Source organism: Chiloscyllium punctatum, chromosome 21 (genome assembly GCF_047496795.1).
Source record: "Chiloscyllium punctatum isolate Juve2018m chromosome 21, sChiPun1.3, whole genome shotgun sequence".
NCBI classification, from domain to species: domain Eukaryota; kingdom Metazoa; phylum Chordata; class Chondrichthyes; order Orectolobiformes; family Hemiscylliidae; genus Chiloscyllium; species Chiloscyllium punctatum.
The window spans coordinates 22,239,048-22,342,422 of record NC_092759.1 but is presented as its reverse complement, the minus strand read 5'-3'; the positions used below and the strand labels follow the sequence as shown (position 1 = coordinate 22,342,422).

The 103,375-nt window shown below is 50.2% G+C and overlaps 1 protein-coding gene and 1 long non-coding RNA gene across 2 annotated transcripts in view; both read left to right on the top strand.

Moving 5' to 3' along the window:
- Positions 1 to 2,187: 2,187 nt before the first annotated feature.
- On the top strand, positions 2,188 to 93,310 carry LOC140492656 (uncharacterized). The gene is made up of 4 exons (XR_011963598.1): positions 2,188 to 2,391; positions 8,877 to 8,935; positions 10,374 to 10,534; positions 93,062 to 93,310. It is a non-coding gene; the product is annotated as an uncharacterized lncRNA (long non-coding RNA).
- Positions 93,311 to 97,080: 3,770 nt separating this feature from the next.
- The window catches only part of LOC140492482 (procollagen C-endopeptidase enhancer 2-like), a 174,582-nt gene continuing 168,287 nt past the window's right edge, over positions 97,081 to 103,375 (top strand). The window contains 2 exon segments of the mRNA XM_072591370.1: positions 97,081 to 97,238; positions 99,285 to 99,393. Of these exon segments, the coding sequence (XP_072447471.1) occupies positions 97,162 to 97,238; positions 99,285 to 99,393 (186 nt within the window). The 5' untranslated portion in view covers positions 97,081 to 97,161.

Sequence of the window (103,375 nt, the reverse complement as noted above, 5' to 3'; positions counted from 1 at the left end):
GGAGGGTAAACCCAGGTGCGAGCACAGAGACATTGGGTCGAACAGCTTCCTCCCGCTCTGCTGGTGGGGGGGGGGGTGGGGGCAGCTGTTATCCCCCAGCCCGCATCCCAGCCTCGGGTCAGGGGGGTGTAGGGGGTAGGGGGTAGGGGGTAGGGGGTAGGGGGTAGGGGGTAGGGGTAGGGGCAGTTGGGTGGGGGAAATCAGATCTGACACTGAAAATTTCCCCCTCTCTCCGTGACCCCTCTCTCTCTCTGTGACCCCCCTCTGTTACCCCCTCTCTCTGTGACCCCCCTCTGTTACCCCCTCTCTCCGTGACCCCCTCTCCCTGTGACCCCCCTCTCTGTGACACCCCTCTCTCTCTGTGATCCCTCTCTCTGTGACCCCCCCTTTCTGTGACCCCTCTCTCCATGACCCCCCTCTCTCTCTGACCCTTCTCTCTGTGACCCCCATTCTCTCTGTGACTCCCCTCTCTCCGTGACCCCACCTTTCTGGGACCCCCCTCTCTCTGTGACCCCCCTCTTTCCGTGACCCCGCGTGACCCCCCTCTCTCTGTGACCCCCCTCTCTCCATGACCCCCCCGTGACCCCCTCTCTCCGTGACCCCCTCTCTCCGTGACCCCCCTCTGTGACCCCCCCTTCTCTCTCTGACCCCCCTCTCTCCGTGACCCCCCTCTCTCAGTGACCCCCCCATGACACCCCCCTCTCTGTGACCCCCCTCTCTGTGATCCCCCCCTCTGTGATTCCCCCCCCTCTCTGTGATCCCCCCCTCTCTCTGTGACCCCCCTCTCTCTGTGACCCCCTCTCTCTGTGACCCCCCTCTCTCTGTGATCCCCTCTCTCTGATCCCCCTCCCTCTTTCTGATCCCCCTCCCTCTCTGTGACCCGCCGTCTCTCCGTGATCCCCCCATGACCCCCCTCTCTCTGTGACCCCCCTCTCTCTGTGACCCCCCTGTGACCCCCTGTGACCCCCCCTCTCTGTGACCCCCCCTCTCTGTGACCCCCTCTCTCTGTGACCCCCCTGTGACCCCCCCTCTCTGTGACCCCCTCTCTCTGTGACCCCCCTGTGACCCCCCCTCTCTGTGACCCCCTCTCTCTGTGACCACCCTCTCTCTCTGTGACCCTCCTCTTTCTATGTGCCCCCCCTCTCTCTGTGACCCCCTCTCTCTCTGTGACCCCCTCTGTCTGTGACCCCCTCTCTCTGTGACCCCCTCTCTCTGTGACCCCCCTCTCTCTGTGACCCCCTCTCTCTCTGTGACCCCCCTCTCTCTGTGACCCCCTCTCTCTGTGACCCCCTCTCTCTGTGACCCGCCCTCTCTCCGTGACCCCCCTCTCTGTAACCCCCTCTCTCTGTGACCCCCCCGTGACCCCTCTCTCTCTGTGACCCCTCTCTCTCTGTGACCCCCATCTCTCTGTGACCCCCCTCTCTGTGACCCCCCTCTCTGTGTGACCCCCCCGTGACCCCTCTCTCTGTGTGACCCCCCCGTGACCCCTCTCTCTCTGTGAACCCCCTCTCTCTCTGTGACCCCTCTCTCTCTGTGACCCCTCTCTCTCTGTGACCCCCCTCTCTTCCTGTGACCCCCCGTCTCTGTGACCCCCGTCTCTGCAACACCCCGTGACTCCCCTCTCTCTCTGTGACCCCTCTCTCTCTGTGACCCCCCCCTCTCTGTGACCCCTCTCTCTTCCTGTGACCCCCCATCTCTATGACCCCCGTCTCTGCAACACCCCCGTGACCCCTCTCTCTCTGTGACCCCCCTCTCTCTCTGTGACCCCCATCTCTCTGTGACCCCTCTCTCTCTGTGACCCCTCTCTCTCTGTGACCCCCCTCTCTCTGTGACTCCTCTCTCTTCCTGTGACCCCCCATCTCAGCAACACCCCGTGACCCCCATCCCTCTGTGACACCCCCCTGTGACCCCCCCTCTCTGTGAACCCCCTCTCTCTGTGACGCCTCTCTCTCTGTGACCCCCCTCTCTCCCTGTGACCCCCCCTCTCTCTCTCTGTGATCCCCCTCTCTCCGTGACCCCCCTGTGACCCCCTCTCTCTGTGACCCCCCCCTCTGTGAACCCCCTCTCTCTGTGACGCCTCTCTCTCTGTGACCCCCCTCTCTCCCTGTGATCCCCCCTCTCTCTCTCTGTGATCCCCCTCTCTCCGTGACCCCCCTGTGACCCCCTCTCTCTGTGACCCCCCCTCTCTGTGACCCGCCCTCTCTCCACGGCCCCCCCTCTCTCTTTGTGACCCCCGGCCCCACCCCTCGCCGGGACAGGAGGGGCATGTGTGTGTGGTGAACTCTAACCCTGGTGTTCCCGATGAGACGTGTGAGCGCAGGAACATCCGAATCAAAGTTTACTCCAAACCCTATCACAGGCTGCAGGGGCCCAAGGCAGACCTGGTCATCGGTGAGTGGGGGGGAATGGGGGGAGCAGGGAGTGGGGGTTGGACGCGGGGAGGGGGGACAAGCCAGGGGGAACAGAAGGGGGCGTGCGGCGACAGGAGGGGGTTGGGCGTCATGGATTCAGGGGACAGCTGCTGAAGCATTGTGGGAAATGTGGAAGCCTCTGGCCTACATGGATTTCCAGTAGGAGGTTAACAAGGTGCCAGGTAAACGGCTGATGTGCAGTGTCAGAGCTTCTGGATGATGTAGGTGGACAGCAGAAAACAGAGAGTGAGTACGTGGAATGTATTTTGTTTTTGAACGGATTGGCAAGGTGTAGCAGTGGGATCCCCACCTAGAACATAGAGCATTCCGGTGCAGTACAGGCCCTTATAGAACATTCCAGCGCAGTACAGGCCCTTATACAACATTCCAGCGCAGTACAGGCCCTTAGAGAACATTCCAGCACAGTACAGGCCCTTATAGAACATTCCAGCACAGTACAGGGCCTTATAGAACATTCCAGCACAGTACAGGCCGTTATGCAACATTCCAGCGCAGTACAGGGCCTTATAGAACATTCCAGCGCAGTACAGGCCCTTATAGAACATTCCAGCGCAGTACAGGCCCTTATAGAACATTCCAGCTCAGTACAGGCCCTTAGAGAACATTCCAGCTCAGTACAGGCCCTTATAGAACATTCCAGCTCAGTACAGGCCCTTATAGAACATTCCAGCACAGTACAGGCCCTTATAGAACATTCCAACACAGTACAGGGCCTTATAGAACATTCCAGCACAGTACAGGCCCTTAGAGAACATTCCAACACAGTACAGGCCCTTATAGAACATTCCAGCGCAGTACAGGCCCTTATAGAACATTCCAGCACAGTACAGGCCCTTATAGAACATTCCAGCGCAGTACAGGCCCTTATAGAACATTCCAGTGCAGTACAGGCCCTTATAGAACATAACAGCGCAGTACAGGCCCTTATAGAACATTCCAGCGCAGTACAGGCCCTTATAGAACATTCCAGCGCAGTACAGGCCCTTATAGAACATTCCAGCGCAGTACAGGGCCTTATAGAACATTCCAGCACAGTACAGGCCCTTATAGAACATTCCAGCCCAGTACAGGCCCTTATAGAACATTACAGCGCAGTACAGGCCGTTATAGAACATTCCAGTGCAGTACAGGCCCTTATAGAACATTCCAGCGCAGTACAGGCCCTTATAGAACATTCCAGCGCAGTACAGGCCCTTATAGAACATTCCAGCTCAGTACAGGCCCTTATAGAACATTCCAGCGCAGTACAGGCCCTTATAGAACATTCCAGCGCAGTACAGGCCCTTATACAACATTCCAGCGCAGTACAGGCCGTTATAGAACATTACAGCGCAGTCCAGGCCCTTAGAGAACATTCCAGCGCAGTACAGGCCCTTATAGAACATTCCAGCGCAGTACCGGCTGTTATAGAACATTACAGCACAGTACAGGCCCTTAGAGAACATTCCAGTGCAGTACAGGCCCTTATAGAACATTACAGCGCAGTACAGGCCCTTATAGAACATTACAGCACAGTACAGGCCCTTATAGAATATTATAGGCCTTTATAGAACATTCCAGTGCAGTTCCTGCCCTTATAGAACATTACAGGGCCTTATAGAACATTCCAGTACAGTTCAGACCCTATAGAACATTCCAGCGCAGTACAGACCCTTATAGAACATTCCAGCGCCGTACAGGCCCTGATAGAACATGACAGACCCTTTTAGAACATTCCAGCGCAGTACAGACCCTTCAGCCCTCGATGTTGTGCCGACCTGTGGAACCAATCTGAAGCCCATCTAACCTACACTATCCCATTATCATCCATATGTCTGTCCAATAACCATTTAAATGCCCTTAAAGTTGGCGAGTCTCCTACAGTTACAGGCAGTGCATTCCACACCCTTACTACTCTCTGAATAAAGAAACTACCTCTGCCATCTGTCCTATATCTATCACCGTCAATTTAAAGTTATGTTCCTTCGTGTTAGCCATCACCATCTGAGGGAAAAGGCTCTCCCTGTCCACCCTATCTAACCCTCTGATTATCTGATATGTCTCACTAAATCACCTCTCAACCTTCTTCTCTCTAACGAAAACAGCCCCAGTTCCCTCAGCCTTTCCTTGTAAAACCTTCCCTCCAGACCAGGCAACATCCTGGTTAATCTCTTCTGAACCCTTACCAAAACTTCCACATCCTTCCTATAATGCAGTGACCAGAACTGTACACAATATTCCAAGTGCGGCCCCCCAGAGATTTGTACAGCTGAAGCTAGACCTCGTGGCTCCGAAACGCAATGCCTCTTCCAATAATGGCTAACACACTGTATGCCTTCTTAACAACCCCTGGGTGGCAACTTTCAGGGATCAATGTACATGGACACTGAGATCTCTCTGTTCATCCACATACCAAGAATCTTATCATTAGCCCAGTACTCTGCATTCCTGTTACTCCCTCCAAAGTGAATCACCTCACACTTTTCCGCGTTAAACTCCATTTGCCACCTCTCAGCCCAGCTCTGCAGCTTATCTATGTCCCTCTGTAACCTACAACATCCTTCGGCACTGTCCACAACTCCACTGACCTTAGTGTCATCCGCCAATTTACTAACCCATCCTTCTACACCCTCATCTAGATCACTTATAAAAATGACAAACAGCAGTGGCCCCAAAACAGGTCCTTGCAGTACCCCATTAGTAACTGAACACCAGGATGAACAGTTCCCATCAACCACCACCCTCTGTCTTCTTTCAGCTAGCCAATTTCTGATCCAAACCTCTAAATCGCCCTCAATCCCATGCCTCTGTATTTTGTGCAATAGCCTACTGTGGGGAACCTTATTAAATGCCTTACTGAAATCCATATACAGCACATCAACTGCTTTACCCTCATCCACCTGTTTGGTCACCATCTCAAAGAAGTCAATAAGGTTTGTGAGTCATGACCTACCCTTCACAAAACCTTTCCCTATTTATTTCCATATCTTTGATAAAGGGAGCTCAATCCAGGTGAAATGTGCCGTTCGGTCGGGGAGTCGGTCTGTGATCGGGAGGGGGATTCTGCAGCTCAGGATCCATCAGTTGGATTATTCGATTATAGGCCTTTGGATTATAAGAGATAAGGATTTATAATCATCTGGCAAGCAACAATTTGATTTCAGATAGTCAACATGGTTTCGTCAAGGGCAGGTCGTGTCTCACAAACCTCAGAGTTTTTTTGAGAAGGTGACCAAGTATGTAGATGAGGGGAGGGCAGTTGATGTGGTGTACATGGACTTCAGTAAAGCCTTTGATAAGGTTCCACATGGTAGGCTGTTGGAGAAAATGCAGAGGCATGGGATTGAGGGTGATTTAGCAGTTTGGATTAGAAACTGGCTTTCTGAAAGAAGGCAGCGAGTGGTGATTGATGGAAAATATTCAGCCTGGAGTCCGGTTACTCATGGTGTGTCACAAGGATCTGTTTTGGGACCACTGCTGTTTGTCATTTTTATAAAAGACTTGGACGCAGGCATAGGTGGGTGGGTTCATAAGTTTACAGATGACACTAAAGTCGGTGGAGTAGTGGACAGTGTGGAAGAATGTTACAGGCTGCAGGGGGACTTGGATAAACTGCAGAATTGGGCTGAGAGGTGGCAAATGGAGTTTAATGCAGCTAAATGTGAGGCGATTCACTTTGGGAAGAATAACAGGAAGGCAGAGTACTGGGTCAATGGAAAGATTCTTGGTAGTGTGGATGTGCAGAGGGATCTTGGAGTCCATGTACAAAGATCCCTGAAAGTTGCCACCCAGGTGGATAGTGCTGTTAAGAAGGCATACGGTGTGTTAGGTTTCATTGGGAGAGGGATTGAGTTCCGGAGCCGCAATGTCATGCTGCAACTATACAAAACGCTGGTGCGGCCACACTTGGAATATTGTGTACAGTTCTGGTCAAAAAGTTGTAGAGGAGATTTACCAGGATGTTGCCTGGTCTGGAGGGAAGGTCTTACGAGGAAAGGCTGAGAGACTTGGGTCTGTTCTCATTGGAAAGAAGAAGGCTAAGAGGAGATTTGATAGAGACATACAAGATGATCAGAGGATTAGAGAGGGTAGACAGTGAAAGTCTTTTTCCTCGGATGATGATGTCAATTCTCCTGCCCCTCAGATGCGGCCTGACCTGCTGTATTTTTCCAACACTACACTCTCCAGTCTGATCACCAGCATCTACCGTCCTCACTTTCTCATGAGTAAGGGAACTGTCAGACTGAGATACAGGTGGGCAACTGTGAAGTTGATCATGTGATCAGGAAGAGGAATTGGAAGAAGCACAGGATTGTTCAGGCCGAGAATGGCTGCAGGGTGCAGAGGGATCTGGGTGTTTGGGAATGACTGCAGGGTGCAGAGGGATCTGGGTGTTTGGGAATGGGTGCAGAGGGATCTGGGTGTCTGGGAATGGCTGCAGGGTGCAGAGGGATCTAGGTGTTTGGGAATGGCTGCAGGGCGCAGAGGGATCTGGGTGTTTGGGAATGGCTGCAGGGTGCAGAGGGATCTGGGTGTTTGGGAATGGCTGCAGGGTGCAGAGGGATCTGGGTGTTTGGGAATGGGTGCAGAGGGATCTGGGTGTCTGGGAATGGCTGCAGGGTGCAGAGGGATCTGGGTGTTTGGGAATGGCTGCAGGGCGCAGAGGGATCTGGGTGTTTGGGAATGGCTGCAGGGTGCAGAGGGATCTGGGTGTTTGGGAATGGCTGCAGGGTGCAGAGGGATCTGGGTGTTTGGGAATGGCTGCAGGGTGCAGAGGGATCTGGGTGTTTGGGAATGGCTGCAGGGCGCAGAGGGATCTGGGTGTTTGGGAATGGCTGCAGGGCGCAGAGGGATCTGGGTGTTTGGGAATGGCTGCAGGGTGCAGAGGGATCTGGGTGTTAGGGAATGGCTGCAGGGTGCAGAGGGATCTGGGTGTTTGGGAATGGGTGCAGAGGGATCTGGGTGTCTGGGAATGGCTGCAGGGTGCAGAGGGATCTGGGTGTTTGGGAATGGCTGCAGGGCGCAGAGGGATCTGGGTGTTTGGGAATGGCTGCAGGGTGCAGAGGGATCTGGGTGTTTGGGAATGGCTGCAGGGTGCAGAGGGATCTGGGTGTTTGGGAATGGCTGCAGGGCGCAGAGGGATCTGGGTGTTTGGGAATGGCTGCAGGGCGCAGAGGGATCTGGGTGTTTGGGAATGGCTGCAGGGCGCAGAGGGATCTGGGTGTTTGGGAATGGCTGCAGGGCGCAGAGGGATCTGGGTGTTTGGGAATGGCTGCAGGGCGCAGAGGGATCTGGGTGTTTGGGAATGGCTGCAGGGCGCAGAGGGATCTGGGTGTTTGGGAATGGCTGCAGGGCGCAGAGGGATCTGGGTGTTTGGGAATGGCTGCAGGGCGCAGAGGGATCTGGGTGTTTGGGAATGGCTGCAGGGTGCAGAGGGATCTGGGTGTTTGGGAATGGCTGCAGGGTGCAGAGGGATCTGGGTGTTTGGGAATGGCTGCAGGGCGCAGAGGGATCTGGGTGTTAGGGAATGGCTGCAGGATATAGAGGGATCTGGGTGTTAGGGAATGGCTGCAGGGTGCAGAGGGATCTGGGTGTTTGGGAATGGCTCAGGGTGCAGAGGGATCTGGGTGTTAGGGAATGGCTGCAGGATATAGAGGGATCTGGGTGTTTGGGAATGGCTGCAGGGTGCAGAGGGATCTGGGTGTTTGAGTGGGAGAAATTGAACGTTAAAATGTGGGTCTCAGAGGCAGGAAGTGCTGGAAAAACCCAGGACTGAGGAAGGGTCACCGAGCCTGAAACACTCACTCTGATTTTTCTCCACAGATAGTGCCAGACCTGCTGAGCTTTTCCAGCCAGTTTGTGGTTTTGTTTCTGATTGAATGCATTGGCAGGTCTGTCCGTTTTCATTAAGATGTGGTCTTCATCCTTCAGTTCCACAGCACACTGGTCAGACCAGGGCTCCAATGCTGGGTAGAGGTTTGGCCTCCTGATTGTTGGGTTGACATTAATGTATTGGAGATGGTTCAGAGGGGCCTCACGAGATGATTAACCCGGACTGAGTGAGTCATCTGATGAGGTGTTGGTTGGAAAGATGGGGTTTGCTTTCCCTGGAGTTTAGGGAGTGAGGGGGGGAAGGGGGGGGGTGACTGGATTGATGTGGACGATCCTGAACAATCTTGGCAAGGTGGACATTGGAAAGATGTTTCCTCTTGTGGGTCAGTTCAGCATTGGGAAGGAGACAGGTTTAAAATCAGGGGTGTCTGTTTTTGGTCAGAGAGGAGGGGAATTTGTTTCCTGGGTCAGCCGTGATCTGACTGAGAACAGACTGGAGGGGCCAAATGGCCTTCTGCTGCTCCTGTTTCATGTCAGATCAGAACAGGAGTGGTGGAGGGGAGGAGGGGAGGAGGGGAGGTCAGTGCTGGACGCAGCGATATCTCTAAGAGGTTTTCCTGTCTGTATTCTCAGGGTTTAATGTTGGTTTCGGACTCAGTGGGACCTGGTTAAGCTCTCTCCCCAGGTTGCAGGTGAGTGATAACCATCCCTCCTCACACTGACACCCACAGCACAGAGAAACTCTGCGCTCTCTCACTCACTCTGTTGCTCTGTCTCACTCTCTCTCTGCCTCGCTCTCACACTCTCTCTCTCCCTTGTGATCTCTCTCTCTCTCTCTCGCTCACTCTCCCTCTCTCTCACACTCTTGCTCACCCTTGTGCTCTCTCTCTTCTCTCTCTGTCCCTCCACCCCCACTCTCACCCTCTCTCCCTCTCACTCTCACTCTCCTTCACTTCTCTCCCTCATGTTCTCTTCTCTCTCTTCTCTCTCTCCTGCTCTCTCTTATTCAGTTTCTCTCTCACAGTTTCCTCTCTTTCTGTCTTGCTCCTTCTCACTGTCTCTCTTGCTCTCTATCATTCTTTCAGTCTCTCATTTTTTCACTCACTCCCTCTCACACTCACACTTTCTCACTCTCTCTCCCTCCCTCTCACCCTCTCTCTCTTGCTGTCTCTCTCGCTCAGTGTCTCTCATCACTCTCTCTCTTTCTCACTCTCTATCCCTCTCCAGTCTCTTGCTTTCTCTCACTCTCTCTCCCTCTCTTCTCAATATCGCACTCTCTCTCTCTCACTCTCTGTCTCCTCCTCTCTCTGTGTCTCTTCCTCTCTCTGTATCTCCCTCTCTCTCACTCTCCCCCCCCGTCTCTCTCTCTCGCTCTCCCTCTCTCTGTCTCTCCCTCTCCCTCTCCCTCTCTCTCTCTCCCTTTCTCTGTCTCTCTCTCTCTCTCCTCCCTCCCTCTCTCTCCCTCTCCCCCCTCTCTCTCCCTCTCTCTCCCTCTCCCCCCTCTCCCTCTCCCCCTCTCTCTCTCTGTCTCTCTCTCCCCCCTCTCCCTCTCCCTCCCTCCCTCTCTCCCTCTCTTTCCCTCTGTGTCCCCTCCCAGCCCAATGGGGAGATTGGGGAGGTGGGGGGGTGGGGGTATTGATCAGGAATGCTTGTACCTGCTGGAGGTGTGAAGAATTTGAGGTGATTGAAGGGACCGTACCAGATGTGGAGGGGTCCTGGCTGGGTGGGTATGTAGAGGAAGATCCCAGTCTGAGGGAGAAGCGAGAACGAGGGGAGCCCCCCCCCATTTCGGGCAGAGGTGGGGAAACTCTTTACCCCCCCCCCACCCCAGGGGGCCGGGACTGTTTGGAATTCTCTCCCTGAGAGATGGTGGGGCAGGACCCTCGGAATATTTTAGAGGCAGCGGGGAGAGAGGGTGAAGGGGTTCTCAAGGGGGCAGTGTGAGGGTGGAGGTGATCAGACCAGCTGGGGGTGGGAGAGGGGGTAGGATCGATGGGCTGAGGGGCCTGCTCCTAGCCCGAGTGGTCACACTGTCAGGGAGGGGGGAGGGATGGAGGGGGGGGGGGGGGTGGGGAGAAGATGGAGGGGGTATTGACCGTCTCTCTCTCTCTCTTTCCTGTCCCGATCCAGTCCCTGCGGGTTCCTGCATATTTCACAGAGTGTAGTGAGTACAGCTGTCACATCGATAACCAGACAATGAGTCTAGCAGCAGGAGGCTCCATCAGTGAACCCACCATTAACCCGTTCCGATCACCATTCCGAATCATCGGCATTGATAACAATATTCCCTGGTGAGTGAGCATTGAGTGTACACGGAACCCAGAGGCACGCAACACACACACCACACTGTCACACAATCACCGAGACCTCACACTGACTGTCTGACACACACACACAGCACTAACCCGTCTTTATCCACTGTCTGACACACACACACAGCACTAACCCGTATTTACCCACTGTCTGACACACACACACAGCACTAACCCGTCTTTATCCACTGTCTGACACACACACACAGCAGTAACCCGTCTTTATCCACTGTCTGACACACACACACAGCACTAACCCGTCTTTATCCACTGTCTGACACACACACACAGCACTCACCCGTCTTTATCCACTGTCTGACACACACACACAGCACTAACCCGTCTTTATCCACTGTCTGACACACACACACAGCACTAACCCGTCTTTATCCACTGTCTGACACACACACACAGCACTAACCCGTCGTTATCCACTGTCTGACACACACACACAGCACTAACCCGTCTTTATCCACTGTCTGACACACACACACAGCACTAACCCGTCTTTACCCACTGTCTGACACACACACACAGCACTAACCCGTCTTTATCCACTGTCTGACACACACACACAGCACTAACCCGTCTTTATCCACTGTCTGACACACACACACAGCACTAACCCGTCTTTATCCACTGTCTGACATACACACACACACAGCACTAACCCGTCTTTATCCACTGGCTGACACACACACACAGCACTAACCCGTCTTTATCCACTGTCTGACACACACACACAGCACTAACCCGTCTTTATCCACTGTCTGACACACACACACAGCACTAACCCGTCTTTATCCACTGTCTGACATACACACACACACAGCACTAACCCGTCTTTATCCACTGTCTGACACACACACACAGCACTAACCCGTCTTTACCCACTGTCTGACACACACACACAGCACTAACCCGTCTTTATCCACTGTCTGACACACACACACAGCACTAACCCGTCTTTATCCACTGTCTGACACACACACACAGCACTAACCCGTCTTTATCCACTGTCTGACACACACACACAGCACTAACCCGTCTTTATCCACTGTCTGACACACACACACAGCACTAACCCGTCTTTATCCACTGTCTGACACACAAACAGCACTAACCCGTCTTTATCCACTGTCTGACACACACACACACAGCACTAACCCGTCTTTATCCACTGTCTGACATACACACACACACAGCACTAACCCATCTTTATCCACTGTCTGACACACACACACAGCACTAACCCGTCTTTACCCACTGTCTGACACACACACACAGCACTAACCCGTCTTTATCCACTGTCTGACACACACACACAGCACTAACCCGTCTTTATCCACTGTCTGACACACACACACAGCACTAACCCGTTTTTATCCACTGTTTGACACACACACACAGCACTAACCCGTCTTTATCCACTGTCTGACACACACACACAGCACTAACCCGTCTTTATCCACTGTCTGACACACACACACAGCACTAACCCGTCTTTATCCACTGTCTGACACACACACACAGCACTAACCCGTCTTTATCCACTGTCTGACACACAAACAGCACTAACCCGTCTTTATCCACTGTCTGACACACACACACAGCACTAACCCGTCTTTATCCACTGACTGACACACACACACAGCACTAACCCGTCTTTATCCACTGTCTGACACACACACAGCACTAACCCGTCTTTATCCACTGTCTGACACACACACACAGCACTAACCCGTCTTTATCCACTGTCTGACACACACACACAGCACTAACCCGTCTTTATCCACTGTCAGACACACACACAGCACTAACCCGTCTTTATCCACTGTCTGACACACACACAGCACTAACCCGTCTTTATACACTGTCTGACACACACACACAGCACTAACCCGTCTTTATCCACTGTCTGACACACACACACAGCACTAACCCGTCTTTATCCACTGTCTGACACACACAGCACTAACCCGTCTTTTTCCACTGTCTGACACACACACACAGCACTAACCCGTCTTTATCCACTGTCTGACACACACACACAGCACTAACCCGTCTTTATCCACTGTCTGACAAACACACACAGCACTAACCCGTCTTTATCCACTTTCTGACACACACACAGCACTAACCCGTCTTTATCGACTGTCTGACACACACACACAGCACTAACCCGTCTTTATCCACTGTCTGACACACACACAGCACTAACCCGTCTTTATCCACTGTCTGACACACACACACAGCATTAACCCGTCTTTATCCACTGTCTGACACACACACAGCACTAACCCGTCTTTAGCCACTGTCTGACACACACACAGCACTAACCCGTCTTTATCCACTGTCTGTCACACACACACAGCACTAACCCGTCTTTATCCACTGACTGACACACACACACAGCACTAACCCGTCTTTATCCACTGTCTGACACACACACACAGCACTAACCCGTCTTTATCCACTGTCTGACACACACACAGCACTAACCCGTCTTTATCCACTGTCTGACACACACACACAGCACTAACCCGTCTTTATCCACTGTCTGACACACACACACACAGCACTAACCCGTCTTTATCCACTGTCTGACACACACACACACAGCACTAACCCGTCTTTATCCACTGTCTGACATACACACACACACAGCACTAACCCATCTTTATCCACTGTCTGACACACACACACAGCACTAACCCGTCTTTACCCACTGTCTGACACACACACACAGCACTAACCCGTCTTTATCCACTGTCTGACACACACACACAGCACTAACCCGTCTTTATCCACTGTCTGACACACACACACAGCACTAACCCGTCTTTATCCACTGTCTGACACACACACACAGCACTAACCCGTCTTTATCCACTGTCTGACACACACACACACAGCACTAACCCGTTTTTATCCACTGTCTGACACACACACACAGCACTGACCCGTCTTTATCCACTGTCTGACACACACACACAGCACTAACCCGTCTTTATCCACTGTCTGACACACACACACAGCACTAACCCGTCTTTATCCACTGTCTGACACACACACACAGCACTAACCCGTCTTTATCCACTGTCTGACACACAAACAGCACTAACCCGTCTTTATCCACTGTCTGACACACACACACAGCACTAACCCGTCTTTATCCACTGTCTGACACACACACACAGCACTAACCCGTCTTTATCCACTGTCTGACACACACACAGCACTAACCCGTCTTTATCCACTGTCTGACACACACACAGCACTAACCCGTCTTTATACACTGTCTGACACACACACACAGCACTAACCCGTCTTTATCCACTGTCTGACACACACACACAGCACTAACCCGTCTTTATCCACTGTCTGACACACACACAGCACTAACCCGTCTTTTTCCACTGTCTGACACAACACACACAGCACTAACCCGTCTTTATCCACTGTCTGACACACACACACAGCACTAACCCGTCTTTATCCACTGTCTGACAAACACACACAGCACTAACCCGTCTTTATCCACTTTCTGACACACACACAGCACTAACCCGTCTTTATCGACTGTCTGACACACACACACAGCACTAACCCGTCTTTATCCACTGTCTGACACACACACAGCACTAACCCGTCTTTATCCACTGTCTGACACACACACACAGCATTAACCCGTCTTTATCCACTGTCTGACACACACACAGCACTAACCCGTCTTTAGCCACTGTCTGACACACACACAGCACTAACCCGTCTTTATCCACTGTCTGTCACACACACACAGCACTAACCCGTCTTTATCCACTGACTGACACACACACACAGCACTAACCCGTCTTTATCCACTGTCTGACACACACACACAGCACTAACCCGTCTTTATCCACTGTCTGACACACACACAGCACTAACCCGTCTTTATCCACTGTCTGACACACACACACAGCACTAACCCGTCTTTATCCACTGTCTGACACACACACACAGCACTAACCCGTCTTTATCCACTGTCTGACACACACACAGCACTAACCCGTCTTTATCCACTGTCTGACACACACAAACAGCACTAACCCGTCTTCATCCACTGTCTGACACACACACACAGCACTAACCCGTCTTTATCCACTGTCTGACACACTCACACAGCACTAACCCGTCTTTATCCACTGTCTGACACACACACAGGACTAACCCATCTTTATCCACTGTCTGACACACACACACAGCACTAACCCGTCTTTATCGACTGTCTGACACACACACACAGGACTAACCCGTCTTTATCCACTGTCTGACACACACACACAGGACTAACCCGTCTTTATCCACTGTCTGACACACACACACAGCACTAACCCGTCTTTATCCACTGTCTGACACACACACACAGCACAAACCTGTCTTTATCCACTGTCTGACACACACACACAGCACTAACCCGTCTTTATCCACTGTCTGACACACACACACAGCACTAACCCGTCTTTATCCACTGTCTGACACACACACAAAGCACTAACCCGTCTTTATCCACTGTCTGACACACACACACAGCACTAACCCGTCTTTACGCACTGTCTGACACACACAGACAGCACTAATCCGTCTTTATCCACTGCCTGACACACACACACAGCACTAACCCGTCTTTGTCCACTGTCTGACAAACACACACAGCACTAACCCGTCTTTATCCACTGTCTGACACACACACACAGCACTAACCCGTCTTTATCCACTGTCTCACACACACACACAGCACTAACCCGTCTTTACCCACTGTCTGACACACACACACAGCACTAACCCGTCTTTATCCACTGTCTGACACACACACAGCACTAACCCGTCTTTACCCACTGTCTGACACACACACACAGCACTAACCCGTCTTTATCCACTGTCTGACACACACACAGCACTAACCCGTCTTTATCCACTGTCTGACACACACACAGCACTGACCCGTCTTTATCCACTGTCTGACACACACACAGCACTAAGCCGTCTTTATACACTGTCTGACACACACACACAGCACTAACCCGTCTTTATCCACTGTCTGACACACACACACACACAGCACTAACCCGTCTTTATCCACTGACTGACACACACACACAGCACTAACCCGTCTTTATCCACTGTCTGACACACACACACACACAGCACTAACCCGTCTTTATCCACTGTCTGACACACACACACACACAGCACTAACCCGTCTTTATCCACTGTCTGACACACACACACAGCACTAACCCGTCTTTATCCACTGTCTGACACACACACACAGCACTAACCAGTCTTTCCCCACTGTCTGACACACACACACAGCACTAACCCGTCTTTATCCACTGTCTGACACACACACAGCACTAAGCCGTCTTTATACACTGTCTGACACACACACACAGCACTAACCCGTCTTTATCCACTGTCTGACACACACACACACACAGCACTAACCCGTCTTTATCCACTGACTGACACACACACACAGCACTAACCCGTCTTTATCCACTGTCTGACACACACACACACACAGCACTAACCCGTCTTTATCCACTGTCTGACACACACACACACACAGCACTAACCCGTCTTTATCCACTGTCTGACACACACACACAGCACTAACCCGTCTTTATCCACTGGCTGACACACACACACAGCACTGACCCGTCTTTATCCACTGTCAGACACACACACAGCACTAACCCTTCTTTATCCACTGTCTGACACACACACACAGCACTAACCCGTCTTTATCCACTGTCTGACACACACACACACACACACAGCACTAACCCATCTTTATCCACTGTCTGACATACACACACACCACTAACCCGTCTTTATCCACTGTCTGACACACACACACAGCACTAACCCGTCTTTATCCACTGTCTGACACACACACACAGCACTAACCCGTCTTTATACACTGTCTGACACACACACACAGCACTAACCCGTCTTTATACACTGTCTGACACACACACACAGCACTAACCCGTCTTTATCCACTGTCTGACACACACACACAGCACTAACCCGTCTTTATACACTGTCTGACACACACACACAGCACTAACCCGTCTTTATCCACTGTCTGACACACACACACAGCACTAACCCGTCTTTATCCACTGTCTGACAAACGCACACAGCATTAACCCGTCTTTATCCACTGTCTGACACACACACACAGCACTAACCCGTCTTTATCCACTGTCTGACACACACAGCACTAACCCGTCTTTATCCACTGTCTGACACACACACACAGCACTAACCCGTCTTTATCCACTGTCTGACAAACACACACAGCACTAACCCGTCTTTATCCACTGTCTGACACACACACAGCACGAACCCGTCTTTATCCACTGTCTGACACACACACAGCACTAACCCGTCTTTATCCACTGTCTGACATACACACACACACAGCACTAACCCGTCTTTATCCACTGTCTGACACACACACACAGCACTAACCCGTCTTTATCCACTGTCTGACACACACACACAGCACTAACCCGTCTTTATCCACTGTCTGACACACACACACAGCACTAACCCGTCTTTATCCACTGTCTGACATACACACACACACAGCACTAACCTGTCTTTATCCACTGTCTGACACACACACACAGCACTAACCCGTCTTTATCCACGGTCTGACACACACACACAGCACTAACCCGTCTTTATCCACTGTCTGACACACACACACACACACACAGCACTAACCCGTCTTTATCCACTGTCTGACACACACACACCGCTCTAACCCGTCTTTATCCACTGTCTGACACACACACACACAAAGCACTAACCCGTCTTTATCCACTGTCTGACACACACACACACACAGCACTAACCCGCCTTTATCCACTATCTGAAACACACACACAGCACTAACCCGTCTTTATACACTGTCTGACACACACACACACACAGCACTAACCCGTCTTTATCCACTGTCTGACACACACACACAGCACTAACCCGTCTTTATCCACTATCTGACACACACACACACAGCACTAACCCATCTTTATCCACTGTCTGACACACACACACAGCACTAACCCGTCTTTATACACTGTCTGACACACACACACAGCACTAACCCGTCTTTATCCACTGTCTGACACACACACACACAGCACTAACCCGTCTTTATCCACTGTCTGACACACACACACAGCACTAACCTGTCTTAATCCACTGTCTGACACACAAACACAGCACTAACCCGTCTTTATCCACTGTCTGACACACACACACACAGCACTAACCCGTCTTTGTCCACTGTCTGACACACACACACAGCACTAACCAGTCTTTATCCACTGTCTGACACACACACACAGCACTAACCCGTCTTTGTCCACTGTCTGACACACACACACAGCACTAACCCGTCTTTATCCACTGTCTGACACACACACACAGCACTAACCCGTCTTTATCCACTGTCTCACACACACACACAGCACTAACCCGTCTTTACCCACTATCTGACACACACACACAGCACTAACCCGTCTTTATCCACTGTCTGACACACACACAGCACTAACCCGTCTTTACCCACTGTCTGACACACACACAGCACTAACCCGTCTTTACCCACTGTCTGACACACACACACACACACACACACAGCACTAACCCGTCTTTATCCACTGTCTGACACACACACAGCACTAACCCGTCTTTATCCACTGTCTGACACACACACACAGCACTAACCCGTCTTTACCCACTGTCTGACACACACACATAGCACTAACCCGTCTTTACCCACTGTCTGACACACACACACAGCACTAACCCGTCTTTATCCACTGTCTGACACACACACACAGCACTAACCCGTCTTTATCCACTGTCTGACACACACACGCAGCACTAACCCGTCTTTATCCACTGTCTGACACACACACAAGCACTAACCCGTCTTTATCCACTGTCTGACAGACACACACACAAAGCACTAACCCGTCTTTATCCACTGTCTGACACACACACACACACAGCACTAACCCGTCTTTATCCACTGTCTGAAACACACACACAGCACTAACCCGTCTTTATACACTGTCTGACACACACACACACAGCACTAACCCGTCTTTATCCACTGTCTGACACACACACACAGCACTAACCCGTCTTTATCCACTGTCTGACACACACACACACAGCACTAACCCATCTTTATCCACTGTCTGACACACACACACAGCACTAACCCGTCATTATCCACTGTCTGACACACACACACAGCACTAACCCGTCTTTATCCACTGTCTGACACACACACACAGCACTAACCCGTCTTTATCCACTGTCTGACACACACACACAGCACTAACCCGTCTTTATCCACTGTCTGACACACACACACAGCACTAACCCGTCTTTATCCACTGTCTGACACACACACACACACACAGCACTAACCCGTCTTTATCCACTGACTGACACACACACACAGCACTAACCCGTCTTTATCCACTGTCTGACACACACACACACACAGCACTAACCCGTCTTTATCCACTGTCTGACACACACACACACACAGCACTAACCCGTCTTTATCCACTGTCTGACACACACACACAGCACTAACCCGTCTTTATCCACTGGCTGACACACACACACAGCACTAACCCGTCTTTATCCACTGTCAGAAACACACACAGCACTAACCCTTCTTTATCCACTGTCTGACACACACACACAGCACTAACCCGTCTTTATCCACTGTCTGACACACACACACACACACACAGCACTAACCCATCTTTATCCACTGTCTGACATACACACACAGCACTAACCCGTCTTTATCCACTGTCTGACACACACACACAGCACTAACCCGTCTTTATCTACTGTCTGACACACACACACAGCACTAACCCGTCTTTATACACTGTCTGACACACACACACAGCACTAACCCGTCTTTATACACTGTCTGACACACACACACAGCACTAACCCGTCTTTATCCACTGTCTGACACACACACACAGCACTAACCCGTCTTTATACACTGTCTGACACACACACACAGCACTAACCCATCTTTATCCACTGTCTGACACACACACACAGCACTAACCCGTCTTTATCCACTGTCTGACACACACACACAGCATTAACCCGTCTTTATCCACTGTCTGACACACACACACAGCACTAACCCGTCTTTATCCACTGTCTGACACACACAGCACTAACCCGTCTTTATCCACTGTCTGACACACACACACAGCACTAACCCGTCTTTATCCACTGTCTGACAAACACACACAGCACTAACCCGTCTTTATCCACTGTCTGACACACACACAGCACTAACCCGTCTTTATCCACTGTCTGACACACACACAGCACTAACCCGTCTTTATCCACTGTCTGACATACACACACACACACAGCACTAACCCGTCTTTATCCACTGTCTGACACACACACACAGCACTAACCCGTCTTTATCCACTGTCTGACACACACACACAGCACTAACCCGTCTTTATCCACTGTCTGACACACACACACAGCACTAACCCGTCTTTATCCACTGTCTGACATACACACACACACAGCACTAACCTGTCTTTATCCACTGTCTGACACACACACACAGCACTAACCCGTCTTTATCCACGGTCTGACACACACACACAGCACTAACCCGTCTTTATCCACTGTCTCACACACACACACAGCACTAACCCGTCTTTACCCACTATCTGACACACACACACAGCACTAACCCGTCTTTATCCACTGTCTGACACACACACAGCACTAACCCGTCTTTACCCACTGTCTGACACACACACAGCACTAACCCGTCTTTATCCACTGTCTGACACACACACACAGCACTAACCCGTCTTTATCCACTGTCTGACACACACACACACAAAGCACTAACCCGTCTTTATACACTGTCTGACACACACACACACACAGCACTAACCCGTCTTTATCCACTGTCTGACACACACACACAGCACTAACCCGTCTTTATCCACTGTCTGACACACACACACACAGCACTAACCCATCTTTATCCACTGTCTGACACACACCCACAGCACAAACCCGTCTTTATACACTGTCTGACACACACACACAGCACTAACCCGTCTTTATCCACTGTCTGACACACACACACAGCACTAACCCGTCTTTATCCACTGTCTGACACACACACACAGCACTAACCTGTCTTAATCCACTGTCTGACACACACACACAGCACTAACCCGTCTTTATCCACTGTCTGACACACACACACACAGCACTAACCCGTCTTTGTCCACTGTCTGACACACACACACAGCACTAACCCGTCTTTACCCACTGTCTGACACACACACACAGCACTAACCCGTCTTTACCCACTGTCTGACACACACACACCGCACTAACCAGTCTTTATCCACTGCCTGACACACACACACTGCACTAACCCGTCTTTGTCCACTGTCTGACACACACACACAGCACTAACCCGTCTTTATCCACTGTCTGACACACACACACAGCACTAACCCGTCTTTATCCACTGTCTCACACACACACACAGCACTAACCCGTCTTTACCCACTATCTGACACACACACACAGCACTAACCCGTCTTTATCCACTGTCTGACACACACACAGCACTAACCCGTCTTTACCCACTGCCTGACACACACACAGCACTAACCCGTCTTTACCCACTGTCTGACACACACACACACACACACAGCACTAACCCGTCTTTACCCACTGTCTGACACACACACACAGCACTAACCCGTCTTTACCCACTGTCTGACACACACACACAGCACTAACCCGTCTTTATCCACTGTCTGACACACACACACAGCACTAACCCGTCTTTATCCACTGTCTGACACACACACACAGCACTAACCCGTCTTTATCCACTGTCTGACACACACACACAGCACTAACCCGTCTTTATCCACGGTCTGACACACACACACAGCACTAACCCGTCTTTATCCACTGTCTGACACACACACAACACTAACCCGTCGTTATCCACTGTCTGACACACACACACAAGCACTAACCCGTCTATATCCACTGTCTGACACACACACACACAAAGCACTAACCCGTCTTTATCCACTGTCAGACACACACACACACAAAGCACTAACCCGTCTTTATCCACTGTCAGACACACACACACACACAGCACTAACCCGTCTTTACCCACTGTCTGACACACACACACAGCACTAACCCGTCTTTATCCACTGTCTGACACACACACACAGCACTAACCCGTCTTTATCCACTGTCTGACACACACACACAGCACTAACCCGTCTTTATCCACGGTCTGACACACACACACAGCACTAACCCGTCTTTATCCACTGTCTGACACACACACAACACTAACCCGTCGTTATCCACTGTCTGACACACACACACAAGCACTAACCCGTCTATATCCACTGTCTGACACACACACACACAAAGCACTAACCCGTCTTTATCCACTCTCAGACACACACACACACACAGCACTAACCCGTCTTTACCCACTGTCTGACACACACACACAGCACTAACCCGTCTTTACCCACTGTCTGACACACACACACAGCACTAACCCGTCTTTATCCACTGCCTGACACACACACACAGCACTAACCCGTCTTTGTCCACTGTCTGACACACACACACAGCACTAACCCGTCTTTATCCACTGTCTGACACACACACACAGCACTAACCCGTCTTTATCCACTGTCTCACATACACACACAGCACTAACCCGTCTTTACCCACTGTCTGACACACACACACAGCACTAACCAGTCTTTATCCACTGCCTGACACACACACACAGCACTAACCCGTCTTTGTCCACTGTCTGACACACACACACAGCACTAACCCGTCTTTATCCACTGTCTGACACACACACACAGCACTAACCCGTCTTTATGCACTGTCTCACACACACACACAGCACTAACCCGTCTTTATCCACTATCTGACACACACACACAGCACTAAGCCGTCTTTATCCACTGTCTGACACACACACAGCACTAACCCGTCTTTACCCACTGTCTGACACACACACAGCACTAACCCGTCTTTACCCACTGTCTGACACACACACACACACACACAGCACTAACCCGTCTTTACCCACTGTCTGACACACACACACAGCACTAACCCGTCTTTACCCACTGTCTGACACACACACACAGCACTAACCCGTCTTTATCCACTGTCTGACACACACACACAGCACTAACCCGTCTTTATCCACTGTCTGACACACACACACAGCACTAACCCGTCTTTATCCACTGTCTGACACACACACACAGCACTAACCCGTCTTTATCCACGGTCTGACACACACACACAGCACTAACCCGTCTTTATCCACTGTCTGACACACACACAACACTAACCCGTCTTTATCCACTGTCTGACACACACACACAAGCACTAACCCGTCTATATCCACTGTCTGACACACACACACACAAAGCACTAACCCGTCTTTATCCACTGTCTGACACACACACACACACAGCACTAACCCGTCTTTATCCACTGTCTGAAACACACACACAGCACTAACCCGTCTTTATACACTGTCTGACACACACACAAAGCACTAACCCGTCTTTATCCACTGTCTGACACACACACACACACAGCACTAACCCGTCTTTATCCACTGTCTGAAACACACACACAGCACTAACCCATCTTTATCCACTGTCTGACACACACACACAGCACTAACCCGTCGTTATCCACTGTCTGACACACACACACAGCACTAACCCGTCTTTATCCACTGTCTGACACACACACACAGCACTAACCCGTCTTTATCCACTGTCTGACACACACACACAGCACTAACCCGTCTTAATCCACTGTCTGACACACACACACAGCACTAACCCGTCTTTATCCACTGTCTGACACACACACACACAGCACTAACCCGTCTTTGTCCACTGTCTGACACACACACACAGCACTAACCCGTCTTTACCCACTGTCTGACACACACACACAGCACTAACCCGTCTTTACCCACTGTCTGACACACACACACAGCACTAACCCGTCTTTATACACTGTCTGACACACACACACAGCACTAACCCGTCTTTATCCACTGTCTGACACACACACACAGCACTAACCCGTCTTAATCCACTGTCTGACACACACACACAGCACTAACCCGTCTTTATCCACTGTCTGACACACACACACACAGCACTAACCCGTCTTTGTCCACTGTCTGACATACACACACAGCACTAACCCGTCTTTATCCACTGTCTGACATACACACACACCACGAACCCGTCTTTATCCACTGTCTGACATACACACACACCACTAACCCGTCTTTATCCACTGTCTGACACACACACACAGCACTAACCCGTCTTTATCCACTGTCTGACACACACACACAGCACTAACCCGTCTTTATCCACTGTCTGACACACACACACACACACAGCACTAACCCGTCTTTATCCACTGTCTGACACACACACACACAGCACTAACCCGTCTTTATCCACTGTCTGACACACACACACAGCACTAACCCGTCTTTATCCACTGTCTGACACACACACACAGCACTAACCCGTCTTTATCCACTGTCTGACATACACACACACACAGCACTAACCCGTCTTTATCCACTGTCTGACACACACACACACAGCACTAACCCGTCTTTATCCACTGTCTGACATACACACACACACAGCACTAACCCGTCTTTATCCACTGTCTGACACACACACACACAGCACTAACCCGTCTTTATCCACTGTCTGACACACACACACAGCACTAACCCGTCTTTATCCACTGTCTGACACACACACACAGCACTAACCCGTCTTTATCCACTGTCTGACACACACACAGCACTAAGCCGTCTTTATACACTGTCTGACACACACACACAGCACTAACCCGTCTTTATCCACTGTCTGACACACACACACACACACAGCACTAACCCGTCTTTATCCACTGTCTGACACACACACACAGCACTAACCCGTCTTTATCCATTGTCTGACACACACACACACACAGCACTAACCCTTCTTTATCCACTGTCTGACACACACACACAGCACTAACCCGTCTTTATCCACTGTCTGACGCACACACACACACACAGCACGAACCCATCTTTATCCACTGTCTGACATACACACACACCACGAACCCGTCTTTATCCACTGTCTGACATACACACACACCACTAACCCGTCTTTATCCACTGTCTGACACACACACACAGCACTAACCCGTCTTTATCCACTGTCTGACACTTACACACACACACAGCACTAACCCGTCTTTATCCACTGTCTGACACACACACACACAGCACTAACCCGTCTTTATCCACTGTCTGACACACACACACAGCACTAACCCGTCTTTATCCACTGTCTGACACACACACACAGCACTAACCCGTCTTTATCCACTGTCTGACATACACACACACACAGCACTAACCCGTCTTTATCCACTGTCTGACACACACACACACAGCACTAACCCGTCTTTATCCACTGTCTGACATACACTCACACACAGCACTAACCCGTCTTTATCCACTGTCTGACACACACACACACAGCACTAACCCGTCTTTATCCACTGTCTCACATACACACACAGCACTAACCCGTCTTTACCCACTGTCTGACACACACACACAGCACTAACCCGTCTTTATCCACTGTCTGACACACACACAGCACTAACCCGTCTTTACCCACTGTCTGACACACACACACAGCACTAACCCGTCTTTACCCACTGTCTGACACACACACAGCACTAACCCGTCTTTATCCACTGTCTGACACACACACAGCACTAACCCGTCTTTATCCACTGTCTGACACACACACACACACACACAGCACTAACCCGTCTTTATCCACTGTCTGACACACACACACACACAGCACTAACCCGTCTTTATCCACTGACTGACACACACACACACACAGCACTAACCCGTCTTTATCCACTGGCTGACACACACACACAGCACTAACCCGTCTTTATCCACTGTCTGACACACACACACAGCACTAACCCGTCTTTATCCACTGTCTGACACACACACACACACACACACAGCACTAACCCATCTTTATCCACTGTCTGACATACACACACACCACTAACCCGTCCTTATCCACTGTCTGACACACACACACACAGCACTAACCCGTCTTTATCCACTGTCTGACAAACACACACACTCAGCACTAACCCGTCTTTATCCACTGACTGACACACACACACACACACAGCACTAACCCGTCTTTATCCACTGTCTGACACACACACACAGCACAAACCCGTCTTTATCCACTGGCTGACACACACACACAGCACTAACCCGTCTTTATCCACTGTCAGACACACACACAGGACTAACCCTTCTTTATCCACTGTCTGACACACACACACAGCACTAACCCGTCTTTATCCACTGTCTGACAAACACACACACTCAGCACTAACCCGTCTTTATCCACTGACTGACACACACACACACACACAGCACTAACCCGTCTTTATCCACTGTCTGACACACACACACAGCACAAACCCGTCTTTATCCACTGGCTGACACACACACACAGCACTAACCCGTCTTTATCCACTGTCTGACACACACACACACAGCACTAACCCGTCTTTGTCCACTGTCTGACATACACACACAGCACTAACCCGTCTTTATCCACTGTCTGACATACACACACACCACGAACCCGTCTTTATCCACTGTCTGACATACACACACACACAGCACCAACCCGTCTTTATCCACTGTCTCACATACACACACAGCACTAACCCGTCTTTACCCACTGTCTGACACACACACACACACACACAGCACTAACCCGTCTTTATCCACTGACTGACACACACACACACACACAGCACTAACCCGTCTTTATCCACTGTCTGACACACACACACAGCACAAACCCGTCTTTATCCACTGGCTGACACACACACACAGCACTAACCCGTCTTTATCCACTGTCAGACACACACACAGGACTAACCCTTCTTTATCCACTGTCTGACACACACACACAGCACTAACCCGTCTTTATCCACTGTCTGACACACACACACACACAGCACTAACCCATCTTTATCCACTGTCTGACATACACACACACCACTAACCCGTCTTTATCCACTGTCTGACACACACACACAGCACTAACCCGTCTTTATCCACTGTCTGACACACACACACAGCACTAACCCGTCTTTATACACTGTCTGACACACACACACAGCACTAACCCGTCTTTATCCACTGTCTGACACACACACACAGCACTAACCCGTCTTTATACACTGTCTGACACACACACACAGCACTAACCCGTCTTTATCCACTGTCTGACACACACACACAGCACTAACCCGTCTTTATCCACTGTCTGACACACACACACAGCATTAACCCGTCTTTATCCACTGTCTGACACACACACACAGCACTAACCCGTCTTTATCCACTGTCTGACACACACAGCACTAACCCGTCTTTATCCACTGTCTGACACACACACACAGCACTAACCCGTCTTTATCCACTGTCTGACACACACACACAGCACTAACCCGTCTTTATCCACTGTCTGACACACACACAGCACTAACCCGTCTTTATCCACTGTCTGACACACACACAGCACTAACCCGTCTTTATCCACTGTCTGACACACACACACACACACACAGCACTAACCCGTCTTTATCCACTGTCTGACACACACGCACACAGCACTAACCCGTCTTTATCCACTGTCTGACACACACACAGCACTAACCCGTATTTGTCCACTGTCTGACACACACACACAGCACTAACCCGTCTTTATCCACTGTCTGACACACACGCACACAGCACTAACCCGTCTTTATCCACTGTCTGACACACACACACACACAGCACTAACCCGTCTTTATCCACTGTCTGACACACACACACAGCACTAACCCGTCTTTATCCACTGTCTGACACACACACACAGCACTAACCCGTCTTTATCCACTGTCTGACACACACACACAGCACTAACCCGTCTTTACCCACTGTCTGACACACACACACAGCACTAACCCGTCTTTATCCACTGTCTGACACACACACAGCACTAAGCCGTCTTTATACACTGTCTGACACACACACACAGCACTAACCCGTCTTTATCCACTGTCTGACACACACACACACACAGCACTAACCCGTCTTTATCCACTGTCTGACACACACACACAGCACTAACCCGTCTTTATCCATTGTCTGACAAACACACACACACAGCACTAACCCTTCTTTATCCACTGACTGACGCACACACACAGCACTAACCCGTCTTTATCCACTGTCTGACACACACACACACACACAGCACTAACCCGTCTTTATCCACTGTCTGACATACACACACACCACGCACCCGTCTTTATCCACTGTCTGACACACACACACAGCACTAACCCGTCTTTATCCACTGTCTGACACACACACACAGCACTAACCCGTCTTTATACACTGTCTGACACACACACACAGCACTAACCCGTCTTTATACACTGTCTGACACACACACACAGCACTAACCCGTCTTTATCCACTGTCTGACACACACACACAGCACTAACCCGTCTTTATACACTGTCTGACACACACACACAGCACTAACCCGTCTTTATCCACTGTCTGACACACACACACAGCACTAACCCGTCTTTATCCACTGTCTGACACACACACACAGCACTAACCCGTCTTTATCCACTGTCTGACACACACACACACACACAGCACTAACCCGTCTTTATCCACTGTCTGACACACACACACAGCACTAACCCGTCTTTATCCACTGTCTGACACACACACACAGCACTAACCCGTCTTTATCCACTGTCTGACACACACACAGCACTAACCCGTCTTTATCCACTGTCTGACACACACACAGCACTAACCCGTCTTTATCCACTGTCTGACACACACACACACACACAGCACTAACCCGTCTTTATGCAGTGTCTGACACACACGCACACAGCACTAACCCGTCTTTATCCACTGTCTGACACACACACAGCACTAACCCCTCTTTATCCAATGTCTGACACACACACACAGCACTAACCCGTCTTTATCCACTGTCTGACACACACACACACAGTCCTAACCCGTCTTTATCCACTGTCTGACACACACACACAGCACTAACCCGTCTTTATCCACTGTCTGACACACACACAGCACTAACCCGTCTTTATCCACTGTCTGACACACACACACAGCACTAACCCGTCTTTATACACTGTCTGACACACACACACAGCACTAACCCGTCTTTAACCACTGTCTGACACACACACAGCACTAACCCGTCTTTATCCACTGTCTGACACACACACACAGCACTAACCCGTCTTTATCCACTGTCTGACACACACACACAGCACTAACCCGTCTTTATCCACTGTCTGACATACACACACACACACAGCACTAACCCGTCTTTATCCACTGTCTGACACACACACACAGCAGTAACCCGTCTTTATACAGTGTCTGGCACACACACAGCACTAACCCGTGTTTATCCACTGTCTGACACACACACACAGCGCTAACCCGTCTTTATCCACTGACTGACACACACACACTGCACTAACCCGTCTTTATACACTGTCTGACACACACACAGCACTAACCCGTCTTTATCCACTGTCAGACACACACACACAGCACTAACCCGTCTTTATCCACTGTCTGACACACACACACAGCACTAACCCGTCTTTATCCACTGTCTGACACACACACACTGCACTAACCCGTCTTTATCCACTGTCTGACACACACACACAGCACTAACCCGTCTTTATCCACTGTCTGACACACACACACTGCACTAACCCGTCTTTATCCACTGTCTGACACACACACACAGCACTCACCAGTCTTTGTCCACTGTCTGACACACACACAGCACTAACCCGTCTTTATCCACTGTCTGACATACACACACACACAGCACTAACCCGTCTTTATCCACTGTCTGCCACACACACACAGCACTAACCCGTCTTTATCCACTGTCTGACACACACACAAAGCACTAACCCGTCTTTATCCACTGTCTGACACACACACACACACAGCACTAACCCGTCTTTATCCACTGTCTGACACACACACACAGCACTAACCCGTCTTTATCCACTGTCTGACACACACACACAGCACTAACCCGTCTTTATCCACTGTCTGACACACACACACAGCACTAACCCGTCTTTATCCACTGTCTGACACACACACACAGCACTAACCCGTCTTTATCCAATGTCTGACACACACACACAGCACTAACCCGTCTTTATCCACTGTCTGACACGCACACAGCACTAACCCGTCTTTATCCACTGTCAGACACACACACACAGCACTAACCCGTCTTTATCCACTGTCTGACACACACACACAGCACTAACCCGTCTTTATCCACTGTCTGACACACACACACTGCACTAACCCGTCTTTATCCACTGTCTGACACACACACACAGCACTAACCCGTCTTTATCCACTGTCTGACACACACACACTGCACTAACCCGTCTTTATCCACTGTCTGACACACACACACAGCACTAACCCGTCTTTATCCACTGTCTGACACACACACAAAGCACTAACCCGTCTTTATCCACTGTCTGACACACACACACACACAGCACTAACCCGTCTTTATCCACTGTCTGACACACACACACAGCACTAACCCGTCTTTATCCACTGTCTGACACACACACACAGCACTAACCCGTCTTTATCCACTGTCTGACACACACACACAGCACTAACCCGTCTTTATCCACTGTCTGACACACACACACAGCACTAACCCGTCTTTATCCAATGTCTGACACACACACACAGCACTAACCCGTCTTTATCCACTGTCTGACACGCACACAGCACTAACCCGTCTTTATCCACTGTCAGACACACACACACAGCACTAACCCGTCTTTATCCACTGTCTGACACACACACACAGCACTAACCCGTCTTTATCCACTGTCTGACACACACACACTGCACTAACCCGTCTTTATCCACTGTCTGACACACACACACAGCACTAACCCGTCTTTATCCACTGTCTGACACACACACACTGCACTAACCCGTCTTTATCCACTGTCTGACACACACACACAGCACTAACCCGTCTTTATCCACTGTCTGACACACACACACAGCACTCACCCGTCTTTGTCCACTGTCTGACACACACACAGCACTAACCCGTCTTTATCCACTGTCTGACATACACACACACAGCACTAACCCGTCTTTATCCACTGTCTGACACACACACACAGCACTAACCCGTCTTTATCCACTGTCTGACACACACACACAGCACTAACCCGTCTTTATCCACTGTCTGACACACACACACAGCACTAACCCGTCTTTATCCACTGTCTGACATACACACACACACAGCACTAACCCGTCTTTATCCACTGTCTGACACACACACACAGCACTAAACCGTCTTTATCCACGGTCTGACACACACACACAGCACTAACCCGTCTTTATCCACTGTCTGACACACACACACACACACAGCACTAACCCGTCTTTATCCACTGTCTGACACACACACACCGCACTAACCCGTCTTTATCCACTGTCTGACACACACACACACAAAGCACTAACCCGTCTTTATCCACTGTCTGACACACACACACAGCACTAAACCGTCTTTATCCACGGTCTGACACACACACACAGCACTAACCCGTCTTTATCCACTGTCTGACAAACACACACACTCAGCACTAACCCGTCTTTATCCACTGACTGACACACACACACACACACAGCACTAACCCGTCTTTATCCACTGTCTGACACACACACACAGCACAAACCCGTCTTTATCCACTGGCTGACACACACACACAGCACTAACCCGTCTTTATCCACTGTCAGACACACACACAGGACTAACCCTTCTTTATCCACTGTCTGACACACACACACAGCACTAACCCGTCTTTATCCACTGTCTGACAAACACACACACTCAGCACTAACCCGTCTTGATCCACTGACTGACACACACACACACACACAGCACTAACCCGTCTTTATCCACTGTCTGACACACACACACAGCACAAACCCGTCTTTATCCACTGGCTGACACACACACACAGCACTAACCCGTCTTTATCCACTGTCTGACACACACACACACAGCACTAACCCGTCTTTGTCCACTGTCTGACATACACACACAGCACTAACCCGTCTTTATCCACTGTCTGACATACACACACACCACGAACCCGTCTTTATCCACTGTCTGACATACACACACACACAGCACCAACCCGTCTTTATCCACTGTCTCACATACACACACAGCACTAACCCGTCTTTACCCACTGTCTGACACACACACACACACACACAGCACTAACCCGTCTTTATCCACTGACTGACACACACACACACACACAGCACTAACCCGTCTTTATCCACTGTCTGACACACACACACAGCACAAACCCGTCTTTATCCACTGGCTGACACACACACACAGCACTAACCCGTCTTTATCCACTGTCAGACACACACACAGGACTAACCCTTCTTTATCCACTGTCTGACACACACACACAGCACTAACCCGTCTTTATCCACTGTCTGACACACACACACACACAGCACTAACCCATCTTTATCCACTGTCTGACATACACACACACCACTAACCCGTCTTTATCCACTGTCTGACACACACACACAGCACTAACCCGTCTTTATCCACTGTCTGACACACACACACAGCACTAACCCGTCTTTATACACTGTCTGACACACACACACAGCACTAACCCGTCTTTATCCACTGTCTGACACACACACACAGCACTAACCCGTCTTTATACACTGTCTGACACACACACACAGCACTAACCCGTCTTTATCCACTGTCTGACACACACACACAGCACTAACCCGTCTTTATCCACTGTCTGACACACACACACAGCATTAACCCGTCTTTATCCACTGTCTGACACACACACACAGCACTAACCCGTCTTTATCCACTGTCTGACACACACAGCACTAACCCGTCTTTATCCACTGTCTGACACACACACACAGCACTAACCCGTCTTTATCCACTGTCTGACACACACACACAGCACTAACCCGTCTTTATCCACTGTCTGACACACACACAGCACTAACCCGTCTTTATCCACTGTCTGACACACACACAGCACTAACCCGTCTTTATCCACTGTCTGACACACACACACACACACACAGCACTAACCCGTCTTTATCCACTGTCTGACACACACGCACACAGCACTAACCCGTCTTTATCCACTGTCTGACACACACACAGCACTAACCCGTATTTGTCCACTGTCTGACACACACACACAGCACTAACCCGTCTTTATCCACTGTCTGACACACACGCACACAGCACTAACCCGTCTTTATCCACTGTCTGACACACACACACACACAGCACTAAGCCGTCTTTATCCACTGTCTGACACACACACACAGCACTAACCCGTCTTTATCCACTGTCTGACACACACACACAGCACTAACCCGTCTTTATCCACTGTCTGACACACACACACAGCACTAACCCGTCTTTACCCACTGTCTGACACACACACACAGCACTAACCCGTCTTTATCCACTGTCTGACACACACACAGCACTAAGCCGTCTTTATACACTGTCTGACACACACACACAGCACTAACCCGTCTTTATCCACTGTCTGACACACACACACACACAGCACTAACCCGTCTTTATCCACTGTCTGACACACACACACAGCACTAACCCGTCTTTATCCATTGTCTGACAAACACACACACACAGCACTAACCCTTCTTTATCCACTGACTGACGCACACACACAGCACTAACCCGTCTTTATCCACTGTCTGACACACACACACACACACAGCACTAACCCGTCTTTATCCACTGTCTGACATACACACACACCACGCACCCGTCTTTATCCACTGTCTGACACACACACACAGCACTAACCCGTCTTTATCCACTGTCTGACACACACACACAGCACTAACCCGTCTTTATCCACTGTCTGACACACACACACAGCACTAACCCGTCTTTATCCAATGTCTGACACACACACACAGCACTAACCCGTCTTTATCCACTGTCTGACACGCACACAGCACTAACCCGTCTTTATCCACTGTCAGACACACACACACAGCACTAACCCGTCTTTATCCACTGTCTGACACACACACACAGCACTAACCCGTCTTTATCCACTGTCTGACACACACACACTGCACTAACCCGTCTTTATCCACTGTCTGACACACACACACAGCACTAACCCGTCTTTATCCACTGTCTGACACACACACACTGCACTAACCCGTCTTTATCCACTGTCTGACACACACACACAGCACTAACCCGTCTTTATCCACTGTCTGACACACACACACAGCACTCACCCGTCTTTGTCCACTGTCTGACACACACACAGCACTAACCCGTCTTTATCCACTGTCTGACATACACACACACAGCACTAACCCGTCTTTATCCACTGTCTGACACACACACACAGCACTAACCCGTCTTTATCCACTGTCTGACACACACACACAGCACTAACCCGTCTTTATCCACTGTCTGACACACACACACAGCACTAACCCGTCTTTATCCACTGTCTGACATACACACACACACAGCACTAACCCGTCTTTATCCACTGTCTGACACACACACACAGCACTAAACCGTCTTTATCCACGGTCTGACACACACACACAGCACTAACCCGTCTTTATCCACTGTCTGACACACACACACACACACAGCACTAACCCGTCTTTATCCACTGTCTGACACACACACACCGCACTAACCCGTCTTTATCCACTGTCTGACACACACACACACAAAGCACTAACCCGTCTTTATCCACTGTCTGACACACACACACAGCACTAAACCGTCTTTATCCACGGTCTGACACACACACACAGCACTAACCCGTCTTTATCCACTGTCTGACAAACACACACACTCAGCACTAACCCGTCTTTATCCACTGACTGACACACACACACACACACAGCACTAACCCGTCTTTATCCACTGTCTGACACACACACACAGCACAAACCCGTCTTTATCCACTGGCTGACACACACACACAGCACTAACCCGTCTTTATCCACTGTCAGACACACACACAGGACTAACCCTTCTTTATCCACTGTCTGACACACACACACAGCACTAACCCGTCTTTATCCACTGTCTGACAAACACACACACTCAGCACTAACCCGTCTTTATCCACTGACTGACACACACACACACACACAGCACTAACCCGTCTTTATCCACTGTCTGACACACACACACAGCACAAACCCGTCTTTATCCACTGGCTGACACACACACACAGCACTAACCCGTCTTTATCCACTGTCTGACACACACACACACAGCACTAACCCGTCTTTGTCCACTGTCTGACATACACACACAGCACTAACCCGTCTTTATCCACTGTCTGACATACACACACACCACGAACCCGTCTTTATCCACTGTCTGACATACACACACACACAGCACCAACCCGTCTTTATCCACTGTCTCACATACACACACAGCACTAACCCGTCTTTACCCACTGTCTGACACACACACACACACACACAGCACTAACCCGTCTTTATCCACTGACTGACACACACACACACACACAGCACTAACCCGTCTTTATCCACTGTCTGACACACACACACAGCACAAACCCGTCTTTATCCACTGGCTGACACACACACACAGCACTAACCCGTCTTTATCCACTGTCAGACACACACACAGGACTAACCCTTCTTTATCCACTGTCTGACACACACACACAGCACTAACCCGTCTTTATCCACTGTCTGACACACACACACACACAGCACTAACCCATCTTTATCCACTGTCTGACATACACACACACCACTAACCCGTCTTTATCCACTGTCTGACACACACACACAGCACTAACCCGTCTTTATCCACTGTCTGACACACACACACAGCACTAACCCGTCTTTATACACTGTCTGACACACACACACAGCACTAACCCGTCTTTATCCACTGTCTGACACACACACACAGCACTAACCCGTCTTTATACACTGTCTGACACACACACACAGCACTAACCCGTCTTTATCCACTGTCTGACACACACACACAGCACTAACCCGTCTTTATCCACTGTCTGACACACACACACAGCATTAACCCGTCTTTATCCACTGTCTGACACACACACACAGCACTAACCCGTCTTTATCCACTGTCTGACACACACAGCACTAACCCGTCTTTATCCACTGTCTGACACACACACACAGCACTAACCCGTCTTTATCCACTGTCTGACACACACACACAGCACTAACCCGTCTTTATCCACTGTCTGACACACACACAGCACTAACCCGTCTTTATCCACTGTCTGACACACACACAGCACTAACCCGTCTTTATCCACTGTCTGACACACACACACACACACACAGCACTAACCCGTCTTTATCCACTGTCTGACACACACGCACACAGCACTAACCCGTCTTTATCCACTGTCTGACACACACACAGCACTAACCCGTATTTGTCCACTGTCTGACACACACACACAGCACTAACCCGTCTTTATCCACTGTCTGACACACACGCACACAGCACTAACCCGTCTTTATCCACTGTCTGACACACACACACACACAGCACTAACCCGTCTTTATCCACTGTCTGACACACACACACAGCACTAACCCGTCTTTATCCACTGTCTGACACACACACACAGCACTAACCCGTCTTTATCCACTGTCTGACACACACACACAGCACTAACCCGTCTTTACCCACTGTCTGACACACACACACAGCACTAACCCGTCTTTATCCACTGTCTGACACACACACAGCACTAAGCCGTCTTTATACACTGTCTGACACACACACACAGCACTAACCCGTCTTTATCCACTGTCTGACACACACACACACACAGCACTAACCCGTCTTTATCCACTGTCTGACACACACACACAGCACTAACCCGTCTTTATCCATTGTCTGACAAACACACACACACAGCACTAACCCTTCTTTATCCACTGACTGACGCACACACACAGCACTAACCCGTCTTTATCCACTGTCTGACACACACACACACACACAGCACTAACCCGTCTTTATCCACTGTCTGACATACACACACACCACGCACCCGTCTTTATCCACTGTCTGACACACACACACAGCACTAACCCGTCTTTATCCACTGTCTGACACACACACACAGCACTAACCCGTCTTTATACACTGTCTGACACACACACACAGCACTAACCCGTCTTTATACACTGTCTGACACACACACACAGCACTAACCCGTCTTTATCCACTGTCTGACACACACACACAGCACTAACCCGTCTTTATACACTGTCTGACACACACACACAGCACTAACCCGTCTTTATCCACTGTCTGACACACACACACAGCACTAACCCGTCTTTATCCACTGTCTGACACACACACACAGCACTAACCCGTCTTTATCCACTGTCTGACACACACACACACACACAGCACTAACCCGTCTTTATCCACTGTCTGACACACACACACAGCACTAACCCGTCTTTATCCACTGTCTGACACACACACACAGCACTAACCCGTCTTTATCCACTGTCTGACACACACACAGCACTAACCCGTCTTTATCCACTGTCTGACACACACACAGCACTAACCCGTCTTTATCCACTGTCTGACACACACACACACACACAGCACTAACCCGTCTTTATGCAGTGTCTGACACACACGCACACAGCACTAACCCGTCTTTATCCACTGTCTGACACACACACAGCACTAACCCCTCTTTATCCAATGTCTGACACACACACACAGCACTAACCCGTCTTTATCCACTGTCTGACACACACACACACAGTCCTAACCCGTCTTTATCCACTGTCTGACACACACACACAGCACTAACCCGTCTTTATCCACTGTCTGACACACACACAGCACTAACCCGTCTTTATCCACTGTCTGACACACACACACAGCACTAACCCGTCTTTATACACTGTCTGACACACACACACAGCACTAACCCGTCTTTAACCACTGTCTGACACACACACAGCACTAACCCGTCTTTATCCACTGTCTGACACACACACACAGCACTAACCCGTCTTTATCCACTGTCTGACACACACACACAGCACTAACCCGTCTTTATCCACTGTCTGACATACACACACACACACAGCACTAACCCGTCTTTATCCACTGTCTGACACACACACACAGCAGTAACCCGTCTTTATACAGTGTCTGGCACACACACAGCACTAACCCGTGTTTATCCACTGTCTGACACACACACACAGCGCTAACCCGTCTTTATCCACTGACTGACACACACACACTGCACTAACCCGTCTTTATACACTGTCTGACACACACACAGCACTAACCCGTCTTTATCCACTGTCAGACACACACACACAGCACTAACCCGTCTTTATCCACTGTCTGACACACACACACAGCACTAACCCGTCTTTATCCACTGTCTGACACACACACACTGCACTAACCCGTCTTTATCCACTGTCTGACACACACACACAGCACTAACCCGTCTTTATCCACTGTCTGACACACACACACTGCACTAACCCGTCTTTATCCACTGTCTGACACACACACACAGCACTCACCCGTCTTTGTCCACTGTCTGACACACACACAGCACTAACCCGTCTTTATCCACTGTCTGACATACACACACACACAGCACTAACCCGTCTTTATCCACTGTCTGCCACACACACACAGCACTAACCCGTCTTTATCCACTGTCTGACACACACACAAAGCACTAACCCGTCTTTATCCACTGTCTGACACACACACACACACAGCACTAACCCGTCTTTATCCACTGTCTGACACACACACACAGCACTAACCCGTCTTTATCCACTGTCTGACACACACACACAGCACTAACCCGTCTTTATCCACTGTCTGACACACACACACAGCACTAACCCGTCTTTATCCACTGTCTGACACACACACACAGCACTAACCCGTCTTTATCCAATGTCTGACACACACACACAGCACTAACCCGTCTTTATCCACTGTCTGACACGCACACAGCACTAACCCGTCTTTATCCACTGTCAGACACACACACACAGCACTAACCCGTCTTTATCCACTGTCTGACACACACACACAGCACTAACCCGTCTTTATCCACTGTCTGACACACACACACTGCACTAACCCGTCTTTATCCACTGTCTGACACACACACACAGCACTAACCCGTCTTTATCCACTGTCTGACACACACACACTGCACTAACCCGTCTTTATCCACTGTCTGACACACACACACAGCACTAACCCGTCTTTATCCACTGTCTGACACACACACAAAGCACTAACCCGTCTTTATCCACTGTCTGACACACACACACACACAGCACTAACCCGTCTTTATCCACTGTCTGACACACACACACAGCACTAACCCGTCTTTATCCACTGTCTGACACACACACACAGCACTAACCCGTCTTTATCCACTGTCTGACACACACACACAGCACTAACCCGTCTTTATCCACTGTCTGACACACACACACAGCACTAACCCGTCTTTATCCAATGTCTGACACACACACACAGCACTAACCCGTCTTTATCCACTGTCTGACACGCACACAGCACTAACCCGTCTTTATCCACTGTCAGACACACACACACAGCACTAACCCGTCTTTATCCACTGTCTGACACACACACACAGCACTAACCCGTCTTTATCCACTGTCTGACACACACACACTGCACTAACCCGTCTTTATCCACTGTCTGACACACACACACAGCACTAACCCGTCTTTATCCACTGTCTGACACACACACACTGCACTAACCCGTCTTTATCCACTGTCTGACACACACACACAGCACTAACCCGTCTTTATCCACTGTCTGACACACACACACAGCACTCACCCGTCTTTGTCCACTGTCTGACACACACACAGCACTAACCCGTCTTTATCCACTGTCTGACATACACACACACAGCACTAACCCGTCTTTATCCACTGTCTGACACACACACACAGCACTAACCCGTCTTTATCCACTGTCTGACACACACACACAGCACTAACCCGTCTTTATCCACTGTCTGACACACACACACAGCACTAACCCGTCTTTATCCACTGTCTGACATACACACACACACAGCACTAACCCGTCTTTATCCACTGTCTGACACACACACACAGCACTAAACCGTCTTTATCCACGGTCTGACACACACACACAGCACTAACCCGTCTTTATCCACTGTCTGACACACACACACACACACAGCACTAACCCGTCTTTATCCACTGTCTGACACACACACACCGCACTAACCCGTCTTTATCCACTGTCTGACACACACACACACAAAGCACTAACCCGTCTTTATCCACTGTCTGACACACACACACAGCACTAACCCGTCTTTACCCACTGTCTGACACACACACACAGCACTAACCCGTCTTTATCCACTGTCTGACACACACACAGCACTAAGCCGTCTTTATACACTGTCTGACACACACACACAGCACTAACCCGTCTTTATCCACTGTCTGACACACACACACACACACAGCACTAACCCGTCTTTATCCACTGTCTGACACACACACACAGCACTAACCCGTCTTTATCCATTGTCTGACACACACACACACACAGCACTAACCCTTCTTTATCCACTGTCTGACACACACACACAGCACTAACCCGTCTTTATCCACTGTCTGACGCACACACACACACACAGCACGAACCCATCTTTATCCACTGTCTGACATACACACACACCACGAACCCGTCTTTATCCACTGTCTGACACACACACACAGCTCTAACCCGTCTTTATCCACTGTCTGACACACACACACAGCACTAACCCGTCTTTATACACTGTCTGACACACACACACAGCACTAACCCGTCTTTATACACTGTCTGACACACACACACAGCACTAACCCGTCTTTATCCACTGTCTGACACACACACACAGCACTAACCCGTCTTTATACACTGTCTGACACACACACACAGCACTAACCCGTCTTTATCCACTGTCTGACACACACACACAGCACTAACCCGTCTTTATCCACTGTCTGACACACACACACAGCACTAACCCGTCTTTATCCACTGTCTGACACACACACACACACAGCACTAACCCGTCTTTATCCACTGTCTGACACACACACACAGCACTAACCCGTCTTTATCCACTGTCTGACACACACACACAGCACTAACCCGTCTTTATCCACTGTCTGACACACACACAGCACTAACCCGTCTTTATCCACTGTCTGACACACACACAGCACTAACCCGTCTTTATCCACTGTCTGACACACACACACACACACAGCACTAACCCGTCTTTATCCACTGTCTGACACACACGCACACAGCACTAACCCGTCTTTATCCACTGTCTGACACACACACAGCACTAACCCCTCTTTATCCAATGTCTGACACACACACACAGCACTAACCCGTCTTTATCCACTGTCTGACACACACACACAGTCCTAACCCGTCTTTATCCACTGTCTGACACACACACACAGCACTAACCCGTCTTTATCCACTGTCTGACACACACACAGCACTAACCCGTCTTTATCCACTGTCTGACACACACACACAGCACTAACCCGTCTTTATACACTGTCTGACACACACACACAGCACTAACCCGTCTTTAACCACTGTCTGACACACACACAGCACTAACCCGTCTTTATCCACTGTCTGACACACACACACAGCACTAACCCGTCTTTATCCACTGTCTGACACACACACACAGCACTAACCCGTCTTTATCCACTGTCTGACATACACACACACACAGCACTAACCCATCTTTATCCACTGTCTGACACACACACACACAGCACTAACCCGTCTTTATCCACTGTCTGACATACACACACACACAGCACTAACCCGTCTTTATCCACTGTCTGACACACACACACAGCACTAACCCGTCTTTATCCACTGTCTCACATACACACACAGCACTAACCCGTCTTTACCCACTGTCTGACACACACACACAGCACTAACCCGTCTTTATCCACTGTCTGACACACACACAGCACTAACCCGTCTTTACCCACTGTCTGACACACACACACAGCACTAACCCGTCTTTACCCACTGTCTGACACACACACAGCACTAACCCGTCTTTATCCACTGTCTGACACACACACAGCACTAACCCGTCTTTATCCACTGTCTGACACACACACACACACACACACAGCACTAACCCGTCTTTATCCACTGTCTGACACACACACACACACAGCACTAACCCGTCTTTATCCACTGTCTGACACACACACACACACACACACAGCACTAACCCGTCTTTATCCACTGTCTGACACACACACACACACACCACGAACCCGTCTTTATCCACTGTCTGACACACACACACACAGCACTAACCCGTCTTTATCCACTGGCTGACACACACACACAGCACTAACCCGTCTTTATCCACTGTCTGACACACACACACAGCACTAACCCGTCTTTATCCACTGTCTGACACACACACACAGCACTAACCCATCTTTATCCACTGTCTGACATACACACACACCACTAACCCGTCTTTATCCACTGTCTGACACACACACACAGCACTAACCCGTCTTTATCCACTGTCTGACACACACACACACACAGCACTAACCTGTCTTTATCCACTGACTGACACACACACACACACACACAGCACTAACCCGTCTTTATCCACTGTCTGACACACACACACAGCACAAACCCGTCTTTATCCACTGGCTGACACACACACACAGCACTAACCCGTCTTTATCCACTGTCAGACACACACACAGGACTAACCCTTCTTTATCCACTGTCTGACACACACACACAGCACTAACCCGTCTTTATCCACTGTCTGACACACACACACACACACACAGCACTAACCCATCTTTATCCACTGTCTGACATACACACACACCACTAACCCGTCTTTATCCACTGTCTGACACACACACACAGCACTAACCCGTCTTTATCCACTGTCAGACACACACACAGGACTAACCCTTCTTTATCCACTGTCTGACACACACACACAGCACTAACCCGTCTTTATCCACTGTCTGACACACACACACACACACACAGCACTAACCCATCTTTATCCACTGTCTGACATACACACACACCACTAACCCGTCTTTATCCACTGTCTGACACACACACACAGCACTAACCCGTCTTTATACACTGTCTGACACACACACACAGCACTAACCCGTCTTTATCCACTGTCTGACACACACACACAGCACTAACCCATCTTTATCCACTGTCTGACACACACACACAGCACTAACCCGTCTTTATACACTGTCTGAGACACACACACAGCACTAACCCGTCTTTATCCACTGTCTGACACACACACACAGCACTAACCCGTCTTTATACACTGTCTGACACACACACACAGCACTAACCCGTCTTTATCCACTGTCTGACACACACACACACACACAGCACTAACCCGTCTTTATCCACTGTCTGACACACACACACAGCACTAACCCGTCTTTATCCATTGTCTGACACACACACACACACAGCACTAACCCTTCTTTATCCACTGTCTGACACACACACACAGCACTAACCCGTCTTTATCCACTGTCTGACGCACACACACACACACAGCAGGAACCCATCTTTATCCACTGTCTGACATACACACACACCACGAACCCGTCTTTATCCACTGTCTGACACACACACACAGCTCTAACCCGTCTTTATCCACTGTCTGACACACACACACAGCACTAACCCGTCTTTATACACTGTCTGACACACACACACAGCACTAACCCGTCTTTATACACTGTCTGACACACACACACAGCACTAACCCGTCTTTATCCACTGTCTGACACACACACACAGCACTAACCCGTCTTTATCCACTGTCTGACACACACACACAGCACTAACCCGTCTTTATCCACTGTCTGACACACACACACAGCACTAACCCGTCTTTATCCACTGTCTGACACACACACACAGCACTAACCCGTCTTTATCCACTGTCTGACACACACACACACACACACAGCACTAACCCGTCTTTATCCACTGTCTGACACACACACACAGCACTAACCCGTCTTTATCCACTGTCTGACACACACACACAGCACTAACCCGTCTTTATCCACTGTCTGACACACACACAGCACTAACCCGTCTTTATCCACTGTCTGACACACACACAGCACTAACCCGTCTTTATCCACTGTCTGACACACACACACACACACACAGCACTAACCCGTCTTTATCCACTGTCTGACACACACGCACACAGCACTAACCCGTCTTTATCCACTGTCTGACACACACACAGCACTAACCCCTCTTTATCCAATGTCTGACACACACACACAGCACTAACCCGTCTTTATCCACTGTCTGACACACACACACAGTCCTAACCCGTCTTTATCCACTGTCTGACACACACACACAGCACTAACCCGTCTTTATCCACTGTCTGACACACACACAGCACTAACCCGTCTTTATCCACTGTCTGACACACACACACAGCACTAACCCGTCTTTATACACTGTCTGACACACACACACAGCACTAACCCGTCTTTAACCACTGTCTGACACACACACAGCACTAACCCGTCTTTATCCACTGTCTGACACACACACACAGCACTAACCCGTCTTTATCCACTGTCTGACACACACACACAGCACTAACCCGTCTTTATCCACTGTCTGACATACACACACACACAGCACTAACCCGTCTTTATCCACTGTCTGACACACACACACACAGCACTAACCCGTCTTTATCCACTGTCTGACATACACACACACACAGCACTAAACCGTCTTTATCCACTGTCTGACACACACACACAGCACTAACCCGTCTTTATCCACTGTCTCACATACACACACAGCACTAACCCGTCTTTACCCACTGTCTGACACACACACACAGCACTAACCCGTCTTTATCCACTGTCTGACACACACACAGCACTAACCCGTCTTTACCCACTGTCTGACACACACACACAGCACTAACCCGTCTTTACCCACTGTCTGACACACACACAGCACTAACCCGTCTTTATCCACTGTCTGACACACACACACACACACACAGCACTAACCCGTCTTTATCCACTGTCTGACACACACACACACACAGCACTAACCCGTCTTTATCCACTGACTGACACACACACACACACAGCACTAACCCGTCTTTATCCACTGTCTGACACACACACACAGCACTAACCCGTCTTTATCCACTGGCTGACACACACACACAGCACTAACCCGTCTTTATCCACTGTCTGACACACACACACAGCACTAACCCGTCTTTATCCACTGTCTGACACACACACACACACACACAGCACTAACCCACCTTTATCCACTGTCTGACATACACACACACCACTAACCCGTCTTTATCCACTGTCTGACACACACACACAGCACTAACCCGTCTTTATCCACTGTCTGACACACACACACACACAGCACTAACCTGTCTTTATCCACTGACTGACACACACACACACACACACAGCACTAACCCGTCTTTATCCACTGTCTGACACACACACACAGCACAAACCCGTCTTTATCCACTGGCTGACACACACACACAGCACTAACCCGTCTTTATCCACTGTCAGACACACACACAGGACTAACCCTTCTTTATCCACTGTCTGACACACACACACAGCACTAACCCGTCTTTATCCACTGTCTGACACACACACACACACACACAGCACTAACCCATCTTTATCCACTGTCTGACATACACACACACCACTAACCCGTCTTTATCCACTGTCTGACACACACACACAGCACTAACCCGTCTTTATACACTGTCTGACACAGACACACAGCACTAACCCGTCTTTATCCACTGTCTGACACAAACACACACAGCACTAACCCGTCTTTATCCACTGTCTGACACACACACACAGCACTAACCCGTCTTTATACACTGTCTGACACACACACACAGCACTAACCCGTCTTTATCCACTGTCTGACACACACACACAGCACTAACCCGTCTTTATACACTGTCTGACACACACACACAGCACTAACCCGTCTTTATCCACTGTCTGACACACACACACAGCACTAACCCGTCTTTATCCACTGTCTGACACACACACACAGCATTAACCCGTCTTTATCCACTGTCTGACACACACACACAGCACTAACCCGTCTTTATCCACTGTCTGACACACACAGCACTAACCCGTCTTTATCCACTGTCTGACACACACACACAGCACTAACCCGTCTTTATCCACTGTCTGACACACACACACAGCACTAACCCGTCTTTATCCACTGTCTGACACACACGCACACAGCACTAACCCGTCTTTATCCACTGTCTGACACACACACAGCACTAACCCGTCTTTATCCACTGTCTGACACACACACACACACACACACAGCACTAACCCGTCTTTATCCTCTGTCTGACACACACGCACACAGCACTAACCCGTCTTTATCCACTGTCTGACACACACACAGCACTAACCCGTCTTTGTCCACTGTCTGACACACACACACAGCACTAACCCGTCTTTATCCACTGTCTGACACACACGCACACAGCACTAACCCGTCTTTATCCACTGTCTGACACACACACACACACAGCACTAACCCGTCTTTATCCACTGTCTGACACACACACACAGCACTAACCCGTCTTTATCCACTGTCTGACACACACACACAGCACTAACCCGTCTTTATCCACTGTCTGACACACACACACAGCACTAACCCGTCTTTACCCACTGTCTGACACACACACACACACAGCACTAACCCGTCTTTATCCACTGTCTGACACACACACACAGCACTAACCCGTCTTTATCCACTGTCTGACACACACACAGCACTAACCCGTCTTTATCCACTGTCTGACACACACACAGCACTAACCCGTCTTTATCCACTGTCTGACACACACACACACACACAGCACTAACCCGTCTTTATCCACTGTCTGACACACACGCACACAGCACTAACCCGTCTTTATCCACTGTCTGACACACACACAGCACTAACCCCTCTTTATCCAATGTCTGACACACACACACAGCACTAACCCGTCTTTATCCACTGTCTGACACACACACACAGTCCTAACCCGTCTTTATCCACTGTCTGACACACACACACAGCACTAACCCGTCTTTATCCACTGTCTGACACACACACAGCACTAACCCGTCTTTATCCACTGTCTGACACACACACACAGCACAAACCCGTCTTTATCCACTGGCTGACACACACACACAGCACTAACCCGTCTTTATCCACTGTCAGACACACACACAGGACTAACCCTTCTTTATCCACTGTCTGACACACACACACAGCACTAACCCGTCTTTATCCACTGTCTGACACACACACACACACACACAGCACTAACCCATCTTTATCCACTGTCTGACATACACACACACCACTAACCCGTCTTTATCCACTGTCTGACACACACACACAGCACTAACCCGTCTTTATACACTGTCTGACACACACACACAGCACTAACCCGTCTTTATCCACTGTCTGACACACACACACAGCACTAACCCGTCTTTATACACTGTCTGACACACACACACAGCACTAACCCGTCTTTATCCACTGTCTGACACACACACACAGCACTAACCCGTCTTTATACACTGTCTGACACACACACACAGCACTAACCCGTCTTTATCCACTGTCTGACACACACACACAGCACTAACCCGTCTTTATCCACTGTCTGACACACACACACAGCATTAACCCGTCTTTATCCACTGTCTGACACACACACACAGCACTAACCCGTCTTTATCCACTGTCTGACATACACACACAGCACTAACCCGTCTTTATCCACTGTCTGACACACACACACAGCACTAACCCGTCTTTATCCACTGTCTGACACACACACACAGCACTAACCCGTCTTTATCCACTGTCTGACACACACACACAGCACTAACCCGTCTTTATCCACTGTCTGACACACACACAGCACTAACCCGTCTTTATCCACTGTCTGACACACACACACACACACACACACAGCACTAACCCGTCTTTATCCTCTGTCTGACACACACGCACACAGCACTAACCCGTCTTTATCCACTGTCTGACACACACACAGCACTAACCCGTCTTTGTCCACTGTCTGACACACACACACAGCACTAACCCGTCTTTATCCACTGTCTGACACACACGCACACAGCACTAACCCGTCTTTATCCACTGTCTGACACACACACACAGCACTAACCCGTCTTTATCCACTGTCTGACACACACACACAGCACTAACCCGTCTTTATCCACTGTCTGACACACACACACAGCACTAACCCGTCTTTACCCACTGTCTGACACACACACACACACAGCACTAACCCGTCTTTACCCACTGTCTGACACACACACACAGCACTAACCCGTCTTTATCCATTGTCTGACAAACACACACACACAGCACTAACCCGTCTTTATCCACTGTCTGACACACACACAGCACTAAGCCGTCTTTATACACTGTCTGACACACACACACAGCACTAACCCGTCTTTATCCACTGTATGACACACACACACACACAGCACTAACCCGTCTTTACCCACTGTCTGACACACACACACAGCACTAACCCGTCTTTATCCATTGTCTGACAAACACACACACACAGCACTACCCCTTCTTTATCCACTGTCTGACACACACACACAGCACTAACCCGTCTTTATCCACTGTCTGACGCACACACACACACACAGCACTAACCCATCTTTATCCACTGTCTGACATACACACACACCACGAACCCGTCTTTATCCACTGTCTGACACACACACACAGCACTAACCCGTCTTTATCCACTGTCTGACACACACACACAGCACTAACCCGTCTTTATACACTGTCTGACACACACACACAGCACTAACCCATCTTTATACACTGTCTGACACACACACACAGCACTAACCCGTCTTTATCCACTGTCTGACACACACACACAGCACTAACCCATCTTTATACACTGTCTGACACACACACACAGCACTAACCCGTCTTTATCCACTGTCTGACACACACACACAGCACTAACCCGTCTTTATCCACTGTCTGACACACACACACAGCACTAACCCGTCTTTATCCATTGTCTGACACACACACACACACACACAGCACTAACCCGTCTTTATCCACTGTCTGACACACACACACAGCACTAACCCGTCTTTATCCACTGTCTGACACACACACACAGCACTAACCCGTCTTTATCCACTGTCTGACACACACACAGCACTAACCCGTCTTTATCCACTGTCTGACACACACACAGCACTAACCCGTCTTTATCCACTGTCTGACACACACACACACACACACAGCACTAACCCGTCTTTATCCACTGTCTGACACACACACACACACACACAGCACTAACCCGTCTTTATCCACTGTCTGACACACACGCACACAGCACTAACCCGTCTTTATCCACTGTCTGACACACACACAGCACTAACCCCTCTTTATCCAATGTCTGACACACACACACAGCACTAACCCGTCTTTATCCACTGTCTGACACACACACACACAGTCCTAACCCGTCTTTATCCACTGTCTGACACACACACACAGCACTAACCCGTCTTTATCCACTGTCTGACACACACACAGCACTAACCCGTCTTTATCCACTGTCTGACACACACACACAGCACTAACCCGTCTTTATCCACTGTCTGACACACACACACAGCACTAACCCGTCTTTAACCACTGTCTGACACACACACAGCACTAACCCGTCTTTATCCACTGTCTGACACACACACACAGCACTAACCCGTCTTTATCCACTGTCTGACACACACACACAGCACTAACCCGTCTTTATCCACTGTCTGACATACACACACACACAGCACTAACCCGTCTTTATCCACTGTCTGACACACACACACAGCAGTAACCCGTCTTTATACAGTGTCTGGCACACACACACAGCACAAACCCGTCTTTATCCACTGTCTGACACACACACACAGCACTAACCCGTCTTTATCCACTGTCTGACACACACACACAGCACTAACCCGTCTTTATCCACTGTCTGACACACACACACAGCACTAACCCGTCTTTATCCACTGACTGACACACACACACAGCACTAACCCGTCTTTATACACTGTCTGACACACACACAGCACTAACCCGTCTTTATCCACTGTCAGACACACACACACAGCACTAACCCGTCTTTATCCACTGTCTGACACACACACACAGCACTAACCCGTCTTTATCCACTGTCTGACACACACACACTGCACTAACCCGTCTTTATCCACTGTCTGACACACACACACAGCACTAACCCGTCTTTATCCACTGTCTGACACACACACACTGCAGTAACCCGTCTTTATCCACTGTCTGACACACACACACAGCACTCACCCGTCTTTGTCCACTGTCTGACACACACACACAGCACTAACCCATCTTTATCCACTGTCTGACATACACACACACACAGCACTAACCCGTCTTTATCCACTGTCTGACACACACACACAGCACTAACCCGTCTTTATCCACTGTCTGACACACACACAAAGCACTAACCCGTCTTTATCCACTGTCTGACACACACACACACACAGCACTAACCCGTCTTTATCCACTGTCTGACACACACACACAGTCCTAACCCGTCTTTATCCACTGTCTGACACACACACACAGCACTAACCCGTCTTTATCCACTGTCTGACACACACACACAGCACTAACCCGTCTTTATCCACTGTCTGACACACACACACAGCACTAACCCGTCTTTATCCAATGTCTGACACACACACACAGCACTAACCCGTCTTTATCCACTGTCTGACACGCACACAGCACTAACCCGTCTTTATCCACTGTCAGACACACACACACAGCACTAACCCGTCTTTTTCCACTGTCTGACACACACACACAGCACTAACCCGTCTTTATCCACTGTCTGACACACACACACTGCACTAACCCGTGTTTATCCACTGTCTGACACACACACACAGCACTAACCCGTCTTTATCCACTGTCTGACACACACACACTGCACTAACCCCTCTTTATCCACTGTCTGACACACACACACAGCACTCACCCGTCTTTGTCCACTGTCTGACACACACACAGCACTAACCCGTCTTTATCCACTGTCTGACATACACACACACACAGCACTAACCCGTCTTTATCCACTGTCTGACACACACACACAGCACTAACCCGTCTTTATCCACTGTCTGACATACACACACACACAGCACTAACCCGTCTTTATCCACTGTCTGACACACACACACAGCACTAACCCGTCTTTATCCACTGTCTGACATACACACACACACAGCACTAACCCGTCTTTATCCACTGTCTGACACACACACACAGCACTAAACCGTCTTTATCCACGGTCTGACACACACACACAGCACTAACCCGTCTTTATCCACTGTCTGACACACACACACACACACAGCACTAACCCGTCTTTATCCACTGTCTGACACACACACACCGCACTAACCCGTCTTTATCCACTGTCTGACACACACACACACAAAGCACTAACCCGTCTTTATCCACTGTCTGACACACACACACACACAGCACTAACCCGTCTTTATACACTGTCTGACACACACACACACACAGCACTAACCCGTCTTTATCCACTGTCTGACACACACACACAGCACTAACCCGTCTTTATCCACTGTCTGACACACACACACACAGCACTAACCCATCTTTATCCACTGTCTGACACACACACACAGCACTAACCCGTCTTTATACACTGTCTGACACACACACACAGCACTAACCCGTCTTTATCCACTGTCTGACACACACACACAGCACTAACCCGTCTTTATCCACTGTCTGACACACACACACAGCACTAACCTGTCTTAATCCACTGTCTGACACACACACACAGCACTAACCCGTCTTTATCCACTGTCTGACACACACACACTGCACTAACCCGTCGTTATCCACTGTCTGACACACACACACAGCACTCACCCGTCTTTGTCCACTGTCTGACACACACACAGCACTAACCCGTCTTTATCCACTGTCTGACATACACACACACACAGCACGAACCCGTCTTTATCCACTGTCTGACACACACACACAGCACTAACCCGTCTTTATCCACTGTCTGACACACACACACAGCACTAACCCGTCTTTACCCACTGTCTGACACACACACACAGCACTAACCCGTCTTTATCCACTGCCTGACACACACACACAGCACTAACCCGTCTTTGTCCATTGTCTGACACACACACACAGCACTAACCCGTCTTTATCCACTGTCTGACACACACACACAGCACTAACCCGTCTTTATCCACTGTCTCACACACACACACAGCACTAACCCGTCTTTACCCACTATCTGACACACACACACAGCACTAACCCGTCTTTATCCACTGTCTGACACACACACAGCACTAACCCGTCTTTACCCACTGTCTGACACACACACAGCACTAACCCGTCTTTACCCACTGTCTGACACACACACACACACACACACACAGCACTAACCCGTCTTTATCCACTGTCTGACACACACACATCACTAACCCGTCTTTATCCACTGTCTGACACACACACACAGCACTAACCCGTCTTTACCCACTGTCTGACACACACACACAGCACTAACCCGTCTTTACCCACTGTCTTACACACACACAGCACTAACCCGTCTTTATCCACTGTCTGACACACACACACAGCACTAACCCGTCTTTATCCACTGTCTGACACACACACACAGCACTAACCCGTCTTTATCCACTGTCTGACACACACACACAGCACTAACCCGTCTTTATCCACTGTCTGACACACACACACACAGCACTAACCCGTCTTTACCCACTGTCTGACACACACACACAGCACTAACCTGTCTTTATCCACTGTCTGACACACACACACAGCACTAACCCGTCTTTATCCACTGTCTGACACACACACACAGCACTAACCCGTCTTTATCCACTGTCTGACACACACACACAGCACTAACCCGTCTTTATCCACTGTCTGACACACACACACACAGCACTAACCCGTCTTTGTCCACTGCCTGACACACACACACAGCACTAACCCGTCTTTACCCACTGTCTGACACACACACACAGCACTAACCCGTCTTTACCCACTGTCTGACACACACACACAGCACTAACCCGTCTTTATCCACTGCCTGACACACACACACAGCACTAACCCGTCTTTATCCACTGTCTGACACACACACACAGCACTAACCTGTCTTTGTCCACTGTCTGACACACACACACAGCACTAACCCGTCTTTATCCACTGTCTGACACACACACACAGCACTAACCCGTCTTTATCCACTGTCTCACATACACACACAGCACTAACCCGTCTTTACCCACTGTCTGACACACACACACAGCACTAACCCGTCTTTATCCACTGTCTGACACACACACAGCACTAACCCGTCTTTACCCACTGTCTGACACACACACACAGCACTAACCCGTCTTTACCCACTGTCTGACACACACACAGCACTAACCCGTCTTTATCCACTGTCTGACACACACACAGCACTAACCCGTCTTTATCCACTGTCTGACACACACACACACACACACAGCACTAACCCGTCTTTATCCACTGTCTGACACACACACTCACACAGCACTAACCCGTCTTTATCCACTGACTGACACACACACACACACAGCACTAACCCGTCTTTATCCACTGTCTGACACACACACAGCACTAACCCGTCTTTATCCACTGTCAGACACACACACAGGACTAACCCTTCTTTATCCACTGTCTGACACACACACACAGCACTAACCCGTCTTTATCCACTGTCTGACACACACACACACACACACAGCACTAACCCATCTTTATCCACTGTCTGACATACACACACACCACTAACCCGTCTTTATCCACTGTCTGACACACACACACAGCACTAACCCGTCTTTATCCACTGTCTGACACACACACACACACACACAGCACTAACCCGTCTTTATCCACTGACTGACACACACACACACACAGCACTAACCCGTCTTTATCCACTGTCTGACACACACACACAGCACAAACCCGTCTTTATCCACTGGCTGACACACACACACAGCACTAACCCGTCTTTATCCACTGTCAGACACACACACAGGACTAACCCGTCTTTATCCACTGTCTGACACACACACACAGCACTAACCCGTCTTTATCCACTGTCTGACATACACACACACACAGCACTAACCCGTCTTTATCCACTGTCTGACACACACACACAGCACTAACCCGTCTTTATCCACTGTCTGACATACACACACACACAGCACTAACCCGTCTTTATCCACTGTCTGACACACACACACAGCACTAAACCGTCTTTATCCACGGTCTGACACACACACACAGCACTAACCCGTCTTTATCCACTGTCTGACACACACACACACACACAGCACTAACCCGTCTTTATCCACTGTCTGACACACACACACCGCACTAACCCGTCTTTATCCACTGTCTGACACACACACACACAAAGCACTAACCCGTCTTTATCCACTGTCTGACACACACACACACACAGCACTAACCCGTCTTTATACACTGTCTGACACACACACACACACAGCACTAACCCGTCTTTATCCACTGTCTGACACACACACACAGCACTAACCCGTCTTTATCCACTGTCTGACACACACACACACAGCACTAACCCATCTTTATCCACTGTCTGACACACACACACAGCACTAACCCGTCTTTATACACTGTCTGACACACACACACAGCACTAACCCGTCTTTATCCACTGTCTGACACACACACACAGCACTAACCCGTCTTTATCCACTGTCTGACACACACACACAGCACTAACCTGTCTTAATCCACTGTCTGACACACACACACAGCACTAACCCGTCTTTATCCACTGTCTGACACACACACACTGCACTAACCCGTCGTTATCCACTGTCTGACACACACACACAGCACTCACCCGTCTTTGTCCACTGTCTGACACACACACAGCACTAACCCGTCTTTATCCACTGTCTGACATACACACACACACAGCACGAACCCGTCTTTATCCACTGTCTGACACACACACACAGCACTAACCCGTCTTTATCCACTGTCTGACACACACACACAGCACTAACCCGTCTTTACCCACTGTCTGACACACACACACAGCACTAACCCGTCTTTATCCACTGCCTGACACACACACACAGCACTAACCCGTCTTTGTCCATTGTCTGACACACACACACAGCACTAACCCGTCTTTATCCACTGTCTGACACACACACACAGCACTAACCCGTCTTTATCCACTGTCTCACACACACACACAGCACTAACCCGTCTTTACCCACTATCTGACACACACACACAGCACTAACCCGTCTTTATCCACTGTCTGACACACACACAGCACTAACCCGTCTTTACCCACTGTCTGACACACACACAGCACTAACCCGTCTTTACCCACTGTCTGACACACACACACACACACACACACAGCACTAACCCGTCTTTATCCACTGTCTGACACACACACATCACTAACCCGTCTTTATCCACTGTCTGACACACACACACAGCACTAACCCGTCTTTACCCACTGTCTGACACACACACACAGCACTAACCCGTCTTTACCCACTGTCTTACACACACACAGCACTAACCCGTCTTTATCCACTGTCTGACACACACACACAGCACTAACCCGTCTTTATCCACTGTCTGACACACACACACAGCACTAACCCGTCTTTATCCACTGTCTGACACACACACACAGCACTAACCCGTCTTTATCCACTGTCTGACACACACACACACAGCACTAACCCGTCTTTACCCACTGTCTGACACACACACACAGCACTAACCTGTCTTTATCCACTGTCTGACACACACACACAGCACTAACCCGTCTTTATCCACTGTCTGACACACACACACAGCACTAACCCGTCTTTATCCACTGTCTGACACACACACACAGCACTAACCCGTCTTTATCCACTGTCTGACACACACACACACAGCACTAACCCGTCTTTGTCCACTGCCTGACACACACACACAGCACTAACCCGTCTTTACCCACTGTCTGACACACACACACAGCACTAACCCGTCTTTACCCACTGTCTGACACACACACACAGCACTAACCCGTCTTTATCCACTGCCTGACACACACACACAGCACTAACCCGTCTTTATCCACTGTCTGACACACACACACAGCACTAACCTGTCTTTGTCCACTGTCTGACACACACACACAGCACTAACCCGTCTTTATCCACTGTCTGACACACACACACAGCACTAACCCGTCTTTATCCACTGTCTCACATACACACACAGCACTAACCCGTCTTTACCCACTGTCTGACACACACACACAGCACTAACCCGTCTTTATCCACTGTCTGACACACACACAGCACTAACCCGTCTTTACCCACTGTCTGACACACACACACAGCACTAACCCGTCTTTACCCACTGTCTGACACACACACAGCACTAACCCGTCTTTATCCACTGTCTGACACACACACAGCACTAACCCGTCTTTATCCACTGTCTGACACACACACACACACACACAGCACTAACCCGTCTTTATCCACTGTCTGACACACACACTCACACAGCACTAACCCGTCTTTATCCACTGACTGACACACACACACACACAGCACTAACCCGTCTTTATCCACTGTCTGACACACACACAGCACTAACCCGTCTTTATCCACTGTCAGACACACACACAGGACTAACCCTTCTTTATCCACTGTCTGACACACACACACAGCACTAACCCGTCTTTATCCACTGTCTGACACACACACACACACACACAGCACTAACCCATCTTTATCCACTGTCTGACATACACACACACCACTAACCCGTCTTTATCCACTGTCTGACACACACACACAGCACTAACCCGTCTTTATCCACTGTCTGACACACACACACACACACACAGCACTAACCCGTCTTTATCCACTGACTGACACACACACACACACAGCACTAACCCGTCTTTATCCACTGTCTGACACACACACACAGCACAAACCCGTCTTTATCCACTGGCTGACACACACACACAGCACTAACCCGTCTTTATCCACTGTCAGACACACACACAGGACTAACCCTTCTTTATCCACTGTCTGACACACACACACAGCACTAACCCGTCTTTATCCACTGTCTGACACACACACACACACACACAGCACTAACCCATCTTTATCCACTGTCTGACATACACACACACCACTAACCCGTCTTTATCCACTGTCTGACACACACACACAGCACTAACCCGTCTTTATCCACTGTCTGACACACACACACAGCACTAACCCGACTTTATCCACTGTCTGACACACACACACAGCACTAACCCGTCTTTATACACTGTCTGACACACACACACAGCACTAACCCGTCTTTATCCACTGTCTGACACACACACACAGCACTAACCCGTCTTTATACACTGTCTGACACACACACACAGCACTAACCCGTCTTTATCCACTGTCTGACACACACACACAGCACTAACCCGTCTTTATCCACTGTCTGACACACACACACAGCACTAACCCGTCTTTATCCACTGTCTGACACACACACAGCACTAACCCGTCTTTATCCACTGTCTGACACACACACAGCACTAACCCGTCTTTATCCACTGTCTGACGCACACACACACACACAGCACTAACCCGTCTTTATCCACTGTCTGACACACACGCACACAGCACTAACCCGTCTTTATCCACTGTCTGACACACACACAGCACTAACCCGTCTTTATCCACTGTCTGACACACACACACAGCACTAACCCGTCTTTATCCACTGTGTGACACACACGCACACAGCACTAACCCGTCTTTATCCACTGTCTGACACACACACACACACAGCACTAACCCGTCTTTATCCACTGTCTGACACACACACACAGCACTAACCCGTCTTTATCCACTGTCTGACACACACACACAGCACTAACCCGTCTTTATCCACTGTCTGACACACACACACAGCACTAACCCGTCTTTATCCACTGTCTGACACACACACACAGCACTAACCCGTCTTTATCCACTGTCTGACACACACACACAGCACTAACCCGTCTTTATCCACTGTCTGACACACACACACACACACACACAGCACTAACCCGTCTTTATCCACTGTCTGACACACACACACAGCACTAACCCGTCTTTATCCATTGTCTGACACACACACACACACAGCACTAACCCTTCTTTATCCACTGTCTGACACACACACACAGCACTAACCCGTCTTTATCCACTGTCTGACACACACACACACAGCACTAACCCATCTTTATCCACTGTCTGACATACACACACACCACTAACCCGTCTTTATCCACTGTCTGACACACACACACAGCACTAACCCGTCTTTATCCACTGTCTGACACACACACACAGCACTAACCCGTCTTTATACACTGTCTGACACACACACACAGCACTAACCCGTCTTTTTACACTGTCTGACACACACACACAGCACTAACCCGTCTTTATCCACTGTCTGACACACACACACAGCACTAACCCGTCTTTATACACTGTCTGACACACACACACAGCACTAACCCGTCTTTATCCACTGTCTGACATACACACACAGCACTAACCCGTCTTTATCCACTGTCTGACACACACACACAGCACTAACCCGTCTTTATCCACTGTCTGACACACACACACAGCACTAACCCGTCTTTATCCACTGTCTGACACACACACACACACACAGCACTAACCCGTCTTTATCCACTGTCTGACACACACACACAGCACTAAGCCGTCTTTATCCACTGTCTGACACACACACACAGCACTAACCCGTCTTTATCCACTGTCTGACACACACACAGCACTATCCCGTCTTTATCCACTGTCTGACACACACACAGCACTAACCCGTCTTTATCCACTGTCTGACACACACACACACACACAGCACTAACCCGTCTTTATCCACTGTCTGACACACACGCACACAGCACTAACCCGTCTTTATCCACTGTCTCACACACACACAGCACTAACCCCTCTTTATCCAATGTCTGACACACACACACAGTCCTAACCCGTCTTTATCCACTGTCTGACACACACACACAGCACTAACCCGTCTTTATCCACTGTCTGACACACACACAGCACTAACCCGTCTTTATCCACTGTCTGACACACACACACAGCACCAACCCGTCTTTATACACTGTCTGACACACACACACAGCACTAACCCGTCTTTATCCACTGTCTGACACACACACAGCACTAACCCGTCTTTATCCACTGTCTGACACACACACACAGCACTAACCCGTCTTTATCCACTGTCTGACACACACACACAGCACTAACCCGTCTTTATCCACTGTCTGACATACACACACACACAGCACTAACCCGTCTTTATCCACTGTCTGACACACACACACCGCAGTAACCCGTCTTTATACACTGTCTGACACACACACACACAGCACTAACCCGTCTTTACCCACTGTCTGACACACACACACACACAGCACTAACCCGTCTTTATACACTGTCTGACACACACACACAGCACTAACCCGTCTTTATACAGTGTCTGGCACACACACACAGCACTAACCCGTCTTTATCCACTGTCTGACACACACACACAGCACTAACCCGTCTTTATCCACTGTCTGACACACACACACAGCACTAACCCGTCTTTATCCACTGTCTGACACACACACACAGCACTAACCCGTCTTTATCCACTGACTGACACACACACACAGCACTAACCCGTCTTTATACACTGTCTGACACACACACAGCACTAACCCGTCTTTATCCACTGTCTGACACACACACACAGCACTAACCCGTCTTTATCCACTGTCTGACACACACACACAGCAATAACCCGTCTTTATCCACTGTCTGACACATACACAGCACTAACCCGTCTTTATCCACTGTCTGACACACACACACACAGCACTAACCCGTCTTTATCCACTGTCTGACACACACACAGCACTAACCCGTCTTTATCCACAGTCTGACACACACACACAGCACTAACCCGTCTTTATCCACTGTCTGACACACACACACACAGCACTAACCCGTCTTTATCCACTGTCTGACACACACACAGCACTAACCCGTCTTTATCCACTGTCTGACACACACACAGCACAAACCCGTCTTTATCCACTGTCTGACACACACACACAGCACTAACCCGTCTTTATCCACTGTCTGACACACACACACAGCACTAACCCGTCTTTATCCACTGTCTGACACACACACACACACAGCACTAACCCCTCTTTATCCAATGTCTGACACACACACACAGCACTAACCCGTCTTTATCCACTGTCTGACACACACACACAGTCCTAACCCGTCTTTATCCACTGTCTGACACACACACACAGCACTAACCCGTCTTTATCCACTGTCTGACACACACACAGCACTAACCCGTCTTTATCCACTGTCTGACACACACACACAGCACTAACCCGTCTTTATACACTGTCTGACACACACACACAGCACTAACCCGTCTTTAACCACTGTCTGACACACACACAGCACTAACCCGTCTTTATCCACTGTCTGACACACACACACAGCACTAACCCGTCTTTATCCACTGTCTGACACACACACACAGCACTAACCCGTCTTTATCCACTGTCTGACATACACACACACACAGCACTAACCCGTCTTTATCCACTGTCTGACACACACACACACAGCACTAACCCGTCTTTATCCACTGTCTGACATACACACACACACAGCACTAAACCGTCTTTATCCACTGTCTGACACACACACACAGCACTAACCCGTCTTTATCCACTGTCTCACATACACACACAGCACTAACCCGTCTTTACCCACTGTCTGACACACACACACAGCACTAACCCGTCTTTATCCACTGTCTGACACACACACAGCACTAACCCGTCTTTACCCACTGTCTGACACACACACACAGCACTAACCCGTCTTTACCCACTGTCTGACACACACACAGCACTAACCCGTCTTTATCCACTGTCTGACACACACACACACACACACACAGCACTAACCCGTCTTTATCCACTGTCTGACACACACACACACACAGCACTAACCCGTCTTTATCCACTGACTGACACACACACACACACAGCACTAACCCGTCTTTATCCACTGTCTGACACACACACACAGCACTAACCCATCTTTATCCACTGGCTGACACACACACACAGCACTAACCCGTCTTTATCCACTGTCTGACACACACACACAGCACTAACCCGTCTTTATCCACTGTCTGACACACACACACAAACACACAGCACTAACCCATCTTTATCCACTGTCTGACATACACACACACCACTAACCCGTCTTTATCCACTGTCTGACACACACACACAGCACTAACCCGTCTTTATCCACTGTCTGACACACACACACACACAGCACTAACCTGTCTTTATCCACTGACTGACACACACACACACACACACAGCACTAACCCGTCTTTATCCACTGTCTGACACACACACACAGCACAAACCCGTCTTTATCCACTGGCTTACACACACACACAGCACTAACCCGTCTTTATCCACTGTCAGACACACACACAGGACTAACCCTTCTTTATCCACTGTCTGACACACACACACAGCACTAACCCGTCTTTATCCACTGTCTGACACACACACACACACACACAGCACTAACCCATCTTTATCCACTGTCTGACATACACACACACCACTAACCCGTCTTTATCCACTGTCTGACACACACACACAGCACTAACCCGTCTTTATACACTGTCTGACACACACACACAGCACTAACCCGTCTTTATCCACTGTCTGACACACACACACAGCACTAACCCGTCTTTATCCACTGTCTGACACACACACACAGCACTAACCCGTCTTTATACACTGTCTGACACACACACACAGCACTAACCCGTCTTTATCCACTGTCTGACACACACACACAGCACTAACCCGTCTTTATACACTGTCTGACACACACACACAGCACTAACCCGTCTTTATCCACTGTCTGACACACACACACAGCACTAACCCGTCTTTATCCACTGTCTGACACACACACACAGCATTAACCCGTCTTTATCCACTGTCTGACACACACACACAGCACTAACCCGTCTTTATCCACTGTCTGACACACACAGCACTAACCCGTCTTTATCCACTGTCTGACACACACACACAGCACTAACCCGTCTTTATCCACTGTCTGACACACACACACAGCACTAACCCGTCTTTATCCACTGTCTGACACACACACAGCACTAACCCGTCTTTATCCACTGTCTGACACACACACAGCACTAACCCGTCTTTATCCACTGTCTGACACACACACACACACACACACAGCACTAACCCGTCTTTATCCTCTGTCTGACACACACGCACACAGCACTAACCCGTCTTTATCCACTGTCTGACACACACACAGCACTAACCCGTCTTTGTCCACTGTCTGACACACACACACAGCACTAACCCGTCTTTATCCACTGTCTGACACACACGCACACAGCACTAACCCGTCTTTATCCACTGTCTGACACACACACACACACAGCACTAACCCGTCTTTATCCACTGTCTGACACACACACACAGCACTAACCCGTCTTTATCCACTGTCTGACACACACACACAGCACTAACCCGTCTTTATCCACTGTCTGACACACACACACAGCACTAACCCGTCTTTACCCACTGTCTGACACACACACACACACAGCACTAACCCGTCTTTACCCACTGTCTGACACACACACACAGCACTAACCCGTCTTTATCCATTGTCTGACAAACACACACACACAGCACTAACCCGTCTTTATCCACTGTCTGACACACACACAGCACTAAGCCGTCTTTATACACTGTCTGACACACACACACAGCACTAACCCGTCTTTATCCACTGTATGACACACACACACACACAGCACTAACCCGTCTTTACCCACTGTCTGACACACACACACAGCACTAACCCGTCTTTATCCATTGTCTGACAAACACACACACACAGCACTACCCCTTCTTTATCCACTGTCTGACACACACACACAGCACTAACCCGTCTTTATCCACTGTCTGACGCACACACACACACACAGCACTAACCCATCTTTATCCACTGTCTGACATACACACACACCACGAACCCGTCTTTATCCACTGTCTGACACACACACACAGCACTAACCCGTCTTTATCCACTGTCTGACACACACACACAGCACTAACCCGTCTTTATACACTGTCTGACACACACACACAGCACTAACCCGTCTTTATACACTGTCTGACACACACACACAGCACTAACCCGTCTTTATCCACTGTCTGACACACACACACAGCACTAACCCGTCTTTATCCACTGTCTGACACACACACACAGCACTAACCCGTCTTTATCCACTGTCTGACACACACACACAGCACTAACCCGTCTTTATCCACTGTCTGACACACACACACAGCACTAACCCGTCTTTATCCATTGTCTGACACACACACACACACACAGCACTAACCCGTCTTTATCCACTGTCTGACACACACACACAGCACTAACCCGTCTTTATCCACTGTCTGACACACACACACAGCACTAACCCGTCTTTATCCACTGTCTGACACACACACAGCACTAACCCGTCTTTATCCACTGTCTGACACACACACAGCACTAACCCGTCTTTATCCACTGTCTGACACACACACACACACACACAGCACTAACCCGTCGTTATCCACTGTCTGACACACACGCACACAGCACTAACCCGTCTTTATCCACTGTCTGACACACACACAGCACTAACCCCTCTTTATCCAATGTCTGACACACACACACAGCACTAACCCGTCTTTATCCACTGTCTGACACACACACACACAGTCCTAACCCGTCTTTATCCACTGTCTGACACACACACACAGCACTAACCCGTCTTTATCCACTGTCTGACACACACACAGCACTAACCCGTCTTTATCCACTGTCTGACACACACACACAGCACTAACCCGTCTTTATCCACTGTCTGACACACACACACAGCACTAACCCGTCTTTAACCACTGTCTGACACACACACAGCACTAACCCGTCTTTATCCACTGTCTGACACACACACACAGCACTAACCCGTCTTTATCCACCGTCTGACACACACACACAGCACTAACCCGTCTTTATCCACTGTCTGACATACACACACACACAGCACTAACCCGTCTTTATCCACTGTCTGACACACACACACAGCAGTAACCCGTCTTTATACAGTGTCTGGCACACACACACAGCACAAACCCGTCTTTATCCACTGTCTGACACACACACACAGCACTAACCCGTCTTTATCCACTGTCTGACACACACACACACAGCACTAACCCGTCTTTATCCACTGTCTGACACACACACACAGCACTAACCCGTCTTTATCCACTGACTGACACACACACACAGCACTAACCCGTCTTTATACACTGTCTGACACACACACAGCACTAACCCGTCTTTATCCACTGTCAGACACACACACACAGCACTAACCCGTCTTTATCCACTGTCTGACACACACACACAGCACTAACCCGTCTTTATCCACTGTCTGACACACACACACTGCACTAACCCGTCTTTATCCACTGTCTGACACACACACACAGCACTAACCCGTCTTTATCCACTGTCTGACACACACACACTGCACTAACCCGTCTTTATCCACTGTCTGACACACACACACAGCACTCACCCGTCTTTGTCCACTGTCTGACACACACACACAGCACTAACCCATCTTTATCCACTGTCTGACATACACACACACACAGCACTAACCCGTCTTTATCCACTGTCTGACACACACACACAGCACTAACCCGTCTTTATCCACTGTCTGACACACACACAAAGCACTAACCCGTCTTTATCCACTGTCTGACACACACACACACACAGCACTAACCCGTCTTTATCCACTGTCTGACACACACACACAGCACTAACCCGTCTTTATCCACTGTCTGACACACACACACAGCACTAACCCGTCTTTATCCACTGTCTGACACACACACACAGCACTAACCCGTCTTTATCCACTGTCTGACACACACACACAGCACTAACCCGTCTTTATCCAATGTCTGACACACACACACAGCACTAACCCGTCTTTACCCACTGTCTGACACGCACACAGCACTAACCCGTCTTTATCCACTGTCAGACACACACACACAGCACGAACCCGTCTTTATCCACTGTCTGACACACACACACAGCACTAACCCGTCTTTATCCACTGTCTGACACACACACACTGCACTAACCCGTCTTTATCCACTGTCTGACACACACACACAGCACTAACCCGTCTTTATCCACTGTCTGACACACCAACACTGCACTAACCCCTCTTTATCCACTGTCTGACACACACACACAGCACTCACCCGTCTTTGTCCACTGTCTGACACACACACAGCACTAACCCGTCTTTATCCACTGTCTGACATACACACACACACAGCACTAACCCGTCTTTATCCACTGTCTGACACACACACACAGCACTAACCCGTCTTTATCCACTGTCTGACACACACACACAGCACTAACCCGTCTTTATCCACTGTCTGACACACACACACAGCACTAACCCGTCTTTATCCACTGTCTGACATACACACACACACAGCACTAACCCGTCTTTATCCACTGTCTGACACACACACACAGCACTAAACCGTCTTTATCCACGGTCTGACACACACACACAGCACTAACCCGTCTTTATCCACTGTCTGACACACACACACACACACAGCACTAACCCGTCTTTATCCACTGTCTGACACACACACACCGCACTAACCCGTCTTTATCCACTGTCTGACACACACACACACAAAGCACTAACCCGTCTTTATCCACTGTCTGACACACACACACACACAGCACTAACCCGTCTTTATACACTGTCTGACACACACACACACACAGCACTAACCCGTCTTTATCCACTGTCTGACACACACACACAGCACTAACCCGTCTTTATCCACTGTCTGACACACACACACACAGCACTAACCCATCTTTATCCACTGTCTGACACACACACAGCACTAACCCGTCTTTATACACTGTCTGACACACACACACAGCACTAACCCGTCTTTATCCACTGTCTGACACACACACACAGCACTAACCCGTCTTTATCCACTGTCTGACACACACACACAGCACTAACCTGTCTTAATCCACTGTCTGACACACACACACAGCACTAACCCGTCTTTATCCACTGTCTGACACACACACACTGCACTAACCCGTCTTTATCCACTGTCTGACACACACACACAGCACTCACCCGTCTTTGTCCACTGTCTGACACACACACAGCACTAACCCGTCTTTATCCACTGTCTGACATACACACACACACAGCACTAACCCGTCTTTATCCACTGTCTGACACACACACACAGCACTAACCCGTCTTTATCCACTGTCTGACACACACACACAGCACTAACCCGTCTTTACCCACTGTCTGACACACACACACAGCACTAACCCGTCTTTATCCACTGCCTGACACACACACACAGCACTAACCCGTCTTTGTCCATTGTCTGACACACACACACAGCACTAACCCGTCTTTATCCACTGTCTGACACACACACACAGCACTAACCCGTCTTTATCCACTGTCTCACACACACACACAGCACTAACCCGTCTTTACCCACTATCTGACACACACACACAGCACTAACCCGTCTTTATCCACTGTCTGACACACACACAGCACTAACCCGTCTTTACCCACTGTCTGACACACACACAGCACTAACCCGTCTTTACCCACTGTCTGACACACACACACACACACACACACAGCACTAACCCGTCTTTATCCACTGTCTGACACACACACATCACTAACCCGTCTTTATCCACTGTCTGACACACACACACAGCACTAACCCGTCTTTACCCACTGTCTGACACACACACACAGCACTAACCCGTCTTTACCCACTGTCTTACACACACACAGCACTAACCCGTCTTTATCCACTGTCTGACACACACACACAGCACTAACCCGTCTTTATCCACTGTCTGACACCCACACACAGCACTAACCCGTCTTTATCCACTGTCTGACACACACACACAGCACTAACCCGTCTTTATCCACTGTCTGACACACACACACACAGCACTAACCCGTCTTTACCCACTGTCTGACACACACACACAGCACTAACCTGTCTTTATCCACTGTCTGACACACACACACAGCACTAACCCGTCTTTATCCACTGTCTGACACACACACACAGCACTAACCCGTCTTTATCCACTGTCTGACACACACACACAGCACTAACCCGTCTTTATCCACTGTCTGACACACACACACACAGCACTAACCCGTCTTTGTCCACTGTCTGACACACACACACAGCACTAACCCGTCTTTTCCCACTGTGTGACACACACACACAGCACTAACCCGTCTTTATCCACTGTCTCACATACACACACAGCACTAACCCGTCTTTACCCACTGTCTGACACACACACACAGCACTAACCTGTCTTTATCCACTGTCTGACACACACACACAGCACTAACCCGTCTTTACCCACTGTCTGACACACACACACAGCACTAACCCGTCTTTATCCACTGCCTGACACACACACACAGCACTAACCCGTCTTTATCCACTGTCTGACACACACACACAGCACTAACCTGTCTTTGTCCACTGTCTGACACACACACACAGCACTAACCCGTCTTTATCCACTGTCTGACACACACACACAGCACTAACCCGTCTTTATCCACTGTCTCACATACACACACAGCACTAACCCGTCTTTACCCACTGTCTGACACACACACACAGCACTAACCCGTCTTTATCCACTGTCTGACACACACACAGCACTAACCCGTCTTTACCCACTGTCTGACACACACACACAGCACTAACCCGTCTTTACCCACTGTCTGACACACACACAGCACTAACCCGTCTTTACCCACTGTGTGACACACACACACAGCACTAACCCGTCTTTATCCACTGTCTCACATACACACACAGCACTAACCCGTCTTTACCCACTGTCTGACACACACACACAGCACTAACCTGTCTTTATCCACTGTCTGACACACACACACAGCACTAACCCGTCTTTACCCACTGTCTGACACACACACACAGCACTAACCCGTCTTTATCCACTGCCTGACACACACACACAGCACTAACCCGTCTTTATCCACTGTCTGACACACACACACAGCACTAACCTGTCTTTGTCCACTGTCTGACACACACACACAGCACTAACCCGTCTTTATCCACTGTCTGACACACACACACAGCACTAACCCGTCTTTATCCACTGTCTCACATACACACACAGCACTAACCCGTCTTTGTCCATTGTCTGACACACACACACAGCACTAACCCGTCTTTATCCACTGTCTGACACACACACACAGCACTAACCCGTCTTTATCCACTGTCTCACACACACACACAGCACTAACCCGTCTTTACCCACTATCTGACACACACACACAGCACTAACCCGTCTTTATCCACTGTCTGACACACACACAGCACTAACCCGTCTTTACCCACTGTCTGACACACACACACACACACACACACAGCACTAACCCGTCTTTATCCACTGTCTGACACACACACATCACTAACCCGTCTTTATCCACTGTCTGACACACACACACAGCACTAACCCGTCTTTACCCACTGTCTGACACACACACACAGCACTAACCCGTCTTTACCCACTGTCTTACACACACACAGCACTAACCCGTCTTTATCCACTGTCTGACACACACACACAGCACTAACCCGTCTTTATCCACTGTCTGACACCCACACACAGCACTAACCCGTCTTTATCCACTGTCTGACACACACACACAGCACTAACCCGTCTTTATCCACTGTCTGACACACACACACACAGCACTAACCCGTCTTTACCCACTGTCTGACACACACACACAGCACTAACCTGTCTTTATCCACTGTCTGACACACACACACAGCACTAACCCGTCTTTATCCACTGTCTGACACACACACACAGCACTAACCCGTCTTTATCCACTGTCTGACACACACACACAGCACTAACCCGTCTTTATCCACTGTCTGACACACACACACACAGCACTAACCCGTCTTTGTCCACTGTCTGACACACACACACAGCACTAACCCGTCTTTACCCACTGTGTGACACACACACACAGCACTAACCCGTCTTTATCCACTGTCTCACATACACACACAGCACTAACCCGTCTTTACCCACTGTCTGACACACACACACAGCACTAACCTGTCTTTATCCACTGTCTGACACACACACACAGCACTAACCCGTCTTTACCCACTGTCTGACACACACACACAGCACTAACCCGTCTTTATCCACTGCCTGACACACACACACAGCACTAACCCGTCTTTATCCACTGTCTGACACACACACACAGCACTAACCTGTCTTTGTCCACTGTCTGACACACACACACAGCACTAACCCGTCTTTATCCACTGTCTGACACACACACACAGCACTAACCCGTCTTTATCCACTGTCTCACATACACACACAGCACTAACCCGTCTTTACCCACTGTCTGACACACACACACAGCACTAACCCGTCTTTATCCACTGTCTGACACACACACAGCACTAACCCGTCTTTACCCACTGTCTGACACACACACACAGCACTAACCCGTCTTTACCCACTGTCTGACACACACACAGCACTAACCCGTCTTTACCCACTGTGTGACACACACACACAGCACTAACCCGTCTTTATCCACTGTCTCACATACACACACAGCACTAACCCGTCTTTACCCACTGTCTGACACACACACACAGCACTAACCTGTCTTTATCCACTGTCTGACACACACACACAGCACTAACCCGTCTTTACCCACTGTCTGACACACACACACAGCACTAACCCGTCTTTATCCACTGCCTGACACACACACACAGCACTAACCCGTCTTTATCCACTGTCTGACACACACACACAGCACTAACCTGTCTTTGTCCACTGTCTGACACACACACACAGCACTAACCCGTCTTTATCCACTGTCTGACACACACACACAGCACTAACCCGTCTTTATCCACTGTCTCACATACACACACAGCACTAACCCGTCTTTACCCACTGTCTGACACACACACACAGCACTAACCCGTCTTTATCCACTGTCTGACACACACACAGCACTAACCCGTCTTTACCCACTGTCTGACACACACACACAGCACTAACCCGTCTTTACCCACTGTCTGACACACACACAGCACTAACCCGTCTTTATCCACTGTCTGACACACACACAGCACTAACCCGTCTTTATCCACTGTCTGACACACACACACACACACACAGCACTAACCCGTCTTTATCCACTGTCTGACACACACACTCACACAGCACTAACCCGTCTTTATCCACTGACTGACACACACACACACACAGCACTAACCCGTCTTTATCCACTGTCTGACACACACACAGCACTAACCCGTCTTTATCCACTGTCAGACACACACACAGGACTAACCCTTCTTTATCCACTGTCTGACACACACACACAGCACTAACCCGTCTTTATCCACTGTCTGACACACACACACACACAGCACTAACCCGTCTTTATACACTGTCTGACACACACACACACACAGCACTAACCCGTCTTTATCCACTGTCTGACACACACACACAGCACTAACCCGTCTTTATCCACTGTCTGACACACACACACACAGCACTAACCCATCTTTATCCACTGTCTGACACACACACACAGCACTAACCCGTCTTTATACACTGTCTGACACACACACACAGCACTAACCCGTCTTTATCCACTGTCTGACACACACACACAGCACTAACCCGTCTTTATCCACTGTCTGACACACACACACAGCACTAACCTGTCTTAATCCACTGTCTGACACACACACACAGCACTAACCCGTCTTTATCCACTGTCTGACACACACACACTGCACTAACCCGTCTTTATCCACTGTCTGACACACACACACAGCACTCACCCGTCTTTGTCCACTGTCTGACACACACACAGCACTAACCCGTCTTTATCCACTGTCTGACATACACACACACACAGCACTAACCCGTCTTTATCCACTGTCTGACACACACACACAGCACTAACCCGTCTTTATCCACTGTCTGACACACACACACACACACACAGCACTAACCCGTCTTTATCCACTGTCTGACACACACACTCACACAGCACTAACCCGTCTTTATCCACTGACTGACACACACACACACACAGCACTAACCCGTCTTTATCCACTGTCTGACACACACACAGCACTAACCCGTCTTTATCCACTGTCAGACACACACACAGGACTAACCCTTCTTTATCCACTGTCTGACACACACACACAGCACTAACCCGTCTTTATCCACTGTCTGACACACACACACACACAGCACTAACCCGTCTTTATACACTGTCTGACACACACACACACACAGCACTAACCCGTCTTTATCCACTGTCTGACACACACACACAGCACTAACCCGTCTTTATCCACTGTCTGACACACACACACACAGCACTAACCCATCTTTATCCACTGTCTGACACACACACACAGCACTAACCCGTCTTTATACACTGTCTGACACACACACACAGCACTAACCCGTCTTTATCCACTGTCTGACACACACACACAGCACTAACCCGTCTTTATCCACTGTCTGACACACACACACAGCACTAACCTGTCTTAATCCACTGTCTGACACACACACACAGCACTAACCCGTCTTTATCCACTGTCTGACACACACACACTGCACTAACCCGTCTTTATCCACTGTCTGACACACACACACAGCACTCACCCGTCTTTGTCCACTGTCTGACACACACACAGCACTAACCCGTCTTTATCCACTGTCTGACATACACACACACACAGCACTAACCCGTCTTTATCCACTGTCTGACACACACACACAGCACTAACCCGTCTTTATCCACTGTCTGACACACACACACAGCACTAACCCGTCTTTACCCACTGTCTGACACACACACACAGCACTAACCCGTCTTTATCCACTGCCTGACACACACACACAGCACTAACCCGTCTTTGTCCATTGTCTGACACACACACACAGCACTAACCCGTCTTTATCCACTGTCTGACACACACACACAGCACTAACCCGTCTTTATCCACTGTCTCACACACACACACAGCACTAACCCGTCTTTACCCACTATCTGACACACACACACAGCACTAACCCGTCTTTATCCACTGTCTGACACACACACAGCACTAACCCGTCTTTACCCACTGTCTGACACACACACAGCACTAACCCGTCTTTACCCACTGTCTGACACACACACACACACACACACACAGCACTAACCCGTCTTTATCCACTGTCTGACACACACACATCACTAACCCGTCTTTATCCACTGTCTGACACACACACACAGCACTAACCCGTCTTTACCCACTGTCTGACACACACACACAGCACTAACCCGTCTTTACCCACTGTCTTACACACACACAGCACTAACCCGTCTTTATCCACTGTCTGACACACACACACAGCACTAACCCGTCTTTATCCACTGTCTGACACCCACACACAGCACTAACCCGTCTTTATCCACTGTCTGACACACACACACAGCACTAACCCGTCTTTATCCACTGTCTGACACACACACACACAGCACTAACCCGTCTTTACCCACTGTCTGACACACACACACAGCACTAACCTGTCTTTATCCACTGTCTGACACACACACACAGCACTAACCCGTCTTTATCCACTGTCTGACACACACACACAGCACTAACCCGTCTTTATCCACTGTCTGACACACACACACAGCACTAACCCGTCTTTATCCACTGTCTGACACACACACACAGCACTAACCTGTCTTTGTCCACTGTCTGACACACACACACAGCACTAACCCGTCTTTATCCACTGTCTGACACACACACACAGCACTAACCCGTCTTTATCCACTGTCTCACATACACACACAGCACTAACCCGTCTTTGTCCATTGTCTGACACACACACACAGCACTAACCCGTCTTTATCCACTGTCTGACACACACACACAGCACTAACCCGTCTTTATCCACTGTCTCACACACACACACAGCACTAACCCGTCTTTACCCACTATCTGACACACACACACAGCACTAACCCGTCTTTATCCACTGTCTGACACACACACAGCACTAACCCGTCTTTACCCACTGTCTGACACACACACAGCACTAACCCGTCTTTACCCACTGTCTGACACACACACACACACACACACACAGCACTAACCCGTCTTTATCCACTGTCTGACACACACACATCACTAACCCGTCTTTATCCACTGTCTGACACACACACACAGCACTAACCCGTCTTTACCCACTGTCTGACACACACACACAGCACTAACCCGTCTTTACCCACTGTCTTACACACACACAGCACTAACCCGTCTTTATCCACTGTCTGACACACACACACAGCACTAACCCGTCTTTATCCACTGTCTGACACCCACACACAGCACTAACCCGTCTTTATCCACTGTCTGACACACACACACAGCACTAACCCGTCTTTATCCACTGTCTGACACACACACACACAGCACTAACCCGTCTTTACCCACTGTCTGACACACACACACAGCACTAACCTGTCTTTATCCACTGTCTGACACACACACACAGCACTAACCCGTCTTTATCCACTGTCTGACACACACACACAGCACTAACCCGTCTTTATCCACTGTCTGACACACACACACAGCACTAACCCGTCTTTATCCACTGTCTGACACACACACACACAGCACTAACCCGTCTTTGTCCACTGTCTGACACACACACACAGCACTAACCCGTCTTTACCCACTGTGTGACACACACACACAGCACTAACCCGTCTTTATCCACTGTCTCACATACACACACAGCACTAACCCGTCTTTACCCACTGTCTGACACACACACACAGCACTAACCTGTCTTTATCCACTGTCTGACACACACACACAGCACTAACCCGTCTTTACCCACTGTCTGACACACACACACAGCACTAACCCGTCTTTATCCACTGCCTGACACACACACACAGCACTAACCCGTCTTTATCCACTGTCTGACACACACACACAGCACTAACCTGTCTTTGTCCACTGTCTGACACACACACACAGCACTAACCCGTCTTTATCCACTGTCTGACACACACACACAGCACTAACCCGTCTTTATCCACTGTCTCACATACACACACAGCACTAACCCGTCTTTACCCACTGTCTGACACACACACACAGCACTAACCCGTCTTTATCCACTGTCTGACACACACACAGCACTAACCCGTCTTTACCCACTGTCTGACACACACACACAGCACTAACCCGTCTTTACCCACTGTCTGACACACACACAGCACTAACCCGTCTTTATCCACTGTCTGACACACACACAGCACTAACCCGTCTTTATCCACTGTCTGACACACACACACACACACACAGCACTCACCCGTCTTTATCCACTGTCTGACACACACACTCACACAGCACTAACCCGTCTTTATCCACTGACTGACACACACACACACACAGCACTAACCCGTCTTTATCCACTGTCTGACACACACACAGCACTAACCCGTCTTTATCCACTGTCAGACACACACACAGGACTAACCCTTCTTTATCCACTGTCTGACACACACACACAGCACTAACCCGTCTTTATCCACTGTCTGACACACACACACACACAGCACTAACCCGTCTTTATACACTGTCTGACACACACACACACACAGCACTAACCCGTCTTTATCCACTGTCTGACACACACACACAGCACTAACCCGTCTTTATCCACTGTCTGACACACACACACACAGCACTAACCCATCTTTATCCACTGTCTGACACACACACACAGCACTAACCCGTCTTTATACACTGTCTGACACACACACACAGCACTAACCCGTCTTTATCCACTGTCTGACACACACACACAGCACTAACCCGTCTTTATCCACTGTCTGACACACACACACAGCACTAACCTGTCTTAATCCACTGTCTGACACACACACACAGCACTAACCCGTCTTTATCCACTGTCTGACACACACACACTGCACTAACCCGTCTTTATCCACTGTCTGACACACACACACAGCACTCACCCGTCTTTGTCCACTGTCTGACACACACACAGCACTAACCCGTCTTTATCCACTGTCTGACATACACACACACACAGCACTAACCCGTCTTTATCCACTGTCTGACACACACACAGCACTAACCCGTCTTTACCCACTGTCTGACACACACACACAGCACTAACCCGTCTTTACCCACTGTCTGACACACACACAGCACTAACCCGTCTTTATCCACTGTCTGACACACACACAGCACTAACCCGTCTTTATCCACTGTCTGACACACACACACACACACACAGCACTAACCCGTCTTTATCCACTGTCTGACACACACACTCACACAGCACTAACCCGTCTTTATCCACTGACTGACACACACACACACACAGCACTAACCCGTCTTTATCCACTGTCTGACACACACACAGCACTAACCCGTCTTTATCCACTGTCAGACACACACACAGGACTAACCCTTCTTTATCCACTGTCTGACACACACACACAGCACTAACCCGTCTTTATCCACTGTCTGACACACACACAGACACACACAGCACTAACCCATCGTTATCCACTGTCTGACATACACACACACCACTAACCCGTCTTTATCCACTGTCTGACACACACACACAGCACTAACCCGTCTTTATCCACTGTCTGACACACACACACACACACAGCACTAACCCGTCTTTATCCACTGACTGACACACACACACACACAGCACTAACCCGTCTTTATCCACTGTCTGACACACACACACAGCACAAACCCGTCTTTATCCACTGGCTGACACACACACACAGCACTAACCCGTCTTTATCCACTGTCAGACACACACACAGGACTAACCCTTCTTTATCCACTGTCTGACACACACACACAGCACTAACCCGTCTTTATCCACTGTCTGACACACACACACACACACACACAGCACTAACCCATCTTTATCCACTGTCTGACATACACACACACCACTAACCCGTCTTTATCCACTGTCTGACACACACACACAGCACTAACCCGTCTTTATCCACTGTCTGACACACACACACAGCACTAACCCGACTTTATCCACTGTCTGACACACACACACAGCACTAACCCGTCTTTATACACTGTCTGACACACACACACAGCACTAACCCGTCTTTATCCACTGTCTGACACACACACACAGCACTAACCCGTCTTTATACACTGTCTGACACACACACACAGCACTAACCCGTCTTTATCCACTGTCTGACACACACACACAGCACTAACCCGTCTTTATCCACTGTCTGACACACACACACAGCACTAACCCGTCTTTATCCACTGTCTGACACACACACAGCACTAACCCGTCTTTATCCACTGTCTGACACACACACAGCACTAACCCGTCTTTATCCACTGTCTGACACACACACACACACACACAGCACTAACCCGTCTTTATCCACTGTCTGACACACACGCACACAGCACTAACCCGTCTTTATCCACTGTCTGACACACACACAGCACGAACCCGTCTTTATCCACTGTCTGACACACACACACAGCACTAACCCGTCTTTATCCACTGTGTGACACACACGCACACAGCACTAACCCGTCTTTATCCACTGTCTGACACACACACACACACAGCACTAACCCGTCTTTATCCACTGTCTGACACACACACACAGCACTAACCCGTCTTTATCCACTGTCTGACACACACACACAGCACTAACCCGTCTTTATCCACTGTCTGACACACACACACAGCACTAACCCGTCTTTACCCACTGTCTGACACACACACACAGCACTAACCCGTCTTTATCCACTGTCTGACACACACACACACACACACAGCACTAACCCGTCTTTATCCACTGTCTGACACACACACACAGCACTAACCCGTCTTTATCCATTGTCTGACACACACACACACACACAGCACTAACCCTTCTTTATCCACTGTCTGACACACACACACAGCACTAACCCGTCTTTATCCACTGTCTGACACACACACACACACACAGCACTAACCCATCTTTATCCACTGTCTGACATACACACACACCACTAACCCGTCTTTATCCACTGTCTGACACACACACACAGCACTAACCCGTCTTTATCCACTGTCTGACACACACACACAGCACTAACCCGTCTTTATACACTGTCTGACACACACACACAGCACTAACCCGTCTTTTTACACTGTCTGACACACACACACAGCACTAACCCGTCTTTATCCACTGTCTGACACACACACACAGCACTAACCCGTCTTCATACACTGTCTGACACACACACACAGCACTAACCCGTCTTTATCCACTGTCTGACACACACACACAGCACTAACCCGTCTTTATCCACTGTCTGACACACACACACACACACAGCACTAACCCGTCTTTATCCACTGTCTGACACACACACACAGCACTAAGCCGTCTTTATCCACTGTCTGACACACACACACATCACTAACCCGTCTTTATCCACTGTCTGACACACACACAGCACTATCCCGTCTTTATCCACTGTCTGACACACACACAGCACTAACCCGTCTTTATCCACTGTCTGACACACACACACACACACAGCACTAACCCGTCTTTATCCACTGTCTGACACACACGCACACAGCACTAACCCGTCTTTATCCACTGTCTCACACACACACAGCACTAACCCCTCTTTATCCAATGTCTGACACACACACACAGCACTAACCCGTCTTTATCCACTGTCTGACACACACACACAGTCCTAACCCGTCTTTATCCACTGTCTGACACACACACACAGCACTAACCCGTCTTTATCCACTGTCTGACACACACACAGCACTAACCCGTCTTTATCCACTGTCTGACACACACACACAGCACCAACCCGTCTTTATACACTGTCTGACACACACACACAGCACTAACCCGTCTTTATCCACTGTCTGACACACACACAGCACTAACCCGTCTTTATCCACTGTCTGACACACACACACAGCACTAACCCGTCTTTATCCACTGTCTGACACACACACACAGCACTAACCCGTCTTTATCCACTGTCTGACATACACACACACACAGCACTAACCCGTCTTTATCCACTGTCTGACACACACACACCGCAGTAACCCGTCTTTATACACTGTCTGACACACACACACAGCACTAACCCGTCTTTACCCACTGTCTGACACACACACACACACACAGCACTAACCCGTCTTTATACACTGTCTGACACACACACACAGCACTAACCCGTCTTTATACAGTGTCTGGCACACACACACAGCACTAACCCGTCTTTATCCACTGTCTGACACGCACACACACAGCACTAACCCGTCTTTATCCACTGTCTGACACACACACACAGCACTAACCCGTCTTTATCCACTGTCTGACACACACACACAGCACTAACCCGTCTTTATCCACTGACTGACACACACACACAGCACTAACCCGTCTTTATACACTGTCTGACACACACACAGCACTAACCCGTCTTTATCCACTGTCTGACACACACACACAGCACTAACCCGTCTTTATCCACTGTCTGACACACACACACAGCAATAACCCGTCTTTATCCACTGTCTGACACATACACAGCACTAACCCGTCTTTATCCACTGTCTGACACACACACACACAGCACTAACCCGTCTTTATCCACTGTCTGACACACACACAGCACTAACCCGTCTTTATCCACTGTCTGACACACACACACAGCACTAACCCGTCTTTATCCACTGTCTGACACACACACACACAGCACTAACCCGTCTTTATCCACTGTCTGACACACACACAGCACTAACCCGTCTTTATCCACTGTCTGACACACACACAGCACTAACCCGTCTTTATCCACTGTCTGACACACACACACAGCACTAACCCGTCTTTATCCACTGTCTGACACACACACACACACACACAGCACTAACCCATCTTTATCCACTGTCTGACATACACACACACCACTAACCCGTCTTTATCCACTGTCTGACACACACACACAGCACTAACCCGTCTTTATCCACTGTCTGACACACACACACAGCACTAACCCGACTTTATCCACTGTCTGACACACACACACAGCACTAACCCGTCTTTATACACTGTCTGACACACACACACAGCACTAACCCGTCTTTATCCACTGTCTGACACACACACACAGCACTAACCCGTCTTTATACACTGTCTGACACACACACACAGCACTAACCCGTCTTTATCCACTGTCTGACACACACACACAGCACTAACCCGTCTTTATCCACTGTCTGACACACACACACAGCACTAACCCGTCTTTATCCACTGTCTGACACACACACAGCACTAACCCGTCTTTATCCACTGTCTGACACACACACAGCACTAACCCGTCTTTATCCACTGTCTGACACACACACACACACACACAGCACTAACCCGTCTTTATCCACTGTCTGACACACACGCACACAGCACTAACCCGTCTTTATCCACTGTCTGACACACACACAGCACTAACCCGTCTTTATCCACTGTCTGACACACACACACAGCACTAACCCGTCTTTATCCACTGTGTGACACACACGCACACAGCACTAACCCGTCTTTATCCACTGTCTGACACACACACACACACAGCACTAACCCGTCTTTATCCACTGTCTGACACACACACACAGCACTAACCCGTCTTTATCCACTGTCTGACACACACACACAGCACTAACCCGTCTTTATCCACTGTCTGACACACACACACAGCACTAACCCGTCTTTACCCACTGTCTGACACACACACACAGCACTAATCCGTCTTTATCCACTGTCTGACACACACACACACACACACAGCACTAACCCGTCTTTATCCACTGTCTGACACACACACACAGCACTAACCCGTCTTTATCCATTGTCTGACACACACACACACACAGCACTAACCCTTCTTTATCCACTGTCTGACACACACACACAGCACTAACCCGTCTTTATCCACTGTCTGACACACACACACACACACAGCACTAACCCATCTTTATCCACTGTCTGACATACACACACACCACTAACCCGTCTTTATCCACTGTCTGACACACACACACAGCACTAACCCGTCTTTATCCACTGTCTGACACACACACACAGCACTAACCCGTCTTTATACACTGTCTGACACACACACACAGCACTAACCCGTCTTTTTACACTGTCTGACACACACACACAGCACTAACCCGTCTTTATCCACTGTCTGACACACACACACAGCACTAACCCGTCTTTATACACTGTCTGACACACACACACAGCACTAACCCGTCTTTATCCACTGTCTGACATACACACACAGCACTAACCCGTCTTTATCCACTGTCTGACACACACACACAGCACTAACCCGTCTTTATCCACTGTCTGACACACACACACAGCACTAACCCGTCTTTATCCACTGTCTGACACACACACACACACACAGCACTAACCCGTCTTTATCCACTGTCTGACACACACACACAGCACTAAGCCGTCTTTATCCACTGTCTGACACACACACACATCACTAACCCGTCTTTATCCACTGTCTGACACACACACAGCACTATCCCGTCTTTATCCACTGTCTGACACACACACAGCACTAACCCGTCTTTATCCACTGTCTGACACACACACACACACACAGCACTAACCCGTCTTTATCCACTGTCTGACACACACGCACACAGCACTAACCCGTCTTTATCCACTGTCTCACACACACACAGCACTAACCCCTCTTTATCCAATGTCTGACACACACACACAGCACTAACCCGTCTTTATCCACTGTCTGACACACACACACAGTCCTAACCCGTCTTTATCCACTGTCTGACACACACACACAGCACTAACCCGTCTTTATCCACTGTCTGACACACACACAGCACTAACCCGTCTTTATCCACTGTCTGACACACACACACAGCACCAACCCGTCTTTATACACTGTCTGACACACACACACAGCACTAACCCGTCTTTATCCACTGTCTGACACACACACAGCACTAACCCGTCTTTATCCACTGTCTGACACACACACACAGCACTAACCCGTCTTTATCCACTGTCTGACACACACACACAGCACTAACCCGTCTTTATCCACTGTCTGACATACACACACACACAGCACTAACCCGTCTTTATCCACTGTCTGACACACACACACCGCAGTAACCCGTCTTTATACACTGTCTGACACACACACACAGCACTAACCCGTCTTTACCCACTGTCTGACACACACACACACACAGCACTAACCCGTCTTTATACACTGTCTGACACACACACACAGCACTAACCCGTCTTTATACAGTGTCTGGCACACACACACAGCACTAACCCGTCTTTATCCACTGTCTGACACACACACACAGCACTAACCCGTCTTTATCCACTGTCTGACACACACACACAGCACTAACCCGTCTTTATCCACTGTCTGACACACACACACAGCACTAACCCGTCTTCATCCACTGACTGACACACACACACAGCACTAACCCGTCTTTATACACTGTCTGACACACACACAGCACTAACCCGTCTTTATCCACTGTCTGACACACACACACAGCACTAACCCGTCTTTATCCACTGTCTGACACACACACACAGCAATAACCCGTCTTTATCCACTGTCTGACACATACACAGCACTAACCCGTCTTTATCCACTGTCTGACACACACACACACAGCACTAACCCGTCTTTATCCACTGTCTGACACACACACAGCACTAACCCGTCTTTATCCACTGTCTGACACACACACACAGCACTAACCCGTCTTTATCCACTGTCTGACACACACACACACAGCACTAACCCGTCTTTATCCACTGTCTGACACACACACAGCACTAACCCGTCTTTATCCACTGTCTGACACACACACAGCACTAACCCGTCTTTATCCACTGTCTGACACACACACACAGCACTAACCCGTCTTTATCCACTGTCTGACACACACACACAGCACTAACCCGTCTTTATCCACTGTCTGACACACACACACAGCATTAACCCGTCTTTATCCACTGTCTGACACACACACACAGCACTAACCCGTCTTTATCCACTGTCTGACACACACACACACACAGCACTAACCCGTCTTTATCCACTGACTGACACACACACACACACAGCACTAACCCGTCTTTATCCACTGTCTGACACACACACACAGCACAAACCCGTCTTTATCCACTGTCTGACACACACACACAGCACTAACCCGTCTTTATCCACTGTCAGACACACACAGAGGACTAACCCTTCTTTATCCACTGTCTGACACACACACACAGCACTAACCCGTCTTTATCCACTCTCTGACACACACACACACACACACAGCACTAACCCATCTTTATCCACTGTCTGACATACACACACACCACTAACCCGTCTTTATCCACTGTCTGACACACACACACAGCACTAACCCGTCTTTATCCACTGTCTGACACACACACACAGCACTAACCCGTCTTTATCCACTGTCTGACACACACACACAGCACTAACCCGTCTTTATCCACTGTCTGACACACACACACAGCATTAACCCGTCTTTATCCACTGTCTGACATACACACACAGCACTAACCCGTCTTTATCCACTGTCTGACACACACAGCACTAACCCGTCTTTATCCACTGTCTGACACACACACACAGCACTAACCCGTCTTTATCCACTGTCTGACACACACACACAGCACTAAACCGTCTTTATCCACTGTCTGACACACACACAGCACTAACCCGTCTTTATCCACTGTCTGACACACACACAGCACTAACCCGTCTTTATCCACTGTCTGACACACACACACACACACACAGCACTAACCCGTCTTTATCCACTGTCTGACACACACGCACACAGCACTAACCCGTCTTTATCCACTGTCTGACACACACACAGCACTAACCCGTCTTTATCCACTGTCTGACACACACACACAGCACTAACCCGTCTTTATCCACTGTCTGACACACACGCACACAGCACTAACCCGTCTTTATCCACTGTCTGACACACACACACACACAGCACTAACCCGTCTTTATCCACTGTCTGACACACACACACAGCACTAACCCGTCTTTATCCACTGTCTGACACACACACACAGCACTAACCCGTCTTTATCCACTGTCTGACACACACACACAGCACTAACCCGTCTTTACCCACTGTCTGACACACACACACAGCACTAACCCGTCTTTATCCACTGTCTGACACACACACAGCACTAAGCCGTCTTTATACACTGTCTGACACACATACACAGCACTAACCCGTCTTTATCCACTGTCTGACACACACACACACACACAGCACTAACCCGTCTTTATCCACTGTCTGACACACACACACAGCACTAACCCGTCTTTATCCATTGTCTGACACACACACACACAGCACTAACCCTTCTTTATCCACTGTCTGACACACACACACAGCACTAACCCGTCTTTATCCACTGTCTGACACACACACACACACACAGCACTAACCCATCTTTATCCACTGTCTGACATACACACACACCACTAACCCGTCTTTATCCACTGTCTGACACACACACACAGCACTAACCCGTCTTTATCCACTGTCTGACACACACACACAGCACTAACCCGTCTTTATACACTGTCTGACACACACACACAGCACTAACCCGTCTTTATACACTGTCTGACACACACACACAGCACTAACCCGTCTTTATCCACTGTCTGACACACACACACAGCACTAACCCGTCTTTATACACTGTCTGACACACACACACTGCACTAACCCGTCTTTATCCACTGTCTGACACACACACACAGCACTAACCCGTCTTTATCCACTGTCTGACACACACACACAGCACTAACCCGTCTTTATCCACTGTCTGACACACACACACAGCACTAACCCGTCTTTATCCACTGTCTGACACACACACACACACACAGCACTAACCCGTCTTTATCCACTGTCTGACACACACACACAGCACTAACCCGTCTTTATCCACTGTCTGACACACACACACAGCACTAACCCGTCTTTATCCACTGTCTGACACACACACAGCACTAACCCGTCTTTATCCACTGTCTGACACACACACAGCACTAACCCGTCTTTATCCACTGTCTGACACACACACACACAGCACTAACCCGTCTTTATCCACTGTCTGACACACACGCACACAGCACTAACCCGTCTTTATCCAATGTCTGACACACACACACAGCACTAACCCGTCTTTATCCAATGTCTGACACACACACACAGCACTAACCCGTCTTTATCCACTGTCTGACACACACACACAGTCCTAACCCGTCTTTATCCACTGTCTGACACACACACAGCACTAACCCGTCTTTATCCACTGTCTGACACACACACACAGCACTAACCCGTCTTTATACACTGTCTGACACACACACACAGCACTAACCCGTCTTTATACACTGTCTGACACACACACACAGCACTAACCCGTCTTTATCCACTGTCTGACACACACACAGCACTAACCCGTCTTTATCCACTGTCTGACACACACACACAGCACTAACCCGTCTTTATCCACTGTCTGACACACACACACAGCACTAACCCGTCTTTATCCACTGTCTGACACACACACAGCACTAACCCGTCTTTATCCACTGTCTGACATACACACACACACAGCACTAACCCGTCTTTATCCACTGTCTGACACACACACACAGCACTAACCCGTCTTTATCCACTGTCTGACATACACACACACACAGCACTAACCCGTCTTTATCCACTGTCTGACACACACACACCGCAGTAACCCGTCTTTATACACTGTCTGACACACACACACAGCACTAACCCGTCTTTACCCACTGTCTGACACACACACACACACAGCACTAACCCGTCTTTATACACTGTCTGACACACACACACAGCACTAACCCGTCTTTATACAGTGTCTGGCACACACACACAGCACTAACCCGTCTTTATCCACTGTCTGACACACACACACAGCACTAACCCGTCTTTATCCACTGTCTGACACACACACACAGCACTAACCCGTCTTTATCCACTGTCTGACACACACACACAGCACTAACCCGTCTTTATCCACTGACTGACACACACACACAGCACTAACCCGTCTTTATACACTGTCTGACACACACACAGCACTAACCCGTCTTTATCCACTGTCTGACACACACACACAGCACTAACCCGTCTTTATCCACTGTCTGACACACACACACAGCACTAACCCGTCTTTATCCACTGTCTGACACATACACAGCACTAACCCGTCTTTATCCACTGTCTGACACACACACACACAGCACTAACCCGTCTTTATCCACTGTCTGACACACACACAGCACTAACCCGTCTTTATCCACTGTCTGACACACACACACAGCACTAACCCGTCTTTATCCACTGTCTGACACACACACACAGCACTAACCCGTCTTTATCCACTGTCTGACACACACACACAGCACTAACCCGTCTTTATCCACTGTCTGACACATACACAGCACTAACCCGTCTTTATCCACTGTCTGACACACACACAGCACTAACCCGTCTTTATCCACTGTCTGACACACACACACAGCACGAACCCGTCTTTATACACTGTCTGACACACACACAGCACTAACCCGTCTTTATCCACTGTCTGACACACACACACAGCACTAACCCGTCTTTATCCACTGTCTGACACACACACACAGCACTAACCCGTCTTTATCCACTGTCTGACACACACACACAGCACTAACCCGTCTTTATCCACTGTCTGACACACACACAGCACTAACCCGTCTTTATCCACTGTCTGACACACACACAGCACTAACCCGTCTGTATATTATGAAATTCCCTCAGGAATTTGAATCGCTTGTCAAGTGGATGTAGAAGGTTTATGTTAGGATGTGACGTGAAGGCTCAGTTAGGGCGCTTGAGAGTTCCAAGTTAGTCTGGAGAGACATAAAGCATGAGCTAAGAAGAGCCAGGAATCGACAGGAGAAATCGTTGGTGGTTAGGATGAAGGAAACCCCTTAAGTGTTCTCTCGGTATATTTGGAATGGAAGGATGACTAGACTAAGAATAGTTCCAGTGAAGGACAATCGGGCCAAGGTGTGTGTGGAGTCCGAGGAGATGGGGAAGCGCTAAATGAATATGTTTTGTCAGTATTCACACTTGAAAACGACAATGCTGTCGAGGAGAATACTGAGATCCAGGCTACTAGACTAGATGGGATTGAGGTTCACAAGGAGGAGGTGTTCGCAATTCTGGAAAATGTGAAAATAGACAAGTCCCCTGGGCCAGACGGGTTTTATCCTCGGATTCTCTGGGAAGCCAGGGAGTAGATTGCAGAGCCCTTGGCTTTGATCTTTATGTTGTCATTGTCTACAGGAATAGTGCCAGAAGACTGGAGGATAGCAAATGTTGTTCCCTTGTTCAAGAAGGGGAGTAGAGACAGCCCTGGTAATTAGAAACCAGAGAGCCTTACTTCAGTTGTGGGTTAAGTGTTGAAAAAGGTTATAAGAGACAGGATTTATAATCATCTCGAAAGGAATAAGTTGATTAAGGATAGTCAGCGTGGTTTTGTGAAGGGTAGGTTGTGCCTCACTAACCTTATTGAATTCTTTGAGAAGGTGACCAAACAGGTGGATGAGGGTAAAGTGGTTGATGTGGTGTATATAGATTTCAGTAAGGCATTTGATAAGGTTCCCCACAATAGGCTATCGCACAAAATACAGAGGCATGGGATTGAGGGCGATTTAGAGGTTTGTATCAGAAATTGGCCAGCTGTAAGAAGACAGAGGGTGGTGGTTGATGGGAAATGTTCATCCTGGTTTTCAGTTACTCGTGGGGTACCGCAAGGACCTGGTTTGGGGCCACTGCTGTTTGTAATTTTTATAAATGACCTAGATGAGGGTGTAGAAGGATGGGTTAGTAAATTTGTGGATGACACTAAGGTCGGTGGAGTTGTGGACAGTGCCGAAGGATGGTGTAGGTTACAGAGGGACATAGATAAGCTGCAGAGCTGGGCTGAGAGGTGGAAAATGGAGTTTAATGTGGAAAAGTGTGAGGTGATACACTTTGGAAGGAGTAACAGGAATGCAGAGTACTGGGCTAATGGTAAGATTCTTGGTCGTGTTCATGAGCAGAGAGATCTTGGTGTCCAGGTACAGAGATCCCTGAGAGTTTCCACCCAGGTTGATAGGGTCGTTAAGAAGGCGTACAGTGTGTTAGCTTTTATTGGTAGAAGGATTGAGTTTTGGAGTCATGAGGATGTTGCCTGGTCTGGAGGGAAGGTTTTAGAAGGAAAGGCTGAGGGAACTGGGGCTGTTTCATTAGAGAGAAGAAGGTTGAGAGGTGATTTAGTGAGACATATCAGATAATCAGAGGGTTAGATAGGGTGGACAGGGAGTGCCTTTTTTCTCGGATGGTGATGGCTAACATGAGGGGACATAACTTTAAATTGAGGGGTGATAGATGTCAGATAAATGTCAGAGGTAGTTTCTTTATTCAGAGAGTAGTAAGGGTGTGGAATGCACTGCCTGTAACAGTAGGAGACTCGCCAACTTTAAGGGCATTTAAATGGTCATTGGATAAACATATGGATGAGAATGGAATAGTGTAGGTTAGATGGGCTTCAGATTGGCTTCACAGGTCGGCACAACATCAAGGGCCGAAGGGCCTGTACTGTGCTGGAATGTTCTATAAGGGTCTGTACTGCACTGGAATGTTCTGTAAAGGTCTGTGATGTTCTATAAGGCCCTGTACTGTGTTGGAATGTTCTATAAGGGCCTGTACTGAGCTGGAATGTTCTCTAAGGGCCTGTACTGTGTTGGAATGTTCTCTAAGGCCCTGTACTGTGTTGGAATGTTCTATAAGAGCCTGTACTGCGCTGGAATGTTCTCTAAGGCCCTGTACTGTGTTGGAATGTTCTATAAGGGCCTGTACTGCGCTGGAATGTTCTATAAGGGCCTGTCCTGAGCTGGAATGTTCTATAAGGGTCTGTACTTGGGCTGGAATGTTCTATAAGGGCCTGTACTGTGTTGGAATGTTCTATAAGGGCCTGTACTGCGCTGGAATGTTCTATAAGGGTCTGTAATGTGCTGGAATGTTCTATAAGGGCCTGTACTGTGTTGGAATGTTCTATAAGGGCCTGTACTGCGCTGGAATGTTCTCTAAGGGCCTGTACTGTGCTGGAATGTTCTATAAGGGCCTGTACTGTGTTGGAATGTTCTATAAGGGCCTGTACTGCGCTGGAATGTTCTATAAGGGTCTGTACTGCGCTGGAATGTTCTATAAGGGCCTGTACTGCGCTGGAATGTTCTATAAGGCCCTGTACTGGGCTGGAATGTTCTATAAGGGCCTGTACTGCGCTGGAATGTTCTATAAGGCCCTGTACTGGGCTGGAATGTTCTATAAGGGTCTGTACTGTGTTGGAATGTTCTCTAAGGCCCTGTACTGCGCTGTAATGTTCTATAAGGGTCTGTACTGTGCTGGAATGTTCTATAAGGGCCTGTACTGTGCTGGAATGTTCTATAAGGATCTGTACTTGGGCTGGAATGTTCTCTAAGGGCCTGTACTGTGCTGGAATGTTCTCTAAGGGCCTGTACTGCGCTGGAATGTTCTATAAGGCCCTGTACTGTGCTGGAATGTTCTATAAGGGCCTGTACTGCGCTGGAATGTTCTATAAGGGTCTGTACTGCGCTGGAATGTTCTATAAGGGTCTGTACTTGGGCTGGAATGTTCTCTAAGGGCCTGTACTGTGCTGGAATGTTCAATAAGGGCCTGTACTGCGCTGGAATGTTCTATAAGGGTCTGTACTGCGCTGGAATGTTCTATAAGGGCCTGTACTGCGCTGGAATGTTCTATAAGGCCCTGTACTGGGCTGGAATGTTCTATAAGGGTCTGTACTGTGTTGGAATGTTCTATAAGGGCCTGTACTGCGCTGGAATGTTCTATAAGGGTCTGTACTGTGCTGGAATATTCTATAAGGGCCTGTACTGCGCTGGAATGTTCTCTAAGGGCCTGTACTGCGCTGGAATGTTCTCTAAGGGCCTGTACTGCGCTGGAATGTTCTCTAAGGTCCTGTACTGCGTTGGAATGTTCTATAAGGGCCTGTACTGGGCTGGAATGTTCTATAAGGGCCTGTACTGTGCTAGAATGTTCTCTAAGGGCCTGTACTGTGCTGGAATGTTCTATAAGGGCCTGTACTGCGCTGGAATGTTCTATAAGGGCCTGTACTGCGCTAGAATGTTCTCTAAGGGCCTGTACTGCGCTAGAATGTTCTCTAAGGGCCTGTACTGTGCTGGAATGTTCTATAAGGCCCTGTACTGCGCTGGAATGTTCTATAAGGGCCTGTACTACGCTGGAATGTTCTATAAGGGCCTGTACTGTGTTGGAATGTTCTATAAGGGTCTGTACTGGGCTGGAATGTTCTATAAGGGTCTGTACTGCGCTGTAATGTTCTATAAGGGCCTGTATTGCGCTGGAATGTTCTATAAGGGCCTGTACTGCGCTGGAATGTTCTATAAGGCCCTGTACTGCGCTGGAATGTTCTCTAAGGGCCTGTACTGTGTTGGAATGTTCTATAAGGGCCTGTACTGCGCTGGAGTGTTCTATAAGGGTCTGTACTGCGCTGTAATGTTCTATAAGGGTCTGTACTGCGCTGTAATGTTCTATAAGGGCCTGTACTGCGCTGTAATGTTCTATAAGGGTCTGTACTGTGCTGGAATGTTCTATAAGGGCGTGTACTGCGCTGGAATGTTCTATAAGGGTCTGTACTGGGCTGGAATGTTCTATAAGGGTCTGTACTGCGCTGGAATGTTCTATAAGGGTCTGTACTGCGCTGTAATGTTCTATAAGGGCCTGTACTGTGCTGGAATGTTCTATAAGGGTCTGTACTGTGCTGGAATGTTCTATAAGGGCGTGTACTGCGCTGGAATGTTCTATAAGGGTCTGTACTGGGCTGGAATGTTCTATAAGGGTCTGTACTGCGCTGGAATGTTCTATAAGGGTCTGTACTGCGCTAGAATGTTCTATAAGGGCCTGTACTGCGCTGGAATGTTCTATAAGGGTCTGTACTGGGCTGGAATGTTCTATAAGGCCCTGTACTGCGCTGTAATGTTCTATAAGGGTCAGTACTGCGCTGGAATGTTCTCTAAGGGCCTGTACTGTGCTGTAATGTTCTATAAGGGTCTGTACTGCGCTGTAATGTTCTCTAAGGGCCTGTACTGTGCTGGAATGTTCTCTAAGGGCCTGTACTGCGCTGGAATGTTCTCTAAGGGCCTGCACTGCGCTGGAATGTTCTCTAAGGGCCTGTACTGCGCTGGAATGTTCTATAAGGCCCTGTACTACGCTGGAATGTTCTATAAGGGCCTGTACTGCGTTGGAATGTTCTATAAGGGCCTGTACTGAGCTGGAATGTTCTATAAGGGTCTGTACTGCGCTGGAATGTTCTATAAGGGCCTGTACTGTGTTGGAATGTTCTATAAGGCCCTGTACTGCGCTGGAATGTTCTATAAGGGCCTGTACTGCGCTGGAATGTTCTATAAAGGTCTGTACTGTGTTGGAATGTTCTATAAGGGCCTGTACTGTGCTGTAATGTTCTATAAGGCCCTGTACTGCGCTGGAATGTTCTATAAGGGCCTGTACTGTGCTGGAATGTTCTATAAGGGCCTGTACTGCGCTGGAATATTCTATAAGGGCCTGTACTGTGCTGGAATGTTCTATAAGGGCCTGTACTGTGCTGGAATGTTCTATAAGGGCCTGTACTGCGCTGGAATATTCTATAAGGGCCTGTACTGTGCTGGAATGTTCTATAAGGCCCTGTACTGCGCTGGAATGTTCTCTGTTCCTATCCACTGTCTGACAGTCCCCAAATGTTTCAGCACCTCACCCCCACACTCCAACATCCCGATCCCAGGCCATACCATTCCCTCCCCTCCAATTAATCCCTTTCACAGAGTTCACACAACAGGGGCCTTATACCAGATCTCCATACGGGGTGGGGGCGCGGGGCGTACACAGGCATGAGTCTCTGAATATGTGTGTGTGTCTGTGTGTGTGACTGTTTGTGTGTCTGTGAGTGTGTGTGTCTGCGTGTGTGTCTGTGTGTGTGACTGTTTGTGTCTGTGTGTGTGTCTGTCTGTCTGTGTGCGTGTGTGTGTATGTGTGTGTCTGTGTGTGTCTCTTTGTGTCTGTGTGCGTGTGTCTCTGTGTGTGTGTCACTGTGTGTGTCTCTGTGTGCATGTGTGTCTGTGTGCATGTCTGTGTGTGTGTGTGCTTGTGTGTGTGTGTCTGCATGTCTCTGTGCGTGTGTGTCTGTGCATGTCTGTGAGTGTGTCTGTGTGTGTCTGTGAGGGTGTGTGTCTGTGAGTGTATGTGTGACTGTGTGTGTGTCTGTGTGTGTGTGTGTCTCTGTGTGTGTCTGTGTGTGTCTCTGTGTATCTGTGTGTGTGTCTCTGTGTGTGTGAGTGTGTGTGTGTGTCTCTGTGTGTGTCTGTGTGTGTGTGTGTGTCTGTGTGTGTCTCTGTGTGTGTGTCTCTGTGTGTGTGTGAGTCTGTGTCTCTGTGTGTGTGTCTGTGTGTGTCTGTGTGTGTGTCTGAGTGTCTGTGTGTGTGTCTGTGTGTGTGTGTGGGGGACCGGGACAGTGCGGGGTCAGACACTGTGTGAGGCTGTGACGGTGGTGTGTTTCTTGTCTCCTGTTGTGTTAGGTATTTGAACGCGTACCTTTTCCACTTGGTATACAAGGTCAATGTGGTGGTGAACAGGCAGCAGGTGCCTGTCAGGGACAGTGTCAGTGACGCCTGTGAGGAGACCCTTGAACCGTGCCGGAGGAGGAAGGAGCGGAAACGGACTAATTTGCGGCGACGCCGATGAAGTTTGTGGTTGTTGAAGGTGATTGAATTCCTCATCATTGTCCGGGACAGAGAATCTCGATTAAAGCCTTTCCACTTTTCAAATTCCCCTGTCTCTGTCAATTATTTAACTTTTCTCACCCAATTCACCACAGCAAAGGCAGCGTTCCCGGCTCTTACACCCAGGATGGAGGGTCACTGATGCCTTTCCTCAGATTTCTGATAGCCCCCCCACCCCCTCTGCTCCGATTCAGTCATTGGTAATTTACTGTCACTGCTGACACAGCCGGGTGGTCCCTGTGCCCCCACACAACTCCCCCCGATCCCCCTCAGCACCACCGCTCACACCAGCAGCAGTGTGAGCAGTGCTAACAGCGAGCGCCCAGTAAAACAATACAGCTCAACTTTGGTTTTACCACCCACCCTCCCTCAGTCGCAACGCTCACGACAGGAAAATCATCCAAAATGTACAAGCCTCCACCCTCTAGAGAAAACGGTGAAATGTTCCTTTCCAAAACGTTGACTACCTTCCCTACAAACTCTCTCACAGACACACAAGGTCACACCTCCCTCTGTTCATACCATCGCAGCCCTTCTCGACTCTATCTTTTCATCAAGGAGTCCCCACAGTGTGGGAGCAGGCTATTCAGCCCATCGAATCCACACCAACCCTCCCAAAAGCATCCCACCCAGATCCACCCCTCACCCTCTAACTCTACATTTCCCATGGCCAATCCACCCTAACCTGCACATCCCTGGACACTATGGGACAATTTCCCATGGCCAATCCACCCTAACCTGCACATCCCTGGGCACTATGGGACAATTTCCCACGGCCAATCCACCCTAACCTGCACATCCCTGGGCACTATGGGACAATTTCCCATGGCCAACCCACCCTAACCTGCACATCCCTGGACACTATGGGACAATTTCCTATGGCCAACCCACCCTAACCTGCACATCCCTGGGCACTATGGGACAATTTCCCATGGCCAACCCACCCTAACCTTCACACCTTTGGACTGTGGGAGGAAACCAGAGCACCCGGAGGAAACCCACACAGACACGGGGAGAACGTGCAAACTCCACACAGACACTCACCTGAGGGTGGAATCGAACCTGGGTCCCTGGTGCTGGGAGACAGCTGTGCTAACCCCTGAGACACCGTGCCTTATTCTAACAGTTTACGTATGTATCCCCGTTTACTTTTTTTCTATCATATGAATAATTTTAATGTTCAATGGTTGAACCAAGACACTCCACCTAAATAATCTGACATCTTCAACATCTCTGTGAAGGCCCCCCTGGGTTATGATCAGTTTAAATTTGTGTTTCCCTGTTCCTGTGTCAGATACTTCAACACGATGAGAAACGAACAGCTCCCCCAAAGTCCCTTTGCCCACAGTCGGGTGTGTTTCCTGAGCCTGGTTTTAGTTCCATACAGAGATGTCCTTGTCCTGTCTCCTCCACTCCCCACTCAGCATCCAGCAACAGCCAGAACCTGGCCCCAAGGGTCACCAGCATAACGTCTGGATCTGCGAGATCAGAGGTGACCGAGGCTTGGTCATTTAACAGGATTATCTTCAGCTTCCCAAAGGGCTGCTTGACTTTCTGCTGATCCCAGACCCCATTTGCTGATCTCCTTAACAAATCTGTTCAAGGCAGATCACGCACTGAAACGACACAGACATTTCTGGGACATCCGCACGTTCCAAAATCTCTCACGGTTTCTCCTTCAGTTTTAGGAACAGGGAGTGCGAGGACAGCTCTAACGTTCACTGACCCCTGCAACAGCTGTCCCTGTCCGAAAATCTCTCCCACTTGTTTTCACAAATTCACTTTGGCTAAATTTATTACAAAGCCATGCAGAAGTGGGTACTACAGGTGCTGGAAAAGTACAGCAGGTCAGGCAGCATCCGAGGAGCAGGAAAATCGACTTTTCGGGCAAAAGCCCTTCATCAGGAACAAGGCCAGCCAACTGGAACTGTTAAAACAGGTCTTCCACCACTCTCTCACGAGCCACAGAACACACCAACCTCATTCCCAAATACGCTACACAGATACAGACGCAAAATGGTTTCGGGAGCAACATTCCCAGTGAGTCGGACATCCACCTTCCTACTGGCTCCTCCCCCCCCCCCCCCCCCCCCCCTCAAATACTTCCCCAGTTCCCCTTTGGAATGGTATTGGTGAATCCTCTCGGGTCACAGTGCACCCACCTCCCCGTCCCACGAGGTAAACTCGCCTGGATTCAATCCTCCCCTGAACATTCCCTGCTCCAGGGAGAACGATCCCAGACTCTCCGTGTTCACTGACTCCCCTCATCCAGGGCAGTGTGTGAGTAAATCTCCCCCCACACCCCCTCTCGGGGTCCTGAAAATGTGGCTGACAATCAGATGCTACATCTAAGTTATTTGATGGACAATTTAAACCGTTTCGGAAGCTGGCTTCGATTCCAGGGGCAAAGATCACAATCCAGCTGGGATTGGGCTGTCTACAGACTGGGATTCGATCCCAAAAATCCCCACTGCCGATTGGAAAAAGCTGAGGATGTCAGGAGAGAATGCATTGTCAGTGGGAAGGAGGGAGCTGCAGATCCAGAAGCCACCAGCAGGTGGTGGTGCCGCCCACAAGTTATCAATCTCAGAGCCCAGTGTCCCTGGATCTCAGCAGGATCCCATCACACACACCCAGCATTTGTATATGCACTGTTTCATCCCTTGGCCTCTTCATTGACCGCTGCTCTCCAGGTCTGACAGAGTGCAAGCAGGGAGTGCTGCACTGTCGGAGGGTCAGTGCTGAGGGAGTGCTGCACTGTCGGAGGGTCAGTGCTGAGGGAGTGCCGCACTGTCAGAGGGTCAGTGCTGAGGGAGTGGGCACTGTCGGAGGGTCAGTGCTGAGGGAGTGCCGCACTGTCAGAGGGTCAGTGCTGAGGGACTGGGCGCTGTCGGAGGGTCAGTGCTGAGGGAGCGCCGCACTGTTGGAGGGTCAGTGCTGAGGGAGTGGGCACTGTCGGAGGGTCAGTGCTGAGGGAGCGCCGCACTGTCGGAGGGTCAGTGCTGAGGGAGGGGGCACTGTCGGAGGGTCAGTGCTGAGGGAGTGCTGCACTGTCGGAGGGTCAGTGCTGAGGGAGTGCCGCACTGTCAGAGGGTCAGTGCTGAGGGAGTGCCGCACTGTCAGAGGGTCAGTGCTGAGGGAGTGGGCACTGTCAGAGGGTCAGTGCTGAGGGAGTGGGCACTGTCAGAGGGTCAGTGCTGAGGGAGTGGGCACTGTCAGAGGGTCAGTGCTGAGGGAGTGCCGCACTGCCGCAGTGAGGTGAGGGGAGAGGCGGGGGGTGGAGGGGAAGCCTGGATTCGATCTCCCCTTTAGCTTCCCTACTGCTGGGAGAACTCTCCACCTTCACTGGCTCCCCTTGTCCCCGGGGGAGGGTGGGTGTGAGCGGAACTGTGTGAGTAAACCTCCCTCCATCCCCCCTCCAGGGGGTGCTGCGTCCTTCGGAGAGGGTCAGGGGTGGAGAATGCCCCCCCCCCCCCTCCGTGGGGGCTGACCCCCAGGGTCTAGTGTGGGCTGGCCTCCATTTCACCCGATGCCTCTACTTCTGAAGCCCGGGTGTGATGGTGAGGGCAGTGACATAGCCTCTGGCCCAGCTTCCTGTGTTGGCTTTTGCCCTCCACATAACCCCGTTCTGGCCTGCATTCTTATAGCATCCCAATGGAGGTCTGTTCTCTTTCAAACCCCCACACATGGCACAGGCCCAAGTATTTGACATTCCTGAGCTGATGTTGGGAGGAGGGGGAGCCTGGGGACGGGGGGGGGGAGGGGGGAGGGGGGTGGGGGGGTGTCTGCAAAAACCACAACATCTGGCAGTAATTAAAATCTCCAAGAGCAGGACGTGTTTGTTCAGGGAAACATCCCCCTCCATCGCAGACCGAGGGAGAGCGAGGGAGTGAAGGATGGCCAGGTTTCTCTTGTTCACTCTGTTCCTGGGCCCAGCCCTCGTCATTTCACAGGAGACCCCAAACATCACCAGGTAAGGGGGCTCTACCCCACTCCCCCCCCCCCCAGACCCCCAGCAAGGCCAGGGAGGGCGAGGGGGAGCCCAGTCTGACAGCCCAGAGCCTGGCATCGGTGACTGAGACAGACAGGAGTCTGTGCTTCACTGTTACACCCCCCCTCTCCCCCCCCACACATTCCCCCCACCCCCCGTGGGCCCTGTAACCCCAATCCCCCGGTTTGCCCCACCCCACCTCAATCCCCCCACCCACCCACCGGACGGCTCTCAGTTACTGTCTGTTCATGGGGGGAGGGGGAGGATTCCTTTACCACACCCCCCCAAACACCCAACACCCCCCACCCCTGACACACCAACCCCCCCAACCCCCCCACACTCTCCCCATATCCCCTCTGTTTCTCGCCCTCTGCTTCAGTGTGAGGGTGTAAAGGGTGAGTGTGCGAGGGGTATGTGTGTGAGTGTGTGAGGGGTGTGTGTGTGAGGGGTGTGAGTGTGTGAGAGTAAGGGTCTAAGGGGTGTGTGTGTGAGGGGTGAGAGGTGTGAGTGTGTGAGGGGTGGGAGTGAGTGTGTAAGGGGTGAGTGTGTGAGGGGTGGGAGTGAGTGTGTAAGGGGTTAGTGTGTGAGGGGTGTGAGTGTGTGAGGGGTGTGAGTGTGAGTGTGTAACGAGTGAGTGTGTGAGGGGTGTGACTGTGTGTGTGCAAGGGGAGTAAGGGGTGAGTGTGAGAGGGGTGCGTGTGAGTGTGTGTAAGGGGTGAGTGTGTGAGGGATGTGTGTGTCAATGTGTGTATGGGGTGAGTGTGTGAGGGGTGTGAGTGTGTAAGGTGTGAGTGTGTGAGGGGTGTGTGTGTGAGTGTGTGTAAGGGGTGAATGTGTGAGGGGCGTGAGTGTGTGTAAGGGGTGAGTGTGTGAGGGGTGTGAGTGTGTGTGTGTAAGGGGTGAGTGTGTGAGGGGTGTGAGTGTGTGTAAGGGGTGAGTGTGTGAGGGGTGAGTGTGTGAGGGATGTGTGTGTGAATGTGTGTATGGGGTGAGGGGTGTGAGGGTGTAAGGAGTGAGTGTGTGAGGGGTGTGTGTGTGAGTGTGTGTAAGGGGTGAGTGTGTGAGGGGTGGGAGTGTGTGTGTAAGGGGTGAGTGTGTGAGGGGTGGGAGTGAGTGTGTAAGGGGTGAGTGTGTGAGGGGTGTGTGTGCGTGTGTGAGGGGTGTGTGAGTGTGTAAGGGGTGAGTGTGTGTGTAAGGGGTGAGTGTGTGAGTGTGTGAGGGGTGTGTGTGTGTAAGGGGTGAGTGTGAGTGTGTAAGGGGTGAGTGTGTGTGTAAGGGGTGAGTGTGTGAGGGGTGTGTGTGAGTGTGTAAGGGGTGAGTGTGTAAGGGGTGAGTGTGAGTGTGACTGAGTGTGTAAGGGGTGAGTGTGTGAGGGGTGTGTGTGAGTGTGTAAGGGGTGAGTGTGTAAGGGGTGAGTGTGAGTGTGACTGAGTGTGTAAGGGGTGAGTGTGTGAGGTGTGTGTGTGTGTGGGGTGAGTGTGAGTGTGAGTGAGTGTGTAAGGGGTGAGTGTGTGAGGTGTGTGTGTGTGTGTGTGTGTGTGAGGGGTGAGTGTGAGTGTGAGTGAGTGTGTAAGGGGTGAGTGTGTGAGGTGTGTGTGTGTGTGTGTGTGTGTGTGTGTGTGAGTGTGTGAGGGGTGAGTGTGAGTGTGAGTGAGTGTGTAAGGGGTGAGTGTGTGAGGTGTGTGTGAGGTGTGTGTGTGTGTGTGTGTGTGTGTGTGTGTGTGTGTGAGTGTGTGAGGGGTGAGTGTGAGTGTGAGTGAGTGTGTAAGGGGTGAGTGTGTGAGGTGTGTGTGAGGTGTGTGTGTGTGTGTGTGTGTGTGTGTGTGTGTGTGTGTGAGTGTGTGAGGGGTGAGTGTGAGTGTGAGTGAGTGTGTAAGGGGTGAGTGTGTGAGGTGTGTGTGAGGGGTGTGTGTGTGTGTGTGAGGGGTGAGTGTGAGTGTGAGTGAGTGGTGCCCACGGGCTGTGTGGGGGGGGGGGGTGTGACCTGCCCAGTGCTGACCCCCCCCTCCCCCCCTGTTGTAATTCCAGGCCGAGTTTCCCGTGTGGGGGTCAGATCTCCGGGGAATTTGGATACGTGGCCAGTGAGGGATTCCCAGCTCACTACCCCCCCAGGAAAACCTGTACCTGGACCATTCAGGTGAGAGGGCACGGGGTGGGGGGGCTGTACCCCAGGGACAGTGGGTGGGTGGGTGGGTGGGGAGTGTGGGTGAGGGGGATGGGGTGTGAGGGTGGGGAGTAGGTGTGGGGGGGGTGGGGTGGGGTGGGGTGGGGAGTGTGTGTGAGGGTGAGGTGTGAGGGTGGGGAGTGTGTGTGTGGGGTGGGGGTGGGGTGGGGAGTGTGTGTGAGGGTGAGGTGTGAGGGTGGGGAGGGGGTGGGGTGTGAGGGTGGGGAGTGTGTGTGGGGGTGGGGGTGGGGTAGGGAGTGTGTGTGGGGGTGAGGTGTGAGGGTGGGGAGGGGGTGGAGTGTGAGGGTGGGGAGTGTGTGTGGGGGTGGGGCGTGGGGTGGAGAGTGAGTGTGTGTGGGGGTGGGGTGTGAGGGTGGGGAGTGTGTGTGGGGGTGGGGCGTGGGGTGGAGAGTGAGTGTGTGTGGGGGTGGGGTGTGAGGGTGGGGAGTGTGTGTGTGGGGTGGGGGTGGGGTGGGGAGTGTGTGTGAGGGTGAGGTGTGAGGGTGGGGAGGGGGTGGGGTGTGTGTGGGTGTGGGGTGTGAGGGTGGGGAGGGAGTGTGTAGGGGTGAGGTGTGAGGGTGGGGAATGTGGGTGTGAGGGTGGGGTGTGTGTGAGGGTGGGGTGTGAGGGTGGGGAGTGTGTGTGTGGGGGTGCGGTGTGAGGGTGGGGAGTGTGTGTGTGGGGGTGCGGTGTGAGGGTGGGGAGTGTGTGTGTGGGGGGTGAGGTGTGAGGGTGGGGAGTGGGGTGTGAGGGTGGGGAGTGTGAGTATGGAGGGGTGAGATGTGAGGGTATGGAGTGTGTGTGTGAGGGTGGGGTGTGAGGGTGGGGAGTGTGTGTGTGGGGGTGGGGTGTGAGGGTGGGGAGTGTGTGTGTGGGGGTGGGGTGTGAGGGTGGGGAGTGTGTGTGTGGGGGTGGGGTGTGAGGGTGGGGAGTGTGTGTGTGGGGGTGCGGTGTGAGGGTGGGGAGTGTGTGTGTGGGGGTGCGGTGTGAGGGTGGGGAGTGTGTGTGGGGGTGCGGTGTGAGGGTGGGGAGTGTGTGTGTGGGGGTGCGGTGTGAGGGTGGGGAGTGTGTGTGTGGGGGTGCGGTGTGAGGGTGGGGAGTGTGTGTGTAGGGGAGAAGTGTGAGGGTGGGAAATTTGTGTGTGAGTGTGGGGTGTGGGGTGTGGGGTGGGGAGTGTGTGTCTGGGGGTGTGGTGGGAGGGTGGGGAGTGTGAGTATGGCGGGGTGAGATGTGAGGGTATGGAGTGTGTGTGTGAGGGTGGGGTGTGAGGGTGGGGAGTGTGTGTGAGGGTGGGGTGTGAGCATGGGGAGTGTGTGAGGGGTGGGTGTGAGGGTGGGCAGCGTGTGTGGGGGGGTGAGGTGTGAGGGTGGGGAGTGTGTGTGGGGGTGTGAGGGTGGGGAGTGTTTGTGGGGGTGGGGAATGAGGGTGCTGAGTGTGTGTGTCTGGGGGTGGGGTATGAGGGTGGGGAGTGTGTGTGTGGGGGTGGGGTGTGAGGGTGGGGAGTGTGTGTGTGGGGGTGGGGTGTGAGGGTGGGGAGTGTGTGTGTGGGGGTGGGGTGTGAGGTTGGGGAGTGTGTTTGTGGGGTGGGGTGTGAGGGTGGGGTGTGTGTGAGGGTGGGGAGTGTGTGTGTGTGGGGTGTGAGGGTGGGGAATGGGGTGTGAAGGTGGGGAATGTGCATGTGGGGGTGGGATGTGAGGGTGGGGAGAGTGTGTGAGGGTGGGGAGTGTGTGTGGGGGGGAGTGTGTGTGGGGGGGGGTGTGAGGGTGGGGTGTATGTGTGAGGGTGGGGAGTGTGTGAGGGTGGGGAGTGTGTGTGGGTGGGGGTGTGAGGGTGGGGTGTAAGTGTGAGGGTGGGGTGTGAGGGTGGGGAGTGTGTGTGAGGGTGAGGAGTGTGTGTGGGGGGGGATGAGGGTGGGGAGTGTGTGTGAGGGTGAGGAGTGTGTGTGGGGGGGGTGTGAGGGTGGGGTGTATGTGTGAGGGTGGGGTGTGAGGTTGGGGAGTGTGTTTGTGGGGTGGGGTGTGAGGGTGGGGTGTGTGTGAGGGTGGGGAGTGTGTGTGAGGGTGGGGAGTGTGTTTGTGGGGTGGGGTGTGAGGGTGGGGTGTGTGTGAGGGTGGGGAGTGTGTGTGAGGGTGGGGAGTGTGTTTGTGGGGTGGGGTGTGAGGGTGGGGTGTGTGTGAGGGTGGGGAGTGTGTGTGGGGGGGGGTGTGAGGGTGGGGAGTGTGTGTGAGGGTGGGGAGTGTGAGTGGGGGGGGGAGTGTGTGTGGGGGGCAGTGTGAGGGTGGGGTGTATGTGTGAGTGTGGGGTGTGAAGGTGGGGAATGTGCATGTGGGGGTGGGAGGTGAGGGTGGGGAGTGTGTGTGAGGGTGGGGAGTGTGTGTGGGGGGGGGTGTGAGGGTGGGGTGTATGTGTGAGGGTGGGGTGTGAGGGTGGGGAGTGTGTGTGAGGGTGAGGAGTGTGTGTGAGGGTGAGGAGTGTGTGTGGGGGGGGGGTGTGAGGGTGGGGAATGGGGTGTGAAGGTGGGGAATGTGCATGTGGGGGTGGGGAGTGTGTGTGGAGGGGGTGGGGTGTGGGGGTGGGGTGTGGGGGTGGGGAGTGGGTGTGTGAGGGTGGGGATGTGTATGTGAGGGTGGGGAGTGTGTGTGTGTGGCGTTGAGGTGTGAGGGTGGGGAGTGTGTGTGGGGGTGTGATGGTGAGGTGTGTTTGTGGGGGTGGGGAGTGAGGGTGGGGAGTGTGTGCGCGGGTGGGGTGTGAGGGTGGGGAGTGGGTGTGAGGGTGGGTAGTGTGTGTGGGGGGGGTGAGGTGTGAGGGTTGGGGAGTGTGTGTGGGGGTGTGATGGTGAGGTGTGTTTGTGGGGGTGGGGAGTGAGGGTGGGGAGTGTGTGCGCGGGTGGGGTGTGAGGGTGGGGAGTGGGTGTGAGGGTGGGTAGTGTGTGTGGGGGGGGTGAGGTGGGGGGGGTGAGGTGTGAGGGTTGGGGAGTGTGTGTGGGGGTGTGATGGTGAGGTGTGTTTGTGGGGGTGGGGAGTGAGGGTGGGGAGTGTGTGCGCGGGTGGGGTGTGAGGGTGGGGAGTGGGTGTGGGGGGGATGAGGTGTGAGGGTTGGGGAGTGTGTGTGTGGGGATGGGGAATGTGTGTGGGGGTGTGATGGTGGGGAGTGTTTGTGGGGGTGAGGTGTGAGGGTGGGGAGTGTGTGTGGGGGTGTGATGGTGGGGAGTGAGGGTGGGGAGTGTGTGTGTGTGTGAGGGTGAGGTGTGAGGGTGGGGAGAGTGTGTGTGGGGGTGGGGTGTGGGGTGGGGAGTGTGTGTCTGGCGGTCGGGTGTGAGGGTGGGGAGTGTGTGTGGGGGTGTGATGGAGGGGTGTGTTTGTGGGGGTGAGGTGTGAGGGTAGGGAGTGTGTATGTGGGGGTGGGGTGTGAGGGTGGGGAGTGTGTGTGTGTGGGTGAGCTGTGAGGGTGGGGAGTGTGTGTCTGGGGGTGGGGTGTGAGGGTGGGGAGTGTGTGTGGGGGTGTGATGGTGGGGAGTGTTTGTGGGGGTGAGGTGTGAGGGTAGGGAGTGTGTGTGGATGTGTGATGGTGGGGAGTGTGTGTGAGGGTGTGGAGTGTGTGTGTGGGGGTGAGGTGTGAGGGTGGGGAGTGTGTGTGGGGGTGTGATGGTGGGGAGTGTGTGTGAGGGTGTGGAGTGTGTGTGTGGGGGTGAGGTGTGAGGGTGGGGAGTGTGTGTGGGGTGTGAGGGTGGGGAGTGTTTGTGGGGGTGAGGTGTGAGGGTGGGGAGTGTGTGTGGATGTGTGATGGTGGGGAGTGTGTGTGAGGGTGTGGAGTGTGTGTGTGGGGGTGAGGTGTGAGGGTGGGGAGTGTGTGTGGATGTGTGATGGTGGGGAGTGTGTGTGAGGGTGTGGAGTGTGTGTGTGGGGGTGAGGTGTGAGGGTGGGGAGTGTGTGTGGGGTGTGAGGGTGGGGAGTGA